The sequence below is a fragment of the Ixodes scapularis genome, unplaced genomic scaffold (assembly GCF_016920785.2).
Source record: "Ixodes scapularis isolate PalLabHiFi unplaced genomic scaffold, ASM1692078v2 PGA_scaffold4__175_contigs__length_147842914, whole genome shotgun sequence".
Taxonomy (NCBI): Eukaryota; Metazoa; Arthropoda; class Arachnida; order Ixodida; family Ixodidae; genus Ixodes; species Ixodes scapularis.
The window spans coordinates 132,441,938-132,586,116 of NW_024609879.1; the positions used below are offsets into that span (position 1 = coordinate 132,441,938).

The 144,179-nt window shown below is 47.1% G+C and overlaps 3 protein-coding genes across 7 annotated transcripts; all 3 read left to right on the plus strand.

Annotated features, from left to right (window-relative positions):
• The first annotated feature begins 10,655 nt into the window (after positions 1-10,655).
• LOC115308324 (arylsulfatase B) lies at positions 10,656-41,427 on the plus strand. 4 transcript variants are annotated; one of them, XM_040209965.2, is made up of 11 exons: positions 10,656-10,809; positions 13,479-13,590; positions 20,644-20,695; positions 24,645-24,748; positions 27,199-27,479; positions 32,955-33,128; positions 34,887-34,984; positions 35,659-35,795; positions 36,945-37,121; positions 38,280-38,416; positions 41,136-41,427. In XM_040209965.2, exons 1-11 carry the CDS (start codon positions 10,689-10,691, stop codon positions 41,306-41,308), a joined length of 1,566 nt encoding a protein of 521 aa, XP_040065899.1. In that variant the 5' UTR covers positions 10,656-10,688; the 3' UTR covers positions 41,309-41,427. The 4 variants fall into 4 exon arrangements, with proteins under 4 accessions (XP_040065899.1, XP_040065900.1, XP_040065902.1 ...); XM_040209966.2 differs by having other exon boundaries at positions 10,662-10,809; positions 27,224-27,479; positions 32,960-33,128; positions 41,136-41,347; XM_040209968.1 differs by lacking the exon at positions 38,280-38,416 and having other exon boundaries at positions 10,662-10,809; positions 41,136-41,177.
• Positions 41,428-59,031: 17,604 nt separating this feature from the next.
• On the plus strand, positions 59,032-84,515 carry LOC115308326 (arginine-glutamic acid dipeptide repeats protein). Of its 2 annotated transcripts, XM_029966208.4 has the most exons (10): positions 59,032-59,236; positions 61,193-61,271; positions 61,354-61,461; positions 62,469-62,568; positions 66,161-66,413; positions 70,938-71,138; positions 76,582-76,795; positions 78,957-79,362; positions 82,251-82,370; positions 84,080-84,515. In XM_029966208.4, exons 2-10 carry the CDS (start codon positions 61,217-61,219, stop codon positions 84,153-84,155), a joined length of 1,533 nt encoding a protein of 510 aa, XP_029822068.2. In that variant the 5' UTR covers positions 59,032-59,236; positions 61,193-61,216; the 3' UTR covers positions 84,156-84,515. The 2 variants fall into 2 exon arrangements, with proteins under 2 accessions (XP_029822068.2, XP_029822070.2); XM_029966210.4 differs by lacking the exon at positions 61,193-61,271.
• A 25,938-nt stretch (positions 84,516-110,453) lies between these two features.
• On the plus strand, positions 110,454-134,407 carry LOC8025359. The gene is made up of 8 exons (XM_040500755.1): positions 110,454-110,618; positions 114,692-114,917; positions 118,799-118,962; positions 119,619-119,753; positions 121,643-121,790; positions 125,453-125,609; positions 129,856-130,015; positions 134,020-134,407. Exons 2-8 carry the CDS (start codon positions 114,700-114,702, stop codon positions 134,340-134,342), a joined length of 1,305 nt encoding a protein of 434 aa, XP_040356689.1. The 5' UTR covers positions 110,454-110,618; positions 114,692-114,699; the 3' UTR covers positions 134,343-134,407.
• Positions 134,408-144,179: the final 9,772 nt, after the last annotated feature.

The following is a 144,179-nucleotide window of genomic DNA, read 5'->3' on the forward strand; positions in this document are numbered from 1 at the left end:
CCTGAGGGAAAAAAAAAGAAAGAAACAAAAGCTTTGGATTTCGGAGAATCGGGAGTCTACCATGCATTCCGATAAACTCCAAATTTTAACTCAATAAAAATAATTGAACTCCGAAAAATAGCCTCCGAATTTAACGAACTTCATTTATATTTTAGTAGAAAGAGTGAGCGAACACTGCATATCGCGTTTCTTACAATGCGGGACTTCAAAGCTCATCGAGTCTTATCGCGTTCCCTTATGTAAGTGAACTTCTGATTCCCGGCAGGGCAGGCGGGTTAACGTGCCTTCCATCGGTCTTGATAGACGGATGTATGGACGGACACGGCTTAACTTTTTAGGTCGGGCGGCGGCTTGCGCCACCTAGACAAACGTTGCGTCACCTAAACCCTTTCTTAAAAGCGCGCGTCATCTAGTAGCCACTTCACCAATTATCAGAGTCAGCCATTGTTTGTTTGCGCTCTGTGAACATGTACTGCACATGAGAGCAGCGTCAACTTTCGGGGTGAACTCGGCTCAGCTCGAATCAGCGTCCGGCGAGGACTCGCATCCCTTCGTAACCAATGGATGGATGGATGTTAATGGCAATACTCTTCGAAACGGGCGGTAGTTTGCGCCACCTAGCCTAAGTCTAGTCCTAAGAAATGGCGACCGCCAATGCTGCTCGATGGAGTTTTTGTAAAGGGTCTACTGAACTCCGAATAATACCGAAGGATATTCTCGGAATTCATTTAAAATCTCGTGAAATGCGAAATAATCGAACGGAATAGAACATTCTTGCAGCTAACTGTCACGAAGATAAGCTGGGATTAGGCAAACGACGGAATTGTTTTTTTGCAAGGATCCTGGTGGGGAATTGGAGCTGCGTGAATGTCGTGCCTCGGTAGCGATGCGACGTCAGATTATGACGTTGCAATGACGTCGATAAAACGTGTCAGACGTCGCAAAAACGGCGTCAAAATCGCCGATTTTTTTTTTCTTTACATTTTGTAGTTATGCCGTGCTGTCTCTGCGTCGATTTTTTTTTTAAGTGCCATTGGCTTATTTTGCATTCTAATTAGGCAAATGTAAATGAAAGCCATGATGAAATTGATCTCCGAACCTTTTATCGGTGGTTTGTGTCTTCAATATATATATACATATATTTCTATGCGGTCAAACGCGCCGTTATTCATGGGCTTGATTACTAGCTTGGTGCCTGGCTCTTAGTGGCAATCGAGAGCGTGGGTGATACTTTCTGAGGCAGCTGGATGAAATTAGCATTAGAAGTCAATTGCTCGGCTTTTCAGTGACACTCAATGCTTGATTTGGGCGAGCAGACGCGGGCGCGCCTAATTTGCCTCTCTCACTAACATCAACAGTCATAAAAAGCTTGAACCAGAGCTGCTTGTGGAATGCCACCTGCTGAAATTTACACTGATCGGAGGCGTAGTCGAAAACACGAACACCCCAGCAAACATTTCGTCTTCATAACACATGTCATCTGTCAGTTCGCAAGTGGAATTGCTTTCACTGCTTGGACCCGTGTGCGTGGTTTCACCGTGCCTCGTATGGCGTCCACCCCCTACATCGAAAGAGAACAAACATATCTTGCAGACAAATCAACTATAGACAGTGTTGGCAGTTCTTACCCTGAATCCACACCCCGAAGAAAGACATGTTAGTGAACAGTCTGTTCTACGCAAAACGGCTTAGGTTAAAAAAACAAAAAAAAAAAAAAACTGAATGGTTTTATTTGTGGAAATGCAAAAATGTGTGTCGATGCTCCTCCAGGTTGGAAAGGGGCAAGTGTGGGTATTAAGCCCAGAACCTCTAGGTTCTTTACTGCAAGCTCTGACTCTATGGGTGCACCAAGCTGCACTATAGGTTAACACACTCGGCTACCGAACTCCCCTTCGTTCATTTCATTGGCGACCGATAATGAAGAGTTTTGGTGTATCGTTACGATAACTCCTACAACGAATACCCAATACTGCGCCGGTGCCTTCGCGCGTGCATCCAATTGTTATCACATATAGTTACAGCATGGATCGGAAAGATCGGCTAAAAAAACCTTATTAGATAAAGTAATTTAGTTTCGCTCCTGCAGCGAACCCCTACAACTCTCTCTCTCTCTCTCTTTCGTTCTCTCTCTCTATCTCTCTCTAGCATACGAATCTACGTGCTCCTCTCGTCGCAAGCGGACAGAACCCCGAGCGCGAGCGCGCGCGCCCAAAAAGTCGGCATGCGCAAGCACGCGCCGAGCTGCACGCGCGCCGCGCCAGCATCGAATCGAAGCAGCACGAAGGCGCGTCGTGGGTCCCGCTGCAGGGCGCCTCCAGCCGTGCCCCAGCGGCGTGCGCCCGACTAACGAGCAGCGCCGACGAGTAGCTTCGTTAGGGGGAGAGCAGCTAGCTGCCGGCGCTAATGGCGGCTCACCCGCGCCTTGCCTGACAAAGCCACTCGCGCGCCAATTAGCAGCCAGCACGCCTCCGACGACGAACATCGCTCCCACTCCCTCTTTCAAAACCAGGGGGCGCACCCGATGCCTTTCCCTCCCTCTCCCCATCTTTCTTTCCCATTCCATCGTCACTCCAGCACCTATATATATATATATATATATATACCCTGTTTCACCTCTTAGGATGAAGCGCAGACGACGCTATGCGCCATCGAAGACAAATCCGAAGCCACGCGAGTGTTGTGGCGTGACCGTCGGTGAGGCCCAGCGACGTGAAGAGTTGCGTATGTTCACGTGACACTTTTGCGGCGACGGGATTGGTTCGGGTGGCTCGTAGCTTCCGCCGAGGTTCGTTGCGAGATGAAACGGTGTTTGGAACTCGGCCTGGGGCTTTTCGGGGAGGAGGAAGAAACGATCGCGTAATTAAAGCCAGTCCCGGGGTCCGTCTTTCTCAAAATGCGCCATTTTCTGTCCGAGAGGTGCGCGCGTGTACCATCCAGACCCTTTAAAATTGGGAATTTGAGGAGAAAAGAAAGAAAAAAGAAGAAGAAGATTACGTAACTAACAAACATCTTTGGCAAAAGAAAAAAAAAACACGGTGAGAGGTGGGTGACGGGGATTGGTGACACGTTCGACCGAAAGCGACGCCTTTTGATCGGCTTCCACGATTGGCCAAAACGCTCACTCTGACGTCTTTAGTGGGACTAATTCTGCTTTCCGAATATACGCGGAAACGAGAGTATAATGTCGCATCGTCAAGCCTTCAAGGTGTATTTTGGTTTAAGAATCTGCAGCGACTTGAAGCTTTCCGCCGCCCTTTTGCATGGGCACCATGAAACTCGTCGTTTTTGCAACTAATCATAAGCCAGGAAAACAGCTCGTGACGTCTCGACGAGGCCGATGCTGCTCGTTACGTCAGGGAGAGCAGTGACCCCTAAAGCAGCGTTTCCCTCTGCCAATACATGCAACGAAATACAGCCCGCAAACACTGTCTGAGGCTTGCGTCTCTCTAGGCTACGTGGCGCAAGCTATGCCCCCGATATAAAACGTACAGCCGTTAACATCCATCCACCCATCCATCCATCTTTCCTAGTACATTGATCCTCCCGCTTTGGTCAGACAACAACCGTTTGCAGACATGTTCGGCATGCATATATATGAAGCAAATGTACTTGGAACATGTATTGAAGCGTGTCCTCTGAGATTTCGGTCATCATATCTGCAGAGAAACTCCGTGGCTTTTGTATGGCGTACGAGCAGCGGGGCGCGGCTGAAGTGGGACAGGGCTCAATTAAGGGCTCAACATACACACACGCACATAACACACGCACACACGCACGCACGCACAGACACACACACGCATGTACGCACGCACGCGCACGCGCACATGCACACGCACACACACACACACACACAAAAGCCTACACCACAGTACAAGTTTTGTCGTCCTGTCGAGGCTGTACGGAAGAAAATCCGCACCGCAATCACCATTCTTCTGTAAGCCGCATTGAATATGCAAAACTGATTGTTTTTTTAATACATGGCCTATAAAAAAATGATTTTCTGAATTTTTTTTTTCGAACTGAAATCAATTTACGGTATTCCTTCTAGCCGCAGCCAAGCAAGACATACAAAAATAGCCACCACATTGCCAACCAAAAATTTGGACGCCCAATTACAACGAGACATAGCCCAATCTGGCAACAGTGGTTGAACGCTGAAGCAAGCACTGCGTGTCCAATAAAGGGTGTAAGATGGGCAGGTGCGGGAAAAAAGAGCCGATTGGGCGACCTGATTGTGTTTCCCCTCTTCCGGAAGGTTCGTGGTACTCCACATAGACGACGCCACGCAAGCAAGAAACAAGAAACAAAATGTCCTCATTGATCTCGTAGGCAACGCGACCCACTCGCAATATTTATTTCGTAAACTGTGTATACGAACCACGCAAGTTTAATCGAGCAAACTAATAATATATTTAATTTATACATCGATTCTATTTTCTCTGTAGATCTATGTCGCAAGCTCAGATGATCGAGGTAGCAGGCAGCGCGACAAAATATATGAATGCGAGCTGAGAACTCAGCTGTCGCGTGCCGTGAATGCTTGGACGGTGTGGATTCCCATGCACTCCGCCTGAGGATGTGAGGCGATAATAATACATCATCAAGAGTCACCAGCGTGATGTCATCAAGCGTCATTATAAGTCATCAGCGTGATGTCACCGCCGGATCGCCGTGTGCAAAAGGTGCGCTTCGGAATTCATCTGTGCTCGCTGAATGCTTCGTGCGATGGACTGTGAGGCTACCGGTTCTACATCTACGGCCTCGACATCGGCAGCGGCGTCCACATCTACGGCAGTTTCCGCACGCAAATGTAGCCGCTCACGCAAATACGCCACAGACTCTTGTGTCCTCCCCATAGGCATCGTTCTCGACGTCGTCCTTGACGTCGGCCTTGCGGTCGTTCTTGACGCCGTTCTAGAGTTCGTCCTAGACGCCGTTCTTGGCGTCGATCTCTGGGACGTCGTTCTCGATGTCGTCTTATGCGTCGTCCTAAACTTTAATGCGTGTAGAAACATTACTTGTAAACATTTCTCAAGCGGGACTAAAATGCCCTTTCACCTTCTTACACGTAAGCAATCTTAAGTGCACTCCTGTAATGTTTGTGTGTGTGTGTGTTTGTGTGTGTTGATGATGCCATTGATGTTGTGACCAGCTTTTTGAAGGACCAATGAACTTCCGATTTTTGCTTTTCAAGGGAATCCAGTCATTGGAGCATCATGGGGCGAAGTGTGTATATCTCAAAGGGAACTATGCAAGGAAGTAACGCCAGTTTATTCACCTCTGTCGCCTCCTTCTGGGTCAGGCTGAGAACTTTTCGGGACGCCCCACGTACAGCGAACACGCTAGACTCACCTTAAGGCTTACTCACTTCATCATCATCATCATCATTTATTATATATGTACTTTCCGTGGTTTCTTATATATTATTAGTATAGTTCCCTGCGTTTAGTCATACAGTGACTTACTTCAATCATTTTTGACATCTAATACAAATTACTGTACAATTTGTTAAACAAATATTTGAGACTTGCGCGTAGAGGCAATACCACCTCCAGTCGGGGACATGCCAAGTGTGAAGTGGAAGTTCCTCCCACTTCTTTCCACTTCGGCAGCGCGAACGCTGGAGAGGAGGTCGCCTCCTCTGCAGTATTCGATCTTCTAAAGGAGAAAGAGGCGGGAGGAGCTCCCACTTTACTCTTAACATGTCCCCGACCAGCGACGTAGACTTTCCAATTTTCCGGGGGGGGGAGTTGGAGCTAAGCGTTACATTTTCGCCAGAACTGGACATTGAAGCTAACGAAAGCATGCTGGGATTCTATTTCCCATGTATTTTGTCAATAAAGGCAACGTGGGCGTTATTGTTTTTACATGCCCCTACTAAAAGCTCATTACATGGCACGTAAAGAGCGTCTCGGTAAGCATCATGGCCCGGGCCCGGAGGGGGGGGGGGGGGGGGGGGGGGGCTCTGCCTCTTCCCCCGGATCTCACAAGGAAGGGCACGAGCCCCGATGCCCCCCCCCCCCCCCCCCCCCCCGAAGTCTACGCCCATGTCCCCGACTGTAGCTTGTATTGGTTAGAAGTCGGGCCAGCACTGTTCACGAGTTGAATTTCGTTGAATTTCGAAGTTGGAAGGTTCGCCAAAGCGAGTCGAACTGCGAATGTTCCTCAAAAGTTCGCGCCAATGCTTCTCAAACGGACTCCCCCCTTCTTCCCGGCCCGTCGGATTCCCGGGGGCCCCCCGGGGCGCTGGGCGGGGAGGATTGTGTTTTCGCGGGGCTCGACTGGAGAGGGCACGCCACACTCGGCGTTCACGCCGAGGTTCGCACCCTTTGCCCGCCCCGCCGAGTGCTGCTTCGGCGAGAGCGCCTTATTGCGCGGCAAATCCAATTCGACGTCATGGCGGCTTTACCGCCGCCGCCATGCAGATGCCCCCCGCCGCTGCCTCCGACACTCCGCGTGCACGAAGCAAAAAAAAAAAAAAAGAATGTTAAAAAAGGAGTTTTTCATTTATTTATTTTCCTGATGGCGTCTGCGGAAATCGCCTTTGCTTGCGCTCGCGTTTTGGGAGAGCTAGTCCGAATCGTGTTGTTGTTCCAGCTTTTTTTTATTTGTTATCTTTCCACGCAGTAGCTATTTTTTATCGGTTTTATTTTTATTTTTTGGGGATGGAAGTTCGGTTCATAACTTTTTCAAGAGGGAAGACGAAGGTGGTTATTTCTTTTCGTTTTTCTGTGGTTTTTTTTTTAATTTCGTAGTTTGTTCTGCACCACCAAAGTCAGCTTCCTTCTAACGGAGTGAGCTAAAATTTGATTTGAAAGAGTCTCTCTCTCTCTCTCTATGTGGGAAGGCATTCCAAGCGCATGCTGCGAAGACAAGCGAAGGCTGCGATCCTTAAGTGCTTTTCTGTCGGCGCGCTAGGCTATTGCTTTTGAGACTACGCCAATTGATCACTTGGAGAGACCTGGTTAGAACGTGCCACATCTTTCGTTAATCGCTCTTCTCATTTTGTTAACTTTCTTTGTTTCTGCTCCATCAATTAATTCATTCTACAAAACAAAGCTACAGCTCGACAGTTAAGAATGGCATACTAATAACAAAGTGTACATACCGTGTTGCGAAGGTAATCCATACGGCGTTTATTTGAGCTCTATATCACACAAAACAAGGAGATAGAATCGAGGAGTCCCTTTTCGACTACAGCGTTCGTCACCGTTGCCTCGGAAAACAAGGTGATCGAGATGATAAGGGGAATCGGTTGACCTCTCAAATTTAGCTCAGCTATCAAACTATTCATACGGGGAGGGTCCACAAGGGTCGCGCGGGCATATTCCATTCAGCAAGCCAGCCGGTCGCGGGCAGACGGTCTTGGCCAAGGACCGTCTGAGCAATGCTGCGCCGGAACGGGTCGGAGTGCCTGCTAGGCCTATATTCTGCCGAGCTCGCTTGGTCGGTGGGATCGTTGCCTTTGTTGCCGTTTCCGGGTGTCTGTGGATCCAGCGTTCATGTTCGTCGTGGTCGGTTTCAAGCACTTCTTCATTTTTTTCTTGCTGCTTGAAGTCGGGACGCGCAAGAAGAGCAGGTAGAAAAATAAATGTCCGTTGGTAGTCGCGACCGCGCAACTGAGCGACGTTGTCGGCCATGTTAATTTGATCGTAGAAAGTGTGTGAGACAGCTTCGGAGCTGTCGTAGGATTCTGTCGTATCCTGCGCAAAAGTTACGACAATTTTGTTTCTAGAATACGGATTTTTTCTCAAATTTGTCGTACGCATTTTTTTCGTCGTAAGTTCGCTTTGAGAATCCGGCCTCAGATTCTCGGACGACCCGAGCACGTGAAAACTGACCTCCAAACCTTTCTCGACACTTTTGGTACCGCCCCAGTTGCGGCGCTTTGACGAGAAGGCAGGTTTTTGTCTGGTTCCTTCCAAACAACGCAGGAATACACTTCTGGCAGGGGGGACTTCTGCCCACAGCCCCAGACCGGAAGTGCGACCGACGCGCCACCACCGCACCGTGACGTCACAGAGTTGAGTTCGTGTATACATTGTGCAAATAAAAGCCAGTCTGCATCACATATTTGAACGCGAGTCACCCCGAGATCCGTGCTTCGAATGCAGCATGGCAATGAGTTCAAGGAAAAAACATGGCACTCGGCATTCGAACCACGGATGTTGCGGTGACTCGTGTTTGCAGATTGTCTTTTTTTTTATGATGTGTGGGAAAAGTGACCTCGGCTTTACGGTGAAAGTTAGCCCCCTATATTAGGATCCTTTGGCTTTATGTCTCAGCTGCACAGACAACATCAGTGTATCTCTCAAGGCTTTTTTTTTTTTTTTAAGTAAAAGCCGTTAGGTTTTAAGTGAAACACCCGTCATAGTAAGTGACAGGTGAAGAAACCAATGACATGGCTCATTATATTGACGGTTCTAGCTTCGTGGTTTTTTATTCGGCATTCTTTTCGGCTTAATGGCTGCAAAGTGCATCTTTGAATGTTCGAAACTCGCCACGACTGGGTTTTCTTAAACTGTCGGCGATCGTACACAAAATTGCCTGTATTTAGTCTCCCGCAGACCACGCAGTCAGCCAATCACGGCGAAGATTAGAAAAAAACCCAGCCAATCACGAAACGCAAAAAAAGATACATCTGCAAAAACACTAGTATACGATGCCCGCTGGGACGTTGAGTCAACAAGTGAGACATCATGTGTCTCACATCGCACCTTCTTTTTTGTCTAGTCCTATTTCGGGTTTTTATATTTTCTGTGGATACTCTTATTGTTCGGCGCGATTAGGTACCTGCGTGTCCTGCAGAAAAAGTCGAAATTAAGAAATTAAGGCTGCAACCCACGCTGTCAAGGTGGTTGGACAACAATGCTGTGGTATCACCTGCAACGATTGCCCATTGAACTATAGACCCTTCTTATGGCAAACGCTACCAGGTGGTGCTCCAGTCTATGACGTCCCAGAGAACTTACGGTATGTAAAGAATAGTGAACAAAGGCCGCCTCGAAACCGCTGCTTGAAATGTAGATGAAACATTTAACTACCAATTCTTTAGGTGAACGCCAAAAGAACGAAGGAGTGCGAGATCTGTGAAAATGTTTCGAGTATTCTTTTAAACCAACTTGCCTCCTCCAATATGTAATAGTGTACAGCCGAAGGCCTTCGTTACATCTCCAACTTTGTTGTCCGTGTGGCATTTATGCTTTCCAGCACTGATGACATAAAGGGATGCTGAACCGAAATCTGGATTCCCCAAAACACGCGGCAAAAGCGTGCAACACGATGCTACAAACACCAAACCATCACTCATACAGTGATATCTGGAACGGATGACCGTATTTTTTTTTTTTTAAAAAAAGAGGCGTATTTAACAGGAATGTTGACATCATGTTTCTCGTAGAAGGAAAGGGAACGGCCTCGCGTGTTCTCCGCCTCGCGGCCTTGAGGGAGCGAAGCGAAGAGAGGAGGAAACTAGGTATCTTGACCGTCACGCACCTCGTCGGCCTGGTTTAATCTCGACTTCTTTTTCTAAAAGTACGACCGTCCATTTGAGATATCGCCTTGCTAGTAGTGTTGTAGGGATTGTAGCGTCCCGCCTACATCTCCAGCATTGTTCTTTTGAAATCCAAATTTCGGTTCACCATCCCTATAAGCAAGCTCAACTGCAAAGACGGTGCGACAGGAAATCGCTTGGGACGCAAGCGGCAGTTTATATTTGTAAACAGCAAAGGGGTCTATACCGAACGATTGACGAAAAAAAAGTAAATGCGTTGTACCAAAACTTTATATATATATATATGTGAAAGACTTCGGCACGCTTCCGTTGCCACGGCAGCTTAGGCAACCGCAATCTTCACTACCGAGAAAAGCATACGGGGAGCGCTACGTGCTTCGCATTGTTAGCGGGGATTGTGACGTCACTCCCCAGTTCCTACTCTGCCGTTGCCGCCGACAGGTTATGCAACCGCAACCTTTACTACCGAGAAACGCATGCGGGGAGCCCTACGTGCTTCGCATTGTTAGCGGGGATTGTTTTGTCACTCCCCAGTTCTTACTCTGCCGTTGCCGCCGACAGGTTATGCAACCGCAACCTTTACTACCGAGAAACGCATGCGGGGAGCCCTACGTCTTTATCATCTATCACGTGGTTTTAACACTTGTTTTGTGGTTTTCTTATTGAAGCAAGTGTCAAAACCACATGAGAAGAGATAAGGCGCGCGCGAACGGTGATAAGGCGAGCGCGGTGGTTTTCTATCCACTATTCTGTCGACAACTGTTCTTTCGACGGAGAAAAAAAAGAAGAAAAAAAAAACCGACTAACAAATTAAATACAGCTTCGCTGTAAAAAAATGTATCTTGTTTAGGATTTGTTTTGTTTTCTCTTGCGTGTCCACGTTGACGTTGGCTTGACAAGCGCATATTCCCCCAAAACATATCCCCTTTCAGTTTTAAGATATGAGACGTCATATTTCCGCCAAGATGCGGGCACAGCCTATAAAGCGGTTCAGCTTATCTGCAATAGAGGCACCCCCCCCCCCCCCCCCCCCCTTTACAGGAAGTTTGTCGCCCGCCTTTATCAACTACGTTCAGCTGTTCGATCTACATGCGTTTTTTGTCAATGCGGCGTTCGCGTGAGACTTCCGCCACTTGGAGGGAGTTTGCGCTCCGACGTTGGCGGGTTACCGGTGATGGCAATGAAATCGCGGACCTACGTGTTTGATATGGCGACGCTGCTCGTACTGATGGCGTCGGCGGGGACAACAACCTCAACGCCTCCGAACCTCGTGCTCATCGTAGCCGATGACCTGGGTGCGTACGTTTTTCTCAAAAAAAAAAAAAGCTCGAGACTTGACTGAAAAAGACGAACGATTGCTAGGGAAAAGATGAAAGCCGTTTACAATCCCCTGTAACACCGAATTAGAGCGCAGCTCTTGAGGAGGAGGAGGGGAAGGTACGGAGAGGAGATAATGCCCCTCCTCCTCTCCTGCTCGCCTCCCATTTAGGGAAAAAATTTCCGCTCAATTTTATGGGGAAGTTTTTTCCGCTAGATTAAGAGGGGGAAATTTTTCCGTTAGATTTAGCGGAGAAGTTTTTCCGCTAAATTTAGCGGGGAAATTTACCCATAATGCACCGCGCGGTTACGCCGACGGCGACGCCGACGCCGCTCAAGCCGGAAACGGGCGCCTAAGAGCTGCGCTTTAAAAAAAAAGTATATGTCTTTCGTAGTCAGATACAAATTAAGAATGTTCGAAATTAACGTCTTCACTGATCATCTTCGGCACAGAATCGGCCCAGTAACCAACCAGGAAAGGCAGTAGCCGTCACAGCCGCCGTCACACTGGCAATGCATCACACAAGAGACAGTCTGATGGCAATGTGCTAGGTGGCGCGAACTACCGCCCGAAATAAAGGGTATAGCCGTTAGCATCCATCGATCCTTCCTAGTAGGATGGTCCAGTGTCCCCTTGACCACACAACAACTGTCTACAGACATGTTCGGCGTGCGTGTGTATGAGGCAAACGTGCTTCTTAGATGTTTGAGCCGTGTACGCAAACAATTCGATCATCAGAGAAACTCCGCTGTTTTTTGTAGGATTTATGAGCAGGACCATTCCAAACGCTGTTTCGAAAATGATCAGTTTTTTTTGTTGTTTTTTTGTAATGTATTTATTGATTGGTCGGCCGCTTTACACAGAGGCCGAGATAACTACAGCCGCACAGTGTAGTAAAGCATATAATATAAGAAAAAAATACAGGCAATAACGGACAACGTAGTACCACACCATTGTAGCATACACACACACACACACACACGCACGCACACAAACACACACGTGCGCACACATACACACATGCGCACAGACACGCCCGCACGAACGAACGCACATACGCGCACACAGGCGCGCTCGCACGCACGCACACACGCACGCTCCACGCGTTCTAAAATACACTGCCGCCTAAACGCTACGGAGGCGACATCTGGCAATCGTTTCGGCATTGCATCCTTAAAGACAAGCTGAAGCGGTTTTGTATTTGAGGAACCACATTTAAATCGTCATCATTTGACCTCCAGAATCTCGAATATAATTTCTTTTTTTAATTGGGTGCATAAAGGCTGCAGAAAACCATTTTTAAAGTACCGTTAAAGGTCCTCCTTTCCGGAGCCTGACGTCACAAAATGAGTTTTCGGAATCTCTGCTCTTGCGCATCTTCAGTGTTTGTCAAAGCTATGCACGCGCACTCTTGCTATTTTTTTTAAAGGGTAGAAAAACACGTCACGACTGGTGCCAGGGCGGGGTAATGTACCTGGCAAGCTTGCGATTGCACGCGCAGCTCTCGAGCAACACGCCGCCTGGCGGCCAAAAGATCCACTTATCACGTAACGACTAATCGTTTTTTTTGTTGTTTTTTTGAGAGCGCAGTTTTAGGCGCCTGTTTCCGGCTTGAGCGTCGTCACCGTCGCCGCTGGCGTAACCGTGAGGTTACGTGACTCCCGTGAGGTCACGCGACGTCACGAGGGTCACGAGACCTCGCGGTTACGCCGAAGGCGACGCCGACGCCGACGCCGCTCGGAAAAAGGAGTAGCAGGCAGGATGAGGAGGTGAGGAGGAGGGGTCTACCTTCCCCTCAGTACCCTTCCCTCCTCCTCCTCAAGAGCTGCGCTCTAATTCGGCGTTACAGGGAGTTGTAAACGGCCTTCATTTCAGAGCGCAGCTCTTAGGCGCCCGTTTTCGGCTTGAGCGGCGTCGGCGTCGCCGTTGGCGTAAACGAGGTCACCACAAGGTCACCCAAGGTCCGGTGACCCCCCAAGGTCACGTGACCCCTTCCAAGGTAACCACAAAGCCACGTGACCCCCCGAGGTCCCGTCCCCCCAAGGTCACGTGACCCCCAAGATCACGTGACCCCCCGAGGTCACGTCCTCCACCCCAAAGTCACGTGACACCCCCCTCCGAGGTCAGGTGACCCCCCCGGAGCATATTAAAGAATGAGAGGAGGAGGAGGAGAAGGAGAAGGAGGGGTCTACCTTCCCCTCAGTACCCTTCCCTCCTCCTCCTCAAGAGCTGCGCTCCAATTCGGCGTTACAGGGAGTTGTAAACGGCTTTCACGTTTTTTTCGCGTTTAGTTATATTTTTGGGGAAAACGAGCGCGGTATTCAGATTCACGGGATGAAACTACGCTAAAAACAACCTCTATCTCATTTTCTGAAAAACGTGTTTCAGCTTCCCTAGGAGCTCACGGTTAAAAAAGAAAGAAAAATTAGAATGTGTGACATATATATCAATCAATCAATCAAATCAATCAATCAATCAATCAAATCTTTATTCAACATCGCACAGATGTTGGGGGCGCAGACAAAAAGCCTATAAAAGGCTTGACTAAGGGTCTGCGCCCCCTACATGAAACAAAAAACTTATATATATATATATATATATATGTATGTGTGTGTGTGTGTGTGTGAGTGTGTGTGTGTTTTTTAGGCTGGAACGACGTGCCCTGGCACAACCCCGGAATTCTCGCCCCCAATTTGCGGCGGCTTGCGTCGGAAGGTGTCACTCTGGAGCAGAATTACGTGCAGCCCGTCTGTAGTCCGTAAGTACCGGATATTGACTGCGATGACACACACACATTTAGAGAGAGAGAGAGAGAACAGAAACGGACGGATGAACATGCCGTGGAAGTAATTTCATTTTGATCGTCACTGATTTTCCCCCAAAACTGGTTCAGCAGATAATTAGGAACATCTGAACTCGTTACCTAGATTAGTACAAGTCACAATGATTTTGTTTTTGCGAAGGTATAGAACTTTCGAATTTGGGTTGGGGAGGCTGAGGAGTTCTACTGGGATACAGGTTTTGCTTGAGCTAGTTGGTACATGCTTGAATATGGTCAGCTGAACAATTACAAATCAGAAGAAAAAAAAACCAGCGGTGTGTATGTATTTCTTCTCATGGTTTTTCTAATTTGTAATTGTTCAGCTGACCATATTCTATTGGGAACACTGAAAACGTGACGTCATTTGTTGTAATGTGAGAGAATAGGGAATATTAAAGCATGTTTCTGACAGGTTACGAGAAGTTCGATGGTGTCAAATAAGCACTTAACAAATTTAAACCAAAAAACAAAAAAAGACGTGATCAAAATGTGCGAAATATATTGTGTATTTTAGACTGCCTGTCCGCTTTGTAGGTTATACAACAGAGGACGTAACTCCACTGGATAGCGCGGAAAAATTTCATTATTAACTACAACATTTTTCCACCTTTCTTTTTTTAATTGTAGGCATGTGTGAATAATGTATTTTGAATTTGAAGCGAATTCAAAGCGAATGGTGGTTTCAATGGAATCTTTTCGAATGCAATATTAATATAGTTTCTCCACATATTTCCCCACCGTGCGCTATGCTTGAACGAAACATTCAGTTGAACTTCTGAAGGCTGTTCCTGGCCTTCTTGCACCTGTTTACATATGACCAAGGTGAATTTTAACGGTAACTCTATTTATGAGCTGTGGCATGTAAAAACCACAAATTTGTCGCAGCTAATTTAATTGAGTGGATTTATAAATCTGCTTGCTATATAAAAAGAAATATTCTTTCTTCAATTCCAAATTTGACAAAAAAAAATGTAAAAAGAACACGCACAATTTCACTATTCGTGCTTGTTCTTTTTACTTTTTTTTTTGTAAAATTTGCGGCGGGCATGCATATACGCAGAGGTGGCCAAATTACTCATTTATTGTGCACTCTAAAAAAAATGTATGTGCGTCTCCTTTGCCGCACAACACTCGGGGAGTCAATCACCGCAACTTACGGAGGCAGCTCAGCGAATGACGATACCAAAACATATGTTTAAAAAAAAAAAAAAAAAAAAAAAAAAAAACACGGTCTGAGTTGTGACATAAAGCAATGCAATACGTCAAGCTTGACCGAAACGAATTTTGGGCTGGGATAAATGATTTTAAATTGGGACTTTACTAATCGCATATCGTTTGGTTGGACAAAAAAAAGAGGGTAGAAAGTCAAAAGCCAGCTTTTCGGTACGAACATTTGAAAACATCGCGGACTGTTTTGTACCTTCTTTCCTTCGAAAGCTCCCCGCCTTTTCACTATGATACATCCGCGGTTCCCAAAGCGCGTCAGCGGTGCCAACCTGACGTCAGCCGAGCCCAGCTCAGGCATTCGACACGAGAACTGCGTCACTCGGACGTATGCGCTCGTCAACAATCAATCCGTCGACGAATATTCGGATTCGCGTTCGTGGCCAATGAGTGCCCTGATGGACCTTATCGTCACTGGGGAATGACAAGTTCTATGATGTGCAGAAAAAGCACGGTGGAAGCTAGGAGTCATCGCACCGGTGCCGAAGAATGTTACGACGTCGTAATTTCACAATTCGCATTTGAGTTGAGGATTAAAGCTAAGGAAGAAGAAGTAGGAAAATTGTTTCATGACCCATTTAATGTCACGACTCACACTGCGTTTTTGGTCTAAACATATGTTTATGCATCGTCATTCGCTGAGCTGCCTTCGTAAGTTTCGGTGATTGGCTCACCGAGTGTTGAGCGGGAAAGTAGACGCACAGACTTTTTTAGAATGTAATTAAATTACATTACTTATTACTTTTCTAAAATGACTGATATGCAATTAAATTACATTACAAATTACCACTACGCGAAAGTAATGAATTACGATTACAAATTACCGCATAAAAGTAATGAAATTACTTTTAAATTACTGTTTCATACATGTTAAAGAAAGAGCTAGACAGAAAGAAAGAACGAACTCTGCCCGGCATTTGCAAAGTAACAACCGTCAACCCCACAACAAGCCACTGGGAAAAACCACAGACAGATAAGGCGAACCAACATTCCCTCCCAAACCGAACCGACTGACCTGGGGTCTGTCTGTATTGGGGGTTCGCGTTTTTCCCGAAATACCTACCACGCACCCTGTCGATTCCCGGATAAGTCTGGGTTCGGATTGCCTTGCTATTTATTGATTATTCCTGTGGGCTGTGTCTTCTTTGTGTGAACTTCTGAGCAAGATAATCTTCATGGGAGACAATAGCCATGTTTGGGGAAGCCTATTCTTTGTCACAGCAAGACAAACCCAGCGGGATTTAGGTGGCACGACCCTCTATGCTCCGTGTCACTATTTCCCTGCAGTACAAGCGAAGGCAACGCCAGGGGAGGGATGAAAGGGCAAGCACTAGGAAGGCTCGGGACGAGGAGTGCAACCTTTTCTCCTCTCTAACGTTCCTAGTGCTTTCTCATTCTCCCATCGGCGTCTATGGCCCTCCTCTCGCGTCCTGCCATCCTAGTGCTCGCTCTTTCTCTGTTCGCCTGGCGTTGCCTTCGCCTCCACTGCACACAACTAGAGACACGGAGTATAGTCCGACCTAGAGTGCCTTCAAGTAACGCGCCCATAAAGGTGGGCAGTCCGACTGTCACACGAGCGAGCGGCCATTAACGAACAGCGCATTTGTCGTTTCTTTTTCGTTATTTTTTAAAAAGCTTTATTTTTTGGCAAATGCAAGAGCTGCTTTCTTTTTGTTGATTTACGGGCAAATAAAAAATATGCCTTAAATATCCAAAAAGTAATTACGATTTTAATTACAATTACCCCCACTAGGGTAATTCATTACATTACTAACTTGCCTGCTTCAAAAATTAATAATATACATTACAAATTTTTTTTAAAGTAGTCTAATTACTGTAATTCAATTACAGTAATTTATTTTCTGCCACCTCTGCGTACCCGCGGCGTTTGTCTCGTTGAGTGCGCTTCTTGCCAAGCTCTTGTGCACTGCGGGGAAGCATCAACACTGCCCGTAAAACACTGTCGGCAGTCTTCTTCGAAGCGTAGATGAAGCGAACATGCTTCGAAGATACTCGATGCGTGTCGGCGGATATTTCTGTCATAAATGGCCGCAGAGAAACTCCGAGAAACTCCGCAGAGAAACTCCAGAATGCCTGAAAAGCCGCTAATCTCGACAAATCTAAAAAACATCGCCACCCCTAAAATGTTTTTTTGCCCGGCGATTTATTACGGTGTTAAAAAGCTACCAAATCAGTATTTTGTTACGTCGTCACTTATATTTGTAATTTAAAAAAAAATGATACTGTTCGAAACCGAAACTGAAACTGAACTGGGAAGAAAGAATAAATGCAGAGGAAAAAGTTGCCGGAAGTCACGCCGCGTTTCAATTAGTTTTTTTTTTTTTTTTTTTTCGTTTTTTTTTTTTAATTATTTTTGTGCTGTGAGCAGCAGACGAAAAACGCGCGCGTCGCAAGTCGCACGAAAAAAACAGAAGTAAACGCGAAAAACGCGCAAACGTCAAGCACTTCGTGCTTGACGTTTGCGCGTTTTTTAAGCTCTTACCAATTTGTGTTCCTGAGGCGAGCGGTGTCTGGAGCCACGCCAAGGGGCGACGACTCGGCGCCATCTTCGCGCGAATCAGCTTGGAGGTTGGGCGTATCGTACGGAATAAACCCGAATTGTTTTGATCGGTAAACGAATCCTCTTTCGAAGCTAGACAGATTCGGCCGTACCGCAAACCACAGTTCTGAAGTAGAGGTCTCACACGCGTCGTCCGCCGGCATCGCTTACCGCTCATTCACACTGGAAGCGGATCCGCGTTCGCAAAGCGGTTACGAACGCGGTTGTATAAAGATCCAGTACAATTGCACGCGCACTGGATCTTTATACAACCGCGTTCGCAACCTCTTTGCGAACGCGGATCCGCTTCCAGTGTGAATGAGCGGTTAGTCCGCTTCGTTCAGCCGTCCGGCCCGCGACTCCCGCAACACGGCGCCATGTTGAGAATTACGCAGAGAATGCAGTGAGTAGGTACTTCCGGCAATCTGTGCAGTTTTTTATTTCAATCAACGTATTTGCAGCTTTTCAAAAGCCACAAAAAATGTGTATCATATTTTGTCTGTTTTTAGTATTGAGTGTGTGCCTTCGATGACCCACGACTTTGATTATCTTTGGTGGTTGTGTCAAAACCATAGAAAACAGCACGTGACCACGGAGAAGAGAGTGAGCGCGATTCAAACCGGCCGGTTCCTGATCGGCGATTTTCGCGCGGAAAAAAGACGAATTTCGAGCCGCAAATTGTGTTTTTAGGTAGTCGGGCTCTCATATGTTATGTATACAAACAAAAGCCTTTGCGAGAAAAAATACCTCATCATTGTCCCTGTAAGAAAAACAAGGCATGGCTTGTTATTTTTCGTTCTCATCTGCACGTTCGTATCTGCACATGCTGCAATCTATTTGAAGCCACAGAGCGTCAAAACGTTGCATAGGACTCGCTACGTCCTGGGCCCGTTTGCTCGAAGCGCTAACCGCGGCTAAAGTTAGCCGCAGTACCTAGGAGGGGGATTTTTTAATCACGTGATTGGTTCGATAGGGATGCGGGGAAACATGGCGGTGCCCCTGTGAGTGAGCGCCGCTCGCTTTGGAACTAATACGTCGTTGTAGCTGCAGAATCGGGCGCGTTAGTCAGCAGCGAATGGTACAGGAGGCCTTCGCTTTGGCTTACCTCACTGATCGCAAAGCATGAGCAATGACCTCGTTGCATTTTTTTAGATTGTCTTTCGATTCTGGCCATTCTTAAGCCTAAATGAACGCGATAATTGTTGGCATGGCAACATCTTCGGAAAGCGGATTGCCTTGACTCAAACACAAAAGCAGACAGCGTCCCAATAAACCTTTTTCTGAATTACCCAAACATCAAGGAGAACGCTGGAAGTGTAATTCTACGGCTCGCGCTCGCTGGCCTTCCTCTTATAAAATATTCCAAGTAAATAATCATAATAAGGCTTTGACGAACGCGCGTGCAAAGCAAAATTTGTTTTAGACTTCTTGCTTTAGAACAATTACTACTGCAGACGCCAGCACGTGCAACGCGTGTAACTACACTCGGTGCTTGGGGGGACGCTGTCTGCTTTTGTCTGCTATCAATAGACGCTTTGCACACGCGCCAAATTACAGCCGCCATTGCTGACCTTCTCTTGTCTTACCGAGATGTCGAGCAACTGAAACGGTAGTTGACGATCCTCTACAAAGGCCGATGCTTTAGAAAAGGACACAGTTGAATCTAATATGGATATAACCTGGTCTGCTATGGCAATGATGAAGTGAAGTAAACGGAATAAGAGGAAACAAAAGCTGAAGGTCAGTTATGGCGGCGTCCATGCACAGCTGCTACAAAGCGTCTATACCCGGCCGATTGAGTCAAGGCGATACACTTTCCAAAGACGTTGCCATGCCGACAATTATCGCCTTCATTTTGGGCTTAGGAATGGCCAGAATCGAAAGACAATCTAGAAAAATGCGGCGAGGTCATTGCTCATGCTTTGCGAGCAGTGAGGTAAGGCAAAGCGAAGGCCTCCTGTACCATTCGCTGCTGACTAGCGCGCCCGATATTGCAGCTTCAACGACATATTAGATCCAAAGCGCGCGGCGCTCACTCACCGGGGCACCGCCATGTTTCCCCGCATCCCTACCGAGCCCAGTCACGTGATTTCAAAATCCCTCTCCTAGGTACTGCGGCTAACTTTAGCCGCGGTTAGCGCTTCGAGCAAACGGGCCCTGATCTTTGAAAGCTGCCGCTGACGATAGCCACCAATGACTGTGCACAACAAGGACCTATTTCGCGTCCACCACAACTGCCGCCTTTTCGGACGTTACACAACCCATGTCAGGGATGGGCAGTATTTCAAATACAAGTATTTTAAATACGTGTTTCAAATACTTTGTGTATTTTGCATTTGTATTTAATTACAAATTGGGTAATGTATTTGACGTGTGTATTTAAATACTAAAACGTGGGTATTTCAAATACAATTGTAATCAAATACAATTTTGTGGGCAAAAATACATTCCCCAAATTTATTGTCACTGTCCAGAGCAGGAAGAAAACTATGTTCTGAACCAAATGCAGTGTCTTTCAATTAATCACAAGCGTTTAGTGACTTTGTGATTACGGTGTTAGTCCAGGTCAAGAATAGTGACGAAAGCGACGTTCACAGGCCGACTGGCTAAATAAGTGACTGTGACAACTTGTGATGCTTTCCAGCCTGATTTCCATCCATATTTTGCCTGAAACATTCTAAATGCGCGGGTCGTCCAGATTTTTGTAACTGGTGTGAGTAGCAACAATAAAAAATTATCCAGCTAGTGCTGCGCGTCTTGGTCGTCTCGGTTCTTTGTTTGTCTATAACAAAATGTAATCGACAAAGAAAGCTGCTTGAAGCTCTGTACTTTTTTCACCTATTACGTCCAAGCTGATTACATTTTTTTCTGATTATATTTCTATTACGTTACTAGAGCCTCGCACACTAACTCCCGAATGTGCGATGCAAAATTAAAATGAGATACCCAGAAACCCGTTGCAGGTGCCCTGAAGTCGCTGACGCAAATTTTGAGGAATGTATTCGGAAAAGTATTTGGAGGAGACCAAATACATTTGGTTGTATTTGTATCTTGTACTTAAATGTTATTTGGGAAATGTAATTAGATTTGTAATTAAATACATTTTCGACAAAGTATTTTGTATTTGTATTTCGATACATATTTTCATGTATTTTGCCCATCCCTGACCGATGTCAACTTACACCGCTTACCTGTTCGTTGTGCAGGACTCGAGGCGCCTTGATGACGGGCCGGTACCCGTATCGATTTGGAATGCAGGTAAGTTTGGATTTGGCACGATGACTTATATCGCCTATCGTTGTCCCGTTGTTGTCCAACGATAACCGTCACAACCTAAACAACAACAAAATGGCGGTTTCCTGTCATGTCCTGCAAATAACCAGTCTAAGTATAGATCGTTTCGATGCGCCCAATAAAAATAGAGAGTTTGAGGCAACCGTTTTTGGCGCTTCCGATACGGTGCGATGTGCCCTCCGGTATGAACTGCGCATGCGCTGCCGCAGAGTACTCGGACATGCGCAGTTTGTACCGGAGTGCCCATCGTGCCATATCGGAAGCGCAAAAACGGTTCCCTAAAGCTCTCTACTACCCGATAACGATATCGATGCACGTGCAAAGGCGGTGGCGGAGTATCGGGCATCGTTAATGGAGTCATCGAATAGCGTTTATGTGCCACTGCGACGTCACGCGACATTCTGACGTCACATGACGTAGTCGCGTGACACCGTAACATCATGCTCTTGACACAACGGCGTCACTTGACACGACGTTCTCGATGCATTTACCGGGTGGCTTTCTCCGCTAAACTGAGCCGATAAAATTGGGGTGTCACGTGACATGGCGTCACGTGACATTGTGACGACACAGTATCGCGTGACGTCATGATTCTCCGCCATATTTGGCGGAGGAGCGATTTAGCGGTTAATCACGCTGCCACGTAATCCTCTGATCCCCCGTCAAATTTAGCGGAACAAATGTGTGCTAAATGAAACCTCGCAAAAAACCATCTTAGCCGTGAAAAACTCGTTTTTTCGCCCCTCTCTGCCCCACCCCTTTCTGCCTCAGTCAGGACGACAGATCTAAAGACAGAGTGATCGCAGAAGCCAATAAGGTCCAGTTTAATCAACCAGTCTCTCGTCAATCTTTCCACATTTCGAACATCTCCCGGTGACTGGCAGGGACAGCAAGCTCAAATCAACCAACCAATCAATCATTTGATCGGCACCTGTACACGTACAGATCCCGGGAGGCAGAAAGAAGTGCAACAGTAGTTGGCTTAAAAATTGAGTTTTTTTAATATGGTATTTAATAATCAAATACCAAATCCCTTTAAAAAAAGTGTGTGGAAACCCGTACTTGTTTATTCTTTAATGCTCCGAGAAACAGAGGGAGATAAGGAGACGAGATCGCGCGGGTTTGTCAGAACGCCGAGCTCTGGTTGGAATGATGAGTGGGTTGGCCTAAAGCTAGCAGCCTTCGTCTCTACTGCGCTCGTCGAACCCGTTCAAATGCCAGAATCAAACTCCGGCGTTCCGCGTTGGACGAGTGCAGCGGGGACGAAGGCAGCTATTAGCGATGTGCGCGACCAAAAGCGTCGCTGCGGCCAGCTTTCCACGATTGGCCAAACCATGGGCATATCAGCGTTGTCAGATTGTCAACTTTGACGGTGTTAGTTTCTGATTCTTCCACTGTGCTTTTTAAACACACCATCGAACTCGTCGTTGCACCTGAAGGTAAGCAGCGAGGGTAACAACTGGTGACGTCACGGCGAGGCAAATCCCAGTCGTGACGTCACGGATGGAAACCATAAGAGGGCGCCACCTAAACATCTCGTGGCTAATAGCTTTAGGTCAGCGTGTAAGATATATACTCTACTGGGTGAAACAAGGAGACGGCAGACTCTTTAAATCGACCGCAAAATTCGGTTTCTTAACCTATTGCGTTACGACTTTGTGCAGCGTTGCTTACAGATGTGTTTTTGTGTGTGTGTGTGTGTGTAAAATTTGCAAAGAGCGAACTTACCCGAGGAAAAAGTAAAAAAAAAGAAAAAGGCTTAGCTCCTATGGAAACTCAGCGAAGCCACCGGTCTTCAAACAACACGGCGCCCTATGGTTTGAAAACCGGTGGTTTCGCTGCGTTTCCGTAGAAGCTAAGCTTTTTTCTTTTTTTTACTTTTTCCTCAGGTAAGCTCGCTCTTTGCGAATTTTATAGAAAAAAAATTGCACCACCTGTGGCCAACGCTGTACAAAATTGGAACGCGATAGGTTAAGAAACCGAATTTTGGAGTCGATTTAAAGAGCCTGACCGGTCCTTGAATCACCCGATATACCGGGTGAAACAAGGAGACGGTAGGCTCTTTAAATCGACCGGAAAATTCGGTTTCTTAACCTATCGCGCTACGACTTTGTGCAGCGTTGCCCACAGATGGTGCATTTTTTTCGTAAAATTTGCAAAGAGCGGACTTACCTGAGGAAAAAGTAAAGAAAGAAAAAGGCTTAGCTCCTATGGAAACGCAGCGACGCCACCGGTCTGCAATCAACACGGCGCCGTTTTGCACGGTAGACAAGAGATGGCGCAAGCGGTTGCGACGCCAACTGCCGCCAACAAACGAGCAGACGACGTCGAGAGCCGGCGTAATTAGCAGACAAGGAACTGCAGTTCCTTGTTGTTACCGCGCCTGTCTTTGTTGTTTCTGCGACTGTCGCCGCCTGCGGAACGCGCGCCGCTTTTGAGTCGAAAAGATCGTCTGCTAAAGAGCCTTTGAGGAATACCTCGGCCGGCTCTCGGCGCCCGTATGCTCGTTCGTTGGCGGCGTTCGTTGCGCCATCTCTTGTCTCCCGTGCAAAACGGCGCCGTGTTGATTGCAGACCGGTGGCGTCGCTGCGTTTCCATAGGAGCTAAGCCTTTTTCTTTCTTTACTTTTTCCTCAGGTAAGTTCGCTTTTTGCAAATTTTACAAAAAAAATGCACCATCTGTGGGCAGCGCTGCACAAAGTCGTAGCGCGATAGGTTAAGAAACCGAATTTTCCGGTCGATTTAAAGAGCCTACCGTCTCCTTGTTTCACCCGGTATATTACTTTAGGCCTAATAACTAATCGTTCCAACCTTCCCCTCTGCCTCTGTTTCTCCGCGCATATACGACCTCGTCGTTCTAATTTTACCAAAGTCTCCGGTATCCCATGTTCACCCAGTCATCACTATCCCCTAATCACAAAGTGGCTAAGTTTCGGCGTCTCCCAAGGAAGGCCAGCACATGGCTCTCATTGGACACGAGTGATGCGTCAGTCTTCGGTCGGGGCTCGTGCCTTCGCTGATTGGCCACGAGTAGCTTCCGAACGCTGACGTAGCTTTCGTGACCAATCAGAGCCCCGCGTTGGCCTTCTTTGGGTGACGCCAAAAAAAAATCAACACTAGCGAGTTTTAGATTAGGGGGCCCCACAGGCTTTGGGTGCCCCAAACAGCTTGAGGCGCCCAACCGCGCATGCGCAGAACTTCTGCGCATGCGCAGTTGGACGCCCCAAGCTGTTTGGGGCGCCCAAAGCTGTGGGACCCCTTATTGTAAAACTCGCTATTATGTCCACGGTGCCGGAAACGCGTCTCCGACTGGTGTGTTCACAGCGTACCAAAGAAAGTGTTGCCTCGATTTCCGCTTGGTGACGCCATAAAAGAGTCATGTCGTCGCCGATCGCGACCCTTGTGGTGCTACAACAGCGACGGCAAAGGACAAAGACGCCTTTTTTTTTTTTTTTTTTTTTTGCAGCAGGTCGTTTTTCAGGTTGACAGATAGTCCAGGGGAGCTTCAGAAGCCAGGAGTTGGGACGCCGCTACGACAGCGACACTCGCGTTCACTCGTGCTTTTCGACGAAACTTTTATGACAAGCCACCGGAATCGCGACATTCTACCGCATAACACTCTAGCTCTTGTGAGGTCATTTGTTGCCACTTGAGGACCGCTTTAGCCGTAGGTGCGCCCCTGCGGTTCAGGTGCACTCTGGGAGCAGGAAACTGTCAACGGATAGTTTTGGTTTCGGTTTTGCCGGGTTGTGCATCTGTCGTCTGCATGAGCAAAACGGGACGTTACATACACAAGTCGGAAACGCGTACCAGGCACCGCACTGTGGTTTTGTCACATATCAAAGGTTCTGATCCATTTCAACCACCTTGTTGCTTCCACCTGCCGCGTGACTGTTTGCACTTAATCCACGCAGAATGGCGTCATCAGGCCGCTGGAGCCCCAAGGGTTACCGCTGGAGCTCCCCGTCCTCGCCGATGAACTGCGACAGCGGGGATACTCAACCCACGCGATCGGCAAGTAAGTCCCTCTCCTGCTCACAGCGGCTATCTCTTCATAGATGGATGAATACAGGCAAACGACTGAACTCTTGAAATCGGGCGGCAGCTTGCGCCACTTAGCCAGCAGGATTCTGCAACACACCCTAGACGAGACAAGGCCTCCGAGTTTTTCTCCTGATGTCAAGGAGAGGAGGGAACCCCACGCCGTATAGCACATCTGTAAGGTGAAGGATTCTTTAGAATAGATGCACCTTCGTCGCAAAAAAACAAAAGTCTGTTGCTACAAGAATGTTCTATCATTCAAAAGTTCTAAGCATCAAGGAGAATGCTGGGAATTATGCATAGAGCTCCCTGATAAAGGCGTTTTTGTTTTACTAGTACCGCCAACCATTGTTGTAGAAACGCGCAAGGTACGTGCCGCGAGCGCGTACTCCCCAGCCATTCGCTTCCAAGGGCCGGTCATTTTAGTGCTGCATGCGCCGCCATTTGCTTCTCTGGGGCCGCTCGAGACACCTGCCTCATGCAGTGGCGCATTTGACGCTATTGCAGACGTGCGCGACAAAAAGCGTCACTGTCATCGGCCTTCCAGGATTGGTCGAACGCTCACTATGACGTCTTTAGTAGGATCGGTTCTTCTCTCATCGTCGGAAATAAGAGCAAAGTCAGACTCTCAGCTTTGACAGTCAGACTCTCAGCTTTGGCGGTGTTGATTTAGAAACGTGATGACCAGACTTCCACCGCATTTTTTACGCACCATTGAACTTGTCGCTCTCTACTAATAATATCCGTCGTGACGTCAGTGACAGGAATCATAGAGGGCACCATCAAAACATTTCGTCGCCAACACTTGCAAGACAAACGCAAACCCATCGAAGCCAGAGCCGTATAAGGAGTATTCACTGGGCGCCATACTTGTGGGTGCTGTCTTGAGCGCATGTTCAGTACGAGCCTCCATTAATAGGCTGCTAAGACCGGCCATTTTGACGGTGCGGAATGCACGTTGCTAAAGAACCCTGGAAGCCAGCCATCAGCACGCGCTCAGCAGTCGCGCACACAGCTATGGCCGCCAGTGAATACTTCCTATACAGAGAGGGTTTGGCCATAGGAGCCATTGGCTGAAAGCGAGCTGAACGTGTTCCAGCGCGTTCTCGCGAATTCGAACGTGTCCAACCAGAAACCGGAAGTAATACCCTGGCTGTGGTTACGAGGAACGAAAAACGAAACGAAAGTGCGTCGGAGTAATTTTCGGTGACTAAATATATGGTTTAAGTGATGTTTCAATCGCGATCATCCGAAACCATGGTAGAAGAGCACGACTAGCGGAACGATCGACATAATCCATACGCCAGGCGCCGAAGGCCGGAAATCTGGCGTCCGAGTGGTCAGACTTTGTCCGGGCAAAACAGAGTTTGAGCGGCACATTCGTTTCTTACGTCTTTTTGCATGATCATAATCAAGACCTCACGTGCACCATATTTTCAACCGTGGAGGGTTACTATACTTAACCCTTGCGCTCTTATTATAATCATATACTTATGATTGAAACTGTTTCTCGCTACCACCGCTAGGGGATTCTTTTCGAGTTCTGGTCGGCCAAGAGAGCATGCAAAGCCCTTTATCAGCGTCTGGTGAACGCCCTGACTCTGCCCGCTCCTCCCATTGACCAAACTCTCTCTATACAGGGCTTCTATCAAGGGGTTTTAGGTCTACGCAGGGTTTACGCGACGCAAGCGCTCGCCTTTCCGGTATGAAATTATTCAATGTAAATAACCAAAATAAGGCGCTGACGAACGCGCGTGCAAAATGTCCTTTGTTTTGGGCTTTTGCTTTAGAACAGTTACTGCCGCAGACAACAGCACGTGCGGCGCGTAGAACTACATTTACGGCATTCCCCTTGATACTTGGCTAATTTTTACTTCAGATTCAGAAAACACGTACCACACGTTGCTTTCTAACTTCATGGTGCGTGGACTCGATTATTGACCGGGAAGTTTGGAAATTATGAAGGAAATAAGTCTGCACGGCATAAACATTGAAGATGATCCGGTCACGACGCATTCGATAATATAAACTATCAGCAAACCGTTACCACGCTCCGCGTACGGCACTGCCGGAGCCCTTGAAGCATGCTTTTAATCGCGGACCTGAGTGATACTGTGACCGCGGTGCGCGCGCTTAAAAGCAACCTTCAAAGGCTCCGGTAGTGCCGTACGCGGAACACGGTAACGGTTTCCTAAAAGTCTCTATTAGCGGCAACATGTAGCCTCTCGAGCAATGTCGCCCTTTTCCCAACTAGGAACCGGCGAAAGGCTAGCGCGTGAATTACTAAGGTGTGTTTACCTAAGCCACACACTCCACCCCATAAACCAGGAGACGTACGATGTCAACAAAAATCGCACCAACCGTCCAGAGTGGTAGAATTGACCTGTTGCGTACACTCCACAAGTATCTTTTCCGAATACGCATCAGGGACCTGTTTTGCTCGCACGGGAAGGTGGCACCTGGGCTACTGCAAGTGGCAGTACACGCCCACCTTTCGAGGCTTCGACTCGTTCCGGGGATTCTACCTGGGCTCCGGGGACTATTACGAGCACCTGGGCAACGCGGAACTGGCCACCGAACGCCACCAGTTTGGTCCCGGCGCCCGCGTGGACCGGAAGGACCGCGGCAAGGTACCACGTGGCACGAAAGGCTACGACTTCCGCGCCAACAACAGCGTGAGCTGGGAGGCCCGCGGAAGATACTCCACGGTAAGCACGCGACACTGACACCGTCACTTAAACAAGACATCGGCCCTCGATTGCACTCGCGAAGTTTCGTCGATCCTGAGGTTCAATGTCAGCCTCCTCGGTGAATACGATTCGGTGCTCCGAGAGTAGCTCGAGGAAAAAATAGCGCCGCTCAACCGAGATTTCGGTAGCACGTCAAAAGATCCACAGCTTGTCGAAACGAATCCTCTCCTCCTCTAGGGGGTCCGTCGGGTGTGCCTCGTTGCTTTGACGCGTAGAGGAGACCCCTCGAATTTGTGACTTTTCAAGTGCAGTGTCGAGCCTCGTGGTTCGACTGGTTCGGCAAACCATCAAGCGTTTGGCGCAATGCGTCCAAGTGCAACTTTTGATGAGTGTTGCACGACTTCTGCAGCGTGCACACTAACGCTTCCATCTAACTTTGGACGGTCCGCATAACTCTAGTTCTTAACGTGCCCGAAGGTGGTGGAAGCGTTCACTAAAACTGTGGAAAAATTGGCTCACCTGAATAAATCACAAAAAGAAAAACGTGTGTTTTCTTTTTTTTTTTTTATACTGGGTGTATTAAGGAGTGGCCAGGCTCTTTAAATCGACCGGAAAATTCAGTTTCTTAACCTATCGCGCTCCGACTTTGTGCAGCGTTGCCCACAGATGATGTTTTTGTTGTTTGTTTTTTTTGTTGTTGTGAAATTTGCAAAGAGCGAACTTACCTGAGGAAAAAGTAAGTAAAGAAAAAGGCTTAGCTCCTACGGAAATGCGGCGAAGCCATCGGTCTTCAAACAATACGGCGCCGTTTCGCACGGGAGACAAGAGATGGCGCAAGTGGTGGCGATGCCAACTTCGCCAGCGAACGAGCATACGGCGCCGAGAGCCGGCCGTCTTTAGCATAATTTCTTTTCAACTCAAAAGTGGCGCGAGCTTTTATGATATCAGTTGCCAATGTATTATTTTATCATCCTTACTGATTATTTTATCATCCTTACTCTGGTTAGACACATATTGAATGGACACATAATCGATTAGAAAAAAGGTTTGTCGGGATATTTTCAATGTTTTTTTCGGGGTACCGATGTCGTCTGCTTTGCAGTTCCTTGTTGTTACCGCGCCTGCTTTTGTTCCTGTGTCGCCACCTGCAGAACGCGTTTCGCTTTTGAGTCGAAAAGATTGCCTGCTAAAGACGCCGGCTCTCCGCGCCGTATGCTCGTTCGTTGGCGCAGTTCGCATCGCGGTCGCTTGCGCCATCCCTTGCCTCCCGTGTGAAACGGCGTCGTATTGTTTGAAAACCTTTGGCTTCGCCACATTTCCATAGAAGCTAAGCCTTTTCCTTTCTTTACTTTTTCCTCAGGCAGGTTCGCTCTTTGCAAATTTTACAAAAAGAAAATTCACCATCTGTGGCCAACGCTGCACAAAGTCGTAGCACGATAGGTTAAGAAACCAAATTCTGCGGTTGATTTAAAGAGCCTAGCCACTCCTTGATACACCTAGTACTTTGCATGTGCAGTTAAATAATGTTTGGTGTCACTGTGGTGCTTATCTGGGCCAATTTAAATTACGAATAGAAAAACCAATTCTATTTTCTTTCCATTTCACCGATTTTTCAGTTCTAATAAACGCCAGAATAGTCCACAACAATTTTCTTGATTGTTTTGAAGAAAAAGAAGGCTTAGCGAACATTTTTTTCATAGACAAAACGAGTTTTAATTTTTTCTGTTGACTTCCGAGGTATCATATAGACGCTTTGCAGCAGCTGTGCATGGACGCCGCCATAACTGACCTTCAGTTTTTGTTTCCTCTCATTCCGTTTATTTCACTTCATCATTACCATAGGAGTTTGAATTATATTTTAGTGCATATATAGAAACATACATTTTTACCTTTCTGAAAGAAACCGATAAAATAAATCAATACGCTCGATAAATATTGCACACTTCTTCCGATAGGTGGCGCCAGCTCATTTTTAATTTCAGAGCATGCTCGTATTAGTCGAACGTCTGTCGAATATTTCCCGAAGATTCCGTCAGAAGTTCTCGAACCTCCCTAGTTGTAACCTGTCCGCAAATTCACAAAGACGACGCCACCTAGCGAAAAAAAAAAAAAAAAAAAAAAAAAAAAAAAAAAAAAAAAAAACGTCGAAAGAAATCATCAGGCGGCACGCGTCGCCCAGTCAGAGTTTTTAATATCAGCCGTAGAAACTGGCTCGGCTGGGCGGCCAAAATATGAAGATAAACGGGGATCTAAGTTGACAACAAGGGAGAATGCAGGGGGGGGGGGGGGGGGGGGGGGAAGAGAGATTCAAATCGGAGTTATTCTGGCAGTTCCAGCTTCTTCTGCAAACGCAGGTCGTGATAATAAGCACGATGACGTCTGTCTTAACGAAAAGATACGCTTTCGTTCTAAAATTAAGCCGAATTTCATCGAGGCCAAACAGCTTGCTCTGCAGGAACGCAGTAGTCTTCGACCCTTGACGCCAAGGTATGGGACGGTCAATGTCCTCTATCAGGTGGCCTTTCACCATTAGGGACGTGACCTTTCAAAGCTCGTCGCTAAGCCGTACTGTTTTTTTTTTGTTTTTTTTTTTTCGCTAATGAATTGAAATAGAGCCCAACCCTTAGACGTCGACCGATGGGCCGTCGACGCCGACAACGACAGTGAGGCACCTGCGACTGCGGAGCAGTAAGGTACCACTAAATAAGCTTACAGTATCGGCCACTGATCTCGCTGACAATTGCTGGATCGCGCATCCCGCTTGTTCGCTGCAGCGCGAGTGCGGCCACCGGACGGCCATCTTGCATGCCGTTTTTTCTCGTTTTGCTAGCGTTTTGCTAGTGTTTTTCTGCGGTTTTCCAGCGTCCTATAGACACGTTTACTACTCGTTCGTCGTCATTCGCCGAAGACGTTCTTTAAGATCCCGGGTGAGGCGTGATACTTGCCGTTGAGAGCACGTGGAATGTTTTACGAAAGCGCAGTGCCGCAGGAAAAAGGCACAACTCGTCTAAAGCAAGTTTTGCCGGTCTGGCGGCGTGTTCAAAGCTTCCTTGGCACGCCAAAGTGCTGTGTCTCTGTGCCTTCGCACGCTTGGATACTGTTCAAGAATCGACGCCGTGTGAATGTGTTTTGCGACTGCAATGTGCGTGAAGCCGTATGTGACTCTGGATCACCGTCTTATTTTACACTGACGAATATATACTTGCGGCACTCGCGGTCCAGAAACGAGCTTAATCCAGCGTCCATAAGCGACGGAAGTGGGGTGGAAGGTACGCCTTTTTTTTTAGCTCTTAGACGATTTGCAGAATACTGCGCAGAACAGCTCTTCATCACTGATCAGTGCTGGCTCATTATCAACCTACTTAATTGCAGTTGACGTTTGAGCGGGACTCGCCGAATTGTTATTGGTCAACAGTTTGAACACGACCATATGGGCCGCGCTTCTAAGATTTTCATTCTCGGCGTCTTGTACTTTTGCTTTCGAAAACCCTCCTTGCTCCACAGCTTTGCTTTATTCGTGCTCCCATGTGATTCATTAGAGTAGATTTTGAACACAGCTATAATAAATAGTACATAATAACACGTATACATCCCCCCTTTATTGATAGCAACTCACCGGAACAGCTGGACGATCCAGAACTCCGTGGCCGATATACTGGGTGTATCAAGGAGCGGCCAGAGTCTTTAAATCGACCGCAAAATTTAGTTTCTTCACCTACCGCGTTCCGAATTTGTACAGCGTCGGCCACATGTAGTGAATTTTTACAATAAAATTCGCAAAGAGCAAGCCTAACTGAGGAAAAACTAAAAGAAAAAAGAAAAAGGCTTAACTCCTATGAAAACGCAGCGAAGCCACCGGTCTTCAAGCCATAGGGCGCCGCATGGTTTGAAGACCGGTGGCTTCGCTGCGTTTCCATAGGAGTTAAGCCTTTTTCTTTTTTTTTTACTTTTTCCTCGGGGCTCGATTTTTGCGAATTTTATAGAAAAAATGCATCACCTGTCGCCAACGGTCCACAAAATCGGAACGCGATAGGTTAAGAAACCGAATTTCGCGGTCGATTTAAAGAGCCTGGACGCTCCTTGATACACCCAGTATATATAAATGGTCTAAAGGAATCTACGCGCGAAACACATTCAGAACATTGGTGCGGCGGCGATTCTTGATCGGTATCCAAGCGTGCGAAGGCGCAAACCTGCAGCGCTTGGCGTGCCAACGAAGCTTCGATCACGCCGCGAGACCGGCGACACTTGCTTTCGACGAGTTGTGCCTTTAGATACGGCTTCACGCATATTGCACTCGCAAAACACATCAAAACGGCGTCGATTCTTGGTCGGTATCCAAGCGCGCGAAGGCACAGGGACACATCACTTCGGCGTGCCAAGGAAGCTTTGAACACGCCGCGAGACCGGCGAAACTTGCTTTCAACGAGTTGTGCCTTTTTCCTGCCACACTGCGCTTTCGTAAAAATTTCCACGTGTTCTCAACGGCAAGTATCACGTCGCACACAGGATATTAAAGAACGTCTTCGGGGAATGACGACGAACGGGTAGAAAACGTGTCTGTTGCAAGCTGGAAAACCGCAGCAAAACGCTAGCAAAACGAGAAAAAACGGCATGCAAGATGGCCGTTCGGTGGCCGCACTCGCGGAGCGGGGATACTCAATCTTACCGGCACTTCATTCCCCGATTGTCTTGCGGGATGGATGGAAGGATAGGCGGATGGACAGACGGACGGACGCTAACGGCTGTATATCTTTTATAACGGGCGATTGCTTGCGTCACCTAGCCACCATTTTTTTGTGCTAAGTGCAGAGCGGGCGCTATTGGCAATCCTTGCGATTCGGAACCGCAACTGTCTGAGTTTTAAATACGGTGTCGGAAAGCTCAAGTGATACTGTTTTGCCCTCTCGCGGACTGTTTAAACATACCTGGAGGACGGACAAGCATTTTCTTCGATGTCAGATAACTGGGAAGGAACGTTTTCCAGTTTACACCAGCTTACTGGGACACCTAGTGGGTCCAAGAATATACTCGAACGCAACGCCACTGACCAAGAAACGTTTTTGTCGCGGCGGAATTTCAAGAATAAAAACTGACCTTTTCTTTCAGTCTCTCCTTCGCAAAAACTGATGACGGAGGGGACAATGCCAACAATGCGATCCCCAGGCGTGCGTCATCAAGTTATGTGGTCCCCGTTGTGATGATATTTAAATGTTGCTCATGCAGTGGACACGAATGCTGCGTAGGCATTCGATTTTGGCTCGTGACAGTGAATGCCTCGGCATGCATTCGGATAGAGTAAACGGTGTTTGTTTTTGTAGAATCTTTTTTTTTTCTTTTTTGTGACTGCCATTGCATAGAGAGAAAAAAAGCGACGTGTGTTTCATAGGTTATGAATGTAAAGGATTAATTCTAAGTTGTAGTTATTTAAAGTGGAAAATTTGTTACATCTCCGTGTTGTAACTGCAAAGCGTACCTTTCTCCATTCGTCAGCGCAGACTATTTTCGGCAAGGAAGCGACGAAGGTGGTTCGACGAAGTTCCCGTCATGGGCGCCCCGTGTTCCTGTACTTGGCCTTCCAGGCCGTGCACGCCCCATTGCAGGTGCCTGCCAAATACGAGAACTTGTACCGCCACATCCACAACGTGGATCGGAGGCGGTTCTGCGGTAAGAGCATCCATGCAGACGACGAAAGTTTGCAGCATTAAAGGTGTTAAATGGAGCGACTTACACCCATGGCTACACATTTTCAGCACCTTTTCAATGAATTCACCATTTTAATGTGAAATAGGGCGCCGCCACCTAGCCGAAAGACGTAAATAAGAGAAATGGGAAACAACCGCTTATGAAAAATGGGGAGCTACCGCTTATTCAAGTGTGCAGCGAAAACTGGCGTATCCTGACGGCCAAAATGTGAAACGGAGGAAGAAGGAATTGAATTCGTGCCGCTGGAGTTGCCACCGCTACCCGCACTTGTAGATGATAGTTTTCTTCATAGTTTCGTGGGGCTCAAACTCGTGCAAGGTTTTTTAAAAATATGAAGAAAAAAAAAATGGTATTACGAGCACTTATTTTTGTACCCCAAACAACTCATATAGGGCTGTCCAAACAGAGGACCTTTTTTTTAAAGTTCACGGCATTTCTTTTATTAGAAGTGTAGATTTTTCCCCGGTTCCGGTCCGCTTTTGAACGTGGTTGCCTTTTCCCGGGGGAAAGCTACCCTCCGCTTGTCCTTAAAGTCTTGGAGCGTGCTCTTCACGTGGGTCCGGACAACCACTCACACGTTCTACTTAGGGAGCCTTCATGTGCGCTTTGCTCACATGAAGGCACTCTAGTTCTACTGGCTGTCACCAGGTCCTCCACTCTTATTGTCAAATGCGATTCAGTTTGGTATCAAACACCGTAGAAATCTCAACTGCAGATCTTGCGGTTTGGAAAGCCATGTGATGCGGAAGGCGATCAAGTGACCTTTTTGTTCCCTCGCCCGAGACATGAAAATAAAGTTGAGCCAAAATACGTTGACTGATGTTTCAAACAAGTGACATTAAAAGGGTTAAGGCAGAGCGAGGCCATGAAGCGGGGAAATGGAAGTGCGGCTGGTTTCTGGCGCTTTGCGTAAGTTTAAATATCTCCAACTCCGAATGCGGTTAGTGGAAGACGAAAAACGTCAACGCAAACGTCACACTACTCATAAGAATTTTGCGCTTACCAGTGTCTGTAACCCAGAACCATATTTAAATTAAACCGCGCTTTACTCGAAAAAAAAAAAAAAAAGTCGGCAGCATATTACAGAAGTAATGCTAAATACGCTCTCTTTTTGTTTTGTTTCTTGAGGAAGTTCACACATTGCGAAGAAGAGGCAGAAAAAAGAACGTCCGATTTTATCTCCAAATTGGCAAATTTTCTACAAGAAGAACAAACAAGTTCCTGGACTGGTTCGCTGGTAAAGGCCGGTAACCCTCTTGGTGAATAAAATAGCCGCGAGAGGGACTTTGAGGTCACGTGACAGGGCTCTGCGGTGAGAAAGTACCTAACGGCCCAGCCGATTCCACTCGGCAAACGTAAGCCTTGCCTGTCGTCTTATCTCTTTCTCTCTTAACAGAACCTTCCCCACAAACTTTACACCACCGGCCGCTTTTAAAGCAGACGAATACAATTCATTTCAGCTGCATTTCGAGCCTGATCGCATCCTTTTCATACTCGCGAAATCGGACTTGAACATACGAATGGAGGAGGGATTAGTGGCCGCCATTTTCCTGGAACGCTATGTACCTTTAGTTTTCTCTTCCCCACAAAGCCTGTCATGTCGTATAACCGCAAAATCGCTCTCGCGGCTCTTTTAACAGCCGGGAGAGATATCCGTACTCACCAGCAAACCGGGCCATACCTGGGCTCATCGCCTTATCTGAGTTGTATCCCCTGTAGGGATGGTGACGGCCATGGACGACGCTGTGGGGATCCTAGAGCAGGAACTGATCAGGCAGGGCCTCTGGAACAACACCGTGCTCGTCTTCACCAGTGATGTACGTGCACTCGATGCGTGGTGCGCATAACCCGGTCTCCATAAAGCCATAAGTATGACCGTTCTCGATCAAGGAATCTGAAAACGGGCATGCTCTTTTAAAGACGTCGCTTCATAGCGCTTTCGTGTCCGCGTCTATAATCTAACCCCGATGACGTCACGCAGCACTGTGACGATGACGTCATAATGTTACTTTACGGGTTAAATGACACCATGACCTGACATCGTGACGAATTTTTGTCACGTGACCACGTGTCGTAAACACACGACGTAATGGCGCGACGCCATGGTGTAACGTGACGTCATTTGACGTCACGTCACGTGGTAACGTAACGTAACGTCAGGTGGCACCGTGGTGCGAGACAGATACCTAAAAATCATATATGCATTTAGGGCGTTTTGTGATTCGCCTAAAAGGCAGGCAGTTATTTCTGATCCGAGAAATACCCAATGTTTCTAAAAACAAAATACTAACCTTAATAGTGAGAGTGAGATAAAGGTGGGGGGCCATGTTATGGTCCAGTCCGTCAAGAATGCGAACGGAAGTTTATTTTTTTGACCACAGGTGCTAAATAGTTTTTAGCAAGCTTGCGGAGGAGTACTGCGATGCTTTCAGATGAAAGCGCGTGGCGACGCGCATTCTGAGCGCTGGGTTCGTGTGCGGCACGCGTGCAGAACGGCGGCCAAGTGCTGGCCGGCGGAAACAACTGGCCGCTGCGAGGCAACAAGAACACGCTCTGGGAAGGGGGCACCAGAGTACCCGGCTTCGTGGCCAGTCCGCTGCTCAAGCGCAGGAACTGCATCAGTCACAGGTCACCTCGAGTCTTCATAACCTCCCGCACTCAACACAATGAAAGCCTCCTCGTACGTGTCCATGTCCTTGGAATCATAAAAATAATCATGATGTAGCAAACCCGAGACTGTGGTAAAAGCTGGGAAACTTGGTCGAAGAAGAAGGACAGGGGAAAAAGAACGTCTCGAAAAAACGTCTTGAGGCGTTCGTTTTCCCCTGTCTTTCTTCTTCGACCAAGTTTCCGAGCTTTTACCACAGTCTCGGGTTTTCTACATCATGATCGACATCCGCCAGCTTGCCTGCGCACTCACTGTTTTTTCATTGAAAAAATTAATAGCTGCTTTTTGGCGTCATGGTTATAGTCCCAAAAGTCCAGTAACGATGCCGTTGAACGTCCGGTGGTCGCGTACTTCCCGCGTGGTATTTGAAAATTCGTGTAAACCTCGAGGATTACTTCTGCGCTACGCCTTTTCCCCTCTCAGTTTGGATGAATAGCGAGTTTTAGTGGATCATGTTTCCCCCTCCGCTAAGCCCGTCCGCTACCCGGAACTTTAGGGAGTTTTCGTAGATCGTTTTCGCCGTCCCGCAAGGCCCTCCGCAACCCGCTACGATAGCGGGAACTCCACAGTCAAGGCTATCGGCGCGCAGGCGCAGTAGCAACTTCTTCGCTGCGTAACGCTTAGCGGAGGGGGCAACGCGGTCTACGAAAACTCCCTTTTACAGCCAAGGCCATCGGCACGCAGGAGCAGTGGCGGTTTCTTCGTAGCGGAGGGTTAGCGGAGGGGGAAGCACGGTCTACTAAAACTCGCTAATAGGGAGTTTTAGTAGACCGTGTTTCCCCCTCCGTTAGCCCTCCGCTATGAAGAAACCGCCACTGCGCCTGCGCGCCGATGGCCTTGGCTGTAGAGTTCCCGGTAGCGGAGGGGCTTAGCGGAGGGGGAAACACGGTCTACTAAAACTCGCTAATATTTTCTCTTCTTCACATGTCGTATCGTTTGGAATGAAACGCACAAGGTTGGAGTTCCACCTCGAGACACTTTTCGCGACGAGGGAGGAAGGCTCGAAGCCTGAGACTCGCGCTTGCAGCTTTGGCTTCTCTCGCGGAGTTCATACATCGAGTTATGCCGAAGTCGTTCGGGCCGGCCATCGTCGTGTCTTCTTTGTGCAGTGTGGTGCACGTGACCGACTGGTTCCCCACCCTGCTCGGTCTTGCCGGCGGCACCCCGGCCCCCGTCGGTCTAGACGGGGTGGACCAGTGGGCGGCCCTTAGCGAGTGCGGGCCGTCGGCCCGGGGGGGCTTCGTGTACAACCTGTTCGACCAAACGCCCCTCACCGGCGCCATCAGGTGAATGCCTCAGCCCCCCGGTGGAGCGTACGAGTAGACCCTGCAAAAGTAATTAAGTTGCGTGCACGTTTAGACCGCCTGGTTTAAAAAGTTGGAAGTTTGTCAGCCCCAATGCGTGTCAGGGAAAAACCACCTAGAAGAACCAAGGCGCGCGAATATCGTCCACTTTCTCCGTGGCAAGTCATCGCAGTCGGATGACGTCAGCAGCTGGACTCAATTCCGATATGGAGCGTCCTTTGATTGGACACGAGGCCTTGACGAACTCTGACGTAGCTTCTGTGTCCAATCTGTGCCTTCGCTCAACCTCTCTGTGATGACGTCAAATAGTGCACATGCCTTGATTATTTCAGGTGGTGTTTGTCAGGGTTGGCTTGCTAGAAACAGCGTCTTTGATAAAACTGTGTGGAAAAAAGCCTACCAAGCCTGCTGGGCGCCCGTGTGCCTAAAAGTCGACTTTACGAGCCACTCCGCTTGCATATACATAAATGCCGAGAAACTAAGGGAGATGAGGAGACGCGCAGGGACGTTAGAACGCCGAGCTCTGACTGGAGTAATTAACGGGTGTAGACGTAAAGCTAGCAACGTAAACGCGGAGTGCTAGACGCCGCCGCTCAGTGATCGAACACGTTCGAAATGTGAGTAGAAACAAAGGCAGCTCTTTACGTCAAACATCATCCGAATGGGAACTCGGCCTTCTGACGCCCCCCTAGCTCTCATCCTCTCCCTGAAAGCTTTGCTGGTACTTTCTTTCAAAGTCTTAGCCAAAATTCTGTTTCGATAATGCCGGCCCTGGTGTCTCTGCTGTAGATGAGACATTTAGCTCGTGCTGTACCACTTCTAGCCTGAGGTCTTTAGCGTGCATCTCGCAGTAGTGATATATGAGCGCACTTTGGTACACAATGCTCATTCAGACCTAAACCGGTAGGGGTGGAGATTAAACCCAAGGTCCCTGCAGCTACTGCAGTGGTAGCTTTCACTCCAAGTGCTTTGAGCTGCAGCGCGAAAGTTTGTTGGTTCTTCGCTGAATATTTATGCCGTTGAGTTCAGTCTTTGGAAGAACATAGTGTAGTTAGAGGAGCTTTGAGAACAACTGATGGAGTCATGGTGAGCGGTCCTTCACCCCGAAATGAATGACTGCATCGAATTGAACCGGTGCAGGTTCGGCGATTACAAGTTGCTGCACGGATCCGGCGGCAGGCCCGATGGCTGGTATCCCGAACCCCTGCTAGGAAAAGCGAATATCGACAAAACGGGCCCGAAAACGAACCTCACCCTGTTTCTGTTCAACGTTCGCGGTGGGTACAATCACGGCGTGGACATTTTTCTTTTACTTATTTTTTTTTTCCTTTTTAAAGCGCAGCTCTTACGCGCTTGTTTTCGCGTTACTATCGATAGTCGACTATGAAAGAACTATCGATAGTACCATCGAAAGTCCGCTATTAAGAACTATCGATAGTACTATCGATAGACGACTGTCGATAGTTTTGCGACACTATCGATAGTTTTGGAAAAAAAAACTCGATCGTATCGATAGTCAATTTATCGATAGTTTTTCGTCACTAATTCATGGTCGAAGTAGGAGGCAACGGGGTGAAGAGGAGGAAAGGCGCCCGGCCGTTGCGGAAGCCATAAAACATCAGTGATGACATCACGCGACCAGCCAGAATTTTGCGGCTTCCGCTACCCCCAAGTCAGATTCCCGGGAGTGGTCCATACCAAACAAAAATGCAAGGGCTGGAACCAACGTTACTAAAACACTCAGTTGGGAAACTCCCATAGAGACAGCTTTGAAAAAGTGGCCCCAATCTGTCTCCGAGCACCGAGCTAATGACGAACACAACGCCACCATTTCTCCCGCAGCGGCCACTCGAGGAACTGCACGTGACTTCTATTTTGGCTCTAAGAACAGATACAGCAGAAGAGGTTACAGGGGGTGCCACCCCCGTCTCTCCGGCGGACGCGCCGCGTCGAACAAGCGAAGTTAAAATGCACCTAGGTCGGGACGCGCTACCTGAAAGCCCCGCTGAGGCATGGTTGTATAAAAACAATATTAATTGTGCCGCAAAACCCTGCAAACTAAAGATTTTAAAATCATAACGCGCCCCTCTTTTTGTACTAAACTCCAATAAATTTCATACAAAAAGAGTCTTTTCCGTTGGTTTTTACGCAAAAACAGGCTTTCAAAAAGCTCAAGGTGACCACAGTACAGACAAATGACAAAGAGTGGCGCTGTTTTCGCATTTAGCTCGGTTTCGGTGGACGCCAGCGGCCCAGGTTTCGATGGCGAGTTTCCCAACTGAGTGTTTTAGTAACGTTGGCTGGAACAGATTTTTGTGTATGGTTGTGTTTGAACGACGCACCGCTGCACAGGCGGCCGGAGCAACCGATCAAGTGACATCACAGTGGTTCTCCAGGTGACCAATCACAATAGACAGTTGTAGTATAGCGTTGCTGGCTCTTACGCAGGCTGTACGCAGAAGTATAGCGGTATACGGTAAAAACGACCGCCACACTTTCAAGAGAAAAGGGTGTAAAAGGGTGTATCGTTACACCTTTTGTCCCATATAATACACCCCAAAAACTTCATTTCGACGTACAGCGCACTACAGTCGAACAGACGGCCCCAAATTTTCCGAGGTGCTTGATAGCCGTGTTAAAACTTATTAAAATAGCTAATGTACGTGTTACTAACAAAGACAATAATCGGGGTTTCCCTGGCCCTGTAAAAACTGGGTGTTTTTTTATCTGGTCTTTGATACGTACTTTAGCTATTTCAATAAGTTACATCGCACCGTTATCGAGCCCCTCGTAAAATTTGGGGCCGTCTGTTCGACCATAGGGCGCTGTGCGTCGAGGTGAAATTCTGGGGTGTATTATATGGGACAAAAGGGTGTAACGATACACCCTTTTACACTCCTTTTTTTTAGAGTGCATGAACCTATTTTAGTTGTGCGTTACGTTTCCGAGTGAACACCTCGGATGATATCGGCTAAATCTGCCGCAGCCGTAGAATTCCGCGTGATAATAGCGCCGCCATGCTCATCCAAATAAATATTAGGAATGAAAACGTTTCCAATCATTTTATTTCAAATAAAGTCAATCTGCAGCTGCCTGGTCAAGCCGGCTTTTCTGCGAAGTAGGGAGGCTACGAGCACTAGCGCGTAGCTAAATTCGATCACGGAGCCTCCGAAAATCATCCCGTGGAAACGGTACCTTTTATAAATACTTTAGCCGGAAGAAATCTGACCTGGTGATGTCCAGTGCACAGCAACAAGTTGGACGACTTTTTTAAAAAATTTTTAAGAGTCGTTCGTCCGTCGGCGATGAACTGCGTGGAGAGGATAAGCGTTGAGCAGATCGCATCGTTCACGCACATTGCGAGCGGTGAACATTTTCACTTCGCACTTCTTCAGCTGCACGGCGATGTAACTTGACCACGGTAGGTCCCGGAAAGAATTGCCGAGCTGAACACCACGCAATTTCACGTAACACAGAACTTCGCGAACACCATGTCGCCGCCCTTGCTGCGCCATTCGAGGTAACCGCCATCTTGAAACTGGTGCTCTCGCTGGGCCCGAGGTCTATCGAGAGCTTCCCGCGAAGTACTCTAGCCCTCAACGCAAAATCCCCAGCGTTGCGTGCGTACGCAATACGCTAGTCCTTCTGTTGTGTTCTGCGCATGCGCACTCCCAACCCGCAAAGCTTTATCGTACGGTCCACTAAAGCTCTCTAATGTGTGTGATGTCACGATCAGCAGCTGTTTGAAATTAACGCGAGGGGTTGAAGAGGGAGTTTCGAAAGGGAATTATTCCTTGCACTGGCCGCAGCGAGAAAGGGAAATGTGTGCAGTGGTGGACGCTATGGGCGGTATAATAAAAAAAAGGCCCCTTTTGTGGGAGTTTTGAGTGGCTTCGATAGGCACAATACAACAAAAGCGGCTGCCGCGTCCTCCTGCACCCGCATACCTAAAACGTGGTCCGCGTTTTTTTTTTTTTTTTCGAACTGTGTTTGCAGATGACCCCAACGAGCACCACGACCTGGCCGCACAGAAGCCCGAGCTGACCGCCTGGCTGGACAGTCTACTCATGGAGCAGGCGGCAACAATGGCCCCCAGCATTCAGACGCCGGATGACCCTCGGGGCGACCCTCGCAAATTCGACGGCGCCTTTTCGCCCGAATGGTGCTGACTAGGACTGGGCGTCGATTAAAAGTTGCAACTCGATGAACCGCCATCTTTTAATCGATTAATTAATCGAATCATCGGTCTCGATCCTTTAATGCATAATGACGTGAAAAGTTTTTTTTTTTTTTTTTTAGTATAATATAAACGGGGCGGGATGAGGACGATTCGTCACATGCACACTCGTCACAGGATGATTGGTCACAGGACGATTCGTCACATAGGAACATTCGTCACAGGATGACTCGTCATGCGGGAAATTGGTCACATCGAGGGGGGGGGGGGGGGCGATAGCAAACTAAATTTCAACAACTGCCCACATTTTCTGATACTTCCCACTGTGACATAAACCAATGGTTAGAAAAACTAATCTTACAATACTCATCCGCTTTTCCTTTCATCATATTACGACTCTTCAGCAGGTTGACCTAAGTGGCTAGCTTCAACGAGCAATAATCCGACTGGCAGCCAAATCAGTTTTTACTTTGCCTTGCATACACCTCTTCGAGAAAACCACTAAGTATCGGAATTCTTTCTGCTGCGTGTGTACGAGTACCCCTCGTGCAGCTGCGTGGCTCCACCTCTCTCTGTTGCGATCACCTCCATCCTTTTGAATGTAGTCTGAGTTCAAGAATAGTCGCTTTTATATGGCCTCCGCGTTCACCGTTCGGGACGAACCCAGAAGCTAAAACGTCTGTTACGAATTCTTCGACCTTGAGAAGCGAAAGACATACTAAGATAAGAGGTGACCCACTTTGTGGGACACTTTGTCAGGCCGAACGAACATCAATGTTCGGGACCGAACCAGAAGCTAAAACGTTTGTTACAAATTGTTCGCCTTTCAGAAGCCAAAGACATATGAGGTGAGGCACGTTTTCCGCCCGAACCAAATTGAACCATCGATTTTTGGGGGGACGAACTATTGTAGGACCGGTTGGCCGCGTGACGAGTCATCCTATGACGAATCTTCCTGTGTGACGAATCATCCTGTGACCAATCGTCCTGTGTCGAGTGCGCATGTGACAAATGGACCGTATCCCAAACGGCGCAATATACAATTTCGATTATGAATCAACCTTGATGTGTGGGTAAACAGTTCAAAGCACTCACACTCGCATATTATTACTTCAGCTGCATGAGGCAAAGAGGTCAGTTTATATTCTCCGGCGGGATGCGACTTTCTTTGTGTGTCCACAATAGTCTCTGCTGTGCTAACACACACTAGAACGGCGTTGAAGTGGCCGGGAGATGTGTAACCATCTGCTCTTGTCAGGAGTTACAAATCTTGCTCATACACTTTAGGCTAAAATTTGACCTAAAGTTTGCCATTCATACAGGTGTACTCGTCGACGTCTGCCTGGTGAAAGCGTCTAATTTTTGCTTTCTTTTGGTTCGTCAAACATTTTACCGATTAACCGGTAAATAAAGTTATTCGCGATTAAAGCATTAATCGGTAGGTTTATCGACAAATTATTGACGTGTACAGAGCAATGAGAAGAATCAAGCACCCCTCTGTAGTACAGTATCTTGCTACTTATGACATTACAAAATAATAGTGACTCCGAGAACTCACCAGATATAAATCAAAGCAAGTAGAAACTTTGGAATATTCACACAGAGCAGGAGACCAATGAAAATGGTATAGCCCAGATCAGATCACTATGCTCGATATACACGAGCAAGCAAAATATTTTGTTTTTCATAGTTAAGCAGACAGGAAGCAGGGAACTACGAATAGTTAGTGTGCTGATGGGTGTCTACAATAAATAATGTGCCGAGAGAACCGGCGTTTTGATGCAGTTACCTAGGCATGTGCGAATAGTCGATTTTGATATCGAAGCGGATTCGAAGCAAATAGCGGTTTTTGAACGAATATTTTAAAATCGAATATCGAATTGTTTTCCCAAGCTTTTCACTATTTGCACCATGCCTAAACGAAAACCCATCTGAACTCGTAAAGGTTGTTCCCAAGTTTCCACTTGTAAATATATACGCTAATTTTTTACTCTATCTGTATTTATGGATTGTGACCTCAGAAAATCAACTTCGGGAATGGCAAGCAAACGATGCATTTCGCATGAAATTTAACCTGTAGAAATATCCAGTTTTACCTAATCAATGCGATGTATAAATCATCTCGCAATATGCAAATTTTATTGATTAAATCTAAAATTAAAAAGAAATACACTGTAAGGAAGATTCATTGGTGGATCCTCAGGGATGCGCTAGCATGACCATTGGGAAACACCACAAACATCCCCTTTGCAAAACGCTAAACGCTGACCCCTTCACCTTTCTGTTTCGGCTTTCTCTTTTGCTTCCTCTATTTTTCGCTGCCTCTTCTTGGCTTCGTTACGGGGTCAGTGTTAGCATTCCCCAAAAGGGAGACGTGCGTGGCATTTCCCTAAAAGTCATGTTAACGCGTTTTCTGAGGATCCACCAATGGATCTTCCTTTAATTTTTACCGCCTATTTGGAGCAGCAAAAGTACTTGGTTCACACTCCTTCTTATGGCACAAACCAAGGCATACGCACTCCGCAGACTCGCCCCAGCATCCGCGCGCGCCTATTGGCTTCCACCCCATGACGTCACGTCCCTCTCGCCTCTTTGCTACTCTCCCCCTCTCTACGGGGCGCGCTTCCCTCTCCACCCTTTCGTCCACAGACGGACGCCGTCAGCCTTTCCCTGTCATGTGAGTACCAACGCGCATTAATAAAAAAAGACAATCATGAATGATCAACGAAAGTTGTCCGGACATCTCTGCCTAACATATACTCTTGCACAAAAGCCGCAGTTTATTTTGAAAACTTTACTGTAGTGTGGAGATCAACATTCACAAAGTTTCCGCTCCTTGTTACACACACCACGCGCGCGCGTGCACCATCCCGCTTTGGAGCTGTGCAACGAGTTTAACGTTGAAAGAATTGGCATATTCTGCTTTTGATATTGTTCACTGTGTCACAAATGGCAGAAAACACACCTCCTTTCATCGAAATGTTGCGATTCCGCCGCGTAATAGCGAGGCAAAACTTAGAATATTTCCCGACCTGCAGCCACGAGCGGCGGCCATGAGAAACACGCGGCGTGACGTCGATAGGGAATCTTGTAGAAAGATACCAGGTTGTGTGAATACCTGCTCGATAAAAGGTAACTTTTCTAAAAATCTTGTCGTTCCAACATATATATAAATGCGTCAAAAACTTGGTATCATCGACAAAACCTTTATTATACGGAGTTTTAGTGGCGCCATCTATCCTCCTAGGTCCACAAAACCGCGAACAGCCGCCAGAAGCCAAAGGGGGAGGGGACAGGGCCGGACGGGTATGGCCGGACCCGGATGAGACTTTCCTCCTTTCACCATATTGTTCGCGCGGCACCCGCCAGCACGTGGTCACGCGGTCGCGAGCGGATGAGTTAATGCTGCTCGCTGATGGCTCTAAAGAGAGAACTTTTCCGATACCCTGCGCCTACCCCCTCAAAGTCACTGCGCACGTGACCCGGAAGACGATGTACGAGTTGAGAGGCGGCAAAAACTTGGATCTTTTTTCTTTTTTAAAATAAAAACTAGGGTATCCAGGCAAAATCTATTTTCTGTAGTTCACTACAGAAGTGTCAGGCATCAACTTCCACGATTATTTAAGCAAAGCTCTGAAATTGTTGCACAGCTCCTTTAAAAAGCCCATAAAAAATTATTTTTTTTTTCAAACAGTTTAGTCAAAGCACGCGTGTCAAAAAAAATTACGCGAAAAAAATATTTTAAAGCAATATCGACTGCTCGAGACGCGATTTGGTCGGTAGTCACCTCCTTTCCACTTGTTTTCTCTCTCGGCATTTCGGGCGTCTGGAGGAGAGGGGAATCGGCTTCACCATCACGTTGAGGTGGAGAGAGTGTATGACCATCTCGTTAAGGCGGAAAGAGTGTATGATCATTTTGTGACGTCGTGGACTTTGAGCGCAAAATTTAAAACAAATCTCGCGCCGTCAATACTGCTCCAAAAATTTACTTTTTTGCCACGCGTGTCCCAACCAGATTGTTAACTTTTTTTTTTTAGAATTACTGCAATATTTCTATTTTTCGAAGTATTGATCGCGGCAGAATAGCCCCGTTGAGCGCGCATCTTAACGAGCATCCGTGCATTGCGGAGAAGCAATACCCGCAAAAGCGTGCTCCGCGGGTGTTGTTTCTCCGCAGTACATCGTTGCTAAGCAAGAAGCGCGCTTAACGGGGCTGTCCCGCCGCGGTCAACACTTCGAAAAATACGAATATCAGAGTTCATCTCGAAGCGAATATCGAACACCGTATTATTCAAAACTGCTGTTCGAAAATACGAATATTCGCAAAACACTACAGTTCTTTTATTATTTCTTATATCTCCGTTTGCGTCTTTGATGCGCTTAGCCGCGCCATCGTATTTATTTAAATTTTTGCGTTGGTAGCAAGGGGCCGCGGTCCGGTCTTCACTGTAAAGACCTCGGCCACCTGCGGGCCAGTCTGAACGCCTCCGCGGGCCGAGTCTGACTTGCGGGTCGGGTTTTGGAGGCCCCTGCCCTAGAGCAAAGACAGTTCAGCCATATGTGCTCAGAATTAATGTTGCTATTTGACACCAGATTTTGCCAACGTGCATGACGGAAGCTGCATGCTGTGCTTTCCGCCATCCTGTCAGAGCAATTGTGAAAACAAAAAAAATGACTGACTCCCTTCCCCCCCCCCTCCCCCCCAACCCAAGCCTCTCAAGGGCAACTTTTTTAGGGTCTGGTCTGGGCAGTGCTTTGCCCGTGAACCCCCCCCCCCCCCCCTTCCAATTTGTATAGAGGAAACATCTGTGGCACTGTATACTGCTGAGATAAGATGTTTTTTAGAAGTTTTTTTGAATGGATGATAAAGCGTGTTTCCCCCAACCAAGCGCATGCGTGGACATGGTGAAGGGGTCGAGATATGTATTTCTTCATTTTCTGGACATTTCAAATATAGTTGTGAGTGGCGCCTGTGTGTGTCTTCTTCCCTGCGTCCATGTTCCTTTTCTTTCTTTTTTTGCGCTTTACACAATGCTTTATCACGTTCATCAACTAGCCCAACTACAAGTTCATCTACAGTAGCTGGTGTACTGTGCAATTCACGGGTACGGACACAGCCGTCCTATAACACCCCGTTTGGCCGGAACGATTTGGTAGTCATTCAATGTTTGTCTTCCTTTCCTAAAAAAAGTGATTATTTCGCCGCCCCTTCCCCTTGCCTACGCTACTGATGTGCGCAAACACCATATTCACGTGAGTTGAAGTGCCTCCCGATGTATCGGCGTGACGTTATAGGGTTTCATTAAAAAGATGTAAAAAAAATGTGTAACGGAAGCGTGTGGCTGAAGTGCTTAACGGAAGTGCAAAGGAATCGTGTAAGACATTTTCCCACTAAATTCCGCAGGGAAATTGAATTGGTGCCTAATTATGCGCCAATTCAAGTTTACCCCAAAATTAAGGGGTGATACACTACCCCGCGAAATTCAGCAAATAAATCGGTGCATCAGTGTAAAAATATACATGAGAGATGTGCACATGTACCGGTATGAATCGAATACCGGTTGTCATGTGAAGATTATGGATGGCGCAGTGCTATTCGATTCGATTCGCGCACACCTAATATACATAGATTCGAGACTCACTCAATGAGTTCAAAATAGGTAACCCATTCTCTGTCTCCCCACTTCATCCTTAAGGTTTTACTTGTTTTATACATTTCCAATACTGCGAACCTTTAGGGTAACGACAAAAAAATAAATAATTTGTAAACAATAAAAAATAAAGCAGATTTATGCACTTATGTGAGCCCTGAGACCTGTACTGGCAGTGTGTTCGCACTACACAAAATTAAACACATTTTACAAGAATGCATGTTTTACGCAGACTAAGGTACACTAATTTTGTTTTTATTGGAACTATCGGCGAGGAGCTCGTTTATTTATAACTACTGTTTGCCATTACAGGAAGCGGCGGAAAATGGAAATGCACAAAGAACAGTGACGTCCGTGTTGTAGATCTCTAAGGAACACGTATCACCAAAACACAAAAAAAAACTACCCAATTTATTTCTAAGGACTCTTGGTAACAAAAACGAAGCAAAGACCTGCTGACAAGGACCACATTATGACACCCAAGATACCCAGTCTGACCGCTCCAGTCTGGGAAAACGACTCAACGACACAGGTGGCAATTCCGCTGAATCGTCCTCGACACCTGCCGAGGTACCGGCAGCAGAAAATGATGCCTTGGAGGAGGGGTTCACAGAGGGAGTCCTAGAGGGCTTCATGCTTCTGGAACACCATCGAAATCAAACAACGGAAGTCCCGGTGTTCTTGACCCCCATCAGCGAGACACAGCGCCTCCAACAGAAGAAAACCGTTGGGCCCCATATACGCCCTCGCTTCACAGCCAGGTGCGGTGTCCTGCTTGAAGTTGCAGAAGTTGCTTCGGCGAACAAATTCTTGCACGTTCGTACTCTTAGGAATATTCCAATTCAAATCACCATACCGAATAGATATCTTATGAACTTCGGAATAATTAGGGAAGTACCCCCGTGGCACACGGACACTGAATTAGCAGAATTCCTTTAGCCGGAAGGTGTCCTCGCGGCCCGCCGCCTCTACCGCCGTCATGGAAAGCCTGGTGACGCCGCAAAAGTGTCAGACCGTGTAATTCTCACGTTTCATCTAAACACGTAACGTCCGTTGAAAGTCAACCACGGGTTCACCCGGCACAATGTCGCTGAGTACATTGAGGCACACCCAGGCGCTTCAATTGTCAGGCACTCGGCCACATCGCTAAATTAAAAAAAAAACGCTCACAATGCAAAAAAAGAAAATTAAAATGCGGTGAATTAGGTTTAACCAAGGACTGCAAGGGCGAGGCACCTGTAAAGTGCGCAAACTGCAGTGGAGAGCACCAAGCAGGTTATTCAAGCTGCAAAGTACGCCTGACTGCTCTGAAAAAGACCAAGATCTTTGTACGGGGACCACAGTCGCACCCCCCGACCAGAGATGACTTTCCTTCCCAAGCATCCTACCCACCTCTTCCACCTCGAGATCAAGCAAGCCGGCGCCTCCCCAGGAACACCTGAGGATGAGAAAGAACAAGATCAAGCACACTCCTTCGAACGAGTACATGGCATCACAAAACACACGTCCAAGTGAGCCACCGCCTGCCTCATAGATGCCAAGCACTTCTGAGGCACCTCGATCCTAAATCTGGCAAGCGCATCATACAGCGACGCAGTCACTCATGTTTCCCCCGTTCAGGAGTCGCCTTCGGCACAATGACGGTCAGCGACATAATAGGTTTCGTTTTTTTCTCTAATTCGAAACTTCATTTCACAACTTTCATCGTACACTTTAAAAAAAAAAATAAGGGAGGGAGTTTTCAACCTTCAATGGTAGCAGTGATGGGGAGCTCGCGTCAGCCTAATGGCTGATGTTCCCTCTTTCGAAGATAATTTAAAACGAGCTACAGTCTTGAAGAGGAATGCTGGAGGGCTACGTTCTCGTCTTTTTGAAATTATGCAGTTTATTTTCAATAGAATTTCCGAATTCTAGCGGTTGGTAAAACGCGTGTGTAACCAGGTTTTCGACTTTCTAGATATGTTTTCCAATCTAATCGAAACTCTAGCAGTGGTCAGGCATTTCTTGCTCTTCGAAAGGATTTAACATATATGTCGTATAACATTTGATCACACCCGAGTAATGAGTATGTCAGCGTCACTGTAAGCAAGGGAAACCTTTCACTCACTGTAATCGCCGCATCCTTTGCTCAATCAGCTTCCTTTCGTGGTTGACAGATTGAATACTATCATCAGGCAATGTCCTCCGACAATTTTAGTGACGGGTGACTTTATTGCTCATAATGCTGCATACGTTGTGCAAGAAGGACATGCCGTGGAAGGGAACTTCTAGAATTGAACTTTGCGTGCTAAATGACGGCACACAGACATTTGTTCGTGGCACACGTTGCAGTAGTTGTCTAGATGCCTCATTTATGTCATGTGATCTCGTGTCCTGGACGTCCTGGTTTACAGACGTCGAGACCTACGATAACAACCACACACCTACCTACATCACAATGCCTGGTTTACAGCCCGGAGTCAACCGAAATTCTTTCGTACATTCACTGGGCGTGCTTTAGGGATAACGTAGAATAAAAGCCACAAACCACGAGTTCATATAATGCATTCATTTCTATCATTCAGCAGTCGGTAATTGAGTTCAAGCGGTCAGTCCATCTTCCCTCTTCGCGCACATTGATAGATGCGGAGTACGAGCGCCTCCGTGCAAACCGGTGGCGAGCAGAACGGCGAGCATTGCGCATTAAGCTACCTGAAGATATTCGGGTTGATAGACGAACTCAAAAACATATCCGCCGTCACTTGATCAAGCTAGGTCATAAAATGTGGAGAAGCGTTTGTGCTTCTTTTGATCCTCGTGCTCCCCTGACACGATTGGCATATCGCGCTTGGCCTGCGATTTCCACCGCAACAAAAAGCACCATTCAATGCTCTTGCTATTTTTATTTGCGACGGTCAATTCTAGACATTGCAGAAGACTTCTGCGGTTCTCTAGTACATTGCTAACAGTGTAGCGTCAGTCTGGCAAACGCGATCCTTGCAAATTCACCTGGCCAATATCAAAGCGAGATGGATTATATATCCTCACCGCCCAATGACTGGAGCAAGTTCTTGCGTCACTTAACAACTCTTCTTCATCCGGAAAAGACGGAATTACCAATGACACGCTTGAACACCTTGGACATGAAGGCTGTCCATACTCTAAAAATATTCAATGTTTCCTGGTCCACAGGCAAAGTTCCAGAAGAGTGGAAAGCAGCCTGTATTGTGCCTGTAGTCCCTGTACTCAATATTGGAAAATCTTCCCTTGATTTGAAATCCTATAGTCCCATTGCACTCACGAATTGCATCGGAAAATGCATGGAGCGCATAACTCTTTCGCGCCCAGAATGTTTTCTAGAGTCGAAGTTATTATACCCCGATGTTATGACCGGCTTCAGACAAGGCCGGAGTTCAATCGACAATGCAATGGATCTAGGTACTCACGTCGTAGATCAAAAACTTCGTGGCAGAATAGAAATAGTCGCGTTTCTTGATGTCACAGGAGCATTCGCCAACGTAACTCATTCAGCAGTTTTGCAGGGATATGAAACAATGGGTATTGGGGGTCGTCTTTATTACTGGATGGCTGATTACCTTCATACTAGAACAATCTTTATGCGGATGAAAGAAGGGTACACTACACAACATGTGCCGAAGAAAGAATTTCCCTGGGGCGGGGTTTCGAGTCCTGTGCTTTTCAACGTGGCTCTTAGTGGTATCTCCGACGTTGTCTGGAATTCTACTCACATCATGCTTTACGCAGATGATACATGTCTCTGAACATCTGCTATTTCACTTAAGAGCATAGACTCGATTGCATAGTACATGTATTAGCGTGTCTCAGTTTTGGGCGATGCGTGGGCTCAAAATATCACCTGAAAAGTCTACCGCTATTTCCTGCACAGGATGAGAATGGGTCGATACCCGTTGAAAGCGAATGGTACTAGGATTCCTTATCCTAGTACCACACAAATTTCTTGGATTTTTTTTATTTACCGCGGCCTAACTTGTAATCTCCTGTTTGTCCATCTCAAGTTCAAGTTATCTTCGATCATTTACTAGCCTCGACCGGCTTATAAGTGTAACAGCGCAAAAAACTTCGAAAGGTACCCTTCTTCACCTGTGCGGTAGGTTATTCGTTGTTATTCTTCGATACTGCTTCCCAGTATGCATGGCCTCAGTCCTACCAACAAGAAGAAGCTTCAATCACAGCAAGCATCGGTACTAAGAGTTTGCGTTCCTAAGTGTACACTAGATACTATAGCAGAGTCCCACCATATATACCGTAGCAGCTCTTCGTACCCAGGAGACCCTTCGGTGTCCCGGAGCGGTGCTTCTACAACCGTATTCCTCAAGTGACACTTGATCACACGCACATTATACCGACATCTTTCCAACATCAAAATCTAGTCTCCACGCCCCCATCCATGGTCATTTCCTCCTGTCAAAATATACAGCACTATCCCTGAAATTACCAAGAACTCGATGCTACCCAATGTCGCTCTTCGACAGCTATCTTTGTCTTAAATCCATTGCTCTTGAACACTGCTCTTCATGCCACATATACACTGAAGCCTCCACAACACTCAACCAGTCATCCATTGGTATAGAAGTCCCCGCGCATTCCATGAAAGTTGGTTACAACCTCTCTCACAGGATGCCATCGACAGCAGCCGAGCTTGTAGCTATACGTGAAGCCAGCCCTAAGATACATATCCTCACAATACCTGCTCGTTCTTGGTCAACAATTACCGACTTTAAAAGATCTCCTTTAATTCCTCCAGCGCTCATATAAGAAAAGCCCAAATGGTCAACTATTATTGGGTATTGTTAAACTACATTGGGACGCAGTTGTGCAAGCCATTCATTGTGCGTTGAGTGGGATCCCAGTCATTGCGGCGTTCCAGGCAACGAAATGGCTGATGCTGTGGCAACAAACGCTCAAAACTCCATTCACAAAATCCAAGCCCGATTTACTAGGTCAGGCACAAAAAGAAGAGTAAACATAATGGGGAAGACTATACCACGCGCCTCTGGGATGACGCTACCGATCAATGCACTTACGAGCTATCGACCCTCATCTGACGTTCTGTGTACCCCGCGGTCTCACTCGACGACGCCAAGCTGTGCTCCACCGAATGCGCCTAAAAGCGGCCTGCACTAACCAAGACTTATATTGCATAAGAAGAATTAAACCGCCAGACTGCTCTAACTGCAGAATTACAGAAGATTTAAGACAACACGTCTTGCTGGTCTGTCTTCTGCGTGAAGATGAACGTAAACAACTGTGAAGATGAACGGAAACAACTGAAAAAGGAGATTCAGCTGCCTCCCGGAGAGGAACTCGGCCTATGCAAATTATTGGGTCCATGGGAAAACAAGTTCAGATCCAGTTCCCCAGGCTCTGCTATACTCCGACGCAGACTTGTACTCGTTATTAAAAAAAAAAAAAAATATTCGATTACAATTACAAGTTTTTGAGCCACAAATGTAATGAATTGCCGTTACAAGTTACTTTCGCTGAAAAGTAACGAATTACTTTACTCGTTACAATACAAATAACTTTCACGTTACTTTTCTCGTACCCTCATCAAGCAAACAACAGAAACAATTTTTACATTTTCAAAAATGTTCTGCAAAACTACTTTCCATTTTTCATACGCCCGGATTATGGTAGTTCTTGTAAACATAAAGTATTGTATGTAGGAGAACGAATGTATATGGCACTCCGTTTACTGCTGCAACCACACCCGCCATCCCGCTAGCTTACAGCGACCGGAAATGTTCCCTGGAATTCAGCAGAAAAATCTAGCCGTGCGTATGCTCGGTGCGGCGATATACCTACGCAAGGACATCAAGATAACGCCTACTTTATGTTGTCCTCTTGATCTTTTTTTTTTTTTTTTTTTTTTTTTTTTTTACATATTAGTACATGCCTTGCGCGTTTTTTTCTGTACTTCTAGCAACCAATGATAAAAAACGGGTTATTTTTTTACAATGTTTTCTATTTAGTTGAACTTGCTATATTTATGCTACTGAATTGCCTGCTCATATGCGGAGAGCAAGTTCGTCTGCTTCTTTTGCAGGGGTTGCGGTGACGTCAGAAAGCCGCCGAGCTCTGATTGGCTCTGATTGAGGGATAGTGGGTAGACTTCAAGGCAGCCTGCTTTGAGGACTACCCACTATCCTGTCGATCAAAGCCAATCAGAGCTTAGCGTCTTTCTGACGTCACCACAACTCCTGCAAACGAAGCAGACGAACTTGCACTCCGCATTGATCCAGTTTCTGAATTGTGTTCATATTTTTAAAAAGTAACGAGTATAGTGAAAGTAATCCGTTACCAATATTTTGTAACGAAATTACATCGCAAGTTACTGTTGCAAAAAAGTAACTTGGCAATTACAAAAGTACTTGAAAAGTGACGGATTACAAGTATTTCGTTATTTGTAACGGATTACTTCCCAACTCTGCTCCGACGCTGGCCGCAGCGAACGCAGCGTCGCAGAACGTGCGCCTTTCACTGGCCGGCGAGCAGGGGCCCTAAACTCGTGAAACACAAAGTTGGAGCCGAAAGTTCGCGGAACGCGCCGATTGGATGTTGGCGAGAAAAGCGCCAAGTCATGGTCGGGATTGTCCAATCGGTGCACTCCCTCAACTTCGGCCCCAACTTCGTGTTTCACGAGTTTAGGGCCCCAGGAACTCGATATCTGCGACCAATCGGCATCTGTGTGCGCTGCGCCCACTGATCTCTATGGCGCAGTTCAGCGCTCGTGCAGAAGCAGACGACGAGAGCAGTCGACATTCGCGGTACCATTTCTCGGACCTCTTGCTCAAATGTCTGCCATATGTTTAACAAGAACGCAAAGACGGGGGTTACATTTGCTCTCACTGATGAAAATAATGTACCCCTGGTGCTGGTAAAAGCGAGATCCTAGGGGAGGTTGGGATCTAGCTCGAGCCTCGAATATTACATTTTGAAAGCGTCTTACGTACATTCTTGCGCAGGTTTGGCTCCCCGTAGTAAGTGTTAAAGTATTGTCTCACGTAAATTGTTTCTTTTTTTTTTCTTTTTTTGCTACGTGGTGCTTTGTTGATATTCTTTTAAAATACACAGAATAAGTATTACGCTCCTGATAGCCCCTGCCTTCAGTAGCTCTTGGATGGAGACTGACGACTCCCAAAGACTGCGGTTGTTGTTGTTGAATTATGTTTCTTGGTGAGATGAATGGTTCGCCTGTTGTTGTTGTTTCTTTTTTTTTTTTTTTTTTGGGGGGGGGGGGGGGGACCTAAGACAGGTAGGAGGGAAGTGGAGAACTTGGGGGTTTAGGGGAGTGGGAGGAGGGAATGATGTAAAAAGAAATTAAATGTGATGATGGGTCCCCGTCTCCCTGATGTAACTTATCAGGGAATCGAGGACTGCTTTCCTGTGCTGCGGTGTTCCCTGGGGTCGGGACCACTCCTCCAGCATCGCCGGTTTTTCCTCTTCCCGAGGGGACTAGATCGTTTTCTTCCTCAGTTCCGGGCCTGCACAGTTCCAGAGGAGGTGGCGTAGTATGGCTGTGTTCTTCCCGGTGCAGGCCTTGCGTCTGGAGCCCTTGAGGTCGACGAGCCTGAACCTCACTCGTTTGGCAGGTGTGAATGCTGTTCTGGACCTGATCCGTCGGACTTGCTTTTGTTTAGGAATGCCGCGAACCACCCTAGGTTTGAATTCGAAAGGTTTCGATATTTTCGAACCGAAGTGATGTTCGAAATCGAAAGGTTTCGATATTTTCGACCGTACGGAGGTTCGAATTCGAAAAATTCGCAACTTTCCAAAATTGTGGGGTTTCGAATTCGAAAAGGTCGAAGCTTTCACGATTTCTAGAAGTTCGGGTGCGACAGAGGAGTACGATTATTTCGAATATTTGTTTACTTGAGGTTCAATAAATTTGAAGATTTCGAACTTTCCTAATTTGAAAATCGAGAGATTCGAATGTTTCGAATTTATTTGGATCTAAAATTTAAAAAAAAATGTCAACGTTTCGAATATTTGAAGATTTCGAATTTCTTTCTAGCTAAAGTTCGAAAAGGTCGAAGGTTTCGATTCTCTTTTAGGGCTAAATTCGAGAAAAAAACTTCGAAGGTTTCCAATTTTTTTGAAGTCCAAGTGCGCAAAGTTCGAAGTCCGGTTTTCATGTTCCGCCACAGTTTCAGTTTCAAATAACGTTTTCACGCATCAGTGGTTTTCACGAAATCAGGTTTAGAAAAGTTCGGGTGTGATATTTAGACTGCGCGAAGTTGGTCACACAATTAAATGAGACGGCGAGTGTCCAGGGTGTGCTAAAATATTTGCCAGTGCAGAGTGACGTGTGACAATAGATCAGTAATTGTGACCGCCAGCACGGGGTGGTCATTAACGTGCATCACGAAGTTGTGATCCTACGAACGCACTGTTTAACGATACTCATCCAGTTCGAAACGGCCCGGGCCAGGCAGGTGGTTGAGGCTCAGAAAAACCTTGAAGTGATCTGGAAAACTGCCCCCCTACCCCCTTGCACGCTGGTAGTAATCCGATCTAGGGTGCCTACATGTTTCCGCCGCTGCAGAAACATGTAGGCACCCTAATCTGATCAGACGCCGCTCGAGTGACGCTGGCATATAGTAAGTTTAGTTTGTACATGATGAAAAATCCTGAGACTGGGAATGAAATTTGAAAGAAAAAGTGTAAGAAGGCAGAAAGAAGGAGACAGGACAACGCCTCAAGCTCAGCCCTGGGAATGAAATTTGAAAGAAAAGGTGTAAGAAGACAGAAAAAAGGGGACAGGACAACGTCTCAAACTCCGCTCAGGACAACGTTTCAAACTCAACTCAGCTGAGTTTGAGACGTTGTCCTGTCCCCTTTTTTCTTTCTTCTTACACTATTTCTTGCGAATTTCATTCCCAGTCTCGGGATTTCGCATCATGATCAATATACACCAGCTCGCCTGCACCTGGACAATCTTTTTTTTGTAATTACTTTGGAGGTTTATTTTCTGGGGCAGAAGAAACGCCGAGCAAAAAGCACAGAAGCTGACGCAACTTGAGGTCGAGGAGCATTCTACCGTACCAGTGGCGTCGGAAGAGGAAAAACGGGGGGGGGGGGGGGGGGGGGGCTTTGGTGTCTCCCCCCCCCCCCCCCTCAGATATTTTGGTCTATTAAAGAAAACAATACGGGGAAAGAAGGCATGATCGAGCTTATTTTAATCTGAAATTATATATACATATGTATAGCTATACTGTCGCTCTTCACTGCATAAAAGATCGCGTAAGCGCGATCCAAACCAACGCTTCTTTTTGCGCCTGTAGGTCGTGCGGCTGCGGATGTGACGTATTTTCGTGACGTCGCGCCGCTTCTTCGCTCCTTCCGGGCGCGCATAAAAAAGTTGGTTGATTTCAACTTCTTTCTCAACGCGCACGAAAACGCGCGGTGACGTAGTAGGGCGCTCCTGTGTCCCGGCCAATCGGTGGAGGGCAAGCTAGTTCCGGCTCCGCGTTTCTCGCCGTCTGGCTGCCCTCTCTCCCCCCCCCCCCCCCTCTTTTATTCTCTTCCAACATGACAACGCGATCTCTCTCTCTCTCTCTCTTTCTCTCGCCGTCTGGCCGGCCAGTCTGTCGCAGTTGCACTTTGCTTGTGCGCTCGTGCCTGCGACTGCGTGCGCGCTCGCCCGAAGTTTCACCCGTCCAAACCAAAGCGCACGGTTCTGACTCAGAAAGCGCGCCCGGAAACAGCAAAAACGCCACGAAATACGTCACATCCGCAGCCGCACGACCTACAGGCGCAAAAAGAAGCATTGGTTTGGATCGCGCTGTAGATGGTCATTGTTAGAAACTCATTGTCAGATGGCACTCCTCTTCACATGCTCGGTGGCTCGGAAGTTCAAAGCTATGTCTTTTCGACCTAAATAACTGTGCCATTGGTAAAAATAATCAATAAATAAACATAACAATAAATGCAAAAATAAAAAGCTGGAGAGAAAAAAACAAGAATATTGAGAACCTGCAGGAAGTGTTGTATTCTTGCATATTCAGAGGCCCAGAACTATGAAACAAGTTTCTTCTACCAAAATGTGTACAAGCCAAAAGAAACACGTCCCAAGAACGTAAAATGAGGCAAAAAAGGTTTTTTATGACTTGCTGAATTTGAAAAATTTTAGAAATCTTCCCCCATGAGTTAATTTATTCCTCCAGCGTGAAAAAAACAATAAATACATTATTTTGTATTCTGCAGATGGTAATGATATGTACTGTCTCTGGTGTTAATTTAAATGCGATACCTCAAACAATGTAGGCGAAAACAATTATCAAGTTTAGGGCATCATTGCTCGTAGGTACATGTTTGGATATTTCTTCGAAACTCTCTTGAACAACAATAATCATATCTTAAGACGACACTTACCTCGGCTATACATAGATCATTCTTAAAATGTTTAACATCTCTACCATAAATAGCTTCGGATATAGCGCGCTTCAATGGCACAAACGACAATTGTCAAAAACCGGTCGTCCTTCCTCGCTCCTTCGGGATTTTATTTCTTTAAAACCAAGCATGCCAGATCATTGAAATAAACGGCATTGTCTTCCGCAAGGAATGCGGCACCGCAAGTAAAATTGCGAAAAAAATAATTACGAATGTACCTCACTGCTTGAATCCAAACGAAACCGCCCGCCGGTCTTTCGAAGTTAGACTAACTTCGAACTTTTACCCTAAGAGGTCGAAGTTCGTCGACCTTTTAACTTTTCAGGAATCGGAAGTTCGACAATTTTTGAATTCTTTAGATTAATAAGTTTAAGAGTTCGAAAATTATCAAATTTCTTAGCGTAGGAAGTCGAAAGTTCGAAAAGCTTCGAACTTTTTAGTGCGAGAAATTCGAAAGTTTGAAAATCAACGAATTTTTTTGTCTATAAAGTTTGAAAGTTCGACAAGCATCGAATTTTGCAGCGTAATAAGTTCAAAATTTCGAAAAGCGTCGTCGAATTTCTCGATATGGAAAGTTAGAAAATCAAAATCTTTCGAACGTTTCGAACCGCTTGAATCGATGATCGAAACTTCGGTCGAAAAAAGTTCGCGGCATCCCTACTTTCGACGAGTTGTGCCTTTATATACGGCTTCACGCACATTGCACTCTTAAAACACACTCACATGGCGTCGAATATTGATTGGTATCCACTCGTGCGAAGGCACAGCACAGAGACGCGGCACTTCGGCTTAACAAGAAAGCTCTGAGCTCACACCACGAGACCAGCGAAACTGCTTTCGACAAGTTGTGCATTTTTCCCGCAGCACTGCGCTTTCGTAAAATGTTCTGCGTGTTTTAACACCAAGTCTCAACGCCTACACAGGGTCTTACAACACTTCTTTGGCGAACGACGACGAACGCGTAAGAAACGGGTCTTCAGCACGCTGCCGCCGGGCTCTGCAACGCTAGCGAAACCGCAAATCGTCTATGAGCAAGATGGCCGTCCGGTGGCTTCACTCGTTGGCTTCACTCGCGGTTCACCAAGTTGCGATGTAGCGACCAAGTGGGGAAGCGCGAACCGGAATTAAGCATAGAGATCAGTGGTGGACCCCAACATCGTTGCTGGACCCGCTGGACCCCCACAAACCATAGTTAAAATTTTCAAGATGACGATCAACTCGTCATAGCGTTTACTTGTCGTAACACGCCGGTTCTCGGTTTTCGGTTTTGATTCCCTCAAGGTTTCCAGAATAGTGGGGTAAACTTAGTGTCTTCGACCAAAATCGGCTGTCTCTCTCCTGCAGTTATTTGCAAGCGGTTTCTTTCTCTATAAAATTCCTTCGTCCCGTTTTGGCACGATGTTACTGGTTTTCACAGTCCTACAGGCACTGAAATGTGCGGAATAAATGTTGAAACAAAAACTAGAACACAATCAGAGTGCACATTTTCAAATTTTCTAGCCTACACAATTAAGTTTACGCGTACATAGTGCGAACACAAAGTTTCAGTCGACATTCTTGTTTCTACAATCAATTATATTAGTGTTTTTTTTTCTTTTTTTTTTATTTTTCTGGCAAAATATCTTGCGACGACGCAGGCGTCGTGCGGCGGCCGTTCGAAGCAACTCGCCGCAGCCTCACCCGTTCGCTACGTTACCGTGCTTTGCCTGGGACTCCCCCCCAAGTTTATTTCGGCCTGTTTGTAAACACCGGAAAAACAATCGGCGCCCCTTTGCGTTGCATCGGCTAACATGAAACACCATGAAAACAAAGCGAGGCCAAGTCTAGCCCTTGCGCATTGATGGACGCATCAGGTAAGCTCTCCCCAAGTCGCTCTCGGTCCCAAAGGTGTTGCGATGAGTCGTTGGGCTTAACACAATTAATCTGCCCCAGTAATTAACGCGCACTGCCTGCCTGCGGCCGCTAATCCGCGCCCACGTGCGGGTTACCGCTACCGGGGATAATCCCGAGCCAGAATCTTACGAATGCATGCTTCGTTAATCCGGACGGCGGTGCAGGAAACCGCACAACACGGATTCGGCACCTACCCCCCACCACGGAGGTGGAGGTGGGGGAGAGATATGGTATTTCCTCGACAGCGATACGCTGCGACATGCTCGAGAAGCGAGGTCACGGCGCGACCTAAGCGTGTCGAAGAGGCGACTCACCCAAATCGACACGCTATAGGTTGCAGAAAAACGAGGTCCTGCCCCAAAAGCTTGCACTAGTTTCCCCCCTGTGTGCATACGTCTCGTGCTGCCAACATCGTTAGCTGGCAGTGCCAGCGACGGGCTGTAATCTAGCAGGGGCGTCGCTGTGCTGCTGGTGCCCGCGGGACGTTTTTGCTCACTCCGACAACTTGGTACGAAAAGTTGGTAAAGGCGGGTGTCGGCCGCACGACGCCGCCAAAACAGCGCCGCCTTTCTCGTGAACTGCCTGCCTTGCGCCTTGCGATCTGCGTGTAATGTATCGAGCATAAGTGCGGCTTCACGGATCAGTTTGCATGGTTCTGTTGTAAGCTGGATGTCCCTAAGCTCCAAGAGTGGCAGGTTATCTGCGTTGCATTTGGTGCCAGCTGTGCAGTATCGTCGGTGCTAATGACTCGGATGGAATGAAGGAAATATTTTGAAGTAGAACAGGAAGTGTTAGCTCACTATCGATTCAATACGTATACTGTTTGTATTGTACATTGCACACATTACAGTGTGTGGAGGGCTCCCAAAACCATCTTCCCACTCATATATAGTTCACTTCAGCAGTGCATGAGGTTATCCTTTCAACATGTAGGAAGGAGGGACAGCAAGCTAGCACTAGTTTGAGCAGGCTGAAAGCTGAAATAGCTCTCTCCAAAATATGACTTGAAAGAGTACAAGTAAATGGACCGCTACAGAGATGCAGTGGTTGAACTTAACTACCACTTAACACTTGTGGAAAGTACTCCAAATAGCTACTGTAGTTAACCCAATCATACATAGATCTGTCTGGTTAGGACAAACATTCTGACAGATTAATGCTGGCTCATCATTGAAGCGTCCGGAGAGTATTTATTTTCATTAGGTCTTGTAAAAAGTTTTACTGCGTAATAAGCCTAATAACCCCTTCAGAATGCTAAGGACAGCCTTGAGCATAAGCAGGTGTCTGCAAAAGCTTTCCACCTGTGTTTACACAGTAAGATGGTGTCACTCCATTTGCCATTGCAAACATGAAAGTTGCCACGCACTTGCATATGCTTAGCTTAGTTTGAGCATATAAAAGGAGCCTGCTCCGCTGTTATATGTTAGTTATTTTGCAGCAGGCTTCTTGCACAATATTGTTGCCTGTTAAACTTGCATGTACTCGTACCACAGTTTTCAACAGACAAAAGAGTGCCCATATTTTACTTACCGTTTGTGAGCGTTAGTAAAATGCTGGACTAGGTAATGTGTAGCTCTTTGAATACATAGCAGTTAGTGACAAGGCCGGATAGTGTTTCTAAAGCTGGGGCCAATTCTGCCGAGTTCTGGCCAGAAATGCAAACTCAAGTTTCACCTATTCCGTGGTGCCTGTTCCAGTCTTGAAACCTGTGGCAAATTTTAGAACCTGATATTTGGTCGCGCAACCACGTTGACCATTCGTGGCTGAACCAACAGCACCGATCAAAAGACACGAACACCAGAACTACGTAGCCACGGTCTCACGACCGTAACAGTAACTACCGAGGATTGTGCGTGCATGACCATCTTGTGTGCAACAGGAGAGCAGGCCAAAAGCATGTAGTGGGTTCTTTTCAGTGTCACACGCACAAAGGATTTGCTATGCCAAACTCGAATCGACTTCTGGCCAGACGTCCGCCGTGCGAAGTTCCCTTGGGTAATGACACGGCGTCCCGGGCGGCCCTTGCCGAGCCCTGCTCACCTTCGGCGTCTCATGCGCCCACTGTTGCCGCTTGCAGATGCGGACTTCGACTCCTACTGGGAAAATGAGTCCCGCAACAACAATCGGAACCGCATCCGAGTAGGTCGCCAGTATCAGGCCACTGTGCCCGCGCTGCTGCGACCCGGTAAGCATGCAGACGCAACCCGCCGTCGCCTTCTTTGGTGTGCATTTTGGGCTCTTATTCCTGCATAGAATTAACTTTTTGTCCAGATGCGGTGGTGCCTGGCTTGCCAGAGCGCTTATTGCATTTGGTCCTGGAGAGTAGTTTGCAAAGCGAAAGTCTCCCCTCACGACGCCTCTTTCTCTCTTGTCAGTCGCTTTCTGTGTTGTCTTGCGGTTGTTCCAGTGGGACACAATATGTTGTGTTGGGCTCATGTCTAGTTGGCCTTGCCTCTACTTGTTATTTTTAGTTTTGAAATGTTTTAACTACCGTTTCCATTTTATTTTGCAATTAATTTAACAACACTGCAGGCCCTTCGGACGCTCTATGAGGAGAGTTACAACGTAGCAAGGCAAAATAAATGCGTCCATCTGCACATTGTTACACTTAGGGACCAAACATTTTATTTATAGATCTATGAGGTAAATGAATTAATAAGCTAATTAGGTTTTAGCTACATGATGTAGTACTAGTGCCGCTCCCTCGACGGGGAGAGAAGGCTGGGAGTGATGTTTTTAGGGTATTTTTGCCTGATTCCCCGAAGGTCATCCTGGCAATATTCCATACCACCTAATAACAGTAAAAAACAAAAATGCAGAGGGGAAATAAATTGCCTTAGAAGGTGAGGGTTGGAATCCTACTTTTGCTTTCTAGGCCAGGGGGCACAAGCTGCTGCCCATTATAAAAAAAGCCATTAGCATCCATCCATCCAGCTATGAGTGAGCGCTCAATGTAAACAGACGATTTGGGCACTATCTATGAACTCTGCTCGATACTTACTGGCATTATCTTGAACCAAATGTTTATGGTTTCATCAATAAGCCTGAATATGATAAATGCATCTTCAGAACCGTCCCACCTATTTTGTGATCAAATCAGTTATAGAGATGCAGGAATATTGGCCTAAAGTGCACGGTGTCGGGGGGGGTTTTGGTGTCATGCTCTGTCACGGTGATTTGTGTGGTGTGCAGGAGAAAGCGATGGACGCCGCTTGGAAGACCTCGAGACGCTACGTTGGCGGCCAGAGAGCTTGTCAGACCAGAGCATCGACGAGTACCTCTCTATGGCCAAGTAAGGTCCTTCCACCGCTAAAGCTCGGTTAAATAGAGCAGGGCTGGGTCTCAAAGAGGCTTGCTTCATTGTGCGACTTGACCCCCTGGGTGTTTCGTTTAGTGCAATCCCATGTTTGTCGCTGCCACGTATGCAAACGAGCATTTTTATTTGTTTCATCAGAAGCAAGGGAAAGCTGGCATTCGTAACTCCCACTTTGTGCATTTGCTTTCCTTTTTCTCTTTCACGATTCGGCTGCCAGTCCGCAGCAATTTTGCTGCGCTCTCGGATAGGCGGTGGATTCCCGTTTTTTCGCCATTTCACATTTGTTTTGTTGGGTTGGGTGGCGGTGCTTCCTTTGGGATTGCGAATGGTTCCCTCCCATTGTATTATCTTTGCGCTGAACCCTTTGGTGTTGGATGTGCATTTGTGACGGGATGTACAGTGTTACTACTACAAGCCTTGCTGCATCTCTCATCAGGTCTAGATTGGCTCAGAAAGCCCAGACCATAGCATAAGTGACTCTAGCCGTGTGTCGCGGTGGTCCATTGACCCGAGGCTGCCGTGAGGCTTCCTGGGTGTCTCTTCTGCCGAAAACTCGTTTGACCAGAAGTACTCGGAAGGGACTTCTTGCAAGCCCGTGTCCATAGATGCCCACTAGTACATTCTTTACTCAAAGGGGCCCTGCAACAACTTTTTGACTGGATTTTAATTTGCACCGAACCTGAGCGCACTGAACGTAGTAACTTAGTGAAACTTTTCTCGAATTTCGCTTTATTTTAAAAGTTATAGGCAAATTAAAATGACAAAAACGAGCAAAAAATAACCTCCGTGAGGTCCTTGGTCCTGGCTTGGGTGGCCGTCAACTAGAGAAGGGGTAGTGAGCTCAGCGAGCGCTCACGGCTGCCGCACTCAGTGTCGACGGCTCAAGAGGGCGCCACTAAAGCACGTGCAGGATAGGCTAGATGAAGCGGCGGCCAGGGCGGCTCGCATTCCATTTGCTGCGCAACTAAACACTAATTCGGCATGACACTTCATTGGCCACAAATGACGGCAAACACGGGGTAAAGATCAGTTCAGAATGGGAGCCACTTCGTGCTGCCAAACCGCCAAACGGCCAAACTGCAAGCCAAACCTGCTCGCCGAAGGCCTTGGGGATGCTCGGAACCGGCCGGATCCCCCGAGCCCCTACGACCGCAGTGCCGCCATATACATCCGGGACCTTTCCGCGTCAGCGCCTGATCCCACTACCCCTTTCTAGTATGCACCGCCTTTTCCACTGCTTGGTGGCGGGTATGTCGACGGGTTATTTCTTCTTTCCGTACTTTATAAACTGCATTTGTTTCTTTTCTGATCTAAAATACTGAACTAAAACTACTTTCACACATAATTGAAACGGTTCGCACCATTTATATTTTGTATTTTGACTAAAAGAAAGCTTTTAGTGGCTTTGACCAGTAGTAACGCCAGGACCAAAAACGTCACAATGTGGTCACATATCGTGCGCTTTCGGCACCGGGTCACCCCCATTGGTGGAGGAGGTTTCCTTGTCATCCGGTTAAAATATGACGCACTGATATTTACTCCCTCCGTGCCTGCTGGCTTGCCCGCACCCCAAGAGATGTGGAAACCACAAAAAAAGGTAGACACTTAAATATAATTGCAGGGCCCCTTTAAAGGAGTGCTGTGGCGTTTTCTTTATAGTCCCCAATTTTCCTGAAAATTTGCTAAATCACACTAACAAAAGTCACTGAAATAGTATCCTAAATGTTGGGCCAGTATACATTTTTTTTTTTTTTTCGCACAGTTATGGAATTTACAATTTCGGTCCGTGCCGTGTTTTTCCAATTGAAAGTCTCTACTGGCAACGATGGAGAATTGACATTAGCAGAAGGCAGGGGTTCACTCTTTGGACTGAGGACTTTGTTCGCAACTGATTTTAAGCAGTTTCATTGTTTCAAATGAATGCTTTGGAATCTCGCTTCAGCACCCGTGCAAAAGCATGCGCATAGCCCATTTTAGTCCATTTTTAGACTGCCCCCTCGACCTGCAAGCCACTGAAAAGCGCGGGTATATTTGAAGGTTGGTTTTGGCATCATTTTCACTTGACGATTTCGCAATAACTACTCTGAATTTCGCGATACTAAATGGTATATCAGAAAGGGTTAGGGCCGACGATTCCGATAATACAGTTAAGTGCAAACCACATGCAAGTGATTTGGCGAGCGATGAGACAAGTGACAGTGACCCGCTTTGCTGTCACTCTGTCTGACGCACTACGAGGCAAACCGCATGAAAGCGGTCAAGACTATGATCAACATTTTCTAGAAATCCAAAAGCCGAGCGACGCGACAAGTGACATTGAGAAGTTGCCGTCACTCGTCTCGTAGCTCCCTAAATCACTTACGTGCGGTTGCGATGCGGCTCAGACCAGCCTTGGAGACCAACGCTGGAGGCTCTGAAAAAGAATCCAACGGGATTCTCAGTGTGCCCAGAGCACTCGGGAACTTGTCGCTGTACACGTGACTCGGAGGATGGTGTAGGAGTTGAGAGCAGCGTAGAGGCCCCCAGAACGTCGATTTTTTTACAATTTCTTTTAAAAAAAGAACTAAAGCATGCAGGTGAATTTGGTTTTCAGTTCTTTAATCAATATCTGACAGGGAACAACTACCATAATTATTTAACCGAAGCCCAAACATTGTTGCATGGCCCCTTTACGATTTAATATAGTGTCAGGAGACTGCCCAATCAATGTTTTGCTGCAAAGTCACATACATTTTTAATAAAGCCAAAAAACTCAACTGTTTGAAACCGAAACACGAGCATGAAGCTCACTGCTGGAAGTCACGTGGCTACACCTGGTCGCATTTTTTTTACCTCCGCTTCTCTGGCCCCTGAGGCAGACGACGACGAACAGGCATGAATCGTTTGTTGTGCAGTTGTTTCGCACTTATACTTCAATGTTCTCGGCTTGATGATCGATTGGCAGGTACCACAAACGACAGTTTTGAAGTAGCAGCCCCACTTCTGTTGCACCGTTGAACTTTGTCCAGCCCTTGGTACGTCGCCGTAGTGAAAATGATGTGTAACTGTATTTCCTGCAATCTGTGCAACTTTTTTTTTTTCCATTCATGTATTTTTAGCTTTTCAGAGGCCATGAAAAATGGGGTTCATATTCTTTTTTAGTTTTAATACTGAATGTCTGTCTTAGATAACCCACGACTCTGAATATATTTGGTACACATAGTTTGAACGCCATGTGACCATGGAAACAAGAGTTAGCGCGACTGAAATTGGCCAATTCTTGACCGGCTGTTTTCGGGCAGAAAGAAAGAACATGAATATCGAGCCGCAAATTGTGCTTCGGATAGTGAGGCTCTTTTAGGTCACGTTCAAATAAAAACCTTGGTGAGCGTTAATACCCTCTTAGAGGCACACATTTATTTACGAGTATAAAAAGGAAGTCCGCCACTGCTCATGACGTCGGTAGATTGTAGAGTGACTCTCCCCTGCGGTGGATGTTCGGTGCATGTGCCAAGCTCTGTCTTTATCCTCGCTGCCTAGTGATGTGTATCACCAAGTGAAGCGAGGCGTTGTGTTGGCCGGCTTGCAGGGCTGTCAGCCTCTTTGCGCGTGCCATGGACAAGTGGCAGGCGTGGGGAGAAGGGGGCCCCGAAGGCTGCTGCCTCCAGACGGCGCTGCGGGGCCTGTCGGACTTTGTGACGTCCCACCACGGCTGCCACCACGACGCGGGCTGCCAGGTGGGGCCCACCCTGCCCTGCCACTGGACCCCCACGGAGGCCAGCCTGTTCGCCCGGGCACTGGACGAGTGCGGCAAGAACTTCGGCGCCATCAAGAAGGACTTTGTGAGTGGTTGCACGTTCTGCTGTGTTTTCACTCTGAAAAGTGCATTGCCTTGTATTTTACTTGTCCTCTTAGCATTTTACGTTGCACATTGCGCACTTTTTTCACTACGAGTGGTGCATTGCACGGCATTGTCTTCACTCCCGAAGGTCCGGTGTCCACTCAGTGTTGCACATTGTCCAGGGTTTTCACTCCTAGAGATGCATTGCCCAGCATTGCACATTGTCAGAGGCCAGATTCACAAAGAGGAGAAATCGGTATTCACGAACGCATTCTTAAGCGAGAAGAGAAAAGCAACATTCTCTTACAAAAAAAAAAAAAACGAACTTTCAGTGTTGTTGTTATGGCAATGGCGTCTACACAAACACGAACAACTAATCGGACAGCTCGGCATGGTTCGGAGCATGTGGATTTTTTATAACGAAAGCAGGCGGCCTTTCCGCCACCGCTTGTCTGGGGTTTGTGTCTGTGCAGTGATATGTCGACGCTAACACACGGTTTAAACGCGACCAAATGCCGAAGCCGGGATAACCGCCTTTGTTGACTGCTGCAAACTCGATCGCTGCAAAGTCAACACAACTGTCATCATTGGTAAAATACGGCCCGTGCCAGTCGTTTGTAAAGCGACGTAGGTAGAAGCCAATCGCTGCGGCATTTTTCGCGGCCTCGGAAATGCGGGAGCAAGCCGACGTTAAAAAAGGTACGTTTGAACTACGAGAGTCTCAGCAAGAGCCACGCAAATATACCTGTTCACACTGGGAGCGGACGCACGCATTTGATCGAAGTGCTGGATTCGCGCCGTTGGACCGTGTCTTGGTAATCGCTTCGGGTTCGAGCTTTTACGATTGCAACTCTTTGCTGACGTGACACTCGGCAAAGAAAGGTTGGACCGGCATTGTGTAGCTCCCACAAACTGTTATAGCTCGACAGTAACGTACTGTCATGTCAGAATAAAATTGGGATACAATAACAAAGTGTACATACCGCGCTGTGAAGGTCATCCATACGGCATTTATTTGTGCTTTATACACAAACTCAACTCTCCTACGTCACGCCGCGGTGGTGGCGCGCCGGACGCACTTCCGGTCGGGGACGGTGGGCAGAAGTAGCCGTGCCAGACATGCATTCCTGTGTTCCTTTGGAAGAAACGAGACAAAAAACCTGCCTTCTTGTCAAAATGCTGCGACGGGGGCTTTACCAAGAGAGTCTGGAAAGGTTTGAAGATCAGTTTTCATGTCTTTTCGCCCCTTCCGTTCGTCCGAGAACGTGGATAGTAGCCGTGAAAAGGGCAAACCAGACGCTGTCGAACTACGATTGCGTGTGCGGGCTACACTTTGTGGTCGCCAGATGTATTTGCTTTGTTCCAACATGAACGAGAGAAAGCCCCCAAGTTGTCCGGACCACTCACGGGTTCAGTGCGTCTTCAAATTCACACGGCCGCCTGATCGTCCCAACTTTCGTCTGCTTTTTGTCGTCTGCTCGTTCAAACAAAACCGGCCCGTAGACCAAACTTGGACCCGGTGATTGCAATAAGAAGTAATTGCAGGCCTCAAAAGACTTACGTAGGCTCGGTGTAAACAGTAGATACAAGATGTTAATTATTGGTACCGGTGGCCATCACCGACTTGTTACACTTGGTCTGTTCCCGCTTCCAATTGTCAGTATCGACGACGATCATCGCCGCTACGTTCTACACTTTTGCAGCACGAGCGACGTCGCGACCGAAAATAGCTACAAGAATCTCATCATGGTTTTGGCGTCCATTCTGCAGCGTTCATGCGAATGAATCGCCGCACGTCAATTATTTACGGAAAGTTTAGCGGCGTAACGAGCCTTGATAATTTCGCTCAGGCGATTAAAGTGGTAAGACATCGCGATGAGGACGTAGAATCGACAACTCCAACACAAAAAAGAGTATGCAGCCTCACACAAATGCCGACAACGTGACGTTCGAATGGTTTGTTGACGCGGGACGCGGTGCTTCTTGCCCGTACCCCATTGCGCATGCGTTCGAACTGTCGTCTGCTCTTTCAAACTTGGCTGCTTTTTGTCGTCAGCTCGTTCAAACGACAGCGGCCCATAAACCAAAAGTTGACCCGGTAATTGCGATAAGAACTAAATGCAGGCCTCAAAACACTTTTGAAGGTTGGTTGGGGTAAGTCGGCTAAGTGTAAACAGATACAAGAAGTTGTCGATCATTGTTACCAGTGGCCATCACCGACTTGTAATGCCCGATTCTACTTGTGGTTTTCAGTATCGATGTCCACCATCTCAGCTACGGTCCACGCTTTTGCAGTCTGAGCGACGTCGCGACGGAAAATTGCGAGCAGAATCTCATCGTGGGAGTCGGGCTTTAGCGCCCATTCTGCGGCGTCCACGTGAAATGAATCGCCGCACGTCACATTATTCACGCAAAGTTTTGCCTCGATAGTTTTGCTGAAGCCGCTCAAGTAGTCAGACATTGTTAGGAGGACGTAGAATCAACAATTCCAACGCGAAAAAGAGCACGGGGACTCCCACCGACGCCGACAACAACGCAATTCAATGGTTTGTTTATGGCCGACGGCGGGCTTTTTGCCCACCATCCACCGCGCATGCGCAGCGCCGGTGGCGTCCGCTAGGGGCGCTCCGGTTTGTTTGTAAACATGAGTTGGTGTATATTGTCACGGGTGGTGAGTCGTGACCAATAAACAAGAAATAAACAGAAATAAATAAACGTTTAATGTAGCGAACTTGTGCCAAAAATAAAGAAGGAAACAGAAGAAAGCAGAGCGTCGCGGGCGTCGAAGTCGGCGTGTCAGCAGAATCGAGCGCTGGGGCGAGACTGACTCGACAAGGTCGCGGGTGGCCTCTTATCTAGAGTGCGCCGCTATCTCGAAGATTCGGCGAAAGCGGTTCGAGCGTCGCGTGATCGGGGCGAGAATGAACGCGCACTTTCTAGAAAACAAAAGCAGGGATAAATGATAGAAGTTACGTGCGGTACATGAATAAACGGGAACTTTCTGGAGGACCGTGACCGAGCGTTGCTTTCTCAGCCTTGCGCGCGGCAATATCACACAAAACAAGGTGATAGAATCGATGGGAGTCCCTTTTTGACGACAGCGTCGTCACCATTGCCTCGGAAAACAAGATGACAAGGCGAGGAGATTGACCTCTTAATCTAAAATTGGGGTCAGCGATCAGAAGGGAAGGGTCGCGCGGGCATATTCCATTCAGCGAGCCAGCTGGTCGTGGGCAGACAGTCTTGGCCAAGGACTGTCGGAGCAATGCTGCGCCGAAGCAGGTCAGAGTACCTGCTAGGCATATATTCTGCCGAGTTCGCTTGGCCGGTGGGGTCGTTGCCGTTGTAGCTTTTCCCGGGTGTTTGTGGATCCAGCGTTCATATTTGTCGTGGTCGGTTTCAAGTACTTCTTTCTTTTTTCTTGCTACTTGAAGCCGGGACGCACAAGGAGAGCACATAGAAAAATAAATGTCCGTTGGTCGTCGCAACCAAGTAACTGAGCGACGCTGTCGGCCATGTTGATTTGATCGTAAAAAGTGTGTAAGACAGCTCCGGAGCTGTTGTAGGATTCTGTCATAACCTGAACAAAACTTACGATAATTTCCTTTCTTAAATATGAATTTGTTCTTATGTTTTCTCAAAAACTCATTTTTTGCATAAGATTGTTTCGTGAATCTGGCCTCTGGCGTTTTCACTTCTAAAGGTGCATTGTACAGCGTCGCACACTACTCGCCATTGCACACTGGCCACTGTTTTCACTCCCAAAGGTGCATTGCCCAATGTGCAACACTCAGAAAGGTGTAATGCCCGGCATTGCACACTGCCCAGTGTTATACAGTAAAACCTCGTTATAACAAAGTTGAAGGAGTGGTCGTAATTATTTCGTTATAACCATTAGTTTGTTATAGCCAATGTCTGTTACTTCCCACTATTAGCAAGCAAGGGTAATTATGATTGCTTTGTTATAGCCATTAGTTTGTTATATCCCATTTTGTTATAACGAGATTTTCCTGTACTCGTGAAGGTGCTTTGTTGAAGGTGCGTGAAGACCAATTTCTCTCCAGGTGCCAAAAAATGATGCTTTGGTGTTCCAAGGTGCAAGCTTGCTTAACTTTTATCAGATACTGCAGTCCATTTAGCTTTAATCTCGTTGCATGCAGGCTGCACATATCTTCGATAGAATTAAAGCGTCCGACGTGACGGCAAGGTCCTTCAATCCGTTTGACTAGTCCCGTGGCTTGTGGGCTGCACCATCTTTGTAGAAGTAGATCTTTTTCAAAACCGGATCAAGCACCCTTGGCGATCGCCATTCCTTGGGCGATCACCAAGCATGGGATAGGATCCAAGCCCTCGCCGAATGCCTATGCAGCCCTCATCTCTAACACTTCGGAATGCCTGCCCAAACATTGTTGTTTCGTACAATGAGCACAGCATTTACAAGATGGCACGCACCTCATAAAAGAATCTATCGAGGAGACCGGCGTAGCGGCGGGGTCGTCTGAAAGTGGTGCCATTCTGTCCCCAGCTCCCCTGGAAGCCCGTCAAGAGCCTGATCGAGTTCTACTACCAGGGGCGCATGCCCAAGCAGGAGAGCGACGGGCAGGAGCAGGAGGCGGGTTGCTCCACGAGCACCGGCGCCAGCTGCACCAGCAACTGCTCCACCAGCAAGTGCACCGCAAACTGCACCAGCAACTGCATCAGCAACTGCATCAAAAACTGTATCAAGGTGAGCCACCACCGCCGCCTGCATCCCGTGTCCCTTGTGGTTTGGCCGGGGGGGGGGACAACAAGGGCCATTGGGTAGCTGAGGGAAGAAGGTTCTTTAAACAAACTTCGGGGCTTTTTTACACAAACAATAGACTTTTTTAAGGTGAAATTTGTGCCAAAAAGCGGAACGAGGGAAAATGTGTTTATAGTGCTCCAACTTCAACCTTTCCTTTAGCGTCGGTGGACCGAAAATAATTCATAGAACATTAACTATCCAGTGTAAACTGATGAAGCTTTCTGGGAATACTCTCTAGATGTTGGTAAGTGTAAATATGGCATTTTTCAAAATCAACATATTTTGCAGTCATTGTTTTTTCTGGGTAGTGTCCCCCCTTAACCTTTAGACCAAGTTGTCGCAAACCTTCTGGTACGTGCCGTTTGCCTTCTATGGATGCCCGGCTTTCATAAGGAGCTAAAATTAAGAATATGAATACGAACAGCCGCTGTTCCGAAGCCATGCGCAGATCGCACGCCGCCAGCCAAAATTCGGCGCCTTTTTCGCTCCATGGATTTTAGCCTTTGAAACACCGAGGCATTCCAGTGTTTGTAGGACGGCTCGTGGGATTTTGGTTGCGACACGAGCGAAAGTTGCTGCATCTCTGTTGTGGATTCCAGTTGGTTCAAACTTCACAGTGCAAGCTTTCTCTAAACCTTCTTTTTTGTTCCAAAGGTCTATTGAGAATGTGACGGTGTAGCATCATACAGGATTTTGTTTTAAGCTTTAAGAATTTGTTGTAAAAAAAGCTGCAAAAGTTACACTCATGTGGTTTGTGCGGGTGAGTTATAGGGCAAGGGAAACGTAATATAGGGGGCCAATTGTCGTGATAAGTCAGCTAATTAACCAAAATATGTCGACTAACTTTTTAATTTGTGAAGATGAACTTGTGGTTCCAAATAGAAACTTGCTGAGCGTCATTGAAAACCACTAGCTCAGTCAATTTTTGGCAGGACTTGGAGCACGGGGGACCGCTAAAGTTGCCACCCGTGCAGCAGGAGCAAGGCTGCCGGTGCGGTAACGCGCCGTTGTAGTTTTTTCGTCTCTCATCGTCTGCATTTTCTCATTGCTAGCCTCGTGTCAGTTGCTCACCTGCACAGACTGCATTAGTGTGGCTTTGACCAGAGTGTCGAACCGATATTTTTATCGGTTCGGTTCGGGTTCGGGTTCACGGCTTTCGGTTCAGTTCCGGGGCGCAAAAATAACGGTTCAAACCGGTTCGAACCGGTTTGAACCGCTAAATTGAGAATATATTTTCCGCGTTGTTCTGTCAATAGGCACTATTTAGGCCATGAAACTAACTGCTGTAAACAATCTGATTTTTGCGAGGACCTATTTTTGAGAATTTCGCGAATCGCCTACAATTCGCGAAAAATGGGTCCCGCGAACAATTTTGGTAAAATGTAAACATATTGAAATTTATAGTGAGATTCCACCGCGTCGAGAAAATTACAACCCACGAATTATTCCAAAACTTCAGCTTTGACCTAAGTCGCGAAATATTGAGCCAACGAAAAATAAGTCGTTTACAGTATATAGTTTTCTTTTTTTTAACGTTTGTTCAATCCAGTTTTATTTTCAGGTACAAAAATTATAAAATTCTGTTATTTATACCTACACAACAAGAAAGGAAAATCTCCATTAACATAACAAACGTCGTGTTTATACGACTCAACCTCCCTTCGTTTACCAGAGTCACATACATTGAACCTAAATCGAAATGTTTTCGCGAAGTGAAGTAGGTTGCCTAAAATACCCGTGACAGGTACAACTTTGTATCGCAGTATTAGATGTTGAATCGTGGTTTTGCCCTTGAACTAAGAAGTTAATTACAGTGAATAAAATCATGAAATGGGCACCTCGTCGCCATATATACCATAAAATGTGTTTTACGGAATACGTTTCACAATATATATATGACGACGAGACGACTGATCTTAAGGCAATATAATTTTAAAAATGTCACGAAAGTCACGGGACAAGTCCTTCCACTCTATATTTTATAAAAACACTAAGCGACAATCGCAATGCTTGTTTTTTCTAACTAGCATTGTTTGCTCTCAGCACCATGATGCGGGTGACGAATCATGCGAAAAGGAGTGGCTGAAATTGTTCACTCTAACCTATGAGCACCTTCGTACTGAGATCGAATCTGACCTAAAACAGTGCCTACCCATGCGAACATTTTCTTTATTGGATAAACTGGCATAGCCTGGTTCTGAGGTTTGCTCTTGACAAAATGCCGGTCAATTTAATTTGCAAATAAGCATCACCCTCTCTAATTGATGATTTTTGTCAAATAGAACAAAGTGGGATTTCATGCTCTACTCAATTCGGAAGCTACTTAATTGGACACTTTTTGAGAGTTTAAGTGTGCAATCGTCATAGTTCTATCATTTGTTCCAGTAAAAAAAGGCGATAATAAAAACACATAAAAAACGAAATAATAAACTTCTATATATTTGAGAAGTTATATATGCGTGAGGAACACATATAGTTATTTAAATTAGCTTCAAAATAAAAAAACAACATTATTTAAAGCTTTTCCAAATCACCTCTAACGTGTTTATAGAGGATAAAAGCGCCGAAAAAGATTTGCGGAACATCTTTCAGATAATTTAAAAGTGCATTTACTTATATATCTTTGAGGTGAGGATCTTCTATTTACGCTGCCAAATCTTCACACAGGAATTAACTATATTTGTATTATCATCGATAAATTTGACTTTATGAAGTTCACATAACCGCCTGAGACCGACACGGAAGGACGATACTCGAAAATACGCCAGCTATTGAGTCTTCGGCACCGTGCTTTTGTTAGCTGTTTTGCAGTGTAAAATACTGGGTTGCAGGGTATGCCAAAAAACACTGTGGTCACATGATATATCGCAAGGCAAATACACGAAATGTGCAGAAATAAGGAGATGACACGCAATTTTTTCTAAATAATCCCTTACACAACGCTTTACTGCAAAAAAAGATGCAAAGAAATGCATAAAATGATATTCCTAATTAAACATAGATTCCTCGCAGGGCAAATGAAGATTTTTAGAATCCTAATATAAGTCACTTTTGGGCATCAGCTTGCCTCAGCTCGAAACGTCGCGAGATACTACTAATGTTATCGTAGGTTTTACGTACACTTGTTTTGGGACCTTACTTCACGACTCTGTTCTTTATCAGTCATGTGCTGCAACATTTCATTAGGCTGCCGTATATCATCGCGAGACTGCTATAAATACTACACAACTTTACACATTGGACGTCTACTGCTAGTGTTGCGAACGTCGCACTTCACCAGAAAGCTGAAGTATTTAACATGGTTTGCACGTGACGTAATCGCACTAGATACTGGTTGTCATTGCGAGTTGTTCTTGCTGAGAATATCAAATCCGATGGGGCAAAATGCACGCTGCAAAATTTTCGCGCTCAGTGCAAGCTATGTATTTGAGAGGCACACATTTTTCTTGTTGGTGCATCGTCGTTAGACACGGCGCGAGTATCTGGCGCGACGAAAACGTTCTTTCTGGCAAGAGTGTTTTTACAAATAAAAGTTGTACCAACTATACCCATCTGTCACTATCGTTTCCAGGCCACGCTTTCTAGTCTGCGCCGAAAGTGCGCGGTAGAGGAATCTTTACAACACAGTATGCTTTAAAACTACCCCCCTCCCCACTCCCTTTTTTTTAGTTGCTCCTCAAGATACTTTTTATTCCTCAGGGGTTGCCTGCTCCGTATTGAGTGGTGTTCACTCGACAATCATATCTGTGTCACTCGTTAACAGTAATACTTCCTTGCTTTTACTTTGCACCAAACTGTGAAGGTTAAACAAAATACAGGGCGGTCGAAACTTGGAGAACTTGAGAACGACACTCCTGTGAGACTTAGAGCGGCTGCCAACGTTTGGCTATCCCCGTGAGACCACTAGGATCTTTCTTTTCAGCTATCCCTCACGTACACACTAATAGTTCCATGTAACGTCGGACTAATACGTCACATTTAGACCCTTTAACACTTCTATTCTCGGTACAACTTTCTGAGGCAGTTCAGCAATTACGAAAACATGTTTGGGAGCCTCAATGGTGTGCATACATGTAAAATGGGCCGTGCAGCATATTATTTACCTTTAGTTCAATAAATACCGCCAAGTTGTAATCCCTGACGCTGATAACTTGCAAAAGCATCCATTAGTTTGTTCCTCCGAGAAATGAAAGACAGTCGAAAGAAAGAAATGAAACAGCTTTCCCCTCCTCAACTCGCAATTAGAACTATCAGCCACGTGATCTGATCCTAATATATGCACCGTCAGTGTTTATCATAGTCATAAGCAGGGTTGGCAAAGCGAAGCATGGGCTAATCTTCAGATATAGTTTTAGTTGGGCTATAATGGGGCCCGAGCCCCACTAAAGCGACAAACAGAAACAAACGACAACGGCTAGCCTTAAACCAGAGTATTTCGCGATTTGACAGGCTTTGTAGAATAAAGAAGGCTATGCTCAAACACGAGTATCATGCACACGATGGTACCATTTGCAGCCTTGTAAACGCTCCTGCTAACTTCGCGAGCACCGAACAACTTAAAGCCGTATAAAGGTACCATCGCTAACATGCTGCATGTGTCTGAGGCTTGTCGCTTTCGTTTGCTTCTGCTTCTAGCTCTAGTGGGACTCGGGCCCATCATAATCTTTGAGTTGAACACGAGCCGTTACCCGAATGTTTGGCGATACTGGTTGTCATGAACCAGAGCATTTGACTCGGGATCATGACAATCGGGTACATCATGGTGTCACGGGACTCTCAGTGCGAAGTTGTGATGTCATGTGACGTCACGGTATCAACAACGTTAATAGATCTAGCGACGTCCTCCATTTGAATCGACTTTACGCGGTGAGTCACGTGACGTCACGGGGTCACGTGATGTGACATTACTTCACAGCATGTCTTGAGATTATGACGTCACGTGACGATGTGATACATGGCTATTCATAGTGCCAATAAGAAAGCGCCGCAAAAAACCAGGATTTATTATACATTGGAATTCTGTATATGACGATTTGATCAATACTTAGAGGAATTCACGTGCCAATTTTTTATTCTCAAATAATAAATTTGTAATACTAACAAAAAAAAAATTACCGTGAACCGTTTTGAACCGGTTACCGTTATATTTTTTCCGGTTCCGTTCCGGTTCAGTTCCAAGATGGCGGCGAAGATTTCGGTTCGGTTCAGTTCCGGTTCGGCTAAAAATAACGGTTCTGTTCCGGTTTTCGGTTCGGTTCGGTTCCGGTTCGACACCCTGGCTTTGACAGCTTTCTTAATACCAATCTGTAAGGCCTATAAAACACAACACTCCTAGCGCTGTACGACGCACGTTTTCCACGCTCTTTCTCTCTTGCCGACCCTTCAGAAGGAGGTGAAGGAGGAGCCCGTGGAGGAAGACGAGGAGGAGGAGAGAGAGGAGGAGAAGCAGAAGGGGGACGAGCCTCCTCCCGAGGGGACGGCGGAGGAAGCGCCCGGCGTCTCCGGCCCCGAGGTGAAGCCGATGCGAGCCAAGCCGGTGAAGGCTGCCGAAGAAGGTCCGGCGTCTGTCGCGCCCGTGGGCAGCCTCAAGTTCTTCCTCGGTGAGTTTGGCACTCTGTAACCGTAGTCGGTGACACGTTAAGAATTCAGCAGATGCTCTGCCTCTGGCACGAGCTCCCCGAACTCGATAACGCCTTGTCGCTCGCGCAGCCAGAGCCTGGCAGAAGGCAACTAGGGAGAACTGGATTCTTGACCTGTCATCGACTGTAGAGCCGGCCGACTGCGAGTGCCGTAATGGTCGGAGTGGTCGTCGGTGGTCATGTCGTTTGTTTTGTCCTTTGTTCCCTCTCCTGAAAAGAGCATGCTGCATTGGTTGGGGCTGTTCACAAGATTGGAGGTTTTGCTTGTGCTTCCAAGTGCATCAAGACACGACGGCATTCTCTGCTCGCTGCGTCTGCAAGATCGCTGTCGCTTGGGTCGGGTTTTTCTTTTTTTTTTTTTTTGTAACCAGCTTGTGCAAGACTCGAAGACTAATGAATGCATTTTTATTGAGCGTACGGGTGATGTTTACCGTAAGTTCTGGAGTAAGCGACTGAGGTCTGGTTTTCTTTCATCCGTCATTAATTTGACAACAATGGACTGATCTCGCCGAGTTTTCGGTGCATGTGCGACGCTGCCGCAGTTTTAATTTCTGGGAGGCAAGCGGCAGTGCACGAGATGACTCGTGCCATCTCGGGATTTGCACAGAGCTACAGCGAAGTCGTCATGCATGAAAAGAAAAATAAAGCTAATGTTCCCTCGATGCATTGCAGCGGCGGTGGCGTGGTCGAACTGGATAGTGAAATCGGTCCATTGTTTAGGGACTGCACTTAATGGGGGACAGTACCCAGGAAGGTCAACTTTTGAACCTTTGGCTGAATATGATGGAAATTTACAGTATATACTGGCAGTTGCAAGGGAGAATGCAGTGCGAAATTTCATCTGTGTACATGAATTGTAAAAAAAATTATTGTCGTTTTTACCAGGAACACACTGACTTTGTTTAGGAAAACTGTCGTTAGAGAACTAATGTAATATCCAACATTTTCCTTCACTAGATATGCAGCAGAATGCCTGGAGAGAGCAACTGTGAAAACAAAATTTCCAAAAAGTTGTTTATTTTATGCTAACACCGCAGTGAAAAATGAAATGAATTTTAATGCGAAAGTATTAGCTGTCCCATGGAGCGAGCCGACGTCATCAGTTTGAAGCGTGCAAATGGCACCTTAAATCCTTTCTCCAAGTGAAGCCAGCTCCCAGCTATGAAACCACACAAAAAGCCTCTAGACTACGGCACCTAGTTCCCCTGATCCCAAAGGAGCGGAGGAAAGCTGATGGATCTCAGTTTCAATCCCATTGGCTGGCGCGCGTCGACGAGGCTCCTATTGGCCGCTGCGCTCATCAGTTTCAACGACCACTCACCCCATGGCGTTGCATGTCCGTCAGCGCGCCATTATCACGGAGCGTCCAAGGTCAGCGTGCCCAGGAGAGCGTGTGCGCTGACCGGTGACGAAAAGTATGCAGCAGATGATGAAGGGAGCGGACGAGCGGCTTGCATGCTTTCGCATTGACAACTTTTATGTCATCGACAAAATCTAAACGTCTTTTATAAAAGACGTCCCGAAAGTTAAAAAAACAATTCCACAGTTGCATTTCCCATAAAATTTCAGTTAGGAAAAACAGTGAGTGAGTCTTCTCTTATGCCCCATTAACAAACTATGGTTTTCCTAAAGTGAAATTTATGCCAAAAAGTGGAATTGAGAAAAACATGTACAAAGTGGTCCAACCTCTACCTTTCCTTTAGCATTGGTGGATCTTAAATAATTTCTAAAAAATTATTGACGTAGTGTAAACTAATGAAACTTTCTGGGAATACTTTAGATGTTGGTGGATATAAATATGGCATTTTTCAAAATCAACCTTTTTTGCAAATATTGTTTTTTCTGGGTAGTGTCCCCCCTTAAGCATGCCTTACTCTTCTCCCGTCAGTAAGTGTTTTATTAACAAACAAAACGTTAGGGTGCAAACGAGCTGGTGAAGGTTATTTTTATGTTTTAAAGTTGTGTTCTATTAGTGGGCACATTGCGGCTGCTCGAGCATATACGGTGCTCCCGAAGAGAATGCATACGAAGGCTCCGCCCCATAGGGGGAACCCAAAATGCAAATCGTGGCGGGGAGTCTATTGTTGGAATGCGCGCGACACACTTGGGTCCCCGATCGCAGGCGGCCGCCTGGTGTTGAAGTTGAGCGCCCAGGAAGGCGGCGCCTGGGTCGAAGCCCAGGACACCCCCCGCCTGGGACGTCCCAGGCAGCCGCCCCCGGACGACGCGAGCGACGAGGAAGAGCCGTCTCCCCCCGGCAGCGGCGGAGGCGGCCCCCCGCAGAAGGGCACCTCGCGCTGCACCTCGTGGCCCGAGACTGCCACCCCCGGCGCCGGCGTCGTCGTCTGCCGGCGGCGCCTCCGCATCCACGCCGGAGGAGAACAACACGCAGAACAGTACGGAGGAGGAGGAGGCGGGGGACGAGAGCCCACCCCTGCCGGCGCCCCTCCGCGAGGCGTCCCCCAAGTGCCTGCCGCCCCCGGCCAGCGCGGCGCCAGTGACCGGCGCCGGCACCCTGCCACCTCCCGGTGAGTTGCCGCATCTGTCCGCCTGGCGGCTAACCAGCGCCTCCCGGACGACAGGGCCGTTGCACCGAATTTTCTCCGTCGCTTGCGGCGTATTTGTGCGACAGTGTTTTAAAGAAAGACTTCGCTGACTCGACTAAATGTGACTCAGTCGTGCGAGTTCTCGTTTGAATCTTCTGCACCTCTTCCCCTTCTTCGTGGTCTTTCCTCCTCGCAGCTCTATGATATGATCGGAATCTGTCGTGCAAAGACGCCATAATCCAGAGGTAAATGTACCATTTTGCTGCCCTAGGCAGTTCCTAAAAATTCTCCAGCCTGCAAAAAGTTTTCAAATTAAATTGCAGTTGGTATACATTAATTTCGGGACTTTGACTCATGTGCAAGAAAGAGAAGTGAAGTTGGACAGGTGTATTTCAGAATTGCATAACTAAGTAATCGATGAACCGGATCATAAACTCAGAAGCATGGTTTCCGGTTCGTTCAAACCTGGTTTTCCGAAGCCGGTCATTCTTTGCAGCAAATGCCAAGACGACCACGAAGCTCGCTCGAATAGCGAACATCGTAAAGGGGCATTACGTGTTGATCCAGAGTTCTGCATGCTGTGTGTCCGGGGTTAAATTGGAAAGGGTCGGCGCCACCCTAGTCAGTCTCAGAAATTTTGCCACCCCAAGCAGCTGCCCTCTTGGCCTATTGGCAAGTTTGCCCCTGCACTTAACGAAACCCAGCGTGGGCTGCAGATTGGATGCAAGTACCGTGTCAGCATTCAGCGAGGACACGAGTTCAAGCGGAACGCTGACGCAGCAGTTCTCCAATCCATGACCCACGCCGGCCGCAGAAAATAGAGCAGTATGGCCCTGCTTTCAAAGGGGTTTCGGGCTAGTCTCAGTCAAGTGCAGGGACGAAATAGTCTCTTTTTATTGGCTGTCTGATATTAGGGAATACTATTGTTGCACACACAGACGCTCCGCGTTTAGAGACCCATTCTCCGTCCAAAGCTTGCCCTTTTGTTCGAGCCCATTTATCCTTGCATAGAAAAGTAGCCAACCTCAACAAGTTCTACTCCAATGTTCAGGTAGCAGATCCTCTCCACTGGCCATGGAGAAAACAAGAGCTCGTGCTATTCGACAATTAATGTCACTTTTTTTTTTTCCCCACCCCTGCCTTTGACTATATTACTAACAGTCTCGGTTTCCGCCATAATCACTACCTGGACCAGAAGCACAGGAGTCTTTTCTGAATGCCCCGCCTTCAAGACGCGCTCAATGCTTTCCTTTGTGCTTCGACTGTGTGTGCAAGCTCGGAGCTCGTAAGACCCCGTAGCGTTAGCGAGGGTGGGAAGCACACGCCAGACGTGGAACTTAAAAACCTCCCTGCCGTTCTAATCCTGTCAATGACTATGTACAGTCGAACCTCGATATAACGAACTTCAATGTAACGAAATCCTCGATATAACGAAGTATTTTATTTTTCATAATTTTTTGCCCATAGACCCCATGTATTTTTAGTCTCTATATAACGAAGTCTATTTTGCTGCTATTTCAATATAACGAAGCGCCATTGCCATAGAAGGCAATAAATAAATAGACTCTAAAAAACAACTTCGCAAAAAAATTGTGGTTAAAAAAAAAAAAATTATGCGCAAACGCGAGCGGTTGATAGGTTACTTCACGGGGACAGGCCTTCCAACGTTCCTAGGCTGCCCGAGGGTGCGGCGCCGGTAGCGCCGGCGAGGCATGCGGCAAAGCGGATTCCGCGGGGCTGGACAGAAAATGCCGAGCAAAAAGTTAACACGGCATAACAGCATCACCACTGACATTCACTGATCATCATAGTCCACTGTACCGCGGGTAGCGCGGGAGCCAACTTCAGCGGGGGAGCGACGTGATGGCGCGACCGCACGGGCAGTGCCATCCAGGAGAAAACCGAGAAGACCGATTATCGCTGGATTATCGTCTTGCGAGCGTGATGTAAAGCAAAGGCGCAAGCACACTGTGGGCCCTGTGTGCGCAAGGGGGCAAGTAAACTGTGCGGGCAAGAGTGCTGTGTAGGTTGGAAACATTGGCACCGCCTAAACTACACACTACACCGTGGCCTAAACTAAACAGCTTTATTTTTCAACCGGGCGGTTCACTCACGTGCTTGCTGCCATAAGGAAACGTAAAGTTCTTTTTTTGTATGAGAAAGCAAACGTTTTGGACGCCATCCTGAAGCAACTGCCGAGATCACGAGCACTCGGAAAGTGCTCGACGGAACGGACGTACTGAGGAGGTACACGGCGTCGCATGGGCAGCAAGACGCCGTGCAAGCGCTCTGGGCGCTCGAACGCCGTATGACGCCGCTGCTACCCTGCTACTGTCGGACAAGGCGCAAGCAAAACTCGCGGACTACTTTGCCCCTAAATAAATGTCATTTTCGGTGAGTTTTCATACCCGTAAAATGTTTCGGAATTTGTTTTTTTGCATGCTTAAGCCAAATTTCGATTTAGCGAAATTTCAATGTAACGAAGTAAATTGCGAATTTTACCGACTTTGTTACATCGAGGTTTAACTGTAGTACCTTTCGGCGCTTATCACCCACCCAAAAAATGCTGAGTCCCCTAGCTGCGGACGCATGCGCAGCGTCTGATATATGGAAGAGAGCTACTGCACATGGTCAGTACACATGACAAAGCCCACGAGACAAAAATATCAGCATGCGAAAGGCGGTTTTTGGAATAATCTATATATGTAGTTAGCTCGCTTTAACCCCCCCCCCTCCCCCCCCCCCCCCCCCCTGTCTTTGAAACATACACACCGGAGCCTTAATAAACTGCTTTCGCACTGTTTTATAAGGAGGGCATCACGCTTCGACTGACTTTGTAATGGTGGCCCCCATGTTCCAAAACGCTGCAGGCTGTGCGGAGCGGTGCCGGCCGCTGTCTGGCTGGAGGTCACCCCGGGGGGCGGTGCCTTTCCTGGGGCCGCTGTTTGCGGCACAGTGTTGCCCGACCACCTTCCTACCAGCCAGCACAGGTGAGGCACGCTGGCACTTGCGGTCGGCGCAATCTGGTTGCCAACTAAAAAATCGAACTGCCTGCCATTAGATTACTACGTTGCAACGACTAAATGCTTGGGGATGCGTCTCGGTGAAGACGTCTCTCGGAACGAACATGTTGGATTTCTTGTCAAAAGAGTGCGCATTGTTTCTGGGTCTTCTTAGAGGATGCATAAGGTAACAAACATTTCTAGGAGGAAAAGAGTATACTGTAATATTCTGGAAATACGCCCACCCTCGAACTTTGGCCCACCCCCGGTTTTTGTGTCAAACTATCTGTCAGAAAATTCTGATATATGGCCCACCCTCCAAAAATAGCAATTCCCAAGAACTGGGGCACCTGGACAGACCTCTCTTTTTAGAAGTCTTCGGACGCACGGATGTATGCACCAAACAAAAAAGTTGTGCAAGAGTCTGCTCCTTGTCATCGAAAAGGTGCTTGACTTAGCACAACGCTAAAGTACCTATCTGCCAACGCGATTACCGGTTTTCCCGCTTCTGCCAGCATCGCTCTTCGTAGCTTATTTCGTCTGCTCGCTGGTTGCACGTGGTTGGTTTTTCTATTTCTTTGTGGAGTTTTTTTTTTTACTCATCTATTTTTTATTCTAGAGATCAGCGAAGGCCCTAAAGAAGGGAACTTAGCGGTTTTATAAACGTGCTTTCACAGAACGAGCGTTCACTCTGTATAGCAATCAGTGGTGTTCGTCGTGTGATGCAAGCAACGCACTTTGGCATGGTAAAACATTCTTTCAAAAAGGCGGGTGGACGAATCTCGAAGATTCACCCACCCGCCTTTTTTTTCCCCAATGGGTATTTCCTGTGTAAAGGTGACCGTTAGTTCAGGATGTTACGGTAATGCGCCGGGCGAGTGCATCATACAATGTGGTGTCTTGTTATGCGGCGTGCAAGTTCGTCTGCTCCTTGCACACCTCATACTCTTGCTTACCCTCCAAACGCGCCCACATGCTTACCACCTCAACCAACGACGACATGCGCTTGGTTGCCCCCTGGTCGCGTGTTCTTTGTGCATGCTCAATGTCGGCCATTGATTGGCGTGCTCCTCCTTGCGTTCTGATGCGCCGAAGACGCGTTTTCAAATGCTTGCTCCCAGTATATGGCACGTGTCAAAATTGTGAAAAGCTAGGATTACGCAAAATACTCCACAAAATTGCGAGTGATATCGCTCAAGGATCAATGCGCGAGGTTAAAAAAGAACGGGAAAAATGTGTATTTTGAGTGTGTCAACTATTAAGAAGTTGAATGTTATTTCGCTCATTACTATTTAATAGGAATTTTAAAATGTTGTTTACACAACAGCAAACACTTTGGTGCATCGAGACTTTTGTTATTCTTAAGGCTTATACAAAGTATACGGGAAAAGTACTACCTAAATCATGTCTCGCATCATTTCCCTAGGTTACCGGAAAGGCTTCACCTGGAATCGTTAAAGCAAGTGAAATATGATCTAAGCAAATGGTGCCTTCAGTTAGATTCACAGGTGCTTTCATGTTTGTTTCTAAGGCGTGGCATTTATAAGGGCAAGCCTCGGGAATTTGGTGTCTGTGGCATGTAGCCTCGATGACAGTCCAACGTGACTTAGAGACGGTACGTTACGTCTCTTGAAACGGGCAGGGTGCTGTTTGGGGCAGGATTCGAGTTGTGAGAGGGCCGTGGCATTCCGTTGCAGCGGACGCGCCGTTGGACCTGTCTTCCCCGGTGGACGCCAAGAAGCTTCCTCTGGTGCCAAAGTGACCCAGCCTTAGCTAGTGTGTGTGAGTGTGTGTGCGTGGGTGTGCGTGCAATGGGGCCCCCCTCGCGAGGCCTGTACATAGCTTCCTCTATTTATTTTGCAACCACGGCCTCTGGACCACAGCCTCGAGACCACCACCACCGTCGGCGCGAGCGGAAGGGCGCCGTCTGCAACAGTCTGCGGCCCCCCTGCGCCGCCGCGACTCCCCTCGTGACTCTCCCTTTTTGCCCCCTCCCCCCCCCTTCCTTGCATGACTCCCGGTAAGAAAAAGCGCGGGTCCCTTTTTTTATAGCGACGTGCGTGTGTGCGTCCAGAGGAGCAGATTCTAGGCAGGCGGCGAATAATAAAGTTGCTGCCGTCTGGCATCCCCTGGCGTGGTGGTCATTGTTTTCCGGGTTGGATGCGCCGCCCTTGCAGTCTAGGGTTCGACGGCCCCCTGCACGTGCTGGTGCAGGTTGGGCTGAAGGGCGCCTTCGCTTTGGCGTATGCCAACTGCCAAAACCAGGTTGGCAAGAAAACCTAGAGTGAATCGAGCTTCATTATTTTTCAAGTAACTTTAGTGCAGATGGAAACACCCTTTGAGGTCTGTTTTGAAGCTGTATATTGTTCCACTCAGTGTCACTAAGGGCAGGTTTACACATTTACGACTTCTTAAAACCGAGTGCCTTGAAACCTCTTAAAAATCTCGCGACGGGAGGACACACTGGCACCACCTATCGGGGTAGCAGTGGAACACTGGACTGTGCTGTATATTTCCAATTTCTTTCGTGCATCTTTTTTTTTTTTTTCTTTTTTGGCTTCAGAAACTTTTGTTAATGTTATAAAAACATTTTTGTAAGTAATACATACATTTGGCCTCGCAAATACCGCCAAACCTTCGCTTTAGTGAAGTGCAGTTGCAGGGTAACGGCAAAGATGGCGCCAGTGCGCGTCTTCCCGTCGTAAGAGATTTCAAGATGCTTTCATGCGCAGGGTTCTAAGAAGTCGCAAGTGTGTGAACGGGCCTTAAAGGGGCCCTGCAATGACTTTTTTACTGATTTTTAATTCCCACCGAGCCTGAGCGCACTGAATGCAGTAACTTAGTGAAACTTTTCTTTTCTCGAAATTCTTTTTATTTTAAAAGTTATAGGCAAATTAAAATTACAAAAACAAGCAAAAAATAACCTCCCTCATGACGTCCTTGGTTGCTTGAGAGTGGCCGTAAACTGGAGGAGAAGTAGTGAGCTCATCGAGCGCTCACGGCTGCCGCACTCCGTGTCGACGGCGCGAGAGGGCGCCATTAAAGCATGTTCTGGATATGCTGTTTGCAGCGGGCAGCCAGAGCGGCTCTCCTTGCATTTGCTGCACGATTAAATACAAATTCGGCGTGACACTTCATTGGCCACAAACGACAGCTAACACTGGGTAAAGATCAGTTCAGAATGGGAGCCACTTTGCGCTGCCATACCGCGAAACGGCCAAACCGCAAGACAAAGCTCCTCGCCGAAGGCCTACGGAACGCTCGGAGCCGGTCGGATCATCCTTCCCATACGACCGCAGCGCCGCCGCGTACATCTGGGACCTTTCCGTGTCGGTGCCTGATCCCACTACTTCTTTCTAATATGCGTCGCCTTTTCCCCCGCTTGGTGGCGGGTATGTCGACGGGTCATTTCTTGTTCCCGTACTTTATGAACTGCATTTGTTTCTTTTTTTTATCTAAAATACTGAACAAAAACTACTTTTATAAATAATTGAAACGGTTTGCGCCACTTATATTTTGTATTTCGACCAAAAAGAAGCTTTTAGCAGCTCTGACCAGTAGTAAGCCCAGGACCAAAGACGTCGCATTTTGCGCGTTTTCGGTACCACAAGTCGCCCTCGTCGGTGGAGGAGGTTTATGTGTCGTCGAGTTAAAATATGATGCACTGATATTTAGTTACTCTCTCCGTGCCCGCTGGCTTGCCCCAACCCCAAGAGACGTGGAAACCGCAAAGAAGGTAGAGGCTTAAATATGATTGCAGGGCCCCTTTAAATGTGGGTGCAATGCAAGATTGCCTCCTTTTTGGCTCGGCGATGCTCCGACGTGGACCGAATGCAAGGTACCAGTGCCTTTGGTGTGCTAGTCCTCCTGTTGTGTATTTTCTGCGTCGGGGGTGAACGTCATTCTTTGATCTGACTGGACGCCTTGACTGCATGCAACTACTTTGACCGGAACCGAGCTGGTTGCACTTGCATCCTCATTCCCGACGGTATAACATTCCTTTGACCGGTTGTGTCGACAGGATCCTACACAATACTCTCAACCGTACACCAACATGTCAGTTGTCCCTGGGCAATTTCATTGCAGAGTGTGCGTCATTGCAATATATCGACTTCTGCACTCGATTCTCAAAGAGGCCTTAAAAAAAATACTAAACCTAGGGGGAAAATTCTTTTTTTCTATCTGGTTAGACATGTTTTAAAAAAATGTTTGTTGAAAAAAATTTTTTTTTACCAATATTTATGTTGCAATCGGAACTTTTCGATTTGTGAACGAAACCGAAATAGTACTCCTGTGTGATGATGGATGATGATGAGGTCATTTGTACCTGACCATAGTCCGTTGTAACTCAAGAAGGTAGGGCGAGTGAAAGGAAGGAGGAAGTAGGCAGAACGCTAATTGAGGAGGCGGTTTCCCCCTCTCCTCTCCAGCATCCCATGTGCTTCCTCCTCCCAGGTCTTCCCTTCCATTGCAAAGTGTGTGCTTCGAGGTTCAGCGAACTGGAGTACACACTAGTTGTACAGCCTTTGTAGCAATACTTCATAAATGGCTCGACAAGAACATCTTCATAATTAGATATCAAGAAGTTAGGTTGCTTACAAAAGGTTACTTACTTGTAAGCAAAAATCTAGGCTCATGTGGAGTGTCCATGCATTAGTCCATAGCAACGTCCCTAGCAACGATTTGTTTGGACCCAGACGCCATGTTGTGGCGTAGTCGCAGGGTAAATTCAGTGAGGAGCTCATTGCTGTTAGAAGCTAGAGCGGGGGTGCTAAGAACGAAAACATATAAGGCTAAATTCCAGAAAATACACTCTGTGCGGCGTATGCAACCACGGGAGGGAAACTATAGACCGACACGCTGTTTACAAACAAGCCCGCATTTGCCCACACCAGGTGTAGGCACTGCGCGAGCGCAAAAACCAAACTCGCGTGAAGTGAAGCGTCTGCACATGCGCAGTGCCGTCAACAGCACCACCGCAGCTGCGTGACGTCGGGGCCGCGTGTCGGTCTACAGACCATGTAATTTTAAGGTGCACGGGTTTTGTCATATCTTCGTCCCACGCTCTTGTGGGGGATGACTACGTATTTGGTGGGGGCACTGCAAGGAGGTTATAAGTACTAGGAGGGGGCACGTTGCAATATCTGTGAAGCCTAGTCACAAAAAGTTTAAACAATGTTGTGCCCAATGTGACCCCAGATCTCTCTGGCGGTTGGTGCGCGTTACATGTCACGTGCGAGATGGATGGTTGATTGTAGTAGGATTCCTTGCAGGCTTGCACCAACACCACCTAGACAGAAGGCCTCCACACGCGTCATCATAGTCAGATCGATCGAGGCAAGAGATTGGGCACGAGTGCTGTGTCAGTGTTCGGCTGCGGCTCGTGGCCAATCAGCGCGTCGAAGGTCGGGCTCGGGTCCAATAGCCGACCGAGCGCGATCCGACTGTGATGACATTTCATAGAAGAGGAAACCATGCGGAGGCCTTCTGTCTAGGTGGTGTTGCTTCCGCGCGCTCCGTCCGGTAGGTTTTATCAGACCGAAAGCTAAACGTGAAGCAACAAGGAGGTTAGAAGTACTAGGAGGGGGCACGTTGCAATATTGGTGAAGCCTAGTCAAAAAGTTGAAACGATGTTGTGGCCAACGTGAGTCGTGACCATAGATCTACAGTAGACTAGAATGCTTGGGTAGTGTTGGGACTGGAGCGGCTCGCCTGAGGCGCGTGCTATTTATCGCGACAGGTGTCGACACCGGCGCGTTACCCAGAAGGTGAGCGCATGCGCGGCTGCAGGCACGAAAATATGAATTTTTGGTGCGGCTTTGGTAGGGTGCACAAAGGATTTCTCATACAGCTACATACCTGCCAGCGGTCGCACTGTGGCATCAATTACGCTGCGGCACAACCGTTGGCAACATGAAGCTTCAATGTATTGGATGGTACAAGCTACATTACTCTGCCTTCACATAAAAACAATTGAGACTTTAAAGAAGCGAATTGCAAGTGGTTTTAGCGTCGATTTAGCTGCGACTTTCGGTCCGTCGGATGTTGGGCATTTTAAATAAAATGCCCATTTCCTTGGTGGCAAAAGACCAAACATTAGATATTTGGCGGAAATATGTAAAACTCAAAAGCAGTTCTTTTTTTTTTGGTGGAACGAAACTGCACATATTAAAGCCCAAGACTGTTTTAGTATGTTTTTAAGTATGCCAGGTCAACTTTTCTGTATTCTTTTCTGCCCGTCTTCCTCTGGACCTCAATCAGCTCGCTTCATTTGTCACTCATTCTTGTGTACATACCCAAGCAACGGTGGCAAAGAGATGAGAATCTTATATTTCTTCATGGCTGCCTCGACCATCCGAGGACTACCCGACGTTCACTTGTAAGAAATGGCTTATAAGCCGTGACAACTCATATCATTTTTAACATTGAACTTGAGTCCGAAAACTGAGACAATGTTTTCTGAAAAAGCAATGCTTTACAAGATTCAAAGAAAAAAAACAAGTAACGATTTCACATAATTTAGACCAGGAAACAACAGCACACGTAAGTAAGGCAAGGTAAAAGTAGTAATAGTTTAGAGCACGGCATTGAAATACATGGTTACAATGGCATACTACATCAGGTAAGTTGTCGAAACAAATGAACACCGCCCTTTCGATGCTGATCTTGTTAGACTTCGGCGAAAGAGCAGTCTCCAAATAAGTAACACCGGCGAAGTTGCTGAACTTGTGAACATTGCCATATTCAGGGAGCCTAGTGCACCGCAATCGATGCCTTGTGGTATCACGGCAGGAGCTTTGCTGTTCACTACTGCCAGGAAGGCTAGGTTCGACCACTGCACTACCCTAGAGTTCCTCAATAGTTGCGCATTTGTTTTCCCCGCACCGCGACGACACTATTCGTCGAGATCCATCACGTGAGGAGCAAATTGCATCTGGCGCCGTGCAAGAAAGCCACCTTTACGGTCGCTCCGCCCACGTTGCTCGCGCCCCGACGCATGTTCCCCTGCTTTCGTCGCTTTCTCCTCTTTTTTTTTTTTTTGTCTTTGTGATCCATGCGCGGCGGCGCGCGCGGCGCCGCTATTCGCCAAATTTAGTCACGTGAGGAGCAAAAGCATCCAGGGCGTGCAGGAAAGCCGGCGCTACGGCCACCCGCCGAGGCTGAATGCGCAACTCTGCTACCAGCCTTAACTCGGCTACTGCGCCGCCACAAACTGTGAATACACGCGCCCTCACGAGCTCCCGTTGCCGAGCCGCTCCGGTCCCCGCACTATTCCAGTTTTCTACGTAGTACACTGTATCCGCACGGCGGCACGGCCAGCTGGGCCTGCACAGCGTTGACGGCGTCGACGGAGAGCAGAGAGCAGTTAGTCCCTGTATTGAGAGCAGTCAGATACGAGTAGTGATGGGATCGAATCACCGGAGATTCGGATTCAGACAAATTCGCAAAAGTTCCGAACTTCCCGCGACGAATATTCGGCAGATTCGGAGATTCGTCACTGCATGGTTGCAGGCGGCAGCATGAACCTTGTCGTAAACCTCGCGAATGCGGTCAGTTGTGCTTTTCTTAGGTACTGTTTACTGCATATAACCAGATTTCCTCTTGTTTATTTCAACATGTGGTATGTACTATGCTGTCGTTCTAAACCCTGGCACGCGCCCAGGTTCAGCTGAGCTGATCGCGTGGTTGACGTGGGCCTAACCAATGTACGGTCTCGCTTTCTGTGCGCTTTCGCGGTGATCGGTAAAATGTAGCGACACGCTGTGTGGCGCAACGCACAATAAATATATATATTCAGGCAAGGAAATTATTCGTCTCCTTCTCTAGAGATGCGTATGCCCGTGGCGCGAGAGCGAGATGAATGTTGCTCGTCACAACTTCGACCGCGTACCGGCACCGGTGCTAAAGACAAACGTCGCACGTCGTTTCTCCGTCCTCGGCAGCAAGGTTTGTATACGTGAACTTTATCTGATGAAAAATAAACACAAAACAGGGGTGTCCAACGCAACTTCATTGTTCGGAAACAGACACTAACTAAATCGAGAAGTTTCAGATTGTTTCCCGTGTTTCGATAACAATACCTCAGTGGACACTCGTTGGAGATAATCAAATCGAACATACTCACTTGCGTGGTGTGTGCCACTATGAGAGTAAATATGGGCACGAAATGTGTCTGTACCGAACAGCACGTGCGGCATCGATCTCTTGCGGCGATGAAAACATGCGCTTGTATTTTCACGTGCGAGCACCAAGCATGCCTATTTGGGCCGTAATCCGGAACCGAAACCAATTTTCCCGCGATGTCTGGCTACCATTCTCGATAAACATCCAAAATAATATAAATAAAGCGGAACATTTTATTTATTACTGTGACAACATTATATTACAATATTACTTTATCGACGTGATTTGGCAACCATGGCAACGCTCCGAATCTTTCCGAACTTTTCCGAATCGCTGGAAATTCGGCTACTTTTTTGAATCTTCAGATTCGGCTCCGAATCTCGATTCGGATGAAGATTCGTCCCATCACCTTCTAGCCCTCTATGTTCTAGCCACTGATCTGTTCTAGCCACCGTACCCTAGCGGCAAGGCGCATCGAGCGAGAGAGGAAGTTATAGCGAGTTCGTTTCACACGCACTGGCACCGTTCGAGTTCTTTCCCAGAATGCATCGCACTCACAGAGTGTTGCACGGAAAACTGGACTCAAACGAACTCGCTAAATGCACCGAGTGCAGAAGACTGATGCTGCCGCCATCTATGTTGTAGAAAGGGTACCGACTTCAAACCGAAACTAGCGCCTTTCTGTTCCGAGTGATGCGTGGGAATGCGAGAATGCAGTCGCTACCAGCGTTTATCTACAAACGTTGGCAACTGCAACCTGTAGTTTATAGTTGCGATGTCTTCAAGCAGCTCGGCTGCCGTAGGGATAGTTACAGACAGCGTAAATTTCCGCAACCAGCTGTCTAAAAAGCAGCTGGTTGCGATCTTTCAATCCTTATTACCGTTTACACTGAAGAAAACTGATGATGCTGTCCGAGCAGAAGCCTGATCCGTTTGAGCATGGTATTATGCGTGAACCACTGAAAGGGTACGGCTTAAAGCTAGCCTATTGGAATATCCAGCAAAACTGGGACTTTCGATTTGGATCGTCATTATAGGTGGATATTAGCCTTGGTGAGGGCGTCGAGAACGAGAGCTTTTCGAACAAAATACGACGGGGCAAGTTAGCTGCGTAGGTAAATGTTAAACATGATGATGTTGCCCAATCCTCGGGTAAAGCCACCATCTTTAGCTTTCTCTGATGCTTATTGGGCAGTCAGAGGTTTCTGCTGGGAGAGTTTTATCGACAAATGTTAAATTTTTCACCCGCACACGGATGGTGATAGACATCTCGGGGGCCGCTGTTGCGTTTGTTCTGAGCATTTCTTGACACACTGGTATTCTTCAGCGTTTGTACGGCAACAGAGCGATTTAAAACCTGCGAATAAATCACGGGTTGTCAATAGCTTCCTTCTTGAAATAGCAGACGCTCACAATTCAAGCTCGCGTTTGATTTCGTTGCCCGCGGAACGCAATTTCTATCAGAAAATCTACTTTTTTTCCTTTCGGTTCCGCGACACATCGTAGCAGACGAACCCTCGTCGTCTGCCCCCGCTCCTCGCCGGCCCCGCCGGAGCGAGGCATGACGGGATTGCATTTTGGCGCACTCCCGATTTTCTCGGTGCAGCGAGTGCATGCACGCGTGGGGTGTCAGCGCTGAAACGAACTCGGAGAGTGCAACCACTCGTGGAGCGCCGGTGTAGGACGCCGATCTCACTACCCCTCTGCTCCGACTACGGTAGTGGTTTTGGCGTACGCCAAAATCAATACCGTAGTCATTTCGGCGTACGCCATAGTCAACACCGTAGTCTTTTTCGCATACCCCAAACACACTACCCTTACGCCAAATTCAATACCTTGAATAACGTCGGCTGAGCAGGGGTTGAGCTCCGCATTTCGCTAAAACTGGCGGAAGTAACTTTCTGCAGCATAACCCATAACACCCTGATTGTTTGTTGTTGTTTGTATGAGCGGCGGAACGCGCGCGGCAGGCGTTAATTAATTGTGATTAGCGTTGATACGGCTGACGGCGCGCAGAGCTGAAGGGCACAAGCAAGGAAGCTTGGAGTGATTCTGTGTCGATGTGATTTGACATCGCTTCTTTCTGGTTCTTCGATCATGGTGCAAATGCAGGTGCCCGACTCCCGAGCGATTCGAAGGCAAGAGTGGTAGCCTGTCCGCTGGTCTTTCAATCGCATGCACTGTCGTCATTTTGGGCACAGCGGAAGAAAATAAGACGTTCACTATTTTAAATAGCGTGCGATCGGCCTGTCTAGGTTCTGGCGACACCGTTTCAGGCTGTAGACGAGAAAATTTAGCCACTACAGTACGACTGCTAGCCTGGGGTCTGTGCCTCACAACAGATCGAAACGGGTAGGGGTGGGGATCCCTGGCAGCGGGACCTTTCGCCGTAGGAGCTGCGGTGCGCTAACACACTCGATTTCCGATACCCCCTTGGGTCACAGCGCTTGCTGAAAGAAGTTTGGATCGTTTTACGCAGATTTTGCAGTGCGTACGAGACGCGCAACAGCTACGTACTACGTCCTAGATGCCCAAACTGAGGCTCGCTACTTGTGCGCGGCTGTCGTGATCTGCAGCTGGGAACAGTATGCTCGCCATGAAAACGTTGCAGTGAGAAGTACGGAAAAGTAATACTATAAAAGTATAGTATATAAAACTGGCTTACATTGTCACTGAACATATGGAAATAAAACTGATTAGGAATGCCGATCAGATGGCTGTTATGTGTGGCGTCGCGTCGGCACAGGAATTCAAACTGGTTGCCCCCACCCCCGCTCCTAAATTCTTCCAATGCTGCTGGCAGCTTTATATATATATATATATATATATATATATATATATTGTAACGTTAAAGGCCCCAACAGGAGCATTACATAAGGAGTGTGTGTGTGTGTGTGTGTGTGGGGGGGGGGGGGGGGGGGGGGGGGAAGTACTTGAAAAATACAAAAGATCAACATATGAACAGACAGGTGGCTGATACCTACAGGGCTGGTGAGTAATATAAACAGTGAGAACAAGTGTGTGTGAAATAAAACTGGTACATAAATACACTTGCTAAAAGAGTAATCAAAGGATTGCGGAACAAGACTGGGTTACCTATTGCCGGACAAAACCAGGGTAATCACCGACTCACACCAAGCATACCGGAGCTTCCAGTCGAGCTTGGTGTCCTGAAAAGCGCTGCAGGTGCTCAAAAACAAAAGACCCCCAAAGGAGCCCATAGAATTTGAACGGGTACCTGCCCCCTCCATTGTAGAGGGCAACAAACTTGCTCACCAGCAGGCCCGTGCACTGACTTACCGGGCCACAGCTGTGGAAGAGGTGCAGGACCAACCCATGGTCACCTTATAGGAAATACTAGTCGCATTCTACTGCAAAGAAAGGTGAAGACTGCCAGCCCCGCATCCTAAGTTAACGCTGGAGGCAGTCGGGGTCCTTCCCCCACCCCCTTTTACTCAGTCGCATGTGTTCCCCACTCAATACAGTGGGAACTGCCCAGTGTGCCAAGAGATAGGAGCCCTCCGTCACAAAATAGGCGAGTAGATTCAATCAAGACCACCCACTACCCCCCCCCTTTCCCCTGTAGAGCGATGGGAGAACTTGCTGTCCAGCCCCGCCCTGGAGGATCAGCTTCAATTGGTCAACAGGGGCCAGGCAGATAAGGCGGCATATAGTATCTCGTGAAAAGGGAAGCCCTTCCTTCCGGCACAGACCACCGTGCTGAAATGCTCAGAATAAAAGTTTATTCTCTCTCTCTCTCCGATTGGTTGAAGTAGTTTGTGATCCGAGATACGTGACATGGGTGATTTAGTCGAGACGATGCTCTTCAAGGAGGAAGTACGAGTGAGTTATGAAGCATTGGATTATAATAGAAAATTTTATGAAATGGGGTTAAGCATGATGTATCTTGTGGCGCGACTTATACAGCGGGCATTTCAGTGCAGAGACACTAGTTCTTCGGTAATGGTCATTAAGAATCGACCTGGCCGTGCGATTTTGAACTGACTCAAGATGGTTAATGGGATAAATTTGATGAGCATTCCAAATTGCTGCTGCATACTCCAACTTTGGTGCAACGTAAGTCTCGTATGCCATTTTCCGGAGATGAGATGGTGGCACCTTCAGATTTCTTTTGATGTACCCGAGAGTGCGCAAAGCCTCTGCTGAGTCTGTTTCAATGTGGTTATTCCAGGTTAAGTCATTAGGTAGTGTTGCACCAAAATATTTATAGATGGAGGCAGGCAGAGATGATTAGTCCAGAGCCAATGGAATACGAAAATATGATGTTACATGTTTCCAAGTAAAGCGAAGTAATTTACATTTTGACATGTTTAATGACATTAGTCATTTGGAGCACCAGGCATGAATCAGGTCAAGGTCACTCGGAAGATTCAAATGGTCATCAGACAAAGTAATTTTGCAATATAGGACACAATCGTAAGCGAAGAGACAGACTACAATTGATAAGTCGTTAATAAAAATAAGAAACAGTAGTGGACCTAGTAATGCCCCCTGTGGAACCCCAGATATAACGTTAGTAATATCTGACATATGGTTGTTAGCCACAGTGAACTGAGTGCGAGAAAAGAGAAAGTCACGAATCCAAGAAAGGACCAAAGGGTCAATACCCAGGATAGAAAGTTTTGAAATTAGATGACGATGGGGAACTCTTTCGAATGCCTTCGAGAAGTCAAGGAATACAGCATCGGTTTGGCCCTGCGAGTCAAGGTTAGTGATTAACTTGTGTTTGAGTTCAAAGAGTTGCGTCTCGCATGAAAAACCTCTACGAAATCCATGTTGATGATTGTAAAAAATATGATTGGCTTCTAAATATGATATGAGATGGTAGTTTGAGTCCAGCACACGATCACCGCTTTTAAAGACCGGAATGACCTTCCCCAGCTTCCAGTCCAATGGTATACTCCGTTCCACCTTCAGTCCGATTGGACGTCGGGGAAAAAATCGCATGACCTTTCGGTTGGCCAGAGCGACGCAGGGAGCTCAAGGTCACATGACACTCTCTCAACGCTAAATTGGCTGGGATAGCTCCTAGCGTTTGCTGCGCTCGGACTGAAGGTGAAACGGAGTATAGGCAATCCTGCTGTGATGACTAAGAAAATATGAATCTGAGGAATTCACAGATATTACTTTGGTGTTGCTAAGAACTTTGGGGCTAATATTGTTTGGACCAGAAGATGATGAGAGTTTTAACCCTTCTATAAGTCAAAGCATTTTGGAAGCAGAAATGTTAGTGTCAATGGGGGCCATGGGCTCAAAACCAGAGCAAGGCAAACTTGGTATATGATCAATGCTTTCGTTTGATAGTATGGAAGAGAAACACTTATTTAAAGCGGTAGTGCAATGTGGCTCACACGGCGTTTACATTTTCATTCTTTAGTCGGATAGAGTCAGTATTATCTCTGGGTGAAAATACCTTCCAGAACTTCTGGGGGTTACTTAGCAGAATTCTTGCAGGTTCAAAGAAAATAACTTCTTTTTCGTCAACTTTACGCTCTGTACAAGATTTGAGACATGAAAAATAATCGTCCCAGACTTTGTTATTATTTACTCTTTTAGCTCTTTTATACATGCGCTTCTTTTTGTTATTTATAATGATCGTAAAGTTTTATTGTACCAAGGGTTATGCCCGTCGCTGTTTACAATAACATTCGGAACAAACTGCTGAGTTAGATTATTAAGTTTGTTTTTAAATAGAGACCAGTTTTCTTCCACCGATCTTGAACAAAGGTTTTCGACACGACTGATAGAACAATGATATGTTTCGATTTATGGTGACGTAGTAATCACCTTTGTTATAGCTCACGAATTGTTTGAACAGTTGGGCTCAGCGTCGGCACAGGGATAGATAACTCGATGATCAAGATGCCGTGGTCACTTAAGCCAGCAACACAGTTGACAGTTTTTATTATTTCTGGTCTGCTTGTAAGGGTACGGTCAAGAATATTGTCGCCACAGGTAGGTTGTTCAACAACTGGGGTGAGGTTAAAATTCAAACATGAAAAACTCTCGCGCAGCATTCGAGCTGCTCGTGGTAAAATGAACCCAGTCAATGTTTGGAAAATTTAAGACGTCAAAGATAGCAAAGTCTCCTTTTGGGTAAAGACTCTAAATGTCGAGCAGTATGGTGCGCAAAGTGTCGCAGTGCTCAGAACCATTGTTCGGTGCCCGATAATACGATGGGCAGGAGATCAAACTGTAAGGGGTACTTTATTTGAACTTGTTCCCACGGCCCGGTGTTTACTACCAGAGCATAACAAAGAAATTGAACCTAGTCATCAGTCGTGGGCACGTTAACAGCAAAAAGTAACAGTGTTAGTTACAGTTACCTAGGGGGGAAAAGTAACACTGTTACAGTGACAGTTACCAGCTTCAAAAAGTAAAATGCTACAGTTACTGCAAAAAGAATAACGCCGTTACCTTCTCGTTACAGTACAAAAATTGGACTTAAGAAATCACAAACCAAAACAATATTATTTTATTTGTTACACTATGCAGTAAGAAGAAAGGTAAACTGAGAAATTAGAAAAATTTAAACCCAAAGGGTGTTTCTTTTTTTTGTGTGATTCGCCATTTCAGCATTTTGATGTGCATAATTTATTTGCAATAATTGATAAGCCAATGCTTTTGATGAGCGACATCGAAGATGACGCTCCAAAGGCCACTTTTTATACGACCAAAGCGCTGGTAAGAGCGAAGCGAAGCACTCGTATCCAGACCGTGCATGACAAGCAGTCTTGGGCAGTAACTTGCTACTACTAATGCGTTACTGGTAACTAGAGTTACTTTTTGGTAACGAGTTATTCTTTACTGCTGGTAACTTGTAACTGTAAGACTGTTTCTTTTGTATTGGGTAACTGTAACTGTAACTCCACGCATTAAACAAACAAAAAATTGTCTGGTTTAGCACACGACTGAGAACCGAGTTAGCACGAAACCGGGAGATAAAGGAAGCAGCACCCACAGTGGCAGGGGCGGCGAACAATGTCCGTTTCATCAACTTTGTCTCACTCTTCTCATGTGGGGACCATCTGCAGGTGTCGGTGCTCGTGCAATATGTCTCTGAGTGTTCCCCCTCTCTCTTCGCCTTTGTAAGATGTGCGCTGTCATTCTTACACCCAGCGGGTCACCGTCTCCTCTTCCCTATTAGTTTTCAAGGAAGCCGTCCCCACATTGTGCAGAAAGCCGGCGCTTGTTTCACTTATTTGTTCTCTTCAGAGCCGCTCGAGTAAACACGAAGGCAGGTTCAAATGAAATATCCTTTTTCGGTGATAATCTCAAGAAACACCTCAATGGTTGGACACTTTGCTGTGGAACCACAGATGGCTTTTTGGACAGAGACCCCGCAGTGGTCGTCATACATTCTCGTTGAGCACCAGAAGGCCTCACTTTGTCTCCTTTCCTGTATATTCTTTCGAAACTGTTTGACCCGCTACGTTCAGGCCTGCTTCCGAGTATATCCCGTGAGGTAATTATGCGATCACCCGTGTCCTCAGTCGTTTCGGGGTCAAAAATAAACAAAAACATTAACTGATGTGGGCCGATGACAATTTTGAAAAACAGTTTATTCTAAGTTATAGTCATATGCAAATAGTGGATTTTGAGTTTGAAGCGAAAAATTTTGGCCAAATATTTTCAATTTGAACATTAAAAAGTTTTCCCATGATTTTCACTGCATTATATGCTTAGACGAAAACCCAGCTAAAACCGTGAAGGTTGTTCTACTTGTTCATTTATAAGGTAAGTTTAACTATCAAATATTTATGAACTGTGACCTCAGAAGGTCTGATGTCATGGGATGGCAGGTAAACGACGGATCTGATATAAAATGAATCCTATAGAGACAGCCAATCATACCTAATTGAGTGAATTTACAAATCTTGCCATATAAAATATTCTTTCTTTAATCTCGAGTTAAAAAGTGAAAGACGTTTACAACTCCCTGTAATGCCGAATTAGAGCGCAGCTCTTGAGGAGGAGGAGGGAAGTAGTGAAGGGAAGGTATGCCCCTCCTCCCCCCTCACCTCCTTATCCTCCTCCTCTCCTCATTCTTGAATCTCCTCCGGGGGGGGAGGGGGGGGGGGGTTATGTGACCTTGGGGGGGGGGGGGGTCTCGGAGGGGGTCACGTGACCTCGGGGAGGTGGGGGGGGTCACGTGACACCTCGGGGGGGGGGGGGGGGGGGGGGGTCACATGCAGCCCTAGTGGTTAGTCCATGCTAAGTGTGAGGAAATCTAACATGCTGGGAGCTTGTATCCATTTAGCCAAAAAACCAATTAGACGTTTGGCTAACAGCTAGGAGGGAGAGAGACAAATTTTTTTACAATGATGCTTCGTCCGCATTATCTGCATCTCATTAGCGGTCAAAAAGATGCTGGTAGTGAGGGCGGCAGCACGGTCTCTGTGACGTTGAGATTGTGTGACACTAATTGGGGCCATAGTGTCAGTTGTGCTTCCCGGGGTGGGGTGGTCCAGCTCTTCCAACTGACAGATGTGGAAGGCATGAGGAGGAAGGGGGTGAAGTATTATGAAGATGATTGTGCACGGGTACAGATCGGTTAGGGTAGGCATGCACTAGTTATTAGGCACATATTCCAAAAGCGCCGCAAAGCAATATTTAGCCGACATTTAAGCGTTTGCACGGTGCAGCTAGGCACATAGCCAGGATTTTGTTTCGGGTGGCGCCCGCCCATGACTAAATTCTGTATGAGGGGGAGGGGTGAGAGGTGGTCCCAGCAAAATGGAAGATTTCGGGGGGAGCCTGGGCACCATCGGTCTCTCTCCTGGCTACGTGCCACGGTGTATGCATGAGTAAATCCTAGTGCTGCAGGGGGGAGGGGGTATTATTGTGTTGCGAGACTTGAAAAGTTTAAATTTGGTATACAAATCACTCCTTTTTATTATTCCGTATACACTGTGAAAACATTTCCTTGCCATTTGCATACTGTTTGGTATACACATCTAATGCATTTGGTTAGAATATTTCTTAGTATAGTAGATCCCCAGCTAAAATTCTCATTAGATCCAATTGGAATTTTAACTGGTTTTAACCGGAATCGATTGGTTTTAGTGGGTTCCAATCAGCACATTGGCCAATGGGTCTCATCAATTGTAATTTAATAATTCGGAGGCATCCGGTTTAGAGAAGCTCGTTTTAGCGAACGCCGTTTTACCGACCCCGGTTTATCGAATCCCTTGAGAACCCAGTTTAGAGAAGATGGCGATGAGCTTCCCCTTAGCGAATTCGGCTGCCATTTGGCACGGATAAATTGGATGTCTGAAAACCCAACTGGTACCAATTTTAAATTCCAATTGGAATCTAATGGGAATTGGGATGTCATATGCAAATTAACAATTCAGCACCAGCATCTTCTTTGCCAAGCATATTTTGTCTTTTCATCAAAGAAAGCAACCTACTGGTGCGATAGTTTTGTTTAACCGTGTCTTTCATCTATTCTGGGTTCAGGGCAGCCGAATTGAAAACAACCTGGGTCCGAACATTTCGTCGAACGCCGTTTCATTGAACGCCGTTTCATCGAAGCCGTTTCATCGAACACCGTTTCATTGAACGCCGTTTCATTGAACACCGTTTCATCGAAGCCGTTTCATCGAACGCCCTTTCATTGAGTGCCGTTACAGCCTGTAATATTTTTGTAATTTATTTTAATTTTTATACACAACGTCATCTAATTCTCCCTTTTTTAAATCACAGAGTGCAGTGACGAGATAAGTTCCATTGTGAACATATCCTGCTTCGAGAAGAAAGCCTCCATAAAACAATGACCCCACTCCATGTCACATAAAACAATTAAAAATGAGACAAAAAAAAACAACAACAAAAAGCATGATGTGCTTTCTGGGAAGCGGGTAGTGTTTTATTGTCTGACAGCGTGTACGTGTAACCTTGGGTTATGTGAGGATCCGAAAGGGTTCTTGTCTTCTTCGGTGACAGAGTACAGCCAGGGCTTTACTATTGTCTGGTGCGGGTTGGCCTTCATAAGAAAGCGCCCTGAATATCATTCATAGGCAAAAGGGCCGTTGATAAAGTTAACAGTGAAGGGGAGGTGATTCCAGTCCAGGTTATAGCCCGGAACAATGTTGGCTGAAACTTTGTGCAGCTTTTGTCTCTGTATAGTTTGAAAACTAAAAAAAAAAAGCAGAAACGTTCAATTTGAGCATAAAGCTGATAATCAGAGTATCGTTATGTTTTATTTTGTGTGCTCTCCTGGCAGAGTATCGTTATGTTATAAGCGTGCTGCCCTGGCAGTTAAATGCTTTCCGTGAATAAACATTCAACTAAACGTAAATGTGCAAACGAGCTGGTGTGAATTGCACATTACTGAAACCCCCAGACTGCCGGTAAAAAAATGACACAGAAACCTAAAAGTGTTTGAAGTGTCAATCCTTTACCTCCAGTGCCATGTTTTCTGTCGTGTACACGAGTAAAACTTTTCAGTAAGTCGCATACCCATTTGTTTTTATTTCTTTTTATACCAATGGTTTTTATTTTTAGTAGTTTGACTCCACCTTAAACACAGTTTCACAAGTGACTACTTTTGTCTTAACAAATGTAAGGTAAAACATCTATAAAGCACTGTTATGCCCCAAAACTCGATACAGAGAAATTCGATGAAACGGCCCTTAGCGATTCGATGAAACGGCGTTCGATGAAATGGCGTTCGATGAAATGTCCATTCATTCGATGAAACGGCGTTCGATGAAACGGCGTTCGATGAAACGGCGTTCAATGAAATGTCCGCTACCCAAAACAACCGCATCTCCACGTGGTGAATGATGTTGATGGGGCGAAGCTCTGGCGGTGCTTGTCTGCATGCGTAGACGCTGAGCCGCAGCATGCCGAGCCTTTCGTTAGTTTTCATCCATATGTCACGTTGCGGTCGACCGCAGCGTGACATGGATGAAAACTAACGAAAGGCTCGGCATGCTGCGGCTCAGCGTCTACGCAGACAAGCACCACCAGAGCTTCGCCCCATCAACATCATTCACCATGCACGTGGAGATGCGGTTGTTTTTTGCCCTACACGAGCACGGGAGCATGTGCTCACGTGCTCGTGAGCACGAGCACCCGACGCCGGACATCGGATGGACATACGGACATGGCTAGCCCCTAAGGAGCTTCGCCCGTAAAAAAAAGAAAAAGCGCGCTGTCCCACAAGCCCGCTGGCGGGACAGCGACCTTGGTCGGAAAAGCGTTATCTGTCCCCGCCTAAATGGAGACATCTGGTCACTTTATTGAAGGCTAAACATAAAACAGCGCAAAACAACGAGGACTAGCTCCACAGGACTAGTGCATCGTTCGTCCTGTGGTGTTTGTTCCTTTCCTTAGTCCTCTTTGTTTTGCGCAGTTGTACCTACATGACGTTTAACCAATCATAAACCTGAAATTTTTTGATCTACGTGCGTAGTTGCCCTTGCAATTGTTGCTTGAGCTCCTGTACCATCTGCTCAGCCTGTGAGTTGCCGATGATGAGGTGCGCTCGTGCGCTGGTGACTCAGATGATATTCATGCAATAAATCATGGTAACTTAAAGCAGGTCCGTTGCCCAAACAAACCTTTATTAACACTTCAATTGTGTCTAACAAAGACCATAAATCCTTGATTACTACGCTCGACGACATGCTGCTATCTCAGTTTTCAACACTGAACCAGTAAAGCCTATATGAATTTCATTCCAGGATGTTGGCCATTCTCAATGTCAGTGTTTTTAGCTTGGCTTTCTGGTTGTTTGGCATTGAGTATGGCAGGGCCGTACCCAGAAAAAAATTTCGGGGGGGGTTTTCGAGGACAACGGCGGCCATTTTGTCTTATTTTCGCCTATGAATCATGCACATCGGTGGCATATAATGGAGAGTTATAGCAAACCGAAGAACCGGTCCCGGTTTGGTACCCGGTAGCCGACCGGTGCCACTGCGCGTGCGCAGAGGTGGAGATTAAAATCGGCTGGCTGCAAGTGCACCGACCAGGGCCGTACCCAGAAAAAAATTTCGGGGGGGGTCAGAACCCCCTATCCCCCCCCCTGGTTACGGCCCTGGAGTATGGGATCCAGACATAATGGTCCCGGACCTTATGATCCCAGACAATATGGTCCCGGACAAAATGGTTCCCAAGTGCCAGGCCGCACAAAATGGTCCCATGTTGTTTTCACTGCATTTTTTTTTTCTTGCTTTTCACAGGTTTGTAGATTGCATGTATTTATTTTTGGTAAACATTTGTGACATGAGCCATTGGTTATTTTAAAGTTACTTTTTAATTGCTTGGTCTTCACAGGTTTATGTTATTAAATGTATTCGCAAAATACTTATATTGCGAGCCGTTTGTCAATCTAGAGTTTATATTTTTCACGCATAATTTTCGCCATTTGTTCTACTTTTTGTGTGTTCAACTTGAGTTTCAACCAGTCTACCGAGAAATGCAACAGAAACTTCAAACAATCTGCATACAGTACAAACAATTGAGCCGTATCATGAATGTACCCTCTGAAAGGCGTGGGCCAAGTGCCGTTTCAAGATCGTAGACCTTTTGGACTGGATTGGGTTTTTATGGCGCAAGGGCTGCTGAGGCTAAACAGCATCAAAGAAGGGTAGACTTTTTGTGGGAACGTAATAAAACATGTCATGTGTTCAAAAGCATGTTTATTATTTTCCATTAATATTTTCTAACATTGCATCAAAACATGCGGTATCTGCACGGTAGATTGCCTTTATTCCCCCTATGACGAATCGACATGTGACGAATAGACCGTTAAAAGTAATCGCTGCAGATATCAGTGACATTTTAGACAGTGCGTCAAATGTGTCAGAAATTTTACTCGGGACCATTTTGTCCAGGTTTGCGCTTGGGACCATATTGTTTGGGATCATATTGTCCGGGATGATATTGTCCGGGACCATTTTGTCTGGGACCATATTGACCGGGACCATTTCGCCCGGGACCATTTTGTCTGGGACCATTTTGTCTGGGACCATATTGTCTGGGACCATATTGTCTGGGACCATATAGTGCTACACCCATATATGCTATTTTCCCCAATTCCTGGCCATTAGATATATAGCTTCTGGCACAGGCTTTCATGGCGATGATTCTGAGGTATACGGAGTGCACCAGAGTCAGCGACCCAGACCGTGGATCCATTGGTATCACAACACATGATCCCTGCATTAAACAACATCATGTCACCAACACACTGATCTCACCAGCTATTGTGCACATGCTTGGTGACGTCGTAACTGCTCACAGGGGACAGACGGCTGTGCACAAGACAGGTGGTGTCATTTCGTGTACTGCACGCACAGGCCCACAGCAGGGTTATCGCACGTGCAGGGGACTGCAGTTCTCAGAATGAATAGCGGCAGCAGCAGCGTAACAAAACCCTTGAATAGGTCAAAAATATCCTCTCTGGGGCCTCCGACATTTCTACTCTGAACTGCTTCAGACACGTGCGAAAGGGTGAAATTCTATGTGGTCTTTTCTGCCAGCTTCTGGAACATAATTAGAGTCTCCTGCAGGTCAAGAATAGCAGGAGAAGTCTCTGTCCCTCTCTCTCATCATTGGCGGAGCGAACACTGGAGAGAAGCAAGCCACCTATCATGACAAGTAGAGGTGGTTTCCTCTTCTCCACTCTCATGCTATTCTTGACCTGCAACAGACTATAGTGCCCTTGTCAACGCTTGCAACATGAGCAGAACTGTGGGAGGATTGGGCTCATCCTTGCCCGCAAGAAAGGCAGTCTGCTCAAAATGTCTGCGTTCAGATTCTTCAACGTACAGCTACAGGCAACACTGAATTTGCCTGCTGGCACCTGTCAGCATCATGGATCGTCTTGTTCAGCTCGAGGCAAGGATGCCGAAAACCTCGTCCTCGGAGTTTTCGTGCAGCGTGGACTCTGACAAACACTGTTCCAAGAGTCCGCTAAGAAAAAAAGGTCCAAAGCACCTAGGAAGAGGGTTCCTGTTCAAGCTGAGTCAGTCGCAGACACTGCAGTCGCTGACCAACGTGACTGTCAGCTCGGTTTCTCAGCTGCGCACGGACATCATCGCCTGGTTTCACCAGATAAATTTCAGGTTCCAGACGTTTAAAGTTGCACCAGGTGAGGCCATCCCATTGATTGTATCCAAGCTACCATCTAAGGACTCCATGTAGATTATGTACCACCTCAAGACGGCCAAGCTAACAATGTAGGAGCAAATGAAGAAAGCTTTCCGTCGTCGTTACAACCTGGACAACGAAGCTGAGGCAAAACAAAAGATGTTCAGCACAAGTCAGCACTCGGGAGAGTCCTGCACCGACTCCGCCTTCCATTTACTGGAGCTCATCCATGAGTGCAGCTACCCAGAGACGAAGGCAGAGAAATGCAAGGTTATCCTGGCCACACTCTTCCACAAAGCACGAAAGCATGCTTCGACAGGCGCTTCGCTTCGTTGAATGAGTTGCTGGACTCTTTCCTTTGCTTTGAGCAGGTTGTCTTCGGCCAACCAAAGACACCGGTTTTGGCTCTCGCTGCAGAGCGAGTGCAAGCTGTGCAGGGACAAAGAAAGCGCACTCCTTCCTGCTCTTGAAGCAGGGCCGGCCACCGCCTCATCGGAACGCTGACGACAGCAATCGTCACCAGCACCCTTCTGCAACAGGGAAGCAAAAGAAGCAGCATGTGTCGCTTCAGCATGTGTCAAAAACTTCGCGGGACTTTCAATGTTCTTCGTCCCAATACCCTGAAGTTCGTCCGCTCCGTCTCATTTGTAAGAGACGCGGCCACTTTGTCACGTGATGCCGGCAAGAGCTGACCCAAGAATTTCTGGAATGGCAACGGCACTTTGAGTCTGTTGCATTGTTGACGGAGAAAAGTGAAAACCTGATGCCCCTTCCGCCTGGAAGGTGTCATTAGTAGCTTGTTACATCACCTCTGGTGCTGCAGTGGGCATCAAGACAATTAAGCTCAGCAATGCGAACACTGACCACATTTTCCGTTGATTAAGCCTTTTTTTGCCGGGGGACTTCTGTCTCAGAACCTTAGAAAGTTGTCAACCCGCAGCACCAACGTTGGTGACACATTTGACAGCGGTACGCAGCTCGGAAGGTGACCTCCAGACAAATCAAGCTTGCTCAAGAAAAGCAAGAAAGCGACTTTGACAGTGGCACATGTATGTTCTTTTTAAGGACTAGCTCGAGTTGTAGGAGAGCCCACTGATCAGAGTCAAGGCAACACTATGATTTACTGGCCCTCGCCAAATCGTGAGCCGGCTCTCTCCCGTGAACTACGAGCTTGAACTCGTGGACGATACTGGCCGCAATGTAGTGCATGTGGAGAAACTGAAGCCGGTCGTCAAATTTGTGCAGCCTCTACCTGGGGACTGAATTTTGTAAACTTGATAAGTTTTTTTTTCTCATTTATCACGTCATATTTATATCATTATTTAATCATGTGCATATTGCTCAATGCAGTATTTGTTTAATGTTTGTTGCATGGCAGCGTGATATCAGGTCGACACTTACAACCCTTGGCACGTGACGAGCTGCAAGAGACATCGCTCTGAAGCGGCTCGTGCGAGCGCTCATGATCGAAATAAAAGAAGTAGTTTTGGCATGGTAGTTGATGACATTGACACGTCTTTCCTGAGCACGGTGCCCATTTATCTTGATGACCGTTCCAGATCGTCACAACAACATTACCCAGGTAGAATTCCATGATGGGTTTTCCTGCTAGGACTGTCTCCTTGCAGAGCTGAAAAATTGCCGCGGCAGCCGAAATTTTCAAGAGCATCCTTTTCACTCTGTGTCGTCCTTTGATGGTGTTTATGGTGAGCATATCTGCTGTCTCCACTGTCACACACAGCTAGTGGAATGCCTTGTGGCTGGGGCCTCTGCCGTGGTCTGCGTGGGGGTGGGTTGGGGCACAGCGAGTTTTCTTATCTTCCCCTCTGATTATTCATTGTTTCCATACGTGTATATGTGTTATCTTGTACTTACGACTACAGTTTGTTTATGTTTATACCTACTCAGCGGCGGGCTAGCAGGCGCACATGCGTAAGGGTATTAACCTTTCTGTCTAGCCTCGCACGCCGCTGAGTGGGCAAACTTTCTCGTGCAAATAAATATTATTATTATTATTATTATTAGTGAGGTCCACTGTTGAAAAAATGGTGCCTCCAAGCACGCTCACCACAAAATTTGTTACAGCCCGCATCAGATTTACCGCCAGTTTTTCAACAGCGTTCAGTGTTGTGTTGGCTCGATTATGCCTTAGCTTTGGAGCATCCGGAGTTCTGCCTCCACTGCGGTACACATTGCAAACGGAACAGGGCTAGCCTTCAAAAAACGCAGTGCTGCATCTTTTTTCAGATCCAGGTTCACCGACGGTTCTTTGTGCCTGCTCATCCCTGGGTGAAGAACTTCCTCATGTGTCAGCAATGCGTCATCTAGGGTCTTGCAGTAGAGTGCGACTAGTATTTCCTTTTAGGTCACCATGGGTTGGTCCTGCACCTCTTCCATGGCTGTGGCCCGGTGAGTCAGCGTGCAGGCCTGCTGGTGAGCAAGTTTGTTGCCCTCTACCACAGAGTGGGCAGGTACCCATTTAAATTCTATGGGCTCCTTTGGGGGTCTTTTGTTTTTGAGCACCTGCAGCGCTTTTCAGGGCACCGAGCCCGACTGGAAGCTCCGGTATGCTTGGTGTGAGTCGGTGATTACCCTGGTTTTGTCTGGCAATAGGTAACCCAGTCTTGTTCCGCAATGCTTCGATTACTCTTTTAGCAAGTGTATTTATGTACCAGTTTTATTTCACACACACTTGTTCTCACTGTTTATATTACTCACCAGCCCTGTAGGTATCAGCCACCTGTCTGTTCATATGTTGATCTTTTGTATTTTTCAAGTACTTCCCCCCCCCCCCCCCCCCCCCCCACACACACACACACACACACACTCCTTATGTAATGCTCCTGTTGGGGCCTTTAACGTTACAATATATATATATATATATATATATATATATATATATATATATATATATATATAAAAAAGCTGCCAGCAGCATTGGAAGAATTTAGGAGCGGGGGTGGGGGCAACCAGTTTGAATTCCTGTGCCGACGCGACGCCACACATAACAGCCATCTGATCGGCATTCCTAATCAGTTTTATTTCCATATGTTCAGTGACAATGTAAGCCAGTTTTATATACTATACTTTTATAGTATTACTTTTCCGTACTTCTCACTGCAACGTTTTCATGGCGAGCATACTGTTCCCAGCTGCAGATCACGACAGCCGCGCACAAGTAGCGAGCCTCAGTTTGGGCATCTAGGACGTAGTACGTAGCTGTTGCGCGTCTCGTACGCACTGCAAAATCTGCGTAAAACGATCCAAACTTCTTTCAGCAAGCGCTGTGACCCAAGGGGGTATCGGAAATCGAGTGTGTTAGCGCACCGCAGCTCCTACGGCGAAAGGTCCCGCTGCCAGGGATCCCCACCCCTACCCGTTTCGATCTGTTGTGAGGCACAGACCCCAGGCTAGCAGTCGTACTGTAGTGGCTAAATTTTCTCGTCTACAGCCTGAAACGGTGTCGCCAGAACCTAGACAGGCCGATCGCACGCTATTTAAAATAGTGAACGTCTTATTTTCTTCCGCTGTGCCCAAAATGACGACAGAGCATGCGATTGAAAGACCAGCGGACAGGCTACCACTCTTGCCTTCGAATCGCTCGGGAGTCGGGCACCTGCATTTGCACCATGATCGAAGAACCAGAAAGAAGCGATGTCAAATCACATCGACACAGAATCACTCCAAGCTTCCTTGCTTGTGCCCTTCAGCTCTGCGCGCCGTCAGCCGTATCAACGCTAATCACAATTGAGTAAAGCTATACGCACTCCGGAGTGCGCTTCGCGCGGAAATGGCTATACGCACCCCTCCGAGAGATCATGCCGCTCGGGCCACCCTTTTCGAACGGCGCGTGAATCACTGGGGCGCTCGTTAACACAGCCCCCCGCCTGCGTTCACGCCGCTTCGCGGCGACAGCGACAGTATCGGCTGCTAATTACAAAGCGTAACCAGCCGGCAATCCAAGCCCCGCTGTCCCCGATCGCACCTCCGGAAAGGGAGTCCGCTACCATTTAGTTCTGCGAAGTTTCTCGACAACATTCGATTTTTTTTTTTTTTTTTTTTTTACTGTTCATCGCAAAAAAGGAAATATCGTAAATATCGCCAAATGCCTCGACAAAACAAAATGTTTGAGAAAAAAAAAAAAAAGTTGGCCCACCGCGGATCGAACCCGCGACCACTTGCGTATAAAACGGACATCCTAACCCCTATGCCATGGCACCGCTTAGGAATCTCGTTGTGTCCACTCTTTTTATACGAGAAAAGCCGAGTGCGTATAGCCATTTCCGTCCGAAGCACACTCCGGGGTGTGTATAGCTTTACTCATCACAATTAATTAACGCCTGCCGCGCGCGTTCCGCCGCTCATACAAACAACAACAAACAATCAGGGTGTTATGCTGCAGAAAGTTACTTCCGCCAGTTTTAGCGAAATGCGGAGCTCAACCCCTGCTCAGCCTAGAGCACTATATAGCTCCTACGGAGCAGAGTAGCGCAATCCTTTGAACCCCGTGTTTTGCCGACAATATGGCCGACAGAGCGGCTCGGCGCGAGTCACGTGGTACTCAGGGTTCCAGGAGGCGGCCCGCCCTATGGGAGAATACATGGAGATCGACACAACACGGCTTATTAAAAAATGAACGGCGAGTTCACACTTTTCAAAACTAGTCTGTCGTGAAGTTAGTGAAGCACTAAACCATTTATCAAAGTTTTAATAATATCGGATGCATGTGCGAATTTTGAGAAGGCAATTTCCGAGGCAACGGCGTTTGAAGCAGACGACTTTTGCTCGCAGCGGAGATGGGCCTTTCGGGTTGGCCGGAGCGGGTCACGTGAATGGTGTGACGTCACCGTGTCGTCTGCTGCATGATGCCGTTCAAGCAATTTTTTTTAAAAAATCAGGTCCTTGCGGGGCACAAAACTTAGCGCAAATTATTCTAAAATGTTCCATTATTATGTCAAAAACAATTGCCATTCCGTACAACCCCACAATACTGAAGAAACAACGATTTTCTCACGTTCTCCATGCATTTCTGACCACAGTTGGAACCTCCGGGCGTTCGCCGCTAGTCGCCGAGAGGCGGCGTTCTAGATTGCGCTACTCTGCTCCGAAGGAGCTATATAGTGCTCTAGCTCAGCCGACGTTATTCAAGGTATTGAATTTGGCGTAAGGGTAGTGTGTTTGGGGTATGCGAAAAAGACTACGGTATTGACTATGGCGTACTCCGAAATGACTACGGTATTGATTTTGGCGTACGCCAAAACCACTACCGTAGTTGGGGCGGAGGGGTAGTGAGATCGGCGTCCTACACCGGCCGAAACGAACCCGTTCCACGCTGCGAGTGGGCACGCGTGGGCACGAGTGCCGTGAAACGAACTCACTATTAGGAGGTGGTTAGGAGTAGGGGTGTCGCGAACTTTTGTCGAACCAGATTTTTTAATCGTACTTTCGGGGTTCGACTGAGTCGAACCGGTTCGACGAACCTTCGAACTTTTCACCAGATTCGACCGGTTCGACCTTTGTGGACAGTGTGGCCAGCCCTTGATACAAGCATGTCTAGGTTTGGAGAATTTCTTTTTTTATGCAAAGGGTTATTTGATTTTGTGAACAACTGCAATTAAAAGAAACTAATTCTAATCACTGAAGAAGTTAATAACTTAATTTTTAGTACCGTATTAACTAAAATAGCCAATCAGCGCTGCACTTAATTCATCTCTTAGCCATTACTATCCAATCCGAAGCCAACTGGCCAGCCTGTCGCGCATGCGCACACGAGTCGAACCTCAATACAAGGTTCGTCGAACTTTCCACTAAAAGTTCGAAAAAGTCGAACCTGGTCGAACTCGAACCGCGGCCGGTTCGCGACACCCCTAGTTAGGAACGGGCATGAACATGTTTCATGTTCTTCGGAGTTTCTTTGGACCACAGTTGGCCACAGTGCTTCGGACTCTGTTGCCCAGGCGTTACCCCGTAGAGGAGGCGTTGCCACGGGTAAGGAAGAAGGACAGTTTTCGAAAGACACCTTTTTTGCGGCGACTTTTGCGAAACCTTTATGTTTACCATGAAAACCACAAAATAATTAACTTTCTTCGCAGGTAATGTGTATCCAACATTCCACCAGTTATGCCCATAAGGCAGGCTGATAGTGTAGCGAGTGCCACGAAAAGGCACGAGGCGTTCTAGGAAGCTTGCCAACTGACTTTGATCTACAGCAGTGGTCTCAAACTCATTTGAGTGCTGGGGCCAGATAGCCCACACTGGAAAGGCCGAAGGCCAACGTGGCCAACGTTAGACGGGGGGAGGGGGGGGGGGGGGGGGGGGGGGGGGGGAAGGAAGGAAGGGGGGGGGGGTTATAAGACATAAAAGGGAAGAGGCCTTGTGCTCTATGCTTTTTGTAAACTTGGCTATGCCAGTGACATCTCTAGATTTGATTTATTCACATGACTACTTCGGAGCTCTGACCTGATGTGGTAACAAGAATTAAAATGAGACTATCCCGCCAACGTGCGAAACGGCGCCGTGTTGTTTGCAGACCGGTGGCGTCGCTGCGTTTCCGTAGGAGCTAAGCCTTTTTCTTTCTTTACTTTTTCCTCAGGTAAGTTCGCTCTTCGCAAATTTTACAAAAGAAATGCACCATCTGTGGGCAACGCTGCACAAAGTTGTAGTGCGGTGGGTTAAGAAACTGAATTTTCCGGTCGATTTAAAGAGCCTGGCGTCTCCTTGTTTCACCCTGTATACTCCGTTTCACCTTCAGTACGAGCGCAGTGGACGCTAGGAGCCATCTCAGCCAATCCAGCGTTGAGAGGGTGTCGTCGGTGTCGTGTGACCTTGAGCTCCCTGCGTCTCTATGGCGTCGCTCTGCCCAACCGGCAGGTCACGCGATTTTCTCCCGGCGCTGGGTTGATCGGGTGGGTTAGCTCGTGGCGCCCACTGCCAGTGTTGCCAGGTCTACTGATTTTGTTCCGGGTCTACTGATTCACTGAAAAAGAAAGAAATCTGTCTTTTTTTTTTAGTAAACATATTAAAAATTTATTATTAGGCCCCTTCAGTTCCCAGGGTCGCCCATCAAAGGAAACTCGTATTCTCCCAGAATTAAAAACGAAGCACTGGTTAGATGGCCCAGAAACCCAACCTATCCGAGCGACTTAATCGTATATTCATATCTACACACAGAGCAGGTTCGACCAACGTTGGGTTTGAAGGTGACATCTGGGCCTGAGCCATATAGGGAGAGTTTGGCCACCCTATGATCTCGCCGCCGTAACGTCTCCCTCCCGAGTGAGCTAATCAGCCTGCAGCGCTGAGCGAGAGGCGTGAGCGCATGCGCGTGAACTCTCGGCTGCACCCAGTTGAGCGGGGAGGGCCGCCATTTTCATTCATTCGCCCGGCGGAATGCATGGGATCGACATCCAAATTTCAGTTCTTAACTTTTATTTGGCAGGCTTTTCAAGAAAATAATATAATGTTATTCCTCAGTGGCTTAAAAAGCTAACGAATTAAGTTTCTCCACGTTCGAACGCAAGCTTTGAGTCAGGCGAAAAAGGAATAAGCTCGTAGTAGACGACGCATAGCCTCGACAGTGCTCCGCGCCTACAGCGTTGTGTTGAAAACCTTCCACAGCCCAGTAAGGAAAGATGGGAGCTTGCAGAGGACATAAAATGGACATGCATGCGCGCACCTGCTGGAACGTCTTGTTTTGGTTTTGTTTCAATTATAGCGACAGGTGGGTGTCCCACTGTATCTGTTGATCCCAAAAGTGGCTCAGTCTCGATTTCAACGAATAATCCTCGAAATCGCAACACCAGTCAATGCTGATAAAAAAATATATATGTATACATTCACGGTGCCATTTTACTTTGCTTTTCATAAAGAATTACACGAAACTGGTCTTGTTTTTTCATAATTTATTTGTGTTTATTACCATGCTATATGTTGCTTTATAGTATTTCTTCGATAAATGGTTTAATGGAAATGGCAAAACACAGATTTTGTAGAATCTACTGATTTTTGTGCATATCTACTGACTTTTTGGAGATCAATCTGCTGACTTTTTTTTTCTCTGTCTGGCAACACTGTCCATTTTGCTCGGACTACAGTGTTGCTCGGACCACTGATCTCTATGTCTATTTGCTGGATTGTGTTTGACCAGCTCCGCCTATGGACGGGAATGCGGCCATGGTCTGCCATCTTTTGGTAGTTATGTTATCTATAGCCATCATAGTAATATGATGGAAAGCGGAATGGCGGCAGGCTGCCATAAAATAACCGTGGGTCTAGTGTACAGTGGGTGATATTTTGTGCTTGATTGAAGTTGTTCGACGAAGCAGATTCTTGAAACCCGGCTTGAACGGTAGCGTCATCTTTGAGGACCCTGCGAAAGTTCTACGAAAGTGCAACACCGGAGGAAAGCAGCGCAGCTCGCATCGAAAGCAGACTCCATATTGGCGTCTGCTTTCGATGCTTCTTTCGATGCGACTTTCAATGCGTGCTGTGCTGCTTTTCCCCGATGCTGCGATTTCGCGGAACTTTCGCCGGGTCCTCAAAGATCGGGCTACCGTTCACGTCGGGTTTCAAAAATGTTTCGTCAAACAATTTCAATCAAACACAAAATATCACCCACGCTATTTTGATGGCAGCCTGCCACCATAACTACCACAACGCTGTCTGCCATGGATGGATGATAGTGCCTGCAGCAGCTGTACCTTGGCTAGAGGTAATATAACTCTACCAAAAAGATGGCCGCCAGTGGCCGCATTTGCGGAGTGGGCAAACGCGATCCAGCAGTTGTCATAGAGATCAGTGGCTCGGACTGAAGGTTGGGTGGAACGGAGTATAGTAACATTGCTGGCAATGGCGTTAACTTTAGATCAATGGTCATTGCGGCGGCCTCTCTGTTGAGTGCATACCTCTTGGAGCATATATTTCGTTCCACCAAATTTGTTTTGTTTTGGCAAGGACAAGCAGGAATAATGGTCACAAGCACGGTGCAATGACGTCACTGGCATGCCATGTATCAGACGCGTGCGGTTTAGAGAAGCTCGTTTTAGCGAAAGCCATTTTACCGACCCAAGTCTGTCGGTTTAGAGAAAATGGCGATGAGCCTCCTTTTAGCGAATCCGGCCGCCGCGAAGTGGCGTGCACGAGTAAGTCAGGTGAGTTAACATTTGTGTAATGAGCCGCCGCAGACTGCCGCCGGCGGAGCGGCGGGAGCGCAGCGGGGGGCTTGGGTTAACACGGGCACCAGTGATACACGTGCAAAGTAGGAAAGCCTTTTTAAATAGCGTCCCCTTTCCGATAAACGGAGTTTCTCTAAACTGAGGCTCTGCTTTCTCTAAACCGTGCTTCGATAAAACGTGCCCATTCTCTAAAACGTGCTTCGATGAAATGGCATTCGATCAACTGTAGTAAACCCGCCATGTATACAAACTCGCTTGAATAACTTCCCTTGCATTCTAAGGCATGGTTGGGATAGACAGAAAGGCTAGCTGTTTTTTATTCTACCTTCTCTATCCTACCAATCGGAGCGAGCAAGATCATTGTCTGCTCTTTGCGCAGATTGATCAGTGGCGTTGGGGTTCGGCATTCGAGCGCCGAGCTCCGACGTCGTCTGCTAGTCCTAGCAGTGGCCGTCTTACCTTCTCGACGGCTTCCGGAGCCCCACCAGTTTTTTAACGAAGGAGTGCATAGTCTTTAAGAAAGGGGAAACGATGTAGCTAGAAGGGCACATCGGTTTTGTCGACCAACATCTACCGTACGCGTTGCAATGAACGGGGAACCCATGGCCGGGATGTTGTTTGCTCAGTCTTTACAAGAGAGTGAACAGCTGCTGGGGTGGTGCTTTTTTATTTCAAGTTCCCTTAAAGGCCCCCTTGAGGGCATCACATAAGGCACGCACATGATTGCTTCCTTTCACTGAATCTCCTCTCTAGGCGACTTCCCTCTCTCATGTGTGAGGGGATGCATTATAGTCAACTTGCTTATCGTATATGGTCTTGAAAAACGTCCGACACAGTTGTGTTACCTTAAGTTGAATTTCTCTCTGTGGTATGGTTGCTTCCCTACAGGTCCTGTCATGATGGCTGGACTTGACGATGTACCGAATGAACTCCTGCTCAAGATTTTCAGCCTGGTTGATGGGGCCACCCTGGTACGTTCGGCTCGTGTCTGCAGACGATGGCACGACGTTGTCCACGCCATCCTTGAACACGGACAGACAATCTGGAAGATGCTCTGCGCGAACGAGATTGACGGCGAAGTCGTCGGGGAACTTCATGGCCATGTGCCGCAGAGGTCAGATAGTGCCGCTTTGACAGGGCGGTGATTCAAACCTCATTAATTTAGTGCCATCCCATTCGTATGTACAGAAATGAAAGATGTTTGACTTGCACTGATGTGGTAGACCAGTGGTTCTCAAATGGGTGTGTGCAGACTCTTTGGGGTCCAGGAATGTCTTCTTGGGGTCCCGTAGCCTTAGTCTGTCAATCAAACCGAGCACGGAAACTTTTTTTTTTTTTTATGATGTCGGCTGTTTTACAAGAGCTAACTAGACCAAATGAAGTGAATGTAATGGTGCAAACGAGCTAGTTGAAATTGAACATGACATAAACCCCGATCATGATGTAGAATACCCGAGACTGCGGTAAAAGCTAGGAACCTTGGTCAAAGAAAAAAGGCAGGGAAAAAGAAGGTCTCCTTCTTTTTCCCTGCCTTTTCTTCGACCAGTTTCCCAGCTTTTACCACAGTCTCGGGTATTCTACATCATGATCAACTTCCACCAGCTCGCCTGCGCACTCGCTGTTTTCTCACTGATAAATGCCGAGACTGCAGGTAAAAATGACTTAAGTAAAAACGACCCGAACACTAAGAGGTCTTGAGACCTTTCAGCGTTTGTGTTGTTTTTACCTGCAGTTTGGGGTTCATGCCATAGACCAAATCATGTGCACTGAGTGAGTGGTGTAGGCTACCCTTTGTTTCAGAGCTTCAGAGTTGGTTTGCATGCATATAGTTCCCTTCATTTACCCTTTTGTCATTGTAATTGTCCAATACCATCTCTCCTGGTGAAAGGAGTCCCTCTTCACTTCTGCCTATTCAGAATGGGTCCCGAAACAGCAGTGGTACTGTGTTAGAAATTGTGCCAATGTGGTAAAAAAGACATTCACCATACATTCATTCATTTGTGGTGGACATCAAGGCTCCCGTGTGTTGGTGCAGTCTACATAAAATAAGACTCATAATCGAAAGCTAGCAATAACTAGACAATATAACCTACAAAAAGAAAAGAGATAGATTGTTACGATTGGAAATAGTTTTTCTGATTGTTATGACATGAGATATAAGAGAATGGTGGTCTTATATTCATGTATAGGTTTTTTTGAAAGCTTCTTCAAAAGAAGTAGAATAAAACTAAGGTTCAGTATTTTTGGTGTATACCAATGAACCCCGGGAAGTACCCACCGAGCTGGTTTCATTAAATTTCGGGACAACCAAAAAATCTTGAATCGAAGCTGACCTTGAGTGAGGAAAACCCAAGCTTTGCGAAAAGAAGTCTTTATTTATAGCTTTATTTTGCGTTTTAGCCTGCACGAACCTTTCCTTCAGGCCTCTCCTTTCTTTGTAAACCACAGCCCTTGTATCTTCTTTCCTCCTCTCATTGGTACCAGAACATTTTGCAAGCATTTGGGCCATGCTCATGTTTCCAAGAGGTTGGGTAATCGCATGGTCGTGTCCTGTTCTCTTCGGCACGAGCCCCTATAAGTGACAATTTGTTGTCCGACTATGAAAAAACACCAAATCTGTGAGAAAAAGTAAACATTAAAGAACGTAGCTCCTTAAAACGAAAGGCATGGGCGCCTACGCCTTTCGTGAAAAATGCCAGTATCTCCGAAAATTTAATAGTTCATTTGGTAATGTGGTTTGTTTAGCAGTGTTGAGCACTCGAGCTATCCCAGCTGGGAATCCGTACATGCTTGAAAGGACGCTGAAGTGAGCTGCAGTTGAATTTAGGGGCGGAGCTACTCCAGGCAATACTGACAGAGTCCCAAGCTATGCAGATTGTTTCTTATCTCACAGGTTGACTTGATAGGCAATTAGCAACTGCACCGGTGACACCACATACCATGCGAGTGAAGGGAAAAGTCGGATGACGTTCAAGTTGGCTTGTCCTACTGCCGGCCGACATTTAAAGTGCACTTTCTGTTTTCTTTGTTGACCGTGACTGGTTGCACAAATGCCAAACGTATCGGTGCATTTTGTTTAAAACCGTTGTACTTAAAAGGATCCAACTAAATTGCCACAGAATTATGGAACTGTCAACATTGGCTCGGTAGGACCTCACATTTTTTTTGCTAGGACTAAAATCAAGCTCGGGCGTCGGGGCAAGTAGGTGCAAGGAGGAGATTTCGCTGATTTTGCCAAGCTTTGCTTTGAGCAATGTAAACGTGTACCACATTTTCCAAATCACATTCTCCCCCCCCCCATTTCCTTCGGTGTGTCTTTATAAATGGTTCGAATTATATACATGCATTTTTTTTTATAACGAGGGGACAAGCTGCGATTTAGTATAGCCACGGGGTACGGGGTTATATTTCTCGTTTGATTCATTTGCGAGATTATTGAAGTTTGCTGCTCCCGCTTTTGCATGGTACATCGCGATCGCAATATGCATATGCAGGCATGTCAATGTTGTTTCGCAGCGCCGACCATGCAAAGAAGTGCAACTTATATCGTACCCTTTTTTTTAAACGACATATGCAAAGGAAAAAAGACATTTTTTTTTAAACAGCCTGGATGGGAAAAAGATGCCCTAAAATAAATTTACAATGAACAAAAAAAATTTGTATAGCTATATTGACGGCGCAAAACAACTTTGTAGTTGGTCTATCACATGATGCTTGCACTCTTTCGGAAGCTTCCTTTGGGCTATTACACGGACTCTAGTGATTGGGAAAACCAGGAATTGTCAGGGAAATTTTCATTACTAAGAAAATCGGATAATTGTCAGGGATATTGTCAAAAAGCAAGCCCAGTCAGGGAAAACAAGCCGGAAACGCCATAGAGTGCCCTGACTTGAGGGTTTGGGGGACAGAAAAATTGGCAATAAATTCTGCTGAGGGTGGAGCGCGGGCTCTGTTCACCCAGTGTAGAGTACCCGATGCAAAGGTAACAGCCAACAAATCCAGTCCAAGCCTTGGATTGGATTAGATTTAAGGCACGACACTAGGCTAGATTTAGTAACAAATGGGAAAGTCGCAGACCCCAATCCAATCCAAGCCTCGAGCTAAAGTATCCAAAAGTGTGCATCTGGCAGCCATGCTGCCATTCGGTTATTGACGTGCGTGGTTGAGCTTCGTGTTTTCATTGTGCTTCCGGAAGTGGCCTCTTCACTGACGATGTCGGCTGCAAGAAAGTGCTTGTTGAATCCGGACTGGACGTATCCGAATAGTATTTCGGAATATGCAAGTTGGATTAAGCCCGTGCAAAATGATCCTCCCAGTGCTCAATGCCTTACGTTGTAATGGTCTTGTACATTTTGCCGCCTCTACAGTGGTCAGGGAATTTCACCTGAAAATGTCAGGGAAAACCTGAAAAAGTCTGAGAATCTCAAAATAATAATTTGCTCTGCACCCTGTTAAAGTTACTTAATAATTTCAGCTTTTTTGTTGCACTTCGAATGAAGACTAATAAGTAGCTTTTAAAACTTATATGAAGCTCCCTAAAGAGCACAAGCACCACATGACAATAGCGGCCAGTCACGTGACCATAGCAGTTACTCGTTTCGCGCCGTCAAATGTAGCTCAAAAAATATTTTCTTTGTAAATTTGTTTTGTAGACATCCTTTTTCCTATCTAGGTTGTTTAATAATTAAATTACATTCTTTTTCTTTTTATATATCTTGTAAGAAAACAAACGTTGAAAGGGGGCCGTGACTCGTAGACAGGAAAATGCGGCAATCGAAATTCGAATTAAGAGAGGGCAGCTCACGGGGGACCCTAGGAGACAAGAAATAAGGCGCGAGAAATACTCACAATTTTTCTTGGCATATTTTCGGCGCACTTTGTCCCGACGTAGTTGACCAAATGGTTCAAAGGCTGAGGCCACCGACTTTGATTAGGAAAAAGATTGCCCGTGCAAACAAGATGTGGCCGTGCCGGCCGCCATCTTGGAACTCGCAGGATTATCGACTCGTGTGGTCCAGCCGGCGATGGGTCTTGCTCCACCGACTGGTTCAGACTCTACAAGACGTGGCACTTTTCGAAGGTCCTTGCTGGCCTTCCCCACCGGACAAACGCGTACCCAGTTGCCCGTCTGGACCCAGTGACGTGTGTCAAGGCCAGCCGTGAGTGCGCTCTCTTTCGATTTACCTCGTTTCGAGGATGTCCTTGTCACCACGTTTTTTGCAGCCTGGATTGACTGATCGGTTGATTAATCAATTGATTCGTTTTTTGAGACTCCCAGTCAGGAGATGGTGCAGTCATACCGTACTCGTACGATGGCTCGCACGTTGTTATCAGTATATCCAAGTTAATGATCCTTTTTTTCTGCAGTGGAACATGATGTAAATAGCAGAAAGTTGGTCATTACCGCCAATGTTCTTCTAGCAGGTTGAAGTAAGTATGTTGTCCCGATATAGCAGGCACTCTTGCCGAACGAATAATACAGATATGTTCATAGGAGTATGGTCTCCCAGGCCCCCCACATGCTGCCCTTGCCATGTGCCTCAGCTAAGATAGCTTGGGCCGGGCTAGAACAGGTTGGGGAATGATCGGCAAGGATGGTTTAGGCAACTGCTTCTCTCCGAGCCTTACAGTGCAACTTTGCTGTGCTGCAGCACCAGTTAGCGTTAATCAGCGTTGCCAGATGAGAAAGCAATAATTGCAAAGACTCGGGGATTTCACCAACTGTCTGAAATCCGGTGGTGTTTGTTTTGGGCCACTGCCGTGAATGAGTGCACCATTGAGGCTGACTGGCATTTTGGACGATTTGTCTTCCCAGGAACGCTTGCTGTCACCGGCCACAGTGACGGCACCGTGTGCTTCTGGGACGCCACTACCGGTGCGATGATTCGACTCCTACCCTCTCATAAAGCCTCGGTCAACGACCTCGCACTCGTCGACTTCCGTTGCAGAGGTTGGTCTGGCTTGTACTAGGGCCCCCCGTATATGGCACCTTTGGCCGTCAAAATAGCGCCATGTTTTTTCCTGTGCCCCCTCCCGCCGCGATTGGCCGGAACCGATGACATGCATTACCAGAGGCAGGCGGTGCTGGCTCGGTTTCCATGCGGAGCGCAAGTTCGTCTGCTTCTTGCACAGAGATTGTGATGATGTCAGAACGTTGAGGCTCTTATTGGCTGATTGAAAAAAAATAGTGGGGGTCCTCAAGGCATCTAGCATTGAAGTGTGCCCCCAACCCTTTCAATCAAAGCCAGTCAGCTCGGTGTCGTCCTGAACTCCTGTGCAAAAAGCAGACGACTTGCTCTCTGTGTAGGAACTTGCTCCGAGCATTACAGGAGTCGTGTCTGGATGATTCGGCACGTCTCTGGCATACCAGCGTCGCCTGCTACTTTCGCGTCCCCACTTGCACTGAGCAAACCGTGAGCGAAGTTGCTTTTGCACGCTCTCACCACCTGCCAATTAACGGGCTAAGAAATGAGATAAGCCGCACTAATAAAGTGGCCACCAGGGCCCGTTTTCTCGAACGCGAACCGTGGTTTAAAGTCAACTATTGTCCCTAGAGGAGGGAATTTTAGGTCACGTGACTGGGAGAGCAGGGGCGCCGAGGGAGGAGCAGTACCTACAAGCAAAATGGCCACGACGTAGCTTAATGAGGGTTAACAGTTCTGTTTGGTTCTGCTGAACATTCATTTCGATCCGGCTGTTATATTAATGACGCACCGTCAGCTTATTAGCACGTCAAGCAAAGGGCTAGTTCAGAGGGACTACTAAACTAACCGACGGCAGCATTCCGCAAACGCATCACTCTTCAGCAGTCCGGGATCGAAGACATATGACGGTGCTTAAGCCTTGCAGGTGTTTTTATGGTGAGTAAAAAAATGTTTTGCGAACGAGTGTTGGTATATATTTATACTAACACGTTTAATTTGTTACACTATGCACGCCAACTCGTGAGTAGCGATTACTTTGGAGAGAAAGGGGGTTATCCTCGATAAAGTCTTCATTCACGGTGAACAACTAGGACATTGTACTGTTTTTTTGTTTGCAGTGCGCCGACAGTATGCCTACAGCATCGAGGTTTCTACATATCCCCGGTGGCCAGCAATTCAACGGTGACGAGAAGCTTAGCTTCTCGTCACCGGTGGATCGGTTGGGCAAATGAAAGACGGGGCAAACAGTTGAGATCAGCAGGAATCGCAGAACGTGTGTCGCAAGGAACAAAAACGAGACTACAGCACCGGCGTTGCCAGACTGGAAGGCAAACGGGAAAGTTAGGCGTTGTTTACGGCGAAACATATTGAAGGAAATGTTTCTTACATTTTCGAATATTCGTCGACAAACTCTAGCATAGTAGCAAAAATTTCTTCGTACCATCTGAAGCAAATAAAGTGGTCTTCAAGTACAACATTACTATATTTTGACTTAAAATACCGTACTAGATCGATAACAACCGGCGGAAAAAGAGGATAAACAAAATGACTGGCTTGTTTCACCAATAGATGGCGCATCTTACTGCCCAATCATAAATAAATGTGGTTCTTCTATATCCAGCCGTTTAATACAGTTACCTAGGTACTTTTTCCTTCCTAGGCACCGTGGTTTACCAAAATGGGTTTTACCATCGCTTCGAGAAAACCGGCCCAGGTGCCTCTAGCAGCATGGTCATCATGTCAACCTCTCGGGTTAAAAATGAAAATTTTTTATTGGCACTTTCAATGTTTCGCATTCAGGTCTTTTTGTTAGGGTCACTACTCCGGCAGCTAAAACTGCCATATGCAGTGGCTCAAGTTTGGACAAAGTCAGAGTCCTCCCTCTGATGTCTGGTCTGGACGGCGATGAATACAGGTCCTTACGGATTTGGTAGCTTCTCGTCTAACCACCACCACGTGGTCTCCTGTTCGGCGGACATGTCCGTCTGTCCCATGCCACTCAACGGCCACGCTCCCGTGGGCGATACAAAGGTGCACTTCGGCGAGGCCATCCTCAGCATCAGGTGGGTGTGCGCGCCTGGTGCTTGGCAGCGCTGATGGTCTCCTTCTTCGCTTGTGTGCGTTTTCCTCTGAATTTGGCGTAAACACAGAAGCGAAGCTCCAAAGATAAAGCAGTGTCGGGTAAATAGAAGCTGTTTGATAAATAGAGGATACTAGCTATAATGCTTAAAGTAATTGTGTTGCATGTACGTTTAAGTGGGCAACAAGTTGGTCGGCCCCCCAAGGGCTGTCTGGTGGCTCCACTGTAGATGATATATTTAGTCGGTGCAGTACCACCCCTAGCCTGGGCTCTTTAATGTGCATCACGCGGTACTGGTGCACGACCGCGTGCTGGTACGATGCTTATCCAGAGCTTATTTGGGCGGGGGTGGGAACAGAGCCCAGGATCGCCGGGCTCTGCGGCGTGAGGTTACGTTCCACGGCCTCCAAGCTGCGGCGTTTGAAAAAAATTGGCTATAGCACTGATCCCTCCCAAGGAATGCTTCGGGAATCCTCATTTCCCTCGAAAAATAAAAGGTGCTCTCTCAGAACACTGTTGCAGCAAATAATGTTTCTTGGTTTGCGAAGGGGTTAATATGTAACTTATGATAATACTTTGTAGTCTCTTATAGTATATAACAGCACATACAGTTTAGTTTATTTTTCTTTTTATGAAATAACATCATTGTTTAGGGTGTTATGTAACTATCACTAGGAAGTAGAGGAACACTACACTCTTTGAACACGTGTGTCTATATACCGTAGCTACGCTAGGGTGACCACCCGTTCCGCAACCCGCGGGACTGTTCCGCATTGAGGGCTCGTGTCCCACGTCCCGCAAGAAATTTTCAAATTTTCAAAATGTCCCGCATTTCATACTGTCGTAAAATTCACTCTGCAACTCATGGTTCTGCCGAACAACGGGGCACGGGGAAGCGCGGAGGTCGCTGGTAATCGTGTGAATCGCATGGGTACGCCATTTTCTATCTAAGCATTGCGGGAAGTGACCGTCATTCTTGTAGTAGAACCGACGCGCTTGCTTTGTTGCGCTTCTCCCCTTCGTGGCAAAATATTGTACGAAAAATTGTTTGCCAAAATTTCAAATATACGATTCTGTAATTATTTTCATATCGCTGTGTCACAGCAAAAGGTTTGCCGGGGATTTATTAATTTTTTCATGAAGACAGCTACACAAGGGAAAAAGCCTGCAACTCACAAGGGTCGAAAAAGAACATACTGTTAAAAATTTGTGTACACTCTAAAAAAAGCCCGTGTGTCTACTTTCACGCACAGCACTCGGCGGGCCAATCGCCACGAGTTACGGAGGCAGCTCCGGGATTGAGGATGTCGAAACATATGTTTAGACCAAAAAAACGCAGTCTGAGTTGTGACATTATGCAATGCAAGCGTGACATTTTGCATTGCTTAATGCCAAAACTCGTACTGCGTTTTTCGGTCTAAACATATGTTTCGCCGTCGTCATTCGCTGAGCTGCCTCCGTAACTCGCGGTGATTGGCTCTCCGAGTGTTGTGCGGGAATGTAGACGCACGGGTTTTTTTGAGAGTTTAACACCATGTTGATAAATGTAAGCGTTGACAGGAAACAATAACCAGAAAAAGATTTACGGTTTCTTATTTCCATTTGATACATTAAGTTCTGCTTGAGTTGACTTTTATGTTTTCAATTTTGACACATTTAATAGCACATTTGACATAAAAAAGTATGTCACTGGGAGTAAAAAATATTTGAGCTGTATTGCTGAGCCTGCAAAACAATTAGAAGGTGTATGAACGGCACAGGATATTAAATCTGTTAACAGAGCCTCGGTTCGTGGTGTGCGTGTTAAAAAATTTCTTCTACCCCTCCCCCCCCCCCCCTCCGCCCCCACTGCCCCGCTGTCCGGCATTTTGCTTGCAGGAAGGTGATCACCCCTGAGCTACGTGATTGTAAGTCGACTCGATTGTAAGTCAACCCCCCCCCCCCACCTACCCTGCACATTAGCAAAAAAAAAAAAAAAATCTCTACATGCACATTTTATTGCGAACACGTGAGAATTGCCAGGTATCTATTTCAAAAGCTTAGCCTCCAACACGCGACCGATGCCTTCTGCATGCTTTGGCTGCGCATGCACGTGTGAGGTGCATGAGATGGCCCGGCGTTATTGAAACTACAAAGTTCACGCTGGAGGCGGGACAACTAAAGCTGCTCCCTGTCGTTCTCACTCCGTCCTGGACTAGACTACGACTCGTCTGCATTGGTGATGTCAGTCCTGTCATCGTCACTGCTACGTTCTCGAAGCACATCGTCGGCACCGTCCAACGAAATCTGGCACTTCGCAAATGACAGCGTCAACTGCATCTTCCATGCTTGCTCGGCGATCGCGTTGCACGTCACGGGTAGGGACTGATCGCGCACTTTTGTGGCGTACGTTGCAAGCCTGACCTCCAACTCCGGAAGGCATCCCCACCTATCCAGACTTTGGCCTGCGGAAGCCTATTCGTTTGCTATCACAGTTTAAGATCCCGCGGCATTGCAGAGTTCACTGGAGCATCAACCGCTCTGACAGGTCGAATTTGTGCCCAACAGCGCAGTTGTTGGTTGCTTTAGGGTGATGAATGGCCATAAACGAGCACCAAAGACCTAAACTGCCCGGATCACGCATGTCAATACAGAAAAGCGTAGTTGGCACTCCAGCACGGTCTCGACACTCGATCAAACAATGTGCGACCGTGAATCGTGCGAAGAACTCAAAGAGGTTGAAAAACTGCGATAAGAAGCTGCGGGGAGCGAGACGCAAGGCTGTTTCAGCTGCCTCCAGAGTGGCTCTTACAAGAAGTGCCGCCACCCCCGGGAGTCGGACGTGCCGTGCGCTGTTCACCACCATACATTCGGGTCAATTTGCGAATTGCTATTAATACTAATACTCGTTCGCTCAAATAAAAAAAAAAAAAAATGGTAAAATGAAAGCACAGAATAGCGCAATGCTACATGCACAGCCGACTTAACTCGTAACAAGCCGAGGTGTTCTTTATATCACAATTTTTCGGTTTTGTCGGCAATGGAATGCTTTGGTTCGATTATAAGTCGACCACCCACTTCAGATATTCAATAACTAAAAAATGGGTCGAACTACGTTACTCGTTCTTTCTTTCACCTTCCTCCTGTCGTGGTTACCCCCATGGCACGGAGGGCACTCTGAAAAGACAAGTATATCTGGTCTCTCCTGGAGTCGCTAAATGTTTCCAGAGTATCGCATTCAATAGCGTCCGCTGTGACTGTTCTATTTTAGCTTTGATCGGCCATTTTGGCGCCGGAACATGGACCGTGGAAGGGGTTTACTATGCAAATTAGCACTGAAGTGAGGACGCGCCCAGGTCTGTACGCGACGCCCGGGATCACTTTTGAGAGACGGTTGTATAAAAACCACATTAATTGTGCCGCGAATCATTTTAAACTAAAATTTTATGAATGCGTCACGCTCCCGTGGTTCTGTACCAATCTCCGAAAAAAAGTTTCTATGAAAAAAGCTTCTTCCATTTGTTTTTATGCAAAAACATGCTTTCTAAATGCTCGTGGTGACCACAGTAAAAGAAAAAAAAAAGAAAATTAGCCAATTGCGGCGCCACCGAGCCTGGGAGTTTCGGTACTTGGGGAACACTTGGCGACTCCGGTCTCTTTGTGCAGGGCGTCGGGCAGTCACCTGGCCGTGCTGACCAAATACAACGGCATTTGCATGTACAAGATGTGCATCAACGTCAACGGACATCTCGACCTGTCCCCCTCCTCCAGGCTCAACATGGGCATGGGACCCACTTCTTGGATGGGGATCTGGGAAAACACGGTGCGTCACCGGGGTCTTCACAAGCAAGCGCTCACGTTCGAGAAACTGTGCCGTCAAACGGCGATCAATCGCCCCCGCAAAAGTTTGGAGATGCTATCACAATATTCCGAGAGGTAGCCCGCCTAAAACCGAAGGCATATTGGGAGAAAATGAAGAGTCGGCCAATTATCTGTGACTAAGAAAAAAAGTTCAAAAGATTTTTTTTATTTTGTGATTGGCAAAGGCTTGTGATTGTAGGGAGGGGTGACGAACCGAAGACTAGTGTCCTTCCCAGTCGGCAACGTTTGCTTATCTCCCGCCGTGGCTAAGTAACACCATTTCTGCGGAGGTCACCATTGGCCAGGGCCCTGGGACTACCAGAAGGGGGCTATTTTTTGGTGTTTTTAAAGAAAATAGCAAATTGTGCCGAAAATGATGGGCACAATTTGCTATTTTTTTGCCCCTCCCCCGAAATATTTGCATATTTCGGGCATCTCTCGGGATGTTAGGGCAGCCCCGAAAAGCGGGGACTGGGTGATTGTTAGGTCAAAAAGCACGAACACTAAGACGGCTGATGATAGGGTAGGCCTAGACTCGCGAAGTGAGCTATGGCTCAAAGTTGTGGAATTTGAGCCACCTTGAGGCTTAAAGGGCCCCTGAAAAGAAAAAAAAAGTTTTTTAAAAACAGTCTGGTTGAGACACGCGTGTCAAAAAATGAATTTTACGCGAAAAAAAAATTTTTTTAGAGCAATATTGACTGCGCCAGACGCAATTTAGTCGGTAGTCACATCCTTTCCACCTTTCTCTCTCGGCACTTCGGGCGCGTGGAGGAGAGGTAGTCTCCGCCTCTTCGTAGTGGATCGGCTTGGCTGCTTTCCCTGCTTGGCTGCGCCCCGCACGAGAGCCATTGCTACTTCCTGGCCGTGTTCCAAAATTTACTCGATCTTACCCCAGGGTAAGGGTTTCGTACCCTTGGCGTTCTAAAACCTACCCACGTACAGCGTTTTTCAAACTGTGCTGTCACGTGATACGATCCGCCGGAGAAACTCGGATCCATTTGGAGATTTGGAACACAGCCCCTGGCCGGCTGTGTCTGCCGGTCGCACGACGTACCGCGTCGTATCGTGCACGTACCGTGGTCACCGTGGTCGTACACACAGTACATAGTCGTCGCGGTGGACCCCGACCTGAAGCGTCGGTTGCTTCAACGCTGCTAGCAGCTGGGCCTTCGCCGTTACGAGGACACGCCTCGCCAGCCGGAAGGCGTCCGCTCCGATCGCCGCAAGACAACCACTCGCGAGGCACCCGCTTCGCCGCGGCGAAGCGGGTGCCTTGACGAGTTCGTCCGAGCCGCACAATCTTTCAAGCCGCCGCGAGGACACGCAGTGGTAACTGATTTTTTATTAAACGTTGAGTGCGGTGCCGCATGCCTCGCTAAACTCCCTTTACGGGAACCGACATCTAAACAAAAATTGGCACTGGCGCGCGCCAGAAAACAAACAAAAGATGGGGTAAACGGACACACGAATCGCGCAAAGAAGAGCAGAAAAACAGAAACCTGTCACCCCGCGCCACTTACTAAGTACTTACGATGACTGACTAACTAACACAAGCAACAAGCCCTCTTCAGAACGCAAGACGCGAAGACGGCGACCATGACAGAAAACAAAATGGCGAAGCTTTTGTTTGTTGTTTTGTTGTAGTATCCGAATGGAAGTTACGATTTTGTAAAACGTTTGTAAACAATTGCGACATTCATTCGATGGATTGTTTCTTAAACCTAAAACTATGTAATTCAAAAGGCGATTTCAAGTGATCACGAAGATTTTATAACCAACATCTAAGCTGTCACTCATTCTATTGGCCAATGAGAAGCCGATTTGAATGACCATGGTTACCAATGAGAAGCCGAGCTGAATGACCTGGAATTTGTGCGCAAATTTTCAAATAAATCTCTCGCCATCAATATTGCTTTAAAATATTTTTTTTTTCGCGTAAAATTCATTTTTTGACACGCATGTCCCAACCAGACTGTTTTAAAAAACCTTTTTTTTTCTTTTCAGGGGCCCTTTAAAGGGGCCCTGCAATCATATTTGAGGGTCTACCTTTAATGCGGTTTCCACGTCTCTTGGGGTTTGGGCAAGCCAGCGGGCACGGAAAGAGTAGCTAAATATCAGTGCGCCATATTTTAACCGAACGACACGGAAACCCCCTCCACCGACGAGGGCGACCCGCGGTACCGAAAGCGCGCAAAATGTGACGTCTTTGGTCCTGGGCTTACTACTGGTCAGAGTCACTAAAAACTTCTTTTTGGTCGAAATACAAAATATAAGTGGCGCGAACCGTTTCAATTATTTATAAAAGTAGTTTTTGTTCACTATTATAGATGAAAAAAACAAAGAAATGACTCGTCGACATACCCGCCGCCAAGCGGTGGCAAAGGCGGCGCATACTAGAAAGGAGTAGTGGGATAAGGCGCCGACACGGAAAAATCCCGGATGTACGCGGTGGCGCTGCAGTCGTATGGACAGGAGGATCCGACCGGCTCCGAGCGTTCCGAAGGCCTTCGGCAAGAGGCTTTGTCTTGCGGTTTGGCCGTTTCGCGGTATGGCAGCGCGAAGTGGCTCCCATTCTGAACTGATCTTTACTCTGTGTTTGCTGTCGTTTGTGGCCAATGAAGTGTCATGCCGAATTAGTGTTTAATCGCGGAGCAAACGCAATGAAAGCTGCTTTGGCTGCCCGCTGCACTCAGCCTATCCAGAACATGCTTTAGTGGCGCCCTCTGGCGCCGTCCACACGGAGTGCGGCGGCCGTGAGTGCTCGATGAGCTCACTATTCCTCCTCTAGTTCACGGCCACTCAAGCCAGGACCTACGACGTCATGAAGGAGGTTATTTTTTTGCTTGTTTTTGTAATTCTAAATTGCCTATAACTTTTAAAATAAAGCGAATTTCGCGAAAAGAAAAGTTTGACTAAGTTACTACGTTCAGTGCGCTCAGGTTCGGCACAAATTAAAAAACAGTAAAAAGTCCTTGCAGGGCCCCTTTAAGGAAATACACTGCTCCTTAAAGTACAATTTTTTTTTTGAATTGTATATTTGAAGGTTGACAGGCACATATCATGTTGTCCTAAAGTATCTCTGAAAAAAAGTACTTGAAACAGTGACTTAACAACATTGTGAAATGGGTCTGTGCATGTTTTTTTTTGGTATTATTTCGTAATGAACCTTTCACACACATAGGTATTTTATGGAATTGCTGTATCTCCACTTGCACGTATGCAAGCTTTGTCACTTTTTCTTTTCTTGGTAAGTGTGTGAGGTATCCAATAAATATGTTAAATACAGCATCAGGATTTTTTAGATGGCTTTTAAACTTTCTGCGATAAATAATGTTGAAACTGGAAAAAGTTTGAAACTGTCATAAGAAACTTATAAATCATCCTACAGCTTTCAGCTATACCGTATTGGAATCCACAGACCTTTCACCATGTAGATATGTTTATATATTTTTTTTTATTTCAGTATTTCATTATGCATTAATCTTTTCCATAATCTTTGCAGATAAAACTTACAACATTAGCAAGTCTACTCAGGTAACGTCCAAGCTGAGTACATATCTTATAGTCGGGTCGAAAATGCAGATATGCTGTATAAATTTTGTGCGAGTTAGATCACAAGTTCTATTAGAAAGTCTAGAAGCAGTGTTGCCCCTTAAAACCATGGTTACCACCTATTTGAGGCTTTATTTGATATTGTAGGAAATGGAATTCCATCCGAAGGAAAACTTAAAAGATGCGACGGCAGAGCAAAACGTCGTCGCCCAAGCTCCTTAACACGGTCCTGATGAAAGCTCAGGAAGTCTTATTTTCAATTAGTAACTGTCGGACGATTTCGCCTGCTGCACTAGGTGACAAAATGGCGGCCTTTAAACCAGCCTTTAAAGCACCTGCGCTTCTATCGTCAAGCCTGCTTTGCGCCCCTATGCTCGCATCAAGCTTTACCGCTTGTCATTGATGCACGCGCGTGTAAACCCTTACCGTCTTGTACAGGCTTCTCGGAAAACTGGCTGTTTGCAGGGCAGCCCCTTGAGGTTAGCCGCGTGGGCTGAGAAGTTTGCTGGGATGGCTGCGTGATATATCCCATACTTGTATTTCGAATGTTTCAAAAGCAGGGGGGGCGCTCATTGCAACATGGGCGCACGGGCAGCTTTTTACGGCAGCGTGCAATTCGCTGGGGGGGGGATGAGAAGCTGAGTCATTTCTCGCAGGTGAGGCACGTCGGGACCAACAGGCTGTTGACAACGGTCGACGTCTGCTCCGGCAGTCTGAGAAGCGCACCTCTCGTGTCCTTGTGCAGCGGCGACGGGGATCCTGTCACCGTGGCCAACGTGTGCATTCAGAGGAAAAGCACCCTGATTGTCCTCTCTGGTGAGGCTTGCCTCCCATCACGTTGTTTTGCCAGTTTCAGACGAAGGTGCTAAAATTGTCTGTATCACTTGCTCGAGCAACGGGCACCACTCGTCTTCCTTGGGAAAAGAGTTTAGCTAACCTAATGTTACGCAATGAATTAATATATTGGCTGTTGCACTGCCAGAACCGTTTAGAACTGAGAAACCAATTGTTTTAATTTTTATCAGTATTTGACAGTCACTTACTTTGACTAATTATAGGACTTTGACAGTCCTATAATTTGGGACTTTTGTTCTGGCTGTGTCTGTCGTAGACACCATTCCTGTCATATTACCTACCTTGCTATGTCATCATTTGAGAATGACCCCTCAAATGTTGTTCCCCAACAGACATACAGTATAAATACGATCACAACCAACCTTAATAGTAGTGATGAAGATTTTGGTCTGTTGTAAAAAAGGATGCAGAACGCAGCTAGCCTTACCACAGACTTTGAGGTGGATTATGACTGGAGTCTGTCCTAACCAGTGAGACTGACCAAATGAGAAGGGATATAAGACAAGAATCAAGGAAAGAATAAAGACACTTAGGGACAAGGAGGCACCAAAGAACTGTCTTATCGAAACTTGTGAACTTTAAAAGAAGGTAGTGTTCTTTCATCGAGCTGTGCTGATAATTGCCATCATTGTACGCTTTGGGTCATACGAGGATCGTAAGGCGCCAAGCGCAATAGTGGCAGTTGGCAAAATAGATGCATACGTGGTCATCACTACTGAACGAAGGCAGTGTTTTGTCCGAAATGACTGATGTCGAGGAGTTTGCTATAATGAAATGATGGAATACTTATGAAACTCCCTAATATAGTCCACTATATCCGAATGCATGTTTAGATATAGTGGACCTCAATATAGACATTAATGTACCTAATTGCTTTCAACAAACCGCTGTCAATTTGTTCACGTCAAGGGAACCAGTCCTTCGTCGTCCCGTGTTAACACCGGTGTCCCACAGGGTTCCACACCCAGTCCACTATTATCTCTTATATATATTAACGACCTACCTATGCGTAGGTCTTCCTCTATTAGCTTGTATGCTGACTGTGTTATTTATAAAAAGCTGAAAGCCATTTACAACTCCCTGTAATGCCGAATTAGAGTGCAGCTTTTGAGGAAGAGGAGGGAGGGTACTGAGGGGAAGGTTTATCCCTCTTCTGTCCTCCTCAACTCCTCATCCTGTCTGCTATTCTTCCCTCCGAGCAGCGTCACCGTCGCCTCACAAGGGTCACGTGACCTCATGGGGGTCATGCGACATCACCGGGGTCACCAGCCCTCACGGGAATCATGTGACGATGACGCCATGACGATGACGTCATCGCCATCGTGATGACGGCATCAGTGACGGCACATGGGACGTCATCATCATCGTCGCTGATGCGGATGCCGATGACGTCATCAGTGACGTCACTGGTGACGTTATCAGTGGCAATGACGATGCCGATGCCGATTACGTCATCAGTGATGTCACTGATGACGTCATCAGTGCCGATGCCGATCACGTCGCTGATGACGTCATTATACTCCGCGACAACTTTTCTTGGCAATGCAGTGGAAGGTACAGGACCGCGTCCCCTCTCCCATTTTGAGTGTACGAAGGCTCTCCTCCTCCCCCATTTCCGGGGAGAGGAGGAGAGCCCGCCACACTCAAAATGGGAGAGGGGACGCGGGCCTGTACCTTCCACTGCATTGCCAAGAAAAGTTGTCGCGGAGTATAGTGACTTTACGCGTCCTATAATGCATTGCGCAATTATGCCGACGGCGACGCCGCTCAAGCCGGAAACGGGCGCCTAAGAGCTGCACTCTAAAAACAATTAATAATGATACCGACATCTATGCCTTTCAAAGTAATATTGATAACATAATTCACTGCCGCCCTGAATGGCTTATGGAACTTAACATTTATAAGTGTAGGCCTGTGAGAAAGTTCTGTCAAAATATTGCTTGTTGCCTACTGCATTAACCATTCTACCTTCCTTTTTGTTTCTTCCAATAAATACTTTGGTGTTCACATGGTCAATGACCCTTCCTAGAATGTCCATGTTGAATATTTCACTAAGAATGCTAATCGCTTAATAGGTTATCTAAAAGGAAATTTTTTTCTCTCACTGCTGTTTCTATAAAGCTACTTTTGGATGAAACTCTAATCCGTACTAAACTTAAATGTGAAGCCTCTACATATAGGGACCCAGGAATCACCCTTGCATCTGCTTTAGAGTCAGTTCATAGTTGTTCTGCCCGTTTTATTCTTTATACTGTCACTCCCCCTCTGTGAAAGCATCTCTGCCATTGACTAGTCTCTCTTCTCGCAGAAAAATGCACCGTAATATCCCGAGTCATCGCCCACCCCTCTGCCTCCTGAAATTCGTAAGCAAATTGGGGCGGGCCATGTCTCGGTGGGTATGCACAAAAGGTTTAGAAAAAGCCAAATAAACGCCCATTTTTCTGTACCACGGCTGCACAATAGATACATAAAACCTAAAACTTGTGTAAGTTTCGTTGTTTTATGCAAGAAATGCTCACGAAAGAATGTTTTACTATCGCGCAGTCCGTTGCTTGCATACGCGCGATGAACACCGCCGATCGGCATACAGCACGAGCGTTTGTTCTACAAAAGCACGTTTCTAATACCGCTATGTCCTCTTTGCAAGAAAAGAAAAAATAAGAAAAAAAAGAAGTTAACGGGAAAGTAGAAAAGCTAACCATGCAAAACAAGTGAGCGAGAGGGTGAAGCTGGAAAGCTGGCGATCGCGTTGAGGCTCTTGCGCCACTTCCTTGTTTGGTGCATATATGTGTGCATTCGTTCATGGCGTGCTGTGGCGGGTTCGAATCCCGACCGAGGTGCCCGCGATATGACGGAGGCTTATTGCGGAGAAGGCGCCATGGTAACCGAGCTTTCGGTTGCACGTCAAAAGATCCCCAGGTGGTCGAAATTAATCCTCGGTCCTCCGCTGGGGCGTGCCAGATGCCTGTCGTAGGTTTGGCACGTAAAACCCCCAAATTTTTATTTTTGTTCATGGCGTGCTATCAAGGTGGGTTGAAGCGGCGTTGCTGCATGGCGTGGACGGCACCATGAACATGAAGCTCGAAATGGGACGCCCTACAAACGTCTGTGTGCACCGTTCCGGCAAATCATTATTTACCCGTTGGCTTTGTCTTAAACACTGCACAACCTTACCAACCACAGTCGCTGCATTCGAGGAGAAGTAGCAGGTGCGCGGTAACCTTACTTTGGTAGAGACAAAGTTTGTTTTTACACTTTGCGGTTACATTCCAGGATGTGGCGGGATCCCCAAATGGGTTATTGCTCGTGTTATCTTCCGAGTTTGTTTCTTTTTGTCCGAACAAACTTTTTGTAAGCAAAACAAAGTTTCATTTTGTTATCTCTATTGTTTTCCTCTCGCTCTCACGTACTACGACTTTGGGGTTGTGTAAATCGGGGAGGAATTGCGTCAACAAAAAGAAGTCACTTTCCCTCCTTCGTTTTACTTTGTGACAAACCTTCTCTAACTGTACAGTTTGCGGCTGCGTCATTCAGGTTAGATGAATGTTCATGGATTGCGGAGTCTATGTAGGGGTATTTGAGGGGGGGGGGGGGGGGGGGGCGATCACTCGTCTTGGTTTTTTTTGGAAATCAGTATTCCCCTAAAATGACTAGTGGTTTGGCAGTGACTCAGGATATAACGGCACTGTTTAAGTTTTTCACTATATCACTATAACCCGGCACTTCATGGAACATTAAATATGTTTTATCAAAAGGGAAAGTTTATTTAATCCCATTACAGATGAAGAACAGGCCCTTTAAGAAAGCTAGGGATGTTATAATTTCGCTGCTTCGTGTCACGCTTCAGCGTAAATTTTTGCCGAGATGAATATAATATGGTGGGTAGAAGATGAGCGTTTCAGTCAGTTTCCATCAATTTCTCTGTCAGTTTTGAGTGTTCAGGTCATGTCTGCCACTTTTCGCAGTGTTCCAAGAGCTCTACATATCTGTGGACGACGGCGATCACTTTGTCCGCTACCCAGTCACCACATTGTGCCAAGGCCCTGTCACCAGCTTGGCCCTACACGGGTCCTTGCTGGCGCTTGGATTGGAACACGGCTGGCTGAATGTGTACAGCGTGCCCGCTCCGATAGATATGCTCCAGTTGGACCTCGCCCATCCGTCGTGGTCCGAGCGGGTCGGCAAAAAATCCATCATTTCCGTGGACATCACGCATGCCGCTGGATGCAAGCCTATGGTAGTAGCGTGTTCGTCGGACTGCGTCTTTGCGGTGCAGTTCGACGTCTAGTTATGGCCTGACACTTGGTGTTCTTTCTAGAAGTCTTCTAAATAAATAAGGGGAAGTTTGCCAAAGCTTGGAAACTTGTGATAACGGCAGTAGTCTTGCAAATGCTGCTGTAATTTCCATCGAACATATTGAAATGACTGATGGAAAGGGTAATGTCATCTGGAGTCATTTCACTGGAAGTCAGGCATTCACGATAGACCTTGGTTGGGAAAGTATGCAATCTTTAAAGGGGCCCTGCAATGACTTTTTTACTAATTTTTAATTTGCACTAAACCTGAGCGCACTGAACGTAGTAACTTAGTGAAACTTTTCTTTCCCTGAAATTCCCTTTATTTTAAAAGTTATAGGCAAATTAAAGTTACAAAAACAAGCAAAAAATAACCTCCCTCATGACGTCCTTGGTTGCTTGAGAGTGGCCGTGAACTAGAGGAGAAGTAGTGAGCTCATCGAGCGCTCATGGCTGCCGCACTCCGAGTCGACGGTGCGAGAGGGCGCCATTGAAGCATGTTCTGGATAGGCTGTATGCAGCGGGCAGCCAGAGCGGCTCTCATTACATTTGCTGCGCGATTAAATACTAATTCGGCATGACACTTCATTGGCCACAAACGACAGCAAACACGGGGTAAAGATCAGTTCAGAACGGGAGTCACTTCGCGCCGCCAAACTGCCAAAGGGCTAAATAGCCAGCAAAGCCTGCGCCGAGAGCTTTGGGAACGCTCGGAACCGGTCGGATCCTCGAGCCTGTGTACGACCGCAGCGCCGTCGCGTACATCCGGGACCTTTCCGTGTCGGCGCCTCATCCCACTATTCCTTTCTAGTATGCGCCACTTTTTCCACCGCTTGGTGGCGGGTAGGTCGACGGGTCATTTCTTGTTTCGGAACTTTATGAACTGCATTTCTTTCTTTTTTGATCTAAAATACTGAACAAAAACTACTTTTATAAATAATTGAAACGGTTCGCGCCGCTTATATTTTGTATTTTGACTAAAAAGAAGCTTTTAGCGGCTCTGACCAGTAGTAAGCCCAGGACCAAAGACGTCACATTTTGCGTGCTTTCGGTACCGCGGGTCGCCCTCGTCGGTGGAGGAGGTTTCCGCGTCGTCTGGTTAAAATATAACGCACTGATATTTAGTTACTCTCTCCGTGCCCGCTGGCTTGCCCGAACCTCAAGAGACGTGGGAACCGCATAAAAGGTGGACACTTAATTATGATTGCAGGGCCCCTTTAAGGAGGTGTGTTGGACTGTCTCAATGTGCATTGTTTCTTTTTATCTAAAATAAACCTTAAAATAACGCCGTTGTCAGGGTCCGACGATGATTCTTCGCCGTCCACGGAGGTAATCCTTGCTTTTGTGCTTGTTTGTGTGTGCGACCGTCGCCTCTGGGAGGGAGTAGTCTTCCAATCAACACTTTGCGAGCTCATCGAGTCACTGGGATTGCGAGGTCATGCAGTGCTGCTCCGTTATCTTTTCACGCCATCGTGATGGCCTTTCGTTTAAGTAAAACCACCTAGGGAAATTTTTTTTGTTTTTCCATCTTAAAACGGCAGCCACGAGTTCGTACACGCTAGAAAATGCGCTGTACGGACACCAAATTGGCAAATTGCATTGGATTGGATTATGTTGGCTCTTCCCTTTGTATGGGAAGAACCAACATAATCCCAGGTCCTCAGGGACGGAGTCCGTTACTGGTTGTGGGGTCAGACCATGGCAGGCGATCACGATGTGGTCTATTGTTTCGGTGTCAGTCCCACAGGTGGTGCAGAGGGTCTCCAGCTCTTCAGTAAACTTGGCTTTCCAAGTGTTTGTAATATGTAGCAACTAGCTCAACTAACGCCTGTAACTATTTTCATTGGTCAAATTTTATGGAGGTGGGGGGGCCCCAAGGAGAAAACAGTGCCCATGTATATCTATTGCTGCAAGTTTACTAAGATGCCTTGCCATTTAGAACTGGTCATTTTTATTTACTAAACCCTAACGAACATTACACCATCAAAAACTAGCTTCTACAAAAAGTACTTTACTGCCTCTTTAAAGGGACACTGACATGGTACTTATGCTCGCCAATGTTTTTTATTTGAACCTGACCTAGAGACCCTTTAAAAAACGCTCCAGGATGAGCCACCTTTACTGATCTCTTGTCTTACCGAAATGCCAAGCCACTGAAGCGGGCGTTGACTACCCTCCAGTAAGGCTTATGTTGGGGAGGACACAGTAGCGCCTAAAGTGGCACTTTGCAGTCATGATGTGGCAATGAAGTGAAGCAAACGCAATAAGAGGAAACAAAAACAGAAGGTCGGTTATGGCGGTACCCATGCACAGCTGCCTGAAAGTGTCGTTAAGAGCCCAACTATCCAAAACATCATTTGCGGCTCGAAATTTGTTTTCTTTCCGCTCGAAAACAGCCGGTCGAGAATTGGCTGGCTCCAATCGCGCTCGCGTCTTTTCCAAGGTCACGTGGCGCTCAAACTATGTACCAAATATATTCAAAGTCGTGGGTCATCTGAAGCACACATTCGATATTAGAAATATAAAAGAATATCAACCCCATCTTTGTGATTTCCAAAAATCTACTGATGTGTCGCTCGAGGCAAAATTGTGGTGGCTTAGCTCGGCTATGCCCGGATATACGTAGCGTGAACTTATGCGCACAAAATGAGAGGCGCTATCAGGTGGCTCGGATGCAGCATCAGACTTGGCTACTGCACAATGGAGGCGCACAGCTGGGCACGCGGCGGCGCCAGTGCGTCTGCCGCGACTGTGACGTCACTCTGGAATGCGCAGACCGGCGAGGCAGGCGCGGCGGCGACGGCTGCGCCACGCCAGCTGTGCGCCGTATGACGTCACTGCTCCTCGCACATGCGCAGCACGAAGCACGACTCATTGGGCGCTTAAGTTAACGCGCTCGAGCGCGCTCCAGCGGTCAGACTGCGCTCGAGCTAAACTAAACGACATCGTCTCACTTCCGGTGCACGGTGGCGGAGCGCGCTCCGTGAGCTCCGTCGTCGGCAAGGCCGTCGGAGATGGTGCGCGAGAGCTCGAACAGGTTGGTTTCCGGTGTAATGACGACGTTTCCGCTCTCGCGGCCAGTCTCGTGGTTACTCGAGGTGGTTTCACGCGGTGGTCTCGCACGAGACGGAAGAAACATCGAAACTCCAAGCGTTTTGGAAATACGCGGCCGGGCCGCCGGGACACTCTGGACCAGAGGCGTCGGGTGTGCGCAATCCTTGGCGAGCGAAGTCGCTTCCGAACGCTCCGAGGATGCCATCGCGCTCGCCTCGCCAAACCTCGCGGATCGCGACCGCACCAACTGAACCCCGCGGCCCAAAGGCTCCGGCCTAGCCAGGAACGGCACCGAGGTAGGCCCGGTCGTGGGTAGGAGCTGCTCGTTCTGCGCTGCCATGCAGTGCTCGGAGCTCTCGGCGTCGTTCGTGCTTGCGCTGAAGCCTTTAGGGACTCCCTCGGACGCGCAAGTCGCGCCTGCTTGGATGCGTGGATACTTCGACGGCGATCGCGTGGCAGCTCGTGCAATCGTTCCGTCATCGTGGAAAATAAAAAAAGGATGGTGCTGGTGTAGAAAGGTATGCGTACATCCTTCAAATGCTTGTCGAAGTTTTTCATGTACCTTACCGCAATTTCACGATCAGGCGAGCCAATGAATTCGGCCATTCAGCCGTCATTCTTTAAGGCTTTTGGTAATTCAGGGGGCGTTCGGCGTACCTTCAATCGCCGCACCAACAGCGTGCAGCACAAATACAAGCTCTTGCTATTGCCGCCCTCTCTGCGCACTTATTCCATCGAACCCGTCGTCGAAGAAACACTTCTTCGCCGCCATCTTGAATTGTCGTCACTTCCAGTATGGGCGACGACAAAATAGTAAAACGTTTCAACCTGTAACCATTGAAAAAATAGAGGGGAGCCAAAACAAGAATGTGTGACGGTTAGGCTTATATCCCAAATGTCTTCTTTTGGCGTGGCGACGGCAAAGTAATGTTTTCGCCCATACTGGAAGTGACGACAATTCAAGATGGCGGCGCCCTTGTGGAAAAGGTCTATACTGCAGTTTCGACGAGACGGGAGCCGTGTTTACGCGCGCCAGAAAGCCGGAACCGGAAACGTTAAAAAAAATAGGCGTCAGATGGCGCCTCGGTACTAAAGTGCGCCGTTAACCTACGCTCCGAACCCGCACGCTCGAGCGCAGATGTCCGGAGTCCGGAGCTCACTAACTTAACGCGCCCTTTATGTGAGCCACGCGAAACTGCTCAACCTCGGCCAGTGTAGCTCACGCTACAAAAATAAAGATACGTCTGTGGGGTTGCTATTTTGGAACTGTCGTGCGTGGTAACGGCCAATCGATTTTCAAGCGCAGAACATTGAGCGGGTAGGATATAAGTGCGAAACATTCGCATGACATATGGTTCACATTCGTTGTCGTCTGTTTCACACAACAAAAATTAAGAGAAAACAAATGTGGCCCGGTGTAGTCACGTGACTTCCAGCCAGAGTTTCCGTGCTCGTGTTTTGGTTTCAAGCAGTTGAGTTTTTTTACTTTATTAAAAATATATGCGACTGCAGAAAAATATTGATTGGGTAGTCTCTCAACACCGTATTAAATCGCCTGGCAAAAAAAAAAATTGTGGGGGGGGGGGGGGGGGGTTTAGGTTTTTTGTAGCGTGAGCTACGCTGGCCGAGGTTGAGCAGTTTCGCGTGGCTGTCAAAGAGCCGTGCTGCGCAAGCGCGAGGAGCAGTGACGTCACACGGCGCACAGCTGGCGCGCGCTCCGCCGCCACCGCGCGCGCCTCGCCGGTCTGCGCATTCCAGAGGAGTGACCTCATAGCTGCGGCAGGCGCACTGGAGCCGCCGCGTGCCCAGCTATGCGCCTCCGTTGCGCAGTAGCCAAGTCTGACACTGCATCGGGGCCACTTGATAGCGCCTCTCGTTTTCTACGCATAAGCTCACGCTACTTATGTCCCGGCATAGCCGCGCTAAGCCTCCACAATTTTTATTCAGTCACCGACTGTAATTATTGCAAACATGTACCATCAGCGGGCACACAGACCTCTGTACGAACATCAGCGTACTTAGATCTTGGTGCAACGTATATAAAATGCATTTCTAAACTATAGACGTTTTTCGCAAGGGTGCCGCCATCTTGAAAATCGGTCACTTCCAGTATGGGCGGAAAAACTTTTGCCGTTGTCATGCCAATAGAAAACATTCAGGTAATAAGGGTAACCGTCACCAATTCTCGTTTGTCTCCCCTCAAAATTTTGTACTATTGGAAGTTGAAATTTTTATTTTTTCGTCACTCATATCTCATATGTCTATCAGGTGGCTGGGGACAAGAGTAAGGCCAAAGGCCGCATGCGGCCCGCGACTCGCTGAGACGCGGCCCGCAGGCAACCGGCTACGAGTCTCGGTTCCCATGTTTCAAATGTTGAACGCAAATGCCTGAATGTCCCATTGAGGCGTGGACGGCCACGTTTCGGTATACACTGCCGACGTTGTGGCCGCCGACGATATTCGGTGGCGCCACTTGTTTTTCAAAATGACTGTGAGCCATTCTAGCGTGCTGACCCGTACATACACGTCATACACCTAGAGGAGATTCCTTATAATGAATTACAGACTGCTGAGTGTCGCCATTGATGGTACAATTGACGGCGCGTATGCCCGAATTTGTGGGAAACGCCCCCTTTTTGGCCGATTTTGACGTCTGAGGCAACCTTTGGAGAGCGATAACTAAATAAATTCTGGGCCGCTTCAAAAGCACTCGGGCATACACGTCATACACCTAGAGGAGATTCCTTATAATGAATTACAGACTGCTGAGTGTCGCCATTGATGGTACAATTGACGGCGCGTATGCCCGAATTTGTGGGAAACGCCCCCTTTTTGGCCGATTTTGACGTCTGAGGCAACCTTTGGAGAGCGATAACTAAATAAATTCTGGGCCGCTTCAAAAGCACTCGGGCATACACGTCATACACCTAGAGGAGATTCCTTATAATGAATTACAGACTGCTGAGTGTCGCCATTGATGGTACAATTGACGGCGCGTATGCCCGAATTTGTGGGAAACGCCCCCTTTTTGGCCGATTTTGACGTCTGAGGCAACCTTTGGAGAGCGATAACTAAATAAATTCTGGGCCGCTTCAAAAGCACTCGGGCATACGCGTCATAGACCTAGAGGAGATTCTTTATAATGAATTACAGACTGCTGAGTGTCGCCATTGATGGTACAATTGACGGCGCGTATGCCCGAATTTGTGGGAAACGCCCCCTTTTTGGCCGATTTTGACGTCTGAGGCAACCTTTGGAAAGCGATAACTAAATAAATTTTGGGCCGCTTCAAGAGCACTCGGGCATACGCGTCATAGACCTAGAGGAGATTCTTTATAATGAATTACAGACTGCTGAGCGTCGCCATTGATGGTACAATTGACGGCGCGTATGCCCGAATTTGTGGGAAACGCCCCCTTTTTGGCCGATTTTGACGTCTGAGGCAACCTTTGGAGAGCGATAACTAAATAAATTCTGGGCCGCTTCAAAAGCACTCGGGCATACACGTCATACACCTAGAGGAGATTCCTTATAATGAATTACAGACTGCTGAGTGTCGCCATTGATGGTACAATTGACGGCGCGTATGCCCGAATTTGTGGGAAACGCCCCCTTTTTGGCCGATTTTGACGTCTGAGGCAACCTTTGGAGAGCGATAACTAAATAAATTCTGGGCCGCTTCAAGAGCACTCGGGCATACGCGTCATAGACCTAGAGGAGATTCTTTATAATGAATTACAGACTGCTGAGTGTCGCCATTGATGGTACAATTGACGGCGCGTATGCCCGAATTTGTGGGAAACGCCCCCTTTTTGGCCGATTTTGACGTCCGAGGCAACCTTTGGAGAGCGATAACTAAATAAATTCTGGGCCGCTTCAAAAGCACTCGGGCATACCCGTCATACACCTAGAGGAGATTCCTTATAATGAATTACAGACTGCTGAGTGTCGCCATTGATGGTACAATTGACGGCGCGTATGCCCGAATTTGTGGGAAACGCCCCCTTTTTGGCCGATTTTGACGTCTGAGGCAACCTTTGGAGAGCGATAACTAAATAAATTCTGGGCCGCTTCAAAAGCACTCGGGCATACGCGTCATAGACCTAGAGGAGATTCCTTATAATGAATTACAGACTGCTGAGTGTCGCCATTGATGGTACAATTGACGGCGCGTATGCCCGAATTTGTGGGAAACGCCCCCTTTTTGGCCGATTTTGACGTCTGAGGCAACCTTTGGAGAGCGATAACTAAATAAATTCTGGGCCGCTTCAAAAGCACTCGGGCATACGCGTCATAGACCTAGAGGAGATTCTTTATAATGAATTACAGACTGCTGAGTGTCGCCATTGATGGTACAATTGACGGCGCGTATGCCCGAATTTGTGGGAAACGCCCCCTTTTTGGCCGATTTTGACGTCTGAGGCAACCTTTGGAAAGCGATAACTAAATAAATTCTGGGCCGCTTCAAGAGCACTCGGGCATACGCGTCATAGACCTAGAGGAGATTCTTTATAATGAATTACAGACTGCTGAGCGTCGCCATTGATGGTACAATTGACGGCGCGTATGCCCGAATTTGTGGGAAACGCCCCCTTTTTGGCCGATTTTGACGTCTGAGGCAACCTTTGGAGAGCGATAACTAAATAAATTCTGGGCCGCTTCAAAAGCACTCGGGCATACGCGTCATAGACCTAGAGGAGATTCTTTATAATGAATTACAGACTGCTGAGTGTCGCCATTGATGGTACAATTGACGGCGCGTATGCCCGAATTTGTGGGAAACGCCCCCTTTTTGGCCGATTTTGACGTCTGAGGCAATCTTTGGCGAGCGATAACTAAATAAATTCTGGGCCGCTTCAAAAGCACTCGGGCATACGCGTCATACACCTAGAGGAGATTCCTTATAATGAATTACAGACTGCTGAGTGTCGCCATTGATGGTACAATTGACGGCGCGTATGCCCGAATTTGTGGGAAACGCCCCCTTTTTGGCCGATTTTGACGTCTGAGGCAACCTTTGGAGAGCGATAACTAAATAAATTCTGGGCCGCTTCAAAAGCACTCGGGCATACGCGTCATAGACCTAGAGGAGATTCCTTATAATGAATTACAGACTGCTGAGTGTCGCCATTGATGGTACAATTGACGGCGCGTATGCCCGAATTTGTGGGAAACGCCCCCTTTTTGGTCGATTTTGACGTCTGAGGCAACCTTTGGAGAGCGATAACTAAATACATTCTGGGCCGCTTCAAAAGCACTCGGGCATACACGTCATACACCTAGAGGAGATTCCTTATAATGAATTACAGACTGCTGAGTGTCGCCATTGATGGTACAATTGACGGCGCGTATGCCCGAATTTGTGGGAAACGCCCCCTTTTTGGCCGATTTTGACGTCTGAGGCAACCTTTGGAGAGCGATAACTAAATAAATTCTGGGCCGCTTCAAAAGCACTCGGGCATACACGTCATACACCTAGAGGAGATTCCTTATAATGAATTACAGACTGCTGAGTGTCGCCATTGATGGTACAATTGACGGCGCGTATGCCCGAATTTGTGGGAAACGCCCCCTTTTTGGCCGATTTTGACGTCTGAGGCAACCTTTGGAGAGCGATAACTAAATAAATTCTGGGCCGCTTCAAAAGCACTCGGGCATACGCGTCATAGACCTAGAGGAGATTCTTTATAATGAATTACAGACTGCTGAGTGTCGCCATTGATGGTACAATTGACGGCGCGTATGCCCGAATTTGTGGGAAACGCCCCCTTTTTGGCCGATTTTGACGTCTGAGGCAACCTTTGGCGAGCGATAACTAAATAAATTCTGGGCCGCTTCAAAAGCACTCGGGCATACGCGTCATACACCTAGAGGAGATTCCTTATAATGAATTACAGACTGCTGAGTGTCGCCATTGATGGTACAATTGACGGCGCGTATGCCCGAATTTGTGGGAAACGCCCCCTTTTTGGCCGATTTTGACGTCTGAGGCAACCTTTGGAGAGCGATAACTAAATAAATTCTGGGCCGCTTCAAAAGCACTCGGGCATACGCGTCATAGACCTAGAGGAGATTCCTTATAATGAATTACAGACTGCTGAGTGTCGCCATTGATGGTACAATTGACGGCGCGTATGCCCGAATTTGTGGGAAACGCCCCCTTTTTGGCCGATTTTGACGTCTGAGGCAACCTTTGGAGAGCGATAACTAAATAAATTCTTGGCCGCTTCGAAAGCACTCGGGCATACGCGTCATAGACCTAGAGGAGAATCTTTATAATGAATTACAGACTGCTGAGTGTCGCCATTGATGGTACAATTGACGGCGCGTATGCCCGAATTTGTGGGGAACGCCCCCTTTTTGGCCGATTTTGACGGTTGAGGCAAGCTTTGGAGAGTGATAACTAAATAAATTCTGGACAGCTTCAAAAGCTCTCGGGCATATGCGTCGCAGAACTGGAGGAGATGCATTATTATGGCTTATAGAGTACTGAGTGTCGCCATTGATGGTACAATTGGCGGCGCGTATGCCCAAATTTCTGGGACACACCCCTTTTTTGCTTGATTTTGACGTCTGAGGTTGTGATGACTTAAGAGATACTGGGCCGTTTCAAAAGCTCTTGGGCGCACGCGAAGCAAACCTACATAAGATTGATTAATTAGCAGTAACAGCGTACTAAATGTCGCCATAAATGGTACTCTTCATGTCCCGTTTGCCAAAGTGTCTGGACCACGCCCACTCATTTTGGCATTTTTATTTTTAATACCATTCTCGGA

Excerpts from the sequence above, each read along its gene's own strand:
- LOC115308326 (XM_029966208.4), top strand. The coding sequence starts at position 61,217 with ATGCCAAACTCGAATCGACTTCTGGCCAGACGTCCGCCGTGCGAAGTT. Across the intron at positions 66,414-70,937 it reads GCGCCATCAAGAAGGACTTT|CTCCCCTGGAAGCCCGTCAA; the intron begins GTGAGTGGTTGC and ends TTCTGTCCCCAG. Across the intron at positions 82,371-84,079 it reads CTTCCTACCAGCCAGCACAG|CGGACGCGCCGTTGGACCTG; the intron begins GTGAGGCACGCT and ends ATTCCGTTGCAG.
- LOC8025359 (XM_040500755.1), top strand. The coding sequence starts at position 114,700 with ATGATGGCTGGACTTGACGATGTACCGAATGAACTCCTGCTCAAGATT. Across the intron at positions 114,918-118,798 it reads CATGGCCATGTGCCGCAGAG|GATTATCGACTCGTGTGGTC; the intron begins GTCAGATAGTGC and ends TGGAACTCGCAG. Across the intron at positions 130,016-134,019 it reads CACCCTGATTGTCCTCTCTG|TGTTCCAAGAGCTCTACATA; the intron begins GTGAGGCTTGCC and ends CACTTTTCGCAG.
- LOC115308324 (XM_040209965.2), top strand. The coding sequence starts at position 10,689 with ATGGCAATGAAATCGCGGACCTACGTGTTTGATATGGCGACGCTGCTC. Across the intron at positions 20,696-24,644 it reads CGTATCGATTTGGAATGCAG|AATGGCGTCATCAGGCCGCT; the intron begins GTAAGTTTGGAT and ends TAATCCACGCAG. Across the intron at positions 37,122-38,279 it reads CCCCTCACCGGCGCCATCAG|GTTCGGCGATTACAAGTTGC; the intron begins GTGAATGCCTCA and ends GAACCGGTGCAG.